The sequence below is a fragment of the Cydia splendana genome, chromosome 22 (assembly GCF_910591565.1).
Source record: "Cydia splendana chromosome 22, ilCydSple1.2, whole genome shotgun sequence".
In the NCBI taxonomy this organism is placed as follows: Eukaryota; Metazoa; Arthropoda; class Insecta; order Lepidoptera; family Tortricidae; genus Cydia; species Cydia splendana.
The window spans coordinates 13,725,560-13,844,769 of NC_085981.1; the positions used below are offsets into that span (position 1 = coordinate 13,725,560).

General features: G+C 39.8%; 6 protein-coding genes and 1 non-coding gene across 12 annotated transcripts; 4 read left to right on the forward strand and 3 right to left on the reverse strand.

The window, feature by feature from the left end:
• Positions 1–4,954: 4,954 nt before the first annotated feature.
• On the reverse strand, positions 4,955–5,719 carry LOC134801401 (protein lethal(2)essential for life-like). Its single transcript, XM_063773933.1, has one exon. It carries the CDS (start codon positions 5,630–5,632, stop codon positions 5,045–5,047), a length of 588 nt encoding a protein of 195 aa, XP_063630003.1. The 5' UTR covers positions 5,633–5,719; the 3' UTR covers positions 4,955–5,044.
• Positions 5,720–8,653: 2,934 nt separating this feature from the next.
• LOC134801402 (heat shock protein 83) lies at positions 8,654–11,134 on the forward strand. The gene has a single exon (XM_063773934.1). The coding sequence runs from the start codon at positions 8,821–8,823 to the stop codon at positions 10,969–10,971; it is 2,151 nt and encodes a 716-aa protein (XP_063630004.1). The 5' UTR covers positions 8,654–8,820; the 3' UTR covers positions 10,972–11,134.
• Positions 11,135–15,531: 4,397 nt separating this feature from the next.
• On the forward strand, positions 15,532–19,042 carry LOC134801648 (facilitated trehalose transporter Tret1-like). Its single transcript, XM_063774266.1, has 5 exons — positions 15,532–15,573; positions 15,682–15,817; positions 16,273–16,418; positions 16,933–17,058; positions 17,841–19,042. Exons 1-5 carry the CDS (start codon positions 15,532–15,534, stop codon positions 18,969–18,971), a joined length of 1,581 nt encoding a protein of 526 aa, XP_063630336.1. The 3' UTR covers positions 18,972–19,042.
• A 12,166-nt stretch (positions 19,043–31,208) lies between these two features.
• LOC134801426 (Na(+)/H(+) exchange regulatory cofactor NHE-RF2) lies at positions 31,209–32,008 on the reverse strand. The gene has a single exon (XM_063773980.1). The coding sequence runs from the start codon at positions 31,956–31,958 to the stop codon at positions 31,461–31,463; it is 498 nt and encodes a 165-aa protein (XP_063630050.1). The 5' UTR covers positions 31,959–32,008; the 3' UTR covers positions 31,209–31,460.
• A 51-nt stretch (positions 32,009–32,059) lies between these two features.
• LOC134801414 (epidermal growth factor receptor kinase substrate 8-like) lies at positions 32,060–65,491 on the forward strand. Of its 5 annotated transcripts, none has more exons than XM_063773957.1 (17): positions 32,060–32,145; positions 44,339–44,495; positions 45,271–45,417; positions 46,408–46,478; positions 47,101–47,330; positions 50,041–50,137; positions 53,715–54,256; positions 55,096–55,188; positions 55,713–55,820; positions 56,304–56,383; positions 57,595–57,731; positions 58,301–58,438; positions 58,882–58,936; positions 61,734–61,814; positions 62,869–63,002; positions 63,443–63,668; positions 65,303–65,491. In XM_063773957.1, the coding sequence occupies exons 2-16, from the start codon at positions 44,420–44,422 to the stop codon at positions 63,665–63,667; spliced, it is 2,214 nt and encodes a 737-aa protein (XP_063630027.1). In that variant the 5' UTR covers positions 32,060–32,145; positions 44,339–44,419; the 3' UTR covers position 63,668; positions 65,303–65,491. The 5 variants fall into 5 exon arrangements, with proteins under 5 accessions (XP_063630027.1, XP_063630025.1, XP_063630026.1 ...); XM_063773955.1 differs by having other exon boundaries at positions 63,443–63,631; XM_063773956.1 differs by having other exon boundaries at positions 57,607–57,731; positions 63,443–63,631.
• On the forward strand, positions 44,935–45,006 carry Trnaa-ggc (transfer RNA alanine (anticodon GGC)). The gene has a single exon. It is a non-coding gene; the product is annotated as a tRNA-Ala (tRNA).
• A 1,469-nt stretch (positions 65,492–66,960) lies between the features above and the next one.
• On the reverse strand, positions 66,961–114,919 carry LOC134801422 (hexokinase-1-like). Of its 2 annotated transcripts, XM_063773973.1 has the most exons (11): positions 114,779–114,919; positions 95,403–95,565; positions 75,576–75,729; positions 75,211–75,322; positions 71,510–71,616; positions 70,824–71,044; positions 70,382–70,593; positions 70,043–70,180; positions 69,592–69,743; positions 69,187–69,317; positions 66,961–68,899 (listed from the first exon to the last, which is right to left on the reverse strand). In XM_063773973.1, exons 2-11 carry the CDS (start codon positions 95,553–95,555, stop codon positions 68,810–68,812), a joined length of 1,470 nt encoding a protein of 489 aa, XP_063630043.1. In that variant the 5' UTR covers positions 95,556–95,565; positions 114,779–114,919; the 3' UTR covers positions 66,961–68,809. The 2 variants fall into 2 exon arrangements, with proteins under 2 accessions (XP_063630043.1, XP_063630044.1); XM_063773974.1 differs by lacking the exons at positions 95,403–95,565; positions 114,779–114,919 and adding an exon at positions 76,228–76,308.
• Positions 114,920–119,210: the final 4,291 nt, after the last annotated feature.

The window sequence follows — 119,210 nt, forward strand, 5'->3', positions numbered from 1 at the left end:
ACGCAACTAGTTGCGACCAATAGCGCGCGTGATGCGAACTCATCAACCAATCGCGCGCGTGATGCGAACTCATCAACCAATCGCGTTGTAGCGGTGTCACACCGCTGTACTGTCATGCCTCATTATTATTGCCCGTAAAGCCAGTCCCTAGATATCTATGTCAATGCGTTCTATGTTTTTTTCCCAGATCATGAATTTAAGTAATATAACGGTATATTATTTATAAAATACAAGCTGTTTTATTGTAATATTTATAAATTATAAATAATTATAATGCATAAAATGATTGAATTGGACCCCTTCAGAAACGTCGGAAAAGTGACGGTTTTGATAACAGCGCCATCTATCCCTTCCTTCTAATAACTACTTTGTCATGACTGGACGCAAGACGTCCACTCTCAGCGTCACTAAGGTTCACATAGCCCAGGAGACGCAGAATTAGCAGATGGCGCTGTAATTAAAATGTTTGTAATTTTTATTTCAATAATAATTTTAAACGTTTATTACATAACAAAACTACAATATAATGTAAACTTTTAAAATTATTACTTCCCAAAATATTGAATTTTCATAGAAAATTCAATATTTTAATTTTCATGGGATTTTTTCTGTTTTCAATTTGTAGTTTAATATCATTCTCATTTTTCATAGGGTTTTATCTGTTTTTTTATCCATATACTTATAGTTGGTCAAACAAATTTGTCAGTAAATATGAACAAAAAGACTATACTTACTCATCCTTTTCTTTTGGGTGCTATACTAGTGTAAGACAAAGATAGTATGATTCTCTCTGTCTATGTTTGAAATGAGACAGTCCTTTGACAAACTATACTTACTTAACTCTTTGTTTTTATCCGACAAGCAATTAACTGTCAAGATTGTCAAAAACTACATGTCAGGCTGACAAAACCACTATCACCTCAGAGCAATGGACTTATAAACAAAAATTACTACAAAAGATTACCAAAAATCTCGCAAAATGTCGAAAACGAAAAATAAATGACACTTTCAAGAAACTCCAGCGTGAAACTGTCAGAAACATGGATGACTTGTCCACACAACGTTTTCGAGTTTCCTGGTCTAGCTTACATCTATGACCTAAATCAGCTGATTGTCGCTAAAAAATTAGACAAACTACATGACCTAATTGGAACGCACGATGTCACTTACACCATTTACAACAATTTAGGTGAAAAAATATTCATAGGCGTGCAAAAAAACCAGGCTAGTCAATATCAAATACAGCTGTTCAACTTATATGGGAACGAAGTCGTACATATAACGAAGTATTGCAAGTGTTTCGTAAATAAGGTCTTCGTTTGGGCTCCCGTCCTGAACTTCGTCGGGTCCATTCAACATTCACGTTGTATTGACAAATATGAAGTGAAGAATCAGGAAGGTGAAGTGATTTTTCTGATAAAGAAGTTGCATTCGAATGACACGATTTATAGTGTGTTAAGTGGTGGGGAGGAAGTGGGGGTGGTGATGAAGGGGTGGGGGATCGAGTATGACAGCTTCGTGGTCAGCTTCCCGGCCAACTTGGGGGTGGGGATGAAGGCCGTGATGCTGGGAGCTTGCTTTCTGATGATGCAACAGTGCTGGTTGAAATAAAAATTGGTAATTAGGTATTTAGTTTTTTTTAACTACCCTCCGCTATTCGATTCGAGCCTATGTCCATATTCACTGTCAAGAGCGCGCTAGGTGGGTTAATTTTGTATTGGAAATGGGGCGCTTGAAAATTTTGTCACGTTGTCAGCAGTCAAGTTTTGATAGATGGCGCCAGCATAGGTACCTATTACCTGTCTCTAGTTGTGTTCTAATAAACTTTGGCTTAAGGGGCTCAGGCCACAAGATTCCAAAGAAAGAAATTGACACTATTCGTAGTATTGGCAGAGCAGGAAAAACGCATAACGTAATACTTCTAACTCAAATTGGCATAACATTATTCCGCATAACTGAGTAGGTACTCAGTTATGCGGAATAATGTTATGGTAGGTAGGTACCTACACATAATATTAATGTGCATAACATTAATAATTGTCACAACGATGACTTGGGATGTTATGAGCATAACGTGACTTTGCATAATTATTAAATGGTATAAATATAAATTGAAGCCAATTTAAATTTATATACTTTCTTTAACTTTGCCATCGCAGTTCTGGTAATAGCCATGCGCCGTTTCACTTCATCTACGCAGCCGCCGTTGTTTGAGACTAAAGCCCCGAGGTAAAAGTAGATCTGTACGTCTACCACCAGTTTTGACATTGTCATAACGCTCACGTTTACGTAATTTACTTTCTGTACATCTCGCTTGCACTAATATGCGAGTACGAGCGAGATGCATGGAAAGTAAGTTACGTGGACGTGAGCGTATATGTCAATTACAAAACTGATGGTAGACGTACTGAACCACGTTACAGTTCGCAATCTGTGTCACTTCGGGCGAATTGTCGTTGACACGATCCACGGTCATAATCTTGGTCTTTGATCGGTTTATTTTTAGCCCAAACGTAAGGCTTACGCGCTCTATTTTGAGAAGTAATTCCTCCATAAGGTCAGCGTTACTGGCAAATAAAGTGGTATCATCAGCGTATCTCAAGTTTGCAATTTTATATCCACCAATCGCAACACCATCAGTCCAGTCTTCGAGAGTGATTCGCATTACAAACTCGGTGTAGGCGTTAAAAAATAAAGGCGAGATTATACATCCTTGTCGCACGCCCGCACTTGGATGGAAACTATCTGAGAGGAGGTCATCTGTCCGCACTGAAGCTGTTCCCCCTTCGAGAGTGCCCTGAGCAGGTGTACGAGGTGTTGAGGTGCACCCATGTCCAGTAATGTTTTCCACAACGTTGGCCATTTCACAGAGTCGAATGCTTTGGAGAAATCAACAAAGCATATATATGTCGGCTTGTTGAACTCCCGAGCCTTCTCGATGATCTGACGAACGATGAGAATTGTTCGCGGGTTCCTTTTCCTTTCACAAATCCGGCTTGTTCTGGCGCAATTTCTCTGGACAAATATGCTTTCAGTCGCTCGTTTATGATGTGCGACATTATTTTGCTAGCGTGTGTTATCAGAGCAATGAGTCGAAGGTATAATATATTGTTTTATTTATATAATTAGATCTGAAGAGGTCATTAGTATGTGAATATATCTATTATCGCGGTCTGTTAGAAAAAAGAACCTAACGTCGAATCTTCGCTTCGCTCCCGCTCCCACCAGCCTTCTGAACTGAACCTATTAACCTAACCGAGTTGGTTTTGCCCTGATACATTAAATTTTCTTGCTTTATAAAATTATGCTAATTCATTTTGTGACAATTAAAGTTATAGTTAATAATAATGTTATGCATATTTCAAGTACGTACGCGTATTCATTATTATGCGCAAGTGTTATGCTATTTTATTATTATGCCTGGTCAATGTTATGAACAATTATGCCAAATCTGTTATGCGAATTCATATTATGACAATTAATGTTAGGCGTATTAAGGACACCCAGGAAAAACCTAGGTATGCGGCGCCATCTGTAACTGTACTTCGACCGGCCAACCCCATCCCTTTTTCCTATATATAATATACCTACCTTTTCTCAACAACTCTGGGGTCTTTAACTGTATGAACTAAATAAACAGAAAAAAACTTTGGATCTCCTTTTCATTTCAGTAGTTTTGATAATTATAGAAATAAATAAAAAAACCGGGCAAGTGCGAGTCGGACTCGCGCACGAAGGGTTCCGTACCATAATGCAAAAAAAAAAACAAAAAAAAAGCAAAAAAAAAAAACGGTCACCCATCCTAATACTGACCACTCCCGACGTTGCTTAACTTTGGTCAAAAATCACGTTTGTTGTATGGGAGCCCCATTTAAATCTTTATTTTATTCTGTTTTTAGTATTTGTTGTTATAGCGGCAACAGAAATACATCATCTGTGAAAATTTCAACTGTCTAGCTATCACGGTTCGTGAGATACAGCCTGGTGACAGACGGACGGACGGACGGACGGACGGACGGACGGACGGACGGACGGACGGACGGACGGACGGACGGACGGACGGACGGACGGACGGACGGACGGACGGACAGCGAAGTCTTAGTAATAGGGTCCCGTTTTACCCTTTGGGTACGGAACCCTAAAAATAGGGATGTGGTGTCCAAAACTAGATAAATTGTTCTTCTTCTTCCTCGCGTTATCCCGCATTTTGCCACGGCTCATGGGAGCCTGGGGTCCGCTTGACACTAATCCCAAGAATTGACGTAGGCACTAGTTTTTACGAAAGCGACTGCCATCTGACCTTCCAACCCAGAGGGGAAACTAGGCCTTATTGGGATTAGTCCGGTTTTCTCACGATGTTTTCCTTCACCGAAAAGCAACTGGAATATATCAAATGATATTTCGTACATAAGTTCCGAAAAACTCATTAGTACGAACCGGGGTTTGAACCCGCGACCTCCGGATTGAAAGTCACACGCTCTTACCGCTAGGCCCCCAGCACTTCTAAACTAGATAAATTGTTATTTATTTATGTGTATTATTCAAATAGCTTATGGGTACGGTATCAGAGGGGCTACCGCGAAAACCGAAATTCGCAAATTGCGGGGATCTTATTCTTTTACTCCAATGAAGGCGTAATTAGAGTGACAGAGAAAAATGCCCGCAATTGACGATTTTCGGTATTGGCGGTAGCCCTACAGCCGTCATCACCTCCTTATCCAAATTTCATAAGTACAATAAGAGTACAATTGTTTATACGTTTTCATTTTTAGGCTGGAAAGTGTATGGAAATGACAGCCGTCACTGTACCCAAGCTATTATATGTGAAATTTGTATGAATGAAAATTACTTACCCAATGGTTGGTGTGTATGTTTATTAACAAAGATACATTACTAATGATGACGGTCATCAAAAGGCAAAAATTGGGTCAGTTCATAATAAGTAAACAAATAATTAATTTTAACGAAACATTTATTAGAAAAATCAGTCTTCAAAATACTGGAATGGGATGACCTAAGCAAAACCTAAAACCTAACCTAGCATCTAGCGTCGTCTCTTTTTCTGCGGCGATTTCTCCTTTTCTCCCATTTCTCCATTCTCCATTTTCTCCAGTTTCTTCTCTTCTCCATCTTCTTCATCATGATGCTTTCTCCTCACCGGTCCGGTGTGGGTGATAGGGACCGCCCTTTCGCCTTTACTCTCCGACGCTCTAGGCGCTATCACTGTTAGGACTCCGTCAGATGACAATCTGGACTCCACTGTGTCAGGATTGCAGTCCTCAGGCAATGTATATCTTCGTTTGAACTGCCTGGAGATGTATCCATGTTCATCCTTCCTTTCTTCATGTTTTCCTTCAATGATCACGCAGCCGTCAGCTGTCTTCACAGAAATCTCCTCAGGAGCGAAATGCTGGACGTCCATGTTGACTTGAAACTTGTCTTTGTCGGTTTTGATGGTGGATCCGACATCCCGAGCCGCCAGAGCCAAATTTCGCCAAGGACGAGAGTGGCGCCGCTGCACAGATGGCCGGTCGAAAATGTCCATTAGGAAATCGTCCGGCGACAAATCGAGACCAAAAAGTTGGTCCCGAAGACGACGGGGACGTAATTCATCGAGTAATAAGAGCGCCATTGCAGATTAATCACTTGTAGAGTCGCTTGAGAATCGCTTGAATCGCTTGGTTCGCTTGCTTACAATGGAATGACGCCGAGCGCTGCTGCCGTCATCTTTATATGGGTCGGAAATTCATTCGAGAAAATACAAGAATGTTCTTGATAAAAGTGACACCTAGCGGGAAATAGCGGAACTATTGTGACCGCTCAGGAAAAGTCGAGAGTATACCAACCTATAGTAACTACATGCCGCAGCTATCTGCTGGTAGATGGCGCTAAAAATCAAACATACAGAAAAAACTCATGGCATTTAATAACTTATCTATTTGGCTTTTTGTTTTCCAAATTATGTTAATTACCTAGTTTGATAATATTTCTATACGACTTGGTAGGCTATGAAACCAAAAAACTGCACATACATCTTATGTATTTTAATAAAGTTCTACTATTCCCCAATAGATGTCACTGTACAGCACGACCCTGTTTTATGTATGAACTATGAAGGGCAATGAGATATTTCGCGAATATTCCCACGGTATCTAGGTTGAAGGGTTGGGGACGTTTGTGCCGCACTATGGTAGAAAAATCGAGAAGGATTCCTGTTATTATTCTTTAAAAAACATAACATTATACGCACGTGTTCGTGTTTGAATGTCACGTGTAGCACGAGGTCTAAAAAAAGTGAAACAAAAGACAGCCGGCCGGCGAAATTACGGATTTGGTTCGAGGTGCGAAATCTCTACCAGTCAACCATTGTTCCTAGTTGTAGTTGGTCACGTTGATAAATGATAAGAGTGTCCTTGGTTTTTCTGTTCGCACTTGACCGTTACATTAACCCCAGTTGCTAGGCAAGCAAGGCCCTGTAATTTCCGTATGGGCATAGGCAAATTTAATATCGCTATCGTGTAATATGATATGACTAATATGACACAAATATACCTAGGTACCTACTTAGGTAGGTAGGTGTTAGACCAAGAAGTCAGCAACGATTTTGATAGCACACGTAGTACAATGCAAGTACTTAGGTATTATTTTAAACGTCAAACTTCTATGAAATTATGACGTACTTAAAAAATAATAACACTTGCACTGCGTGTGCTATCAAAATCGTTGCAGAGTTGCAGAACTTGCAGACTCCTCTTGGTCTAACGGACTTTGAGGGATAACGTGAGGAAGAAGAAGAAGAATGGGTACGGTCATCTCTGAAAATATCGATACCTCCATTACTTACCTCCCAATTTTGTACTACTAATTCGTAAGAACTATTATAAATAATCTGTGCTACTAGTAAGTACACCTAGGCGACCTAGGTTAGGTGTCCTAGATAGTTGGATAAATGGCTCCAATGGGACTGTCATTTTAGTATCTGGGGTAGGTATAAAAACAAAAGTCTATTTTTATTTTATAATAGCATTTGCTAGAAATTTCCTGGATTCCGTCAAAACATACATATGTACCCATTATGTACCTTGTACCGGTACTTGCTAAAAATAAATCACAATCACAACATAAAAGAGTTCAATTCATGCCTTTTCTCTGGAGTCTAGATATTGTTTACTTGTACATTTGAGTAAGTTTTATTTAGGCTGTTTAGATTTTTTCAAAGTCGTTCCCAGCTAGAAAAAAAAAAACAAAATTTGGAAAATGCATTTAATCAATACGGTACGACATTTCAAAGAATGCACCAGAAGTTACTAACCCGGATGCCATTAGCGCCAACTGCGGCGAGAAGTCAAACTAAACGCCGGATATGGCTGAACATTCTAGACGATTGTTTTGTTACGGTAAAACTGCCAAATTTTGAATGGAACTTGATCTAATCTCTTTACAATTATTTTTATTTAATTATTTCTGATTTATTCGAATGGATTTTCAATATATTTTCGGTCATAAATCAAGAGATTTTATCATTTTTCCAGAAGAATCTGGAACATTCTAGAAAAGTTCGTATAAATGTTCGCGAGCGCTTTGTGCGCCATCTCTTGTTGAGTAGATGTACTGATGAAATAAGTTGTGGTACACTCAACCTTTTTTGCTATTTCTTAAACAGAAATGGTTATTGACCGAGCGAAAGCGAAGGTCTCTTTTTAAGGTTGGGCAAAAATTATTTCGTATGTCCGGATGTTCTTCTTTACATTTCTCAACCGATTCTCGTTAAAATTTTTTGAGCAGGTTCGATAATTACATAGATTTTTTTGTTGATTCTGTTTTTGAAAATCTTTAATACAATAGCTTGTTTGTAGATTTGTGCTTACTAAACTTATATCTCATATGGTAAAATGACAGTTTAATTGCTCCAACTTGTTCAATTGATCTGTCAATTCTGTCATTTTAATGCAAATTAGGTACAAAAACAGGATATGGGTTTATGGGTAAATTGGAAGTAAAGATAATTGGTAAACAATATACCTATTATATTATGTATTGTTTTTTGTTTTCAAGAGATTATTTAAAGCTTTTTTATTGTATTTTCTAGTTTTAAACCTACGTACTCTTGTTTAACATTGGTCTAGAGTTGCAGCACGTAATTTTTTGATTTATGCTTCGTACCTTCTACACTAATTATTAAAAAAAAATGGTTGTCTATAAAGTCGGTTTACGGACGATAATTTTGCGTGATAACGTCATAAGAAAACATTACCATTATATTACGTAACGTTACCATGGAGATTTGTCCACAACGTTACCATGGAGATCCGTCCACAACGTGACACTTTTTCGTGCATGCTACCGGTGTTCATCAATTTGTAAGACGTTATCACGTCAAAAATTGAATGTTTGCATAAACATAAACTCATACTAATCATAAAACCGGAAGCAATTTAAAACGTAATAGTTTTATATTTCATTTAACATAAATATAAAATTCTCAACATCTTAAAACTAATCAGTCATCACTCATCACCACGTGTGTGTACAATTGCATCATTTTTTATAATCGCGAACCAAAGGTTGCTGATCCCCAGAGAAATCTCTAGAATTTTCTACTCATACACAGATGGCTCTTGCGAGCGCTGTCTATATAAGCCGGTTGACGTTTGCCGCGCCGTCATTGAATCAAATACAAGCGAGACTGAAACTGCGAATCAACGCGCGATCTAACACGTGTTCTATTATAAGTGAAAACCGGGCGAATAAACGTTATTCTGCATAGAAAAGTTTCCCGAGTGTTGTATATTTTGAAGAATCTCTGTGAAAACTACGAAAATGCCTGAAGATATGCAGACATCGGGGGAGGTGGAGACCTTCGCCTTCCAGGCGGAGATCGCCCAGCTCATGTCACTCATCATCAACACATTCTACTCGAACAAAGAAATCTTCCTTCGTGAGTTAATTTCAAATTCCTCCGACGCCTTGGACAAGATCCGTTATGAGTCGCTCACCGACCCGTCGAAGCTAGACAGCGGCAAGGAGCTGTACATCAAGATCGTGCCCAACAAGAGCGAGGGCACGCTCACCCTCATCGACACCGGCATCGGTATGACAAAGGCCGATTTGGTGAACAACTTGGGTACCATTGCGAAGTCTGGAACAAAGGCTTTCATGGAAGCGCTGCAGGCCGGCGCCGACATCAGCATGATCGGTCAGTTCGGCGTGGGTTTCTACTCGTGCTACCTGGTGGCCGACCGCGTCACCGTACACTCCAAGCACAACGACGACGAGCAGTACGTCTGGGAGTCTGCCGCCGGGGGCTCGTTCACCGTCCGCCCCGACACCGGCGAGCCGCTCGGCCGCGGCACAAAGATCGTCCTCCACATCAAGGAAGACCTGTCGGAGTACTTGGAGGAGTCCAAGGTCAAGGAGATCGTCAAGAAGCACTCTCAGTTCATCGGCTACCCGATCAAGCTCGTGGTTGAGAAGGAACGCGAGAAGGAGCTCTCCGACGACGAGGCCGAGGAGGAGAAGAAAGACGAGACCGAGGACGACAAGCCCAAGATCGAGGACGTCGGGGAGGACGAGGAGGAAGATGGTAAGGACAAGAAGAAGAAAAAGAAGACCATCAAGGAGAAATACACCGAGGACGAGGAGCTGAACAAGACCAAGCCCATCTGGACCCGCAACGCCGACGACATCACCCAGGAGGAGTATGGTGACTTCTACAAATCGCTCACCAATGACTGGGAGGACCACCTCGCCGTCAAGCACTTCTCCGTGGAGGGCCAGCTCGAGTTCCGCGCCCTCCTGTTCATCCCCCGCAGAGCCCCCTTCGACCTGTTTGAGAACAAGAAGCGCAAGAACAACATCAAACTGTACGTCCGCCGAGTATTCATCATGGACAACTGTGAAGACCTCATACCTGAGTACCTGAACTTTGTTAAGGGTGTGGTTGACAGCGAAGACTTGCCCCTGAACATCTCTCGAGAGATGCTCCAGCAAAACAAGATCCTTAAAGTCATCAGGAAGAACTTGGTTAAGAAATGCTTGGAGCTCTTCGAGGAGCTGGCTGAGGACAAGGAGAACTACAAGAAGTATTACGAACAGTTCAGCAAGAACCTGAAGCTGGGTATCCACGAGGACACACAGAACCGCTCCAAGCTGGCTGACTTGCTGCGCTACCACACCTCTGCCTCCGGTGACGAGGCATGCTCCTTCAAGGAGTATGTCTCCCGCATGAAGGAGAACCAGAAACACATCTACTACATCACTGGCGAGAACCGCGACCAAGTAGCTAACTCTTCCTTTGTTGAGAGAGTCAAGAAGCGCGGCTATGAAGTAGTGTACATGACCGAGCCCATTGATGAGTATGTAGTCCAACAAATGAGGGAGTATGACGGCAAGTCCCTCGTCTCCGTCACCAAGGAAGGTTTGGAGCTGCCTGAGGATGAGGAGGAGAAGAAGAAGCGTGAGGAGGACAAAGTAAAGTTCGAGGGTCTCTGCAAGGTCATGAAGAACATCCTAGACAACAAGGTTGAGAAGGTTGTCATCTCAAACAGGCTGGTAGAGTCCCCGTGCTGCATCGTCACCGCTCAGTACGGCTGGTCGGCCAACATGGAGCGCATCATGAAAGCCCAAGCTCTCCGCGACACCTCCACCATGGGCTACATGGCCGCTAAGAAGCATCTAGAAATCAACCCCGACCATTCCATTGTGGAGACGCTCAGACAGAAGGCCGATGCTGACAAGAACGACAAGGCTGTGAAGGACTTGGTCATCCTGCTGTACGAGACTGCTCTGCTGTCGTCTGGCTTCGCTTTGGATGAGCCTCAGGTGCACGCCTCCCGCATCTACAGGATGATCAAGCTCGGTCTTGGCATTGATGAGGATGAGCCTATCCAAGTAGAAGAGGCCAGCGCCGGAGACGTTCCCCCGCTGGAGGGAGATGCTGATGACGCGTCCCGCATGGAGGAGGTCGATTAAACCACCCGCCTATAGTTCTTGGTTTAATTGATTTGTGCACCAGTGTACAGCCAAAGACTGATTTAGTTCAAACAATTCCAAACCATTAATAATGGTAACAACTATTTTGTTTTCACTGCTTTAAGTGCTCAGTTGTCTTCGAATAAAAGAAATTTTATAATTATTTCTGTCTTTTTATCAGATACATTATTTAAGCATTGTCTAACCCAAAAATAGCTAATATTCTTATCACAAAATACTCTAGACAAATAGTTACTAAAAATAAATATTGTTTTGTAATATGTAGCTATTTTTGGAAGAGACTTGCATACTAGCCAACAAGTAGATCAATCTAATCATATAGTCAACTAATTTGATTCCTAGACCACTAGAATGGAATCTTGTCGCTCTACTAGATACATGACATGACGTAGCATGAATGTATAAGCCCTGTAATATAGAAGATAAAATAATGATTAACATGGTCCTATAGTGGCCTTAGGAATCAAATTGGTCGACTGTACTGTCAGCAACTCTGCATCCTTCAGAGCCAGAATCGCTTATCCAATGTCTCCTTTTGTAGTCTCAAATAGATGCTGGTTTTACATCAAAGATATGCTTACATTTTTCGCCTTATTACCTAGACCAAGAAAAGTCAGCATCGATTTTGATAGCACACGCAGCGCAAGTGTTATTTTAAACGTCAAACTTCTATGAAATTATGAGTATTATGACGTATTTATAAATAACACTTGCACTGCGTATGCTATCAAAATCGTTACAGACGTAGACTTATCTTGGTCTAACTCTAGCTCAGCCCTACCAGAGACAATTGGCCGATACCATAGACGGACTGCAATTTGTATGGAAACAAATTGCTCATATCAAAAAGTTGAGTCATACCATACAACATAAAACTCATACAGGAAGCTGACTCACGAGACAACAAAGCTTTGTCAAATTCAACTAAACAAAGCTATACCTATTTCAAATGTGCTAAATCATTGAACCATCAGAAACGATAGTAACTTAAAATTATCTTTTCACGGCTGATTGAATTACTGAACTAATTTTAATGAAAAGTTGATTTTCTGATCTAAGCAAATAAATGTGTATTTCTTTGTCACAATGTATTTTACAAGAGTAAATTTTAAGAAAATACAGTAACAGAATAAAGGTTCCGTCACACAGGCGCGTTTTCCGGGCGGGGCGTGAGCGTTTTATATGTAAAAGCGGCGCGCCCCGCTCACGCGCCGCCCGCAAAACGCGCATGTGTGACGGAGCCTTTAGTGCTATTTAATCAAATGTACGCCCAAGTAGCACAGATAGCTCTATAACTACTCACTTTTAGTTCTATCTAACGCTCTGTGCGTATTAAGACACTTATAAGAGCACACTCGTGGTCCTACAGCTGTATAATAGATCTCAGTGATATTTATATAGCTTAGGGCTGATTAAAAGCTGCATTACGGCTCTGAAAACTACCATTAATACGCAAAGGGTGATATAAAGGTATATTTGCTACGACCCTATACAGCTTTAAGGGTTATCAAATGCTTTAACCGTTATAAGGTCTGTTTAGTGGATAAAATTACGCCATGTGCTGTATAAGGAGGTAATTGTGGACTTTTATTACGTTGACTTATTAACGGAGCACAAGTGAACTATTATGAAGCTAATAGATGTATAATGGAACACATGTGGCACATAATACAGCTTGTCGCTTAACATGTTTACCGCTAAGCAGCTTTTATTACACTGACTTTTAAGGGAGCACGAGTGAACTAATATGAAGCCAATAGACGTATAATGGAACACATGTGGCGCATAATACAGCTTATCGCTGAACGTGTTTACCGCTAAGCAGCTTTTATTACGCTGACTTTTTAAGGAAGCACGAATGAACTATTATGAAGCCAACAGACGTATAATGGAACACACGTGGCACATAATACAGCTTATCGCTGAACATGTTTATCGCTAAGCAGCTTTTATTACGCTGACTTTTATGGGTGCACGAATGAACTATTATGAAGCCAATAGACGTATAATGGAACACATGGGGCGCATAATACAGCTTATCGCTGAACATGTTTACCGCTAAAGCAGCTGTTATTTCGCTGACTTATTATAAGGGAGAACGAGTGAACTATTATGAAAGCAATAGACGTATAATCGAACACATGTGGCGCATAATACGGCTTAGCGCTGAACATGTTTACCGCTAAGCAGCCTATTATACTACCATTGGGACTGTCTGCATAGCGGCTGTTAAAACGTTCACAAGATGCCTTATAACTGTTTAGAGGTTCACTAGTGTATCGAAATAACGACTTGGACTTTATAGTGGTTCACTTAAGTATCTTTATCAGATATATAACAGTTGTATGCTCCATATAAGAATTTTAACGGTTCACGTTGCTTTTTAACATTGACCGCCATTTTATTGTATATAACCTACAAAATTGAAATCGCTTTTCCAACATTTAAGGCTAACAATAAGGTTTTGTGCCTGAGTTCTTAACCTAAATCATTAGATTAGTACTTCCTATAACGTATTATTAACTTTTTATCTCATAATTCTGTCCAAAGCACTGAAATAGTTTTTACACATAGCTTATTTATATCATTAATTTAAATAAATACTGATTATTTTCGCGGCGCACTGAAATTTTCTTAGATAATGTATATATATAATGTCAATAAACTTGCATTCCCAAACATCTTTCTCGAATTCATATATAAAAGATCATGTACAAACATTTAACTAAACACTTTAACAAAATGACTTATGGTGTCGTTGCGCTTAACGTTTTTGCTTCAATATGAATATGTTCACCTCTGCGTTCGTCGTCACTATACTAAATATAATAGCTGATTTTTAAGGCAGAGGTGTAAAAGTATGTTATTAATTATCTTTTATTCAGCCCAACGTCAATCTTTCCCGGTATTAGGGCGCACATGTGACATATTAGCTGAATAAAGGGTAACTGGTGGTCTCTTACCCAGTCAATATACACCTCTTATAACTCATGTTACCCCTTATAATTCCGTTAAAATGCTGCTACAACGCTCTTAAGTAGCTATGTGAACTTAAGGCTGCCTAATTTGTGCCCATTTAAGAGTTATAAAAGCTGAAAAGGCGCATATACAGCTCTTATGCAGCTTTTATATTCCAGCTTCAAGCGTATTCGTACTTCATTATGCGGCTGCTATACAGCTAATCTGTGCTACTTGGGCGTGACCTACATTCAGGCAGAGCAGAGCAGATCAATAGGGTAGCATCGAAGCTTCTAGAAAACTAGACTATGGTGCTGTTGTATGTTGTATCTATTTTTGGCTTATACATTCTACATATCTATTATATTGGAAAGGGATGGATATTATATTTAATAATATACATATGTAATTACCCGTACAAAGCTAATATTATTTCATTTGGTATAGTCTCCTGCTCGAAACTTTAATGCAAGTATTTATGTAGTTAGAAGCTTTTGCTCATCAAAAAGTGTCAGGCGCTAATGTGGACCAAAATCAAAATAATAAAATACATAAAATAGTTGCGCGACAATATCTAACATAAATTAATTATGGCTTGATATAGTTATTTGTTATTTATTACTTCATGAATTTACTGATTTCTGAATGATATTGCGCCGTGAACTATGTTACGATATATAAGTGTACCTACTTATTTATAAAATAGTTGACATAGAGACATATTATACTACTCTTTGCATAGAGAATTCTTGGCAGATGAAGGCGGTTCATTGCACCGTAGTTCGATGGTTTGGTTATTAATGTTAGATATCATTTTGATGTTACATCTAGGTAAGTTTGAATTGGCCTCACGGTTTTACTATCTTCAGCTTACAAACGTGCTTGGAAATGGACACTCTGAAACATGTCGCGCAAATGTATTAAAAATATAATACATACGTAAGTTAAACCATAAAATTACTTTAACGTTACCATGACTCACGACTGCTTAAATTATATAATTTTTGTTAAAGGACAGGTGTTAGAAAAATATATACGAGTATGGAGATAAGAATTTTGATTTTAATATTTATTTAAGTAAATTTTTAATACACGAATTTACACAAAATGAGAGAGTTTAATATATAAGTAATTAAGTTATTTGTTTTACAAGGGGGCAAAGTTGTTGTTTAACGTCTCGTGCTAATATTGATACGAGTACCCGAGCAAGCGAAAGATTCCAAAATTGAAAAGTGGAAACTTGAGCGTTGCGATGCAGTCCTTCATCAACGTGTGTCACTACGCCCCGCAATTAATCGATCCATCAAGGATACAGCCCCTTAACTACGTATTTTATTATCTACCCCTTATCGTTAGTGTTATCCACGTGATGTCTTATTACATTACGTATAACATATTCATATACGAGTATGTTACGTCTTTGCCGAGAACAGACGTATCATCTGACAAAATGTTTGGTGTTTCTAGGACAATTAATTGACTAACATTCAGATTTAATTTATAAATAAAATATGTTGATAGAAATAAATAATTGACAAAGATGTGAAGTCAAAATTGGAGAAAAAAGTAAAATTAAAAATAATGTCTGGATCCAAAGAAAGATTTTCTCCATTTGTTAAACAAGTAAGTACAGAGCTATTTGTTTTTTAAACTTTTTAAGTCGAATTGGACGTTTTAAAAGTTAAAACTGTGTTAATTTGTGTAGTTTTTGTAAATGATTTTTGTCAACAGTGTTTCGTGACGACAGGGGTATGCTGCAACGTCATCGGCATCGGGTGTACCCTGGGGTTCCCAGGGGTTCTCCTGCCGCGGCTGCACCAGCTAGGGTCTCCCATCAGACCTAGCAAGGAGATGGAGTCCTGGATTGGTAAGGACTTTATGTCCAAAGTGACAGTCGTTTATCAATAAATGCCAAGTTATAAAGTTTTTGCCAATAATTTCATTTTTGGTGCAAGCTTATCGCTGAGTCTACTTTTCTTTCCAGTGCAACTAATACTCATCGAGACAATTCTAACAACCCCAAGCACAAGTAGGTTGCATTGTTTTATCACAGAGTTCCTATTGGCCACCTCCTGGTCCTGTCTCCATCATCAGACCAGTTCGATCGTACCAGAATATTGCATTGTCATATCACACATCTTACATATGTATGCAAATTTTCAGCTTGATCGGAAACCGGGAAGTGGGATAAATTTAATTAACTTGCTAGATTTGATTACAGTCAGACAGACAACGCAATGGGTGAAGTGAAACTAAAAAAATATAGTAAGTAATTAAAGCTTGTAAAAATGTATCGCGATGTAAGATGCGAATCAATTCCAGCATCGGTGGCGGCGATTTCGATGTTCTTTGGCAACTTCATGACGCCACCGATCATGGGCCGGCTGGGCCGCAAGATGGCGCACTACGCCGTCACGGTGCCCGTGCTGGCAGGCTGGCTCGCCATGATCCTCGCCACCAGCTCTGAGGCAGGTACTTTCATTTCTTCCTTCCTTATTACCGTCCGAAGCGGATCTCGGCCCCCGACTCCAACCAAAGACCTCCTTCTCCAGTTAGGACTTCCAGTTATATAACGTACAGTCAACGGTAAAAATATGGGTGTAGACAACTTACTCAAAAATATGGCCCATAGTTCTTACTTCACTGACATAAGAGTTATGGGACATATTTTTGAGATGATTTGTACACCCATATTTTTACCGTTGACTGTACGTACGTAACGTACGTGGAGATATCTCCAGCGTTACTTGCTAGGTTGTCTAGACGGTCTTCGACCATTCGTACCACCAGAGAACGCCCTTCAGACTGCACAATCGTCACCCTTGGATATTTAAAGTCGACACCACCCATCAAACATCTGTCAAGAGCAAAATGGAACTGTGTAAACTGATAGCAAAATAGCAATCCTTAATTATTATGTCCAAACAGAAATGGTACTAAATATACATAGATAAATACTGACATATCTGTATACATTTTCAGGCGCTGCTAGCCGGGCGCATCCTGCACGGCATCGGCGTGGGCATGATGCTGCCGCTGCGCTCGGTGCTGCTGGGCGAATACAGGCCAAGCCACACCGGATGCGTATGCGTAGACGTGCACGTGCACGTACGCGTCCTGATGCGTTGTATAATACGAAAACTCATACAAGAGGACACACCGCTTGCGTGACGTGTGCGTGACGTGCGCGTACGCGTGACTTGCACGCAACGCAGCTCCGACGAGACAAACCGGCTGCGTGCTGCGTGCACGCGTCCACGCAGCGGAGCGGCAACGTCGCTTCGTTGCGTGCAGTGATGACGTTGTGTTTAACTGCGTTCCCTATGAGAGGGCGAACCGAGCAGGTTCGGACACGCACAGCTCGGTGCTGCATAGGTGCTGTGCGTGTACACGCGCAGCTCGCTTGTATTTATTTACAACTCGGCCGGTGCGCGTGCTGGTTTTTAATATGGATTCAGTGATAAAAGAACAACTAATTAAAATCGTTCGTCAATACGAATGTATATTTACAACATAGCACAAAGATTACAAAAAATACGTCTTATAAAAATTTAATTTCGCCTGTGGGAACAAATCGATGTTAGGTATTAACGATACTATTGGAAAACAAGGTTGTTGTATTGTGAACTATTGTGCGTCGGTGAATAATATTATGTACTCTCAATTATCTCGATTCAAATATGAGATTTTTTTTTCCTCTAATTGCAATGGCGGCATTAGGTGAGCTGCTTCCATTTGCCACGGGAGTTATAATAACATGATGTAGGTACTGTCGCAGGCGTATTTTATTTTACTGCACGCATGACTGAGCTGCAGCGTGCGCCTGCGTGGCGTGTGCAGCACACTGCGTGGCGTGCGTTGCGTGACGTGCGCGTCACCCGGTGTGACAGGGGTGCTGCGCACGTCACGCAGCGCACGCCACGCAGCGTGCTGCACACGCAGCCGGTGTGGCTCGGCCTTACACCAGCCCCCGCAACCGCGGTGGCTTCCTCACCACCATCGCCCTCGCCCAGGGTTTCGGCATCCTATTCGTCCACTTGGTCGGCACCTTCCTCTCCTTCCAACACACGGCTATCATCAGTCTATCCTTCTCTGTCATCAGTTTCCTCATGACTATCTACTCTCCGGAATCACCAAGCTGGCTTGCGACGAATGGACAATATGATAAATGCAGAGAAGTGTTCATATGGCTGAGGGGAGAAGAAGAAATTCCGGAGCTTGAGAAAATGATCGAAACTAGCAAGCATTTAGAACGAACGAACGAACTAATAAGCAAAGGACTTAAGGATATTGTAGCAATAGTGAAAAAGAAAGAATTTAACAAACCTGTTCTTCTCATGTTCGCTGTTTATATCATGTCGAACTTCTCAGGACCGATGCTCTTTGCTTCGTATTCAACTGTGATTTTGCATTTATTGATGGGCCCAGATATTGATGCTCATTTCTGGATGGTGGCGTTTGATATCCAGAGGTTAATCTTCAATATAGGCGCTGTTTATGTGATCAATAAGACTGGGAGAAGGACGATGATGTTCGCTACGGGAGCTCTCTGTGCTGGCAGTCATCTCGCTCAGGCCGGTTACGTTTTTGCTAAAGCCAACAACTACCTTCCATTTGACTCGCTGTGGATCCCTGGGATACTCGTGAGTCTTCAGGTTCTATCATTTGCTGTAGGCATGATTCCGCTGCCAAGCGTGATAGCAGGGGAAGTGTATCCGTTACAATACAGGAGTTTGGCAGGCAGCGTTAGTATAGTGGCATCAGCGGCATCGATATTGCTGGTTCTTAAGACGTTCCCTGGTCTGATATCTGGCATCGGCTTGCAAGGGGCTTATCTACTGTACACGGGGGTCATTGTAGCGGGGCTGGCTGTGGTCTTGTTCCTGCTGCCGGAGACTAGAGGCAGAACGCTACAGCAGATTGAGGAATGCTTCAGAGGAGAGCCTTTCGAGCCTGAACGTGAACGTGGCAAAGAATTAGACCCATTAAATATAACTGAAGAGGAAAAGATGCTTGCTTGAATCAGCACTAAGTGGAAAGACATAAAATATAAATGTAAGTCTTACTGACTGATAATTTTGACTTAAATAGAGCTGCCAGATCACCCGAGCTGAGCCGTTGAACAGCTACCAGGGACCCGGTTATAGAAATAAAGATAATTAATATGAAATATTAAAGTACCTTCTTAAGTAGGTAATGTTATTGTTGTGTAAGTTTTTTTAATTTACTTACCGCTTTTTTGTAACACGTTTTACTATCCAGTATCTTCTTGAATATGAAAAACTGTAGACCTACAAGCAAAATTTCAGTTTCATCAAAATTGCTAGTGTAAATACGACAGGGCCGCCCAGTGTTTTCCCAACCGCCGACTTCACAGACGAATAAGAGTCCGTCGAAGCTAGCTTTGCACGGGCTTGAACAGAACAAAGTCAGGGAGTGTCATTACAAACATCATATTTCCATAGAAAAATACATTAATGATGACATTTCCACGCTGTGTCATTGCAAATGTCATACAAAGTTAGGTCCGATAAATCGCTGGCCCCATATTACAGGGTTCTATGTTACATTTTCAAGATAGTTGAAATTCGACTTAATGTCACTATGACAATGTTCAAATTTCAGTTCGATAAAAGTGAAACATAGAACCCTGTAATATTGGGGCAGCGAAATGTGGTTGGTTGTTCAACCCTCGTGACACATACTAAACTTGATCGTCTCGTTGTACTACGCCATTCAGAGGCAATTTCACACGCTTCGGCACGCGGACAGGCATAATATTACCTCGAGGTCGTATAACAAAACTCTTTGACTATAGCTGGCCCTTATCTCTTTGCAATAAGGTTGAAAATTGCCAGTTAACTGTGTGGACGGTGGTGCGTGAACCCCATGGTCGATTGTCAGTCAAGTTCTCTATGAGTACAAACAGCTACACTCCTAACTGTACATCGGTGGACCTTATAACAAAAGGCATAAGGTCCACCGATGTACAGTTAACAGTGTGTGCGATGGTATGTACCAGCATAACGTGACTTTAAGAGCAGTAATAACTTACTTAATAATACTTTTTTATGATGATGCTCTCCTGACCGATTTCGGCCCCAGCGACTGTGTGCTCTGGACTAGGCAATTTTATCTCGTGTTATTAGAGTGTAGCTGATCCACTCTCTGATGCGCTCTTAGGTGGCTCACGTACCCTATCTTCTTGCTAAATACTCGAGCGCATTTTGGGCACGTCAGCACCTACATAGTTGTAGGAAATTGAGGTTGGCGGCCGAGCCTTAAGCTCATCACGTTTTTTGTCGAACTCACTGCGGCGTTCCGTCTCAAAAATGCTAACTCTATCATTAATGAGGCGCTATCTAGCTAAATCTATCATGTCGGTGGGTGGCAAACAAGCATACGGCCCGATGGTAAGCGTTCAACGTAGCCTATGGACGCCTGCAACTCTATATCTCATACTTTGTACACACACACATACACACACCGTTACTCGACACATACTATTTATGTATATTCTATTTTTAACAAATATTTATATTATCCACAATTACAAATATACAAATACATATAAATACATATATATATATATATATATATATATCGATGTATATATATATATATATACATATTTCATACATACATCGACTAGCGCTGCACTGGTCGTTCATAACTGTAGGTTTATTTAAGGTTCTGACGGAAGATCAGCGCTGCGGTCTCCGCAGTATTTTATGCTGAGTCAGCGCCTATTTCTTTACCACAACACATGACCCTCTACTTATGTAAAATATGTCAAATATGTAAATTGCTATTATTGCTATTAGTGTAAAATTGTATGTTGCCTTTTAATTTTTTTTGTCTCTTGTTAACTTTCCTTTTGTCTCTTGTTATTATTTATTGTGTCACAAAGCATGTAAGTTGTGGTTGAATAAAGATTTTATCTATCTATCTATCTATCTATAGGTGTGTTACATACGCCGACCCTTTAAAAACCTGTAGGTACACTCTTTTTTGAAGAAGCCAATATTGTAGCCCCTCGAGAAAACCTCGGCAAGGAGCTCATTCCACAGTCAGAGAGCGTCCGCTGGAGGAAATTCCTTTTAGAGCCCGCGCAGACAGACAGCGGTCTGGAGTTCCAAGTTCTGCGTTCAGAGTTCTGCGTTTTGACCGCCGAGAGTTCCAACGCACACAGGAGGCGTTCCAATTCTTGCGTTCCATTTCTCTCTTATATTCGGCTACGACTCGGCAAGTGATTATGATAGCTCTACTGACTTATTATGATAGACCTTCCAACTTCCAGCTAAACATGTTATCCGCTTTGTTACCGCTGTCGTCATCGGCTGACATTATAATCACAACGGCTTATTCATCTTTTTTCTCGGGATCTCACTTTGTTACCGCTTTTTTATACCCAGCTGCAAAAGTGCACGGCCACTGGTCAATGGCAAGTGATTATGCAGCTCGAGGCGATGAATTAAACTTAGAAATTCGTTGAAGCGTTGAAATCACTTAAGTACTTATATAAAGTATAGTCTCTTCTCTTTCCGAACAGACTCTAAATTGTGACGTTCCACGGGAAAAGGTACCTTATGAGGGTTTCTAGTTTCGGAGATATGAAATGTTTTGTAAAGAGGTGAAAAATGCTCAATTTTTTTTTATTGTGTGATCTGAAACCTTAATGCGTAACGTTTGTTTACCTGTTTTTATTTTTGTTATAAGTTAGTTATAAACCTAGTAATGTCGTCTCAGAGTTTAGTAGAAAAGGTACCTTATGGAAAAAAGATTGAAAATTCCCAAAAAAACTAGTCAATACGGGAAAAGAAGTTTGGTAGATTGGTAACTGTATTAGCATTCTGCAAAACTAATTTGATAATTTCAGTTCTGGTTGGGGCGCCTCGCAAATATTATAACCGTACATAGACCGACATCACAAATCCAAGTAGATTGCTATTATGGGTCAAACAGATCACTGTGTTATGTCTTTCCTGTAGACATACACAAGAGTTAAGGGCTATAAAGGTTAATTTTCTTATTTAACCCTTATCCACGTGAAAAGGTCCTCCTTTTATTTAAAGAACTATGATAAAATCATTACTTACATGCCCACAAGCTGTTAACTATTGCCCACAGGAGAGAAAACTAGTGTGTTATCGCGAACAGCACATTTTTCTCTCCTGTGGGCAATAGTTAACAGCTTGTGGGCATGTAAGCAATGATTTTATCATAGTTCTCTAAATAAAAGGAGGACCTTTTCACGTGGATAAGGGTTAAATAAGAAAATTAACCTATATAGCCCTTAACTCTTGTGTATGTCTACAGGAAAGACATAACACAGTGATCTGTTTGACCCTATACCAAAGTTACTCTCGTCAAGTCTTTCTTAACTAGAATAATCTTCATTTGGTTTGGTCGCATCCAGTAAATCAGCCATTGGTTTGCTGAAAAATGCCAATACCCGACGCATTACCTTATGGAATATCTGAGGTCATTGAACCTCAATGCCGCTTATCTTCAATAGCAACCGAAATATATTATTGATAAGAAATAGACGATTTATACCATCTTAACTCCAAAATATTATTAGTTTATCCTAACTGTTCCATCATCATCATGCCTCATCATGTAACTTGACCACAAGGTACCTTTTCATTACATACAAATTATTGGTCTTTTTTAAGATTATTATGACGAAGAACTAATTAAATTTGGGGCAGTTTAATGTAAATTAATATTTTCTATTCATAAAAGATAAACTGTAATATGATTGATATTTTGTAGTGATGTATTATTAGATTTATTTTCATAAGGTACCTTTTCGTAAATGTATGGAGCAAATACTGTTATTGTTATGTAAGTTTAAAGTGGCATAAGGGGTTAAATATAGTATTTAGTTGGGGATTTAGGATTTATTTCATTTGAATGACAGAATTTCTTTCATATGTGCTCAGAAAAATTGATTGTGTGTCACATTAAAAGTAAAAATATTCAATTTTGTGATTTTATATGAAAAAGTCAGAAAATACATTTTCACCTCTAAATCGGTATTGTTTTTTGCTTAAACTGTCTGTCAGTGTCGTTTTCTAATAGATAAAATTTAAATCTTGAGAGCTCATTGCAATCAATCGTAAAAATGAAATAAAACTTTATTTTCAAGAGATTGGTTAGTATACACATAAATCAGTCGATATCAAAAGTTTCTATTTGCATTACAGAACAAGTCGCAATATTTTTTTAATCTCAGATATATAAGGTATTATTATTTGTAGTCAACTATGTAACTTACTTCAGGAACATAGTTTTTTAGGCGGCTAAACTTAAAACTTCTCTATCGTAAAGTTGCTCATTTCACAACATTATTTTCAAAAAATCATATCTCTGTAACTACGCAACCTAGCAGGTTGATCGTTTGTGTTATCGATAGCTTATTTATTGTAGATTACTGGGGTATGCATAACTCCATACCCGCCATAAGGTACCTTTGACCGTGGGACGTCACAATTAATGTTGTATTAATCAGAAACGTCTGCAAACTATACCTAACCGCATTCTTCTTCTTTGTCGCCACACTCTTGTCAGAGTGGTCGTGGTCGTCATATCAGGGCCGGTGGCAAGCTTCACAATCCGTCGCCGTTCTTCCCGTACTGTAGCCCTTCTTGTAAATTCATGGAGTGGTTCATTGAATGCATTTTTGACTAGGTCTGACCAACGCATTGATGACCTACCGCGCCTTGTGCCTTCGACTTTTCGATACCTACCATAATGCTTATAAATAAAGGAAAAGTGGGAAAACTCGCTGTCTCGGCCGAGACTCGATCTCGCAACTCCGGGATCCGGGATGCCAGCCCGCCGCTCTAAGCTAGCGAGACTTACCCACCCGTTGTGGTATCGTTTGAGGCAATGTGTAGTGGGGCAGACTGTAAGTCGTATCGTATGTTGGTTCGTTGGCAGTATTACCCTTGAGCAGGCATGGAGTATATTTCGTTTTATTCGTATGTTCGCTCGTTGGAAATATTGCCTATTGAGCGAACACAAATAGCAACAAAACAGTGTTATCGTGGGAACGGCGCTTGCGCAGAAGGGGCATTCATGCTCAAACGGCCGTCACCTATTCATCCCACTAACATTACTTGCATCTTTTATACAACCATTGCAGCAGTTGTCCGTGAGATAGTACCTACCTAATGTAATTTGAGCTTATAATTACAGTCATCAAAAGTAGTTGATCAGACAACGCGTCAAAAGTAGGTATCTACCATTCTCATACTTACATAATGTCCATTCAATTCCTTTTTAACCGACTTCAATTTCATAGAAGGAGGAGGTTCTGTATTCGGTTGTGGCTATTTTTTTTTTTTTTTTTTTCTATGTACGTTCACCGATTACTCCGACATCCGTAGTCCAATTTGAGTAATTCTTTTTTTGTTTGAAAGAAGCTACCTCCGAGTTGGTCCCATTTTAATTTGGTTCTGTTCTGATGATGGGATCCATGAGGAATTGAGGGAACTCCTCAATTTTTAAAGGCACATGCATGGTGTTTTGGGCGTTTTCTTAAGCAACTCGAGCATTTTCTCCCGAAAACCACCAATTTGATGAAGTATACCTGATGATGATGATTACTTTGATGATAATGATGATGATTTCTTTAAATGTAAGTATGTTCAGCGATTACTCCGGCACCTGTGATCCGATTTGAGTAATTCTTTTTTTGTTTGGAAGAAGTTACCTCCAAGGTGTTTCCGTATTACTTTTGGTTCTGGTCTGATGATGGAATCCATGAGGAATTGAGGGAACTCCTCAATTTTTAAAGGCACGTGTTAAGTGATTTCGGGGTTTTCTAAAGTAACTCGAGCATTTGCTTCCGAAAACCACCAATTTGATGTACTGCAACTGTAGCCTTACCACGAGTTTGACATTGACACATTCGCTAACGTCTTATGCATCTAAATGTAACTTTTTATGCATCTCGCTCACACTAAGGTTAGTACGAGCGAGATGCATAGGAAGCAAGTTACAAACATGCTAGCGAATATATCAATGTCAAACTCATGGTAAGCTGGTAAGGCTACTGATCGGGGGTTAGGAGTTAAGGGGTCAGGGATTAAGGGGTCGGGGAATGGCGGTTGAAGGGTTGCTGGTTCAGGATCGAGGGGTTCCTGGATCAGGGGTTGATGTGCTGTGAGGTTGAGTGATCGGGGGGCTGAGGGATTGGGTCAGTGGCGGGGCGGGCGGATGGATTTAGTTGACAGGAATTATAATTTCCTAGACGGACTCGAGAAAATTTCTGGTTCAGGGTCGAGGGGTTCCTGGATCAGGGGTTGATGCGCTGTGAGGTTGAGTGATCGGGGCGTTGAGGGATTGGGTCAGTGGTGGGGCGGAGGATGGATTTAGTGTAGTAGTGACAGGAATTATAATTTCCCAGACGGACTCGAGAAAATTCCAGATTACATATTTATTAAAGAAATAGGTACACGAATTTAGTGTTAAACATGATCTTGTTTTTCATTCATGCGTCGCGCTCTTAACAATGCGTTAAAACTAAAAATGGAAAAATAAAAACTTTTTACAAAAAAAGCAAACCGACTTCAAAAAGGATGAAATAAAATATTATCCTTTTTGAAGTCTATGCGTTACCAACTGATATGTTTGAAGTCGGTGCCAAGCCAAGTAGTAACAATACCAGTCAAAAATAATCAGCTTTATGGCTATAAATCCCATTAGAACTGTACTAATAACTATTACAAATGTGTAAGTAATTCTGTCTGCCTCTTTGTCGCCTTTTCATGGCTAAACAACTGAACCGCTTTAGGTGAAATTTGGCAAGAAGGTAAATTTCTTGAATTGTTTTATATTTTGAAATGTAGTCCTCTGGATAAGGGACGGGAAATTACTCAGTCCCAATCTCACACTTGCGTGCTATAGACTGTTCGAGCAATAGTAAGAAATGCTCTTTAAAAAATACGACGGAAAAAAAATGCATTGGATTTCCACTAATGTGCCGACAAACATGGTACAGACTGCGCCAAGAAGGTTTGATCGTGTGTTCTGAGGTGTGTTCTTAGATACAATCGGCGTCAAAGATATGTTTACACTTTTGCACCTTACACCTTTGTTATAAGGCGAAAAGTGTAAACATATTTTTAACGTCGACTGTACCTACAGAAAGTATGTTCATTGTCGTCGTGTAAGGCAATCCAACGTAGGTACATCCTTATCGAATCGCACCAAAATCATGGTATGCTTCAAAATTTGGCTTGGCACCGACTTCAAACATATCAGTTGGTAACGCATAGACTTCAAAAAGGATAATATTTTATTTCATCCTTTTTGAAGTCGGTTTGCTTTTTTTGTAAAAAGTTTTTATTGTGTAATGTGTTTAGGTATGTTTATCCTATAAAATTTGTATGTATTTATATCCTTTATCTTCTGGTACCTTGTTGTACATTTTGCTGCATTTGTCACCTTCTTTTCACTCTTTCCTCTCATCTACTCAAAGGTTATCTGGAAAAGAGCCCTCAAAGGGATAAGTTCGCCTTTGTACTTCTTACTAATTTTATGTTATTTTTAATGTCTTTTTGTACAATAATACTACTACTACTATTAAGGGCTATAATTGCTATAAGCTCCATACTTGACGTAGGTAGCCCTTGGCAAGAAAACCTAGCGCGGTCCGACTCTATGTAATAATAATAAGCTCGTCAATAATGATGTTTAAAAATTAGAATTGTTGCAGTATCGGACTACAGTTATCTACTTCAGTTGACAGTAATAGACCTATTCGCTCCGTGCATGACTGTGGCGCCACTGGCGCCGCCCTAGTGGGTTATTTGACTGTTGGTAGCTGCCAAATAGTATGAAGAATTGAAGATGTCGCCCATATTCGTGTCGTTCATATTTTCGTCACGACGTGCGTTGGCGTCGCTTGTACGTATTTCCGTCACCTCCAGCTTCGGACATAGTTCTCTAGTATAGTGGAGCTGACTGTGGGACTAATAGGGTTTGCACGACGGATCTGAAATGTATGGGAAGATCTGCGGTTCCGGATCCGATCCTGATAATTTCATAAGTACATTTCGGATCATTGAAAACCCTATGTGGAACGCATGCGGCGCACGCGCCGCGCTCAGTATGCGCAGGGGCGCCCGCACTCTCGCCGACACGGATCTAAAAACAACCGGAATATTTCACTCGGTATGTTCTCCCTAGAACTTCGATTAGTTGATATCGCCTTTAAAAAAAAATTAAAAAACCGGACAAGTGCGAGTCGGAGTCGCCCACCGAGCTAGGGTTCCGTACTTTTTAGTATTTGTTGTTACCGTAAAATGGGGTGAGTAGGGTTCGCGGGGAGAGTTGGGTTATGAATGGGGAGAGAAGGATTGAAAGGGGGGTGAGATGGGTTTTTAAGGCTACTGCTACAAAAATAATGTATTCCAATTTAAAATGGAGCTATAGTAATACTCATAATAAAAAAAAATCGATCCAACAATCTTCCAAAATCACCTTTGTATGAAAACCCAACTCACCCCAAATACGAGGGACTACGGGGCGAGGTGGGAGTTCCTGTTTATCGTCAAAGTTATGAAATGGAACTACCCAAAATAAAATAAAAACTAAAATACAAAAGTCCGGAACACTTATTATATACACCATTCAGTTTGCATATGTAAAAATAAAATGCCATTTTACGGTACCTATAGCGGCAACATACATCATCTGTGAAAATTTCATTTCAACCGTCTTAGCTATCACGGTTCATTGAGATTTGAGATACAGCCTGGTGACAGACAGAAGACAGACGGACAGTGGAGTCTTAGTAATAGCTGGTAATAGGGTCCCGATTTAACCCTTTGGGTACGGAACTCTAAAAAGAATATTGTTTTTGATATTCTAAAAACTTTTAGTGCTTATTCTTGTATATTGTATTATTGCTCTATCATTGTTACGATAGCATGGTTGAATGATAATGATAGTTAACTACGATTGAGGACAAAGATAACTGCCTATCTACAGGATCCAGTCGCTTCGGTTTGTAAGTTTGTATGCGAATGCGACTTTTATTTTAATCTTTATTGCACAAAAGAAAACACATTTTTCAAAAGGCGGACTCAATGCTATGTAACTATGTGTACTCTTTACTCTTTCCCACAGACAAAACATCCTCCAGACTTAGCATAGTCGCGCTACCCCCTCTGCCACGCATACGGTAATTTTACTCCATGTTCGAGTCGAAAGTGTCTTTGTGTGACGTCCATGAACTCGTTCGTCGTTTGAACGGACTAATCACGGCACGGGATCTCGCTCACCTCGTCCCGCGCACCCCCGCATTTTTGGCATCATCGGTTGCATGAAATAATTGCTCTAAACTCGGTCTAGAGGATTCCTAGTTTCTAGCTCTTTCCATACAAACTAAGCATCTCCCTACTAGTCCCCACTTTACCCACTATCTAGGCACCGAAACTTGTGATTTCACACAAAATCTTTGCAAAGGGCTCCATAGACTTTGCATAGCATGCAAATTTCGATATGATATAAGCTACGGTGAAACAAATTTGCCGCAAACGATAAAATGCCGCAATGCGTCGAAATTCGCATGCGACATTTTCATGTTATACCTATCGTGTAATTTGGCAATTTTATTATATACTGGGGGCCTAGCCTCTCTTTCTATCGCACTAATAATGAGTAGAGTAAGAGTGATAGAGAAACAAAAGCCTTTCGTTTCATTTTCTGCAAACGGTGTTGTCATCTTGGTTAAGCCCCCGATAGTGGAGCATGCTAATACAAGCCACCATTGGCAAAACCGTGTACATTAAATTATATTAGAAAAAACCTTGTAAACGAGTTGAACGAGTGGAAATCTGTTTTGAGTAGACAGCCTACTATAGGTATACGTGACACACGTGCACTTTAGCGATGTGACGTGCGTTCGCGGAACGATCGGAATGTCCACAGAAGTAGGTATGCCTACACTGATATGCCGTGATATTCTGAATTTTTATTAGGATGAGAAAGAATATTGCAGACATTAGGTTCTAAATGGAGCACCTTTCTTTGTGGTAAGTAAAATAGGTACTTACTATCATATCTATACACTTAATATCATAGATGTATCACTACACTTGTTGTCTGTGTATCATCTCCCCGCTGTGAAATATTAGGTAGGTAGGTACCTGCCAATATTATCTACAGCACAGCTAAAACCTACCACCATAGTATTGACTCAGCAGGGCGCGCCTAACCCCCCTCCCCCCTACCATAACCACTCCCCTCCCCCGTCAGCCGCGTGTCAAGGTCGCCGCGCCCGCGCAGCCTCCGCGCTGACGCGACGCTTCATCTCATCTCTGTCTAATGTTAGCTTATAATATATCATGCAGGTAAAGATTACTCATCACTATTAATCAATACTTAGGATATTGTTTTAGGGTTATGTGATTATCCTGTCACATTGCTATGGCCTTAACTTGGACCACACACAAAAATCTTTAATTATCTACCGCAATCAATAAAATAATTAGAAAATACAAAATTATTAAAAAAAAGCACTTAATATATTATTTAATAGACACTTTCTACACGCTGCTGGAGTTTTTTGATGAGGTATTCATTATTTTCCCGACAATAATACTTACATTCTGTGCTGCCAAAATCATGAGCTTGTGCTTCTAACCTGGCAAAGTGTATGCCTATATAAAATTCCTACGAAAATATGACGTTTATAGTGCCACTCCACACTTTCTCACGTCAAAGGCGGTGCACAGTGAGTCGTATCGTATGCATCCCTGGTTCAAGTTCGCGATCCCGTTGATGTCTTGTGTTCCAGAAAATGGACTTCCGATTGAGTCTAAGATTTACTATTCAAAATAGACTCACAGTTAGGTTTAGGTTGTTTATTTTACTGGCCACATTAGTATATTGTTCGTAATGATGTATTGCGAAACATAGGTATTGTTAAATAGGTATATCTATAAGGAAAAGTCCATTTATGCGTCGATTGTGTAGGCTTAATTCACGAAGCGTACAGTCAAGTGTAAAAATATGGGTGCATACCTGCAACTTACTCAAAAATATGACCCATAAGTCCTTAATTCGCTAACATGAGAGCTATGGGACATATTTGTGAGTATTAAGAGTATAATTTCCAGTTGTTTTGTGTGGATGAGAAGATAAATGAAGGGCCGATTGGCTTGCTATTGTCACTATTGTCACTCGACTCACTCGACGGAAAACTGCAAGGACGAACGACTATAGTCATTATTGTACTCAATTGTATTGACTATCGGTCACTTTGCTTTATACTAAGTTTTTCTATACCAGGTACTAAAATTACAGTCCGCGCGGGGCGGGGTGACGGGTGACCCAAGAAGACGGTCGACAAATATTTTTTTACAAAGATTTTTCTTACTTACACGTCTTTTATAAAATGTATAAGTAGTTAATTATCAACAATATGTCGCTGTACAAAAGAAATGTCAACGTATTTTTGAGTCAGCCTGTAAAATGACAGATTGGTTAGACAAATAGAGCAATCAATAAATAGGTAACTGTCATTTTAGTATGTGGGATATAAAATCAATGTTTAGACGGTATACATACATCTAGGAAAAAGTCAAAAGGGATATTTGGTAGGTACCTATCTACACTACACACTAAGTCTTAAAACTGACAAATAAAAATGTAATGCTATTCTTAAGAATCACACAAATTTGCATTAACACATTAGCACTATCCAAGAAGTCTTATTTACCTTTAAACAAAAAAAATATTCCGAAATATTTTAAGTATGTCTAAAGTTTATCGGTTTAGGTCTAGGTGCTTGAATTTTATAATTTAATTCAAAGGGGCGTATTCAGAAACTTTGAATATTATAAAAAAAAATCAACATGTCATGTTGCGCCAGCACTTCAGTATTACAAGCGCGATCAATTGATATTGAAATTAAATTCTTATCAGAGGGTAACATGCCTGACATCACCCATTCGTTACGTTACGACCAGAGTTTTTGAAGTTTTTTTGGTGGGTGGATATTAGATTTAGGGAGGCGGGCGATGTCACGGCATTTTACCTGTTTGTGACGAACAGGCCCCTCGGAGGCTCGGGTCAAATAGGATCTCTTTGCGCAACATAGCGTGCAATCAGTGACCGCCCATTATCTACCTGTTTGATTAATTCACGTTATCGCAACATTCCGACTATTCCAACACCGATACCGACAACAGACGAATCCGGCGCTTTCACTTTACCCAATATAAAAAACCTCCACATACTTCACAACTGTTATATTTATTCAACAATAAATTGCACTTAAATAAATTATATTAACTACACATTTAGGTAATCAAGTCAAAATCCAATCAATGCACCGCATCATATAAAAATAAGTGCAACAAAATGTTGCACCGGCACTTTACAGGAATTATACTAGAGGCTATGTATGTACATGCAACCTTATCATGACCATGGCAATTTGTGGGGGCGAGCTGGCAACGTCGCGCGGCGATGACACCATTATGCGCTCACAGCTTTTTCACGAGGTCGAATTTGTCCTTTAAATCCATTGGCACTTTTTTAGGGTCGAACTTTTTTTTGTTGGCGAGGTGGGCGCGCATCTCCGCGGCTGTCATGTGCAGGTTCAGGGGCACGGGTGCGCTGTCCGCCGGGGTGGGGGAGGGGGTCGTGGCCGCGGGGGCGGTCGGGGGCGCGTCCAGGTCTGGAAGCGAGTCCCCTGGAGCCGGCGCGGCCACGAGGAGCACGGCGTCGTCGGGGCGCTCCTTAATGCGCTGGACGACCTGCTTGTGGCTCTCGCCGGCGATGCTGTTTCCATTAACTTCAAGGATCCTGTCGCCGCGCTTCAGGCCCGCCGTCTCCGCCGGCGATCCTTCGTCGACCTTGCCGATGTACTGGCCGGGTTTTCCTTTTTCTGCGTGCAGGTTGAATCCGTAGCCGTCGAAGTCGGGGACTTTCCGCACGTGGCAGAGCCGGGGCTCCGGCTGTGCCGAGCCGTTGGCGGCCATGTTCGCGTGCAGGCTGGCGCGCGCGCTGGGGGCGACTGGCGGGCGCGGGGCTCCGGCGCGCGGGCCGCGGGCCGCGCGGGCGCGGCTCAGTCCAGTCCCCGCGTCGTCGCACGCAGCCCGCGAGTGTATATTTGACAGTGACAGTGATTCGTGGCAAGCCTTTTGGAAACTACATCTTACCAACCATGTAAGTGGCTTACCTATGTGTTTTTCTGGCTTCGATCTCTAGTTTGTTCGAAGCGGAGAAGTGGCCGGTTGCCTGCATACCTGAGATGCGGGGGTCGTTGCCCCGGGTCGCAGGTAGTGTAATGAATGGAACGTTACACTTCGCACGGCTGTAGGATGCGACCTGCACACCTGACCCCCGGGTGTCAACATGTCTAATAAGAGTAATAAGAAAACCTAGGTACATAATGCAGAAGTGTCCTTTATTATATTGTGATAAGGTTTGCATGGCCAGGTAACAGGTTAACTGTGAATACGTGAGGTGTGACGATAAGAATCCAACACAAATGAGACTATAAGCCAACTTTAAACAAGCCATCACCTGAAACAAACCAGCAGTACATGTGTGATCTTCATTCTTTATTGTTACGGTTCGCTAACTCGAGACACAGAACATGATGTTTTCAGGCAAGAGATACCAAAAATAACTCCTCATTGCACAGTGTATGTCTACTCTACTCTACCCGACCAATAGAATATTTGGAATGAAAACAACAGTTGAGTCAGTGGTTACATTCCACAGTACCACAGTACATCGGGAGCCCGGAAGCCTTGTTCCATCCACGGTGATAGATCATAGCCCTTATTGCTACGAGATTAAGGTTTACGAACGGTCAATGTTGTCAGTTCATCAGCATGCGCGGCGCGGCGCGGGCGCACGCCTCCCCCCCACTTCCACATGGGAAAACATTACCTGTGCTGTGAACTGTGGTTAGCAACTTATAAAAAATGTGTGATCTGCTAGAAATAATTGGGCAAAGAATCTTAAAGAAGTAACTGGATATTAGGCTGGCCTTAATAATCATTGGCCCTCACTTTGAAATATACCAGCATCAAATTAATATTATGGGACGCACAATTTAGCGCAGTAACTATAGATAGTAACTAGTCTGTAAGCTGCATAAGGCGTGTGTTGCAGGTACCTACTAAATACACATGACATACCATTTTGATATGTTATAGATACATATACATACCATCCACATCCACACATATCTGTCAATCAATAGAGGTCAGCAACTCAGCAAGGTGGACCGGAAGCTTACGACTTGCGGTTGACAGTTATCCACTGTTGACTTACCGTTTGTCTGCTTAGCTGTTTTACATCCCAGATACAAAAAGGTCAGTTTTCTGACCAATATGTTACCCTATTTTCTGGTTCTGGTGCAGAGGGTTTGAGCAGGGTAAGTCAGAAAGATGTCTGTTAACAATGCAACATAGGAGAGGCAAGATCTAGGGCACCTGATACAAGAGATACGACACGACGGCTACAGCGGGCGAGGTGTTCAAAATTACCTTGACACGCTCTTATTCTCTTAACAATAAAGTCTCGTCAAGATCATTTTGAACCCCTCGCCCGCTTAGCAACTATTGCAGTGCTGCTGATTGTACTTACGGGCAAAACGTGAAGCCAACACGTCCGAGAAGTGCAAAAACTTCTGTCACAAGTCAAGAGACTGGAGAAGAAAGATTATTCCACCGATAAGAGCAGAGTACTGATGACGATGACAACATCAAATGTTGAAAAGCCACCAGTCAATCAATTACTTAGCGTGACCAGTCTTGGTCACTACCAATACCGGAAGATGACAGGAAGCTTACGAGTAGCGGTCGACAGTTAGCTTGTGGCTCACAATTGCTAATGTAAGTTAGTGAGGAACCCGCTAATTCAAGAAGTAAGGCAATAGAAAATACTTGAGTTGCTGGCCAATTTTACAACTGTCCACCCCTTTGTCCCCCGGAATAAATATAACAAAAAGTCCCACCTGCTATAAGACTTGTTATTTAGTCGGCGTTCGATCACAACAACAATGTCGGTGCGCTCATCGCCATATTGTTTATACCGTATGTGTAATATGAAAAACATGGGGCCGATTTTTGAATTTCGATCGTTTGATTTCGTCACTCGCATATCGGTGGAAAGCGGTGAAATGCTATTGTTTTTAATACGAGCGATAGAAATTGGGAATCTAGTGGTATTGACTACTCGTTTTTTTTTTTCGTTATTCTATTAGTAGAATCTAAATCCCTAGTAGTGGAGATATTATTGAACAAAATATACAAAATCGAGCGTTCGAAATTCTGGGGTCAACTGGAAAGACCCAGTCCAGGCCAAGTTCCAGTCGTTACCTCTTGGGAAAAATGATATCTTACTTTGTCCTAATTGCTTTGTTTACCAGCTTACCTATCATTCAGGCCAAGCATAATCGCAGTTTCTAAATATCAAGGCACTTCTTCCTCTTACTCTATACATGAAAGGTTCATATAACTATAGCTTCACACACATACACATACGTAAGCAAAATAATTGGAAGAATTTCTCTTATGTTACACATAACTTCTCTTTTCGGTGCCCACAATTGATTTTAATCTCTGTGATTCAGAAATTATGTTAGTCATTAACAACTATATAGACAATTAGACAGTAATCAGAGTCCATAGACATCTGAATTTATTCATGATCATGAACCATAGACATTCAAAAGAAATGGGATGATGACTATTCAATTAAAATGCTTAAAAAACCCCTACCTACATGTCAACAAAGTCCATTTCATGCCCAAAAATGCCTTACATCATTTTGGAAAAGAGCTGATAGTTTTCAAACTGCTGGCTCGATTTTTATGAAACGTAGCTAAGAACCACCGCACGAAAACTCGCTTTCACATAAAAAAAACCGCATCGAAATCGGCCCATCGGAGAGCTACGATGCCACAGACAGACATTAGACGTCAAACATAACACCCCTCCTTTGCGTCGGGGCCTCGGGGGTTACAAATCTGTTGCTGTTCGGAAGGAACCGTTGTTATTGCCACACATTTCATTAGCACACACATACATACATGCATGGATGCATCAGATGCAATCATAACTCCGATAAGAATGCAGCGATGCGTGGTGGGGGGAGGGTTGCGCAAGAGTGACGTCAAGCACGACAGTAGACAGACTAGTTTCGTAATCGGGATGTATTTAGAATAAAATAATTTAACAAACTTGTAATATTCGAATCACTAATCATTAATAAAGTTGCGATTTTTAAAGTCCGAATAGGTGTCGCTCCTGCGCCCACGCAGGCTTTGATCCTTTAACCCAGCGGTCGGCAACCTTTTAGCAGCCAAGGGCCACATAGTAGTTAACGAAGTTGACGCGGGCCGCACTTTGTTAATATTTATGACTTTATTAGACATTGTCCTTTGTCAATATTACATACAAAATAGCCAGGGAGGCTTGCGGGCCGCAAGTGAGAGGTTCGCGGGCCGCCGGTTGCCGACCGCTGCTTTAACCCTTTGCTTGTAAAAACTACTTATTCAATAGAAACCTCGTAAGACCCGAAACGTATAACAAATTAATTCATGAGCCGTGAAATTAATTAGAAGGTTCGTGAATTAATAATATCTTGGAAAGTACAGAATACCATAAATATAGCAAGTGTAAGAGCGTTCACATTGTTCGATCCGATAACGGATGTCGGATGACAGCGAGCTGAAAGTTGACACTTTCCGGCCTTAATAAACGGTATTCTGATTTCTGATTTTAAAATCTGTTAAGGTTTTGATATTGATATTACGAGCGCGAGCGTTGATTTTAGGTGTATTTTTTTTTTACAAATCAAACAATCTGAATGCAGCTCTTTAACTTTCTTTGCCGGTGCAGATGCAGATGCGTACCTACAGAACCAAATACCAAATGCATGGAAGTTGAATTGCCTTCAGGTAGCGATGAATCAACGCACGTGGGTTTCTAAGGAGCATTGTTATTAGTTATTGCAATTTTAATGAGCTTATGTAGGTAATTAATTATAGGCAATCATAAAACCTTCTACTTACGAGTCAATACTAGTTACGTACAGATAATAATATGTTTGTGATCTGTCTAGCAGACACATCTGTTAGTGGTACAACCGTTAGCCACAAATGTGTATGTGGACAGATATTTTGTAAACCCACCACAGAAGGCCTTATATTGGCTAATATCCATCATAAATCGACCGGTTGCATTGCAAGCCAGACAGTTCGGACGCATACATCTGTGTAAGTATATCCCTTAAGAAGAGACGCTTTCCTCATAGATTTTCGTACATTGACCTTGCTGTTCCGCTCATGATGCCTGTTGTCAATGTCACTGTGCGAGCTTGACAGCAATATGAGTATCCGTGTGCATTAGAGATAGCAGCATGCGGGTCAATGTACGAAAATCTATATGTGGAAAGTGTCTCTTCTTTTAGCAATTAGTCCAGAATCACAAATGACTAGCGACCACGACTCGTGGTTGTGACGGAACGGAAACATTCTGCCAACGCTAACGAAAGCTAATTATATTAATATTAATTCGTAATGATGGAATCGGCATTTGTAATTGATTAATCACTCTGTCAAACCGGAATCGGATACCGGGCGGTGCTGCTCTGCTATTTACATTTTTAACTACATAGTTATGAAGTTTTCTTTTGGCAAGAAGCTACGTAATATTATAAATGCGAAAGTTACTCTGTCTGTCTGTCTGCTACCTCTTCAAGCTTTAACCGCTGAACCGATTTAGATGAAATTTGGTATGGATATAGTTTTTTTATCAATCATCATCTTCATTCCATTCCGCGCAGAAGAAGTTGCAAATAACTTTAAAGTTTATCTAAGACGCAATGTATTAGGTATTGCGATTTTTGTTATACCTATGTTTAGTGCGCGACAAGCAAGGCAACCTCCTATATCACAATGATATTTAGTGTAGTAAATAAAGGTAGCGGACCCCGCAGTAATTCCTCAGCCAGAAAAAACTTTACAGTATGATAAAGTATCAATAAATAAAAAGTATTGTATACATTTTCAAAGAATAATAATAATAGAATTAAAGTAAATACCTAAAGTCTTAAATCGTTAATATGTTTTTACAGAAAAATGCTCCGTTTAAACTTTCTTCACCAGACATATTCATGTATGTAATGTATTGCAACAATATATGAAATATCAAAAAAACCGGGCAAGTGCGAGTCGGACTCGCGCACGAAGGGTTCCGTACCATAATGCAAAAAAAAAAACAAAAAAAAAGCAAAAAAAAAACGGTCACCCATCCAAATACTGACCACTCCCGACGTTGCTTAACTTTGGTCAAAAATCACGTTTGTTGTATGGGAGCCCCATTTAAATCTTTATTTTATTCTGTTTTTAGTATTTGTTGTTATAGCGGCAACAGAAATACATCATCTGTGAAAATTTCAACTGTCTAGCTATCACGGTTCGTGAGATACAGCCTGGTGACAGACGGACGGACGGACGGACGGACGGACGGACAGCGAAGTCTTAGTAATAGGGTCCCGTTTTACCCTTTGGGTACGGAACCCTAAAAAATATCCCAGCAGAAATACCAGTATTAATAAAATAAATTTTTTTGGCGTGTCTTGGACCGGAAAATTGCTCAGGCTATTTTTTTCACTGGAATGCCATTTTATTGCCGTTTTATACCTAGAAAATGAAAATCTAAAAATTTTCCATTCTCAGTTTTTAATAGTTCTACAATACATACATTTCGGAACACATTTTTTTTTGGATTTCTTTACCCACTGCGCCAAAATATATTCTAGGATCATATAAGAAGAAAAAAATGACAGAGCAATTTTGCAATGAAAATGAGCGTCAAAAAAAGGAATTATCATAAAAAAATATTCTCATGTTTGACAAAACCTTTAGATTTTTTTCTAGTATCACATACAGATACAAATAACTTATTTTGTAAAATAATTTTGGACTGAGGAATTACTCGGTTCAATATATAATCAGATTTGTGTTTTTACCTAACTTAGGAGTGTTTTTTTTTGGATATTTATATGTTAGTCTCGGCTTATACTATACAATAACCAAGCTAAATTTCATCGACTGAGAAATTAATGCATGGGTCTCCATACAACAACTTGCTTCATTTACTACACTAATTAGCGTACTTACTTATATATTGAATGCAATATTTATTTTGCATGTAAAATAGGAAATCTAAAGGATTTATAATTTTTAAAAGTTGTCAAACAAAGTTTTATCGATTGAGAAATACAGTAAGTACAATCATCATCATCATCCTGCCCTATTCCCAACTTCACAGTAGGACAATCTGTCCCGTGTTGTCAGTGGTGGGATATTTTGCGTCTTCAGGTCTCTTTTGACAGTGGACCACCAAGAGGCCGGAGGTCTGCCCCTTGTACTTAGCTTGGCTGATGAATACAGTACAATATAATGTAAAAAAAAAATGCCGTGTTATAGGCCACACCCGTACGGTTACCATCAGTTTGTCACTGACATAAACGCCGTCGAGAACGTAATTTACTTTCTATACATCCCGTTTGCACTAATATGCGAGTGCGAGCGAGATGTATAGAAAGTAAATTACGTTCTCGACGGCGTTTATGTCAGTGACAAACTGTACGGTTACCATCAGTTTGTCACTGACATAAACGCCGTCGAGAACGTGATTTACTTTCTATACATCCCGTTTGCACTAATATGCGAGTGCGAGCGAGATGTATAGAAAGTAAATTACGTTCTCGACGGCGTTTATGTCAGTGACAAACTGATGGTAACCGTACTGATGGTAACCGTACCGGTATAGGTATGTGTATCTCGGTAACCCCTATCTATACTTACATATGTATAGTGTGTACCTCTGACGTGTATTGTACCAGAATCATACACGTACCGGACTTGCCGATAACATTCCGAAGCAGATAATCGACGCACACGAATCTCTGATAACAGCCCTCCTTATCAGTCCATACTGTATATTATGATTATGACACTTGTATACACTCCTTGATTAAATACTCGAAAATAGATCTTTTACTATAGTATGTTTCAAATAGTATGGATACGGTGACAGGTGTCATCTCCATACAATTTGTTACATTAAAGTTAAAACGCAAAATCACGCAAAATTGTATTAAAAATTAAGATGGCATCTGTGACCGTACCCAAGCTAATCAAGCAATCTGAAAAATATTATGAACACTTTAATAGGTACATATATCTTGAAAAACATTAATTAAACTTTACTATTACTTTATTACTTATCAATGATATAGATGTCAGTAAATCTAGCTAAACTCTAAATCATAATTAGATTCCAAAAAATGTTGCCACTGCAATAATTTGTTTGTAGAATAGTAAATTCCTTTTTATAAATAAATACGCTAAGATAATTTATTTATTGGTAATTTTACGCCTACGATTTAAAAAAGTACTTTTATTTACATACTTATTTTTACATAAATACAAGACGCGCTAGTAAAAAGTGGCAACAATGTCTTACATTTTTTTGAATCTAATTATGATTTAGATTTAGAGTATATATCTGTATGTAAATATATTTTATTATACTTGTTAAATTTTCATGAAACAGTCGACCCTAATTAATAATGACTTCACAGGTTTTATGACATCATTAGTAATCACACATTAAATAGATATGTTGATTAAATACCAGTAGTTAAGTAAATATAAGTACTTTGCCCATCACGTACTCGTAAAAGGCTATTTTAACCTAACCTAAACCTACTTTTCTGTAAGCAGTTCCTTTCTGTGTGGGGTACGTAGCAGTTCTAACCTAACCTAAACCTACTTTTCTGTAAGCAGTTCCTTTCTGTGTGGGGTAGCAGTTCTAACCTAACCTAAACCTACTTTTCTGTAAGCAGTTCCTTTTGTATGGGATAGCAGTTCTAACCTAACATAAATCTACTTTTCTGTAAGCAGTTCCTTTCTGTGTGGGGTAGCAGTTCTAACCTAACCTAAACCTACTTTTCTGTAAGCAGTTCCTTTCTGTATGGGATAGCAGTTCTAACCTAACCTAAACCTACTTTTCTGTAAGCAGTTCCTTTCTGTGTGGGATAGCAGTTCTAACCTAACCTAAACCTACTTTTCTGTAAGCAGTTCCTTTCTGTGTGGGGTAGCAGTTCTAACCTAACCTAAACCTACTTTTCTGTAAGCAGTTCCTTTCTGTGTGGGGTAGCAGTTCTAACCTAACCTAAACCTACTTTTCTGTAAGCAGTTCCTTTCTGTGTGGGATAGCAGTTCTAACCTAACCTAAACCTACTTTTCTGTAAGCAGTTCCTTTCTGTGTGGGATAGCAGTCCTAACCGAACCTAAACCTACTTTTCTGTAAGCAGTTCCTTTCTGTGTGGGATAGCAGTTCTAACCTAACCTAAACCTACTTTTCTGTAAGCAGTTCCTTTCTGTGTGGGATAGCAGTTCTAACCTAACCTAAACCTACTTTTCTGTAAGCAGTTCCTTTCTGTGTGGGATAGCAGTTCTAACCTAACCTAAACCTACTTTTCTGTAAGCAGTTACTTTCTGTGTGGGATAGCAGTTCTAACCTAACCTAAACCTACTTTTCTGTAAGCAGTTCCTTTCTGTATGGGATAGCAGTTCTAGCCTAACCTAAATCTACTTTTCAGTAAGCAGTTCCTTTCTGTGTGGGATAGCAGTTCTAACCTAACCTAAACCTACTTTTCTGTAAGCAGTTCCTTTCTGTGTGGGATAGCAGTTCTAACCTAACCTAAACCTACTTTTCTGTAAGCAGTTCCTTTCTGTGTGGGATAGCAGTTCTAACCTAACCTAAACCTACTTTTCTGTAAGCAGTTCCTTTCTGTGTGGGATAGCAGTTCTAACCTAACCTAAACCTACTTTTCTGTAAGCAGTTCCTTTCTGTGTGGGATAGCAGTTCTAACCTAACCTAAACCTACTTTTCTGTAAGCAGTTCCTTTCTGTGTGGGATAGCAGTTCTAACCTAACCTAAACCTACTTTCCTGTAAGCAGTTCCTTTCTGTGTGGGATAGCAGTTCTAACCTAACCTAAACCTACTTTTCTGTAAGCAGTTCCTTTCTGTGTGGGATAGCAGTTCTAACCTAACCTAAACCTACTTTTCTGTAAGCAGTTCCTTTCTGTGTGGGATAGCAGTTCTAACCTAACCTAAACCTACTTTTCTGTAAGCAGTTCCTTTCTGTGTGGGATAGCAGTTCTAACCTAACCTAAACCTACTTTTCTGTAAGCAGTTCCTTTCTGTGTGGGATAGCAGTTCTAACCTAACCTAAACCTACTTTTCTGTAAGCAGTTCCTTTCTGTGTGGGATAGCAGTTCTAACCTAACCTAAACCTACTTTTCTGTAAGCAGTTCCTTTCTGTGTGGGATAGCAGTTCTAACCTAACCTAAACCTACTTTCCTGTAAGCAGTTCCTTTCTGTGTGGGATAGCAGTTCTAACCTAACCTAAACCTACTTTTCTGTAAGCAGTTCCTTTCTGTGTGGGATAGCAGTTCTAACCTAACCTAAACCTACTTTTCTAAAAACAGTTCTTTTAGTAGGTATACCTATAGATGAATTTAATTGTTTTCTACAGTCGTGGTGGCCGAATGAACTATGAGACCCGACATCTTTTCGATCAAGTACTTTATACTTTGTTAAAGGGACTACAGAGGGCCTAGCCAAGGTGACATTCGTACATCGACAAACGCCAAACGTAAATAAAAAGCGTATCGGGGTGATAGATGCTACGAAAACTCGAGTGACTATTTCCATACATTACTAAAGTTTCGATCGGAGTTTCCTATCAATAATTGTCATCTTAGCTAGGCCTCTTCGAACGTGAACATATCCATAACCTATGATTACAATCAGAATTAGCCTCTTTACTAGGTTGGAGTCCCTCGGGAAAGCTCTTAATATAGACATCAACGCGTCCCAACTCCGATTTCTAATGAAATAACTAACTGATCATTAAAATGCTAATTAATGACGAACTTGTGTGTGTTTGTGTGTATGTGTGTGTGAAGGCGGGCGACATTCCATTACAAACAACTACAAAACCAGTTTAGAAACGTCCCTGATTATTTGTAGTTATTAGGGATTTGGAGGTGATGTTATATTGGGCATAGTTTTGTGGCGAGGTCGTCTGCGCCTGCGATGCATATAACTATATATGTAAATATAAGAATGTGTACATAGTATTTGCGTCAGTGAATATGTGTTCTATGGAATCTGCGTAAAGGTATATAAAATACGTATTTTATTTTACTGCTAGCAAAACCGGGCCTTCTTTGGTGCAGGTACCTTACCGTTGCTGAGAGCCTACCCGAATACTGAAGTTCGTAAATTGCGAACATCTTTCTCTTTTACTCCAATTAGGGCGTAATTAGATGAGAGAGAAAGATGCCCGCAATATGCAAACTTCGGTGTTCGCGGTAGGCCCTCCTGGAGCATTGGACTCTTGCTAAGCAATGACAATACCCGGCCTTATCAGTGGAATGCACAGCATTCGCAATGTGTCACCACACTAAGTACATTCAAAATTAAATCTTATCTCAATATAATAAGGTCGGATATCATTCGATGTCCCCCTCACAGCCAGTCCATGCAAAACTGAACCTTTGCATCTATATAATAGGGTTTGTTATAGGTACAGTTTATTACGTTTATCTATATGTTGCTCATATATAGTAAACTTTGATTATGAGCACATTGTGTGCTCGCCGTAAACCTTGGATTTATAGTTTTATGTTTTATTTGATTTGGTTACAAACTTACGAAGTTTACACCTGATCATGATAACAGGAAACATTTAGGGTATTTACACCTGCTTAAGAGTTACTCAAAAATATTTTTCAGAACTCAACAATATTTTGAAGAATACGTAAAGGTTATACAACTTATACAACAGAGGTGCGCGTTGGTGTTGCAACACGACACGGTGTTATTGAAATCTGTTAACACCCGGCTTATCTGCCAGTTGGACATTGCATGGGCAACCCGGAGGCCGCTCCCGCACGGCTAGAATAGATAGCACTTCAACCAAATCATATGTCTATGAACACCGGGCATCGTTTTTAAATATTAGTGCTCTGTGAGCTGTAGACCTAGACCAGACCTCGCGATAAGCTTAAAAAATGTAAATAAATACTAACTTCATTGAGTCATTCTCAGGTCTTAAGTGGCATAGACCCTAAGTCCTTTATGACAATATCCGCCATATCTAACTACCGAACCAACTTTTTCCAAAAAAAACGATAATAAAAAAAATATATCTTAGTAGTTAGCTACCGAACCTGCTTTCAAAATTTCATGGGAATATATTGAGTAATGCGACCTGTACGGTTACCATCAGTTTGTCACTGACATAAACGCCGTCGAGAACGTAATTTACTTTCTATACATCCCGTTTGCACTAATATGCGAGTGCGAGCGAGATGTATAGAAAGTAAATTACGTTCTCGACGGCGTTTATGTCAGTGACAAACTGATGGTAACCGTACTGTAAAGACGAGTATCCGGACATACGAAAGCGTTTTTGCCTAAGCTGAAACGAATACCTTCGCTAACGCTCGGTCAATTAATATGGATGTGTTTCCCACGCAGCGCAGAACCCGGTGCGCGTGCGTGGAATCACCGCGAGAAAATGCACATCGAATTGCTTTTTGTCTTAAAAAGTGGCACCTAATGGATTCTACGTATGTGACAATGCGTTTTACCTGGAGAAACTATTCGCGCTATAATACTTATCGGTTTCTAACACATGATACGCTATTGTTAACTGTTTTTATATCAAGTTCAATTGCCCCAATTCATAAAAAAAAAAACAATATGGCGGACGAATGTTTGAAATGTCACCGTATTTAAAAATTATTTCGCTAAAAATTCAGTTGTTTCTGTGCAAAAAATATTATGTGTAACTCCAGCGTGCGGCTGTTGTGAATTATAGACCTCGTTTCCAATATTTCACTTACCCCCCTCATTGCATAATGTATTATTTTACTTTAATGAATTTACGCTAGTTTTTATTTATAAGCGCCATTTAGACTGTTCAAGAAATATACATTGCTACAGAGTAGGTACAGATGAATTCAGTCGATTGACCAATCCCAAGTTTGTATGTAACGATAAAATCGCATGCAAGTTCTTAAACCGTCTAAATTTAGATAAAGATAAGTTGCCTGAAAATAAAGATTTTTCATTTTATTCAATTTAACACCCTTACTTAGGAATGAGGAAAAGTGTAAAAACTCACTGTCTAGGGAGAGACTCGAACTTGCGACTCCAGGATACCAGCCCGCCGCTCTACCAACTAAGCTAACGAGACTTACCCGTTGACAGCGAAACAGATCGTAACATATGATTTTCTTTCTTTTCAGATTAAGCCTGCATTGGGTAGCGAAAAGTCGGAGTAGTTCCTGTGATGTCCCGCTCATAAGCGGCAATAGTGAGCGAGAGGGATGGCGTCGCGCGCGGGCACGCGCGGGTCGCGGGGCGAGGCACAGCGCGCGCTCGACGAGTTTGATGAGCTTGCAGGTGTGTTTCGGCCTTTAATAAAAACTATTATAGCTTTGTGAGCTGTAGACCTCGCCATGTATGACTCCGCCATTTTGAAATAAAATTAAAAAACTGAATCGACAAAAAAAAAACTATTTAAGTACCTTTTCATCGAACCTGCTCACAAAATTTCACGAGAATCGGTTGAGAATTGCGACCAGTAGAGAATTGCGAACATCCGGACATGCGAAAGCATTTTTGCCCGAGTTAAAACGAAGACCTTTGCTAACGCTCGGCTAACAAGTGCCTTTGCGAAACAGTATGACGTTTATGGTCTTCATCAGCAGATCTACTGCATCTTGTTCTTCTAAGATATACATATTCACGAGCTACGACAAAAAAAGAACAGATGCAGATGCAGATGTCGCTAGTGACGTTGTCACAGTTGCAATGACTAAATTCGCATTGATTGATGGATGGTCAGCTGGCGGAATTGGTAACGCATCGGACCGGCAATCCAAGGATGTGGGTTCGAGTCCCACGTTGGCCAGAGTTGATCATTGTTGATTTTTCCATTGTGATTGACATCTGGGCCATTCCATCTGATTTCAACAAATGGGGTGCGCGGTGTGATTTTTAATTCGAATAAAACAAATTGAGAACTATCCTATTGGTGTATAATACAGATCTGTATTTACAATTTATAGAAAAAAGAACAGTTTTCATTACTGTAAGTTCTTCATCAGCAGTCCATTCTGAAAATGCCCAAATCACTAATAAATTTATTACTAAACGATGTCACCACATTTTCCAGGGCTACGGGGTGCGGGAGGGGCCTCCCAGGGGGGCGGGGGGGCCTACACCCTGGAACACCTGGCCACCTTCACCGTCACGAGGGAGACGGGGATAGTGTACCCTGCCGACGGAATGAGACGGCTGCTGCAGCTTGAAAAGACTAACGGTATGTAAAAAAATCCATACATTGATAGGCCTACTAGTCACGGCAGACGGTTGGTATATAAGTTGCGAGGTAATTTTCTAGCAGATGGCAGCTTGGTATCCTATGATGCAATAAATTACTGCATCGGCTCGTCTTTGCAATAATGTTTACACGTTATTATTGTACACAAGTATAAGTCAAGAGAGAATTACTCTTATCTTGTTTAAATGCAATTTATAACGTTTTCCGAGAAATGATTCACCATAATGTAACACTATCTTAAAGTGTACCGGCTTGTCTTGAAACGATTCCTTTTGTACCTAATCATGTCTAGTTAATGCGTGGATAATATGCTGATAATAACAATTGATATGAATAGAACAAATACATTAGTCAGCATAGGCACATGTAATGTGTTCAACTACAAGGTGGAGCATAATATAAGACTACAATATTATTAAGCACAGGAAGCCAATTGTGATTTAAGTAACTATTTGTGAAGTCGTATCAGAATAAGATAAAATCCGTAACAATTTTTTTCGTCAGAATCAGCCTCCGGACCTACTAATTTAATTATGCAAGCTCGACCTGCAGTCATGTCAATTAAAAATCCCAACAAAAATATTTCACGTGAAATTGGCGGCCAAGACTCACTAGCTTTTACTATAAAAAAGTTATCAGATCTCAGCAAAAGGCACTGACTTTACTTGTTAGTAAGTTACTATGGCTGTTTCATGTTTATAATTTTCCAGGTGAAGTAATCCTTTATAAGAGGAATTTACCTATTTTAAATTATTATATTGCGGTAGGCTATTTTAAATTATTATATTATAACACTTAAATGAGATTGTGATATTATTTTCATATATAGGTGGCCAAAAAATAAGTGCATTCGCGTTGCCACCCTGTATAAAAACACAATTGGAGCACAATTATGCGCCGCAGTGGGGAGCAAAGTTGGTTTTACGGTTTCGGATTTCCGGTACTAATTGTGTGTTTGCTGTTTTACAGGAATATGGAGCCAAAAGATGCAACTATGTTTAGAAGGGCAGTGGGTGCTTGTCATGGACTACGAAACAGGGGTGAGTGACCACGCCACATGCATATAATAATGCCTAGGTACTATATTATATATGTAACCGAAGGCTTATATGATGTATGGAGGTTATTACGCTTAATTAATTTATTATTATTTTGACGACCGGTCTGGCCCAGTGAGTAGCGACCCTGCCTGTGAAGCCTATGGTCCTGGGTTCCAATCCCGGTAAGGGCATTTATTTGTGTGATGGATATTTGTTCCTGAGTCATGGATGTTTTCTATGTATTTATTAGTCAAGTTTGGGGCTAGGTCGATTAGAACCCCTCGTGACGTACGCGAAGTCTCATTTTCTATTTAATTTAGAAGGCGGGACGTTTTGGAAACTCAAAATCCCATACAAAATGAGACCACGCAAACGCATAGGTTAGGTCACGCTATCGAATGAAATTTAAGGCCTGTGCACACCGGCTTGCGTGTGAGTGACGCGCACGTGCGCTAAAATGTTGGAGCCGCACACGTCACGCATGCGGTGTACAGTGCCGTCTCTCATAAGAATCTGTATACTACAACGCTGCAAGCGCACGCAAACGTCACGCACACGCAGCTTACCTAAAATATTTGTTTATTAATTATATTTATAATTAAATATGATTGTGTTGTTGCAGTCCGTGATGGAGCGCTTCCCCGCGGCGTGGGTGCACTCCCCCACCGCGTTCACCTCCCCCGAGCCCGCGGAGCTCTACAACAACGTGCTGGCGTTCGTGGTCGGCCCCCCCGCCACCCCCTCCCCGGCCAACTCCCCCGCACCGGGGGAGGCGCCGAGGAAGGAACTACATATCTTCCAGTGTCATGACGTTGGGGCACAAGCGTTGGTTGAAGAGCTGAATGCGCTCAAGTAAGTGGCAGCCATCTTGGATTTAAATTTAGGGGTGTTTAACATCTACATTTTTCTTTACGAAGATGAGCTGTAAGTCTTACGGTTAAAAATATATAGATCTAAAAAGGTGACACTTTTCGTGCGCACTTAACGCTAAAGTCACAAAAAGAGCAAAGGGCACCAGCTGCCCAGCTCAGAGAATCCATATAAAAAAAAAACAGTGTTCCCACCCCGTACGTGGCTTTTTCCGTTGGTTATTAATTATTATTTGATTTTCTACCCTGGATAGTTAGACAGCTAATTAGCAAATTGTATTCAAGGGTCAAGGGAGCAAAATGCAATATTCCTTCAAGGGAGGCACCTTCCAGTGTAGAATTTTGAGAGTTGTTTCAAGTGGCTCTCTGAGATAAAATACTCTGCATTTCAAGGTGAAATATATTTATCTACACTGCACTGGCTGTTTATTTATCTGAAGATATCCAACAAAACACAAGTATTTACGGTCAAAAAGCCCAGTCAGAGATTAACCTAATCTGATAAGATAGTGAGAGATGAGAAGGGCTGAGTGACTTTAGTGAGATGTACAACCAGCAACCAGTGCGTACGCGCCGCGCGAAATACCGGTACGGGATTTAACCACATTATCCATTATTATACTTCATATATCTCCAGGGACTCAATGGGGTCTATAGTGTTCGTGTTCACCAGGTTGGCCCGTGAGGACACCCCAAGCCGAATGTCGAAAGCTGGGAGTTGTTTAGTCTGAAGAGTGACGTATACGTATCATTGGCCTAGGTGTCTCCAGGGACTCGATGGGGTCTATCGTGCTCATGCTCACCAGGTCCCTTCACAACGCTGACAATAGTCGCCTGATATTGGCAATTTACCGCCCATTGCTGGACCAGCAAGTGAACATTAAAGCTATATACCTGCCATCGTTATTATCGATCCAGAAACGTATTGGTGAAATCGACAATCGAAAAGTGACGACGCGACAACTGACTTGACTGACCGACATCACCGGGATATGGATATGGATTAGAAATTTGTAAATGAAGTGGCGAGACGAAATGTCCTTTCCTTTTGTGGTTTTTGGAGCATATTTAGAGTAAAGGATGACTCATGCTAGTCCTGGCCGGGTCCGGGCCGGAGTTTCCAGTGCTTCGTTTCCTATGGAAAAGCAACAGATCAGCCATCATAGAAAATTACATGTATGACGCCTCGGCCCGGGCCCGGCCCGGTCTAGCGTGAGTCATTCTTAAAGTATCAGGGCCTTGTTTGCCATGTACGTTGGGCTACGCCCGAATCTTTTAGTATGAGGGCGCCAAAGGCGCCCGGCTTTGGAACGCGTACATCGTGCCTCGTACGTCGGGCTACGCCGACTCTTTTAGTATGAGGGCGCCGTAGGCGCCCGGCTTTGGAACGCGTACTTCGTGCTTCGTACGTCGGGCTACACCCGACTCTTTTAGTATGAGGGCGCCGAAAGCGCACGGCTTTGGAACGCGTACATCGTGCTTCGTACGTCGGGCTACGCCCGACTCTTTTAGTATGAGATGAGGGCGCCGAAGGCGCCCGGCTTTGGAACGCGTACATCGTGCTTCGTACGTCGGGCTACGCTCGACTCTTTTAGTATGAGGGCGCCGGAGGCGCCCGGCTTTGGAACGCGTACAGCAAGCCTCGTACGTCGGGCTACGCCCGACTCGTTTAGTATGAGGGCGCCGAAGGCGCCCGGCTTTGGAACGCGTACATCAGGCCTCGTACGTCGGGCTACGCCCGACTCTTTTAGTATGAGGGTGCCGAAGGCGCCCGGCTTTGGACCGCGTACAGCGCGCCACGTACATCGGGCTACGCCTGACCCTTTTAGTGTCGCCTTTTGGACCGAGTCCGGTGCGTCACATAGGTACGTTTCAGTATGCTTTGCCTGACCACTGCGAATTTTAACGAGGTGAATATACTAAGATTACTAAGCAACTTTTACCACGGGACCAAACCCGATCTCGTAAAAAAATTTGCTGATCTGGACTTCTATACCTATTCACGTTATAAAATATTGCAGATCATTAAAAAACACCATGTATATAGCGGCCAAACAAATTTCTTTTGAAAAATCCATCTTGTATCGCCCTAGTCGCGTAACACGCGGATAGATAGAATCCAGAGCGATTGTGGATTCGTAGTTCGAATTACCTACCAGATAAATTAATGTTTTATCGGGTGCATGCAAGCAAAGCCGGGTGCAAAAGCTAACAATATGTATATATTTGAAATGTGCTAATTGAGCTCTTTCAAATGATATACAACACGTCATCATTACTTATTTTTATTTTTTTGGTTCGTGACTTTATGACCTCTAGAGGGCGCCGTGTTAATTTTTTTGAGACGTCATATAGCCTATAACCAGCGGACGATGAAGACGATTCGAATGACACGTTTGTCAAATTTCAATGAGTACTTTAGAAGTTATGAGGGAACAGATGAACATACATACATACATACATACCCACAAACATACCGGTCAAAATCATAACCCTCCTTTTGCGTTGCCGTAGTCGGGTAAATAGCTTAGGTACGGTGAAAGCTGTCATCTCAATACATTTTGCGTTTTAAGATTATAAAAATTGTATGGAGATGAAAGCTGCCGCCTTACTCAAGCTATGTGAAAGGTACTGTAACTGAATACCTCTTCGACTATTAATAACTCTTTGTTAATTAGTGAGCGTTGTTTCAGGGGCGGCGGAGGGGGTGCGGGGGATGCAGGCCGGGAGAGGGACTTCGTGATTGAAAGAGAGAGGGAGAGGGACGACATCGAGCGGCCTCGTAGGCAGGTGAGAAGAAGTAGGGTATATATCCACGGTAGCAGTGGCGGCGCGTCTATAAAAGCCGATTCCTACCGGCTTGCCTGTTTTTGGACGTTTGAGCAGAGTTGTAAACGAAATATGTAAGCCAAATTAGCCCCGGCTTGCCTATGGATATGTTTGACGCGCCGCCACTGCACGGTAGGGTTGCCAATCGTACTATATTATATAGTATTGTGCTATATTTTGGCTCTCTGTACTATATACTTTTGGAAAAATATATAGTACGCTAAAATACTATATTTCCGATTAAACGTATATTACACTCATGTTTAGTATTTTATCTAAACGTACTATATTTTTTTGAAATGTACTATATTTTTGATGCCTTATTCTGGAAAATACTATATTCCACCAAAAAAAAGTTGGCAACCCTAATCCACGGGGGTCTGTACTTGCCGCAAAACGATCTGGCCGCGTAGCTAACACGCCAGTCACTAACGCTTCGTAGCGATCGAAACGCAACTGTCACTGTCGCACTAATATGGAAGAGTGATAGAGAGACACAAAGCGTTTCGTTTTCGAAGCGATAGCGATTGTCAGCTTGGCTAGGCCGGCTAGCCAGTTAGGTCGTAAGTCATCGGAATACCATACCTTTATTTAACCTTTCAATCGAAAGTATCTTTAAATCCCTGAAGTCTAACACTTGTCTTTCTCAAAGCAGGTGTTTTGATTTAGGTTTAATGTCGTGTTCAATCCTTTAAGGAACGGTCACGCTAGAACGGTCCGGGTCCGAGCCGAGGCTACCGACACAGTTTTCTACAGAAGAATCACGTGATCACCTGTTCACCGATTACCCGTCATAGAAAACGAAATGTCGTTAGTAACCTCGGCACGGATCTGGCGACCTAGCCAAGATGACAACCGCTTGCGCTTCGCCATCGAATCGCTTTGTGTCTCTATCACTCTTCCATATTAGTGTGTCAGTGACAGATTCGTTTCGTTCGCTACGGAGCGTCAGCCATTGGCATGTTGTCTACGAAACCTGCACGGTTCTAGCATGAGTCTTCCTTTAGTCCTACAATGCAAAATACAAAACCACGAAAATAATTCTGAACGTGATTTAGGTCCCATGCCACCACTTCAAAGGCTACCGTGTTGCAGAGATTTTATCACAAATATCAAAGCGGTAGCGATCTCGATAATAATGCAAATTAGCATAGTTAGATGCGGCGATAATTTTAATTGTTTCATATTTCTACGGTTTCTCGAAACAATCGATACAATCGGTCCCGATAAGCTATCGAGGTTTTAATCTTTGAGATAGTAAAGGCTCAGTTGACGCCGCAAACAGCGCAGGGTCGCACTGGGCAACGACTAAAGCCCATCTTGTATGTAAAGTGTTTGTCGCGTATATAGAGAATGTTTTTGTAAACGGTGCCTGTGTGGAGCGAGGGTTTTACTGTTGTCAATATGGCGCGGATGTACCATACATTGACGCGTCAGCAATGGGAGGCGGTGATGGTGGTAAGTGTGTTAAAAACATTGGGACTATAGCTAGGCACTACCCTTTTACGAGTTTCACTCAATATTATTTACTAACTAAATCTAAAATGTATTGGCGTCTTTTTGGATCTGGCTAAAGCCTTTGATACCGTGTCGATACCGATCTTGCTCCGCAAACTACAAAATCTAGGGATACACGGTATCCCGCTGTCGTGGTTCGAAAGTTACTTGACAGGGAGAAGGCAACTTGTCAGAGTAGGTTCCTTTACTAGTTCGACAGAAAATATTAAATTCGGTGTTCCGCAAGGAAGTATTCTTGGTCCCACCCTTTTTACGGTTTACATGAATGAAGTTCTAAATTTAACAATTCCTAAGTCTGAAATTCTCTGTTACGCAGACGATACCGTTATACTTTTTAATGACACATGCTGGAAGAACACAATCGCTACTACAGAAAAGGGTATGAAAATTGCATCTGACTGGTTCCGTTCCAACCTTCTAACCCTGAACTGCAAAAAAACTAAATTCCTTTGTTTCTATAAAACCGCCCTATCTAAACCACTCCTTCCTCCTATTATAAAAATCCATTCATGCACAGACTACCCTACTTCTAACTCATGTAACTGCGATTCCATTCAGAATACTGATGTTATAAAATATCTTGGTCTTTTAGTTGATGAAAAACTGAACTTTAAAAACCACATACATAAACTCTCTGCCAGAATAAGAAAGTCCATTTATATTTTCAAAAAGCTACGTAACTCTGCCGATTATTCTATACTTAAAATGGTTTACACCGCGCTCTGTCAGTCTGTAATTAGCTATTGCATCACAGTTTGGGGAAGTGCAGCAAAGACTTTTATGCTAGAAATTGAAAGGGCTCAACGTTCTGTTTTAAAAGTGATACTTAAAAAGCCCTTTCGATTTCCAACCATTGATCTCTATGCTCAAGCAAACGTCTTAACCGTACGTCAATTATTTTTAATGAAAATTTCTTTACACACTCACAAATTCTCAAAATTATTACATTGCTATAGTTCTTTAATTAAAAAACGTGTCTTTAACTTACCGATTCCAGAAGTACGTTCCGTTTTTGGTAAACGTTTTGGTGAACGAATCCGAGTAACCACTTACAACGCCATGCTTAAACACTGCAACCTTAAAGACTGCACCATCGTCGAAGCAAAGAAACTCCTATTTATTTTTTTACAATCACTTAACTATGCCGAGACAGAAGATATTTTAGTTAAAATAATTTAGGTTTATTTTTCATGTTTTGCCATAGAAATGTATATCTTTTTCTTACTTATAAGTATGTTATAAGTTCTCATTTTAAGTCTGTTATATTATATCAAAAACATACCTAAGATATTACCGGACTTGATTGTGTAACTAAGATCTCTTATTTAAACTGTAACTGGTTCCCCGCGATACAGGCGTAGCCTAGTGCGGAGACCCCTGCCATACTCTGTTATGTGTTCTTTTGATAATAAATTTATTCTTATTCTTAATTTATTCTTATTCTTATTCTTAACTTAAAACCTCTCTTATTCGAGACCACGAAGAAACCGTTTTGAAACCATCGGAGGTAATTTTCAAACTTATTTATTTATACGTGACTAAAGGACAACTAATGCACAGTAGGACAGTCCGGGTCCGAGCTGAAGCGTCCGTCACTTCGTTTTCTTTAGAAAACATCACGTGATCACCGATCACTAATCAAAACGTAGGACCTCTCGGCCCGGACACGGACCGATCTAGCGTGACTCATCCTTTAGTCTCGTTTTAGTGAACAACAATATACCTACGACTACTACTTACATGTTAGCTTTTCTCCCGGTTGCCTCCTCAGCTCTGGAGTCCGAGGTCTTTCCCACATTATCCTCCCCTTTGCACATTTGGCATCGTCTTTTGTGAGGCTCGGCTCCATGGAGTTTTGCAGCTCGCTGTACATGTTGATGTATTAATAAACATTTGAAGTTCCTGCGCTATTTTAAAATTGAATTCAACTTCCAAGGCCCCATTTAAACAGCATGTTTGAGGACCGATCATAAAACAGTGCTTATATATTTTTTTAAGAAAACATTGTTGATTATTGCAGCAAATGTCAGCCCAGCTCGGGCGCGAGCGCGAGCGCGACGACGCCTCGTCCACCGGCTCGGAGCGCCTCTACGAGCAGGACATCGCCATCCTCAACCGCTGCTTCGACGACATCGAGAAGTTCATCGCTCGCCTCCAGCACGCCGCCGCCGCCGGCAGAGAACTAGAGAGAAGGAGAAGAGCTCGAGGAAAGAGACAGGCCGGCGCTGGCGATGGGATGCTAGCGTTACGCACGCGGCCGCCACATGAGAGAGATTTTGTTGATGTGCTGCAAAAATTCAAGCTATCTTTCAATCTATTAGCGCGTCTCCGTGCACACATCCACGACCCGAACGCACCTGAACTAGTTCACTTTCTGTTTACACCGTTGGCGTTGATAGTGGACGCGGCGCAAGACGCAGAAGGCGGGGCGGCGGGACCATTACCGGCACGGGTAGTGCAGCCATTGTTGACGAGAGATGCGCTGAATCTGCTGGCGAACTGTGTGACCAGCAAAGAGACAGAGTTGTGGCATTCGCTGGGAGATGCTTGGCTCATACCCAGGTACAACACAACAGTTATTACCTAATGTATGGAAGTAGTTTAGCGAAAAGAATCCATCCTCAAAAAAATGACATTACCGGTTAAAAATACGGGTTTTTGTGGATTCGATTTTTACTCCTAAATTGCACTCAATATGTAATCCTATATAAGTAGGTACCTAATATGAAACTTAGGTCACTTGAAACATGCTCGTACCTATAGCTAGGTACTTAATTTACATGTATAGGTGATGTGGGTACATATTCAATTCCTTAAATATAATAAAGATTCAGAAGTAGCCATATGATAATATTGATAATATTTGCGTCAACCACAACAATTTTTGTGGCGCGATTATTTATAATTAAACTAATCCGTAGATAAAAATATATTAGCATTAACATAACTCTGAAACAGATAAACTTCGAAGATAAGCTCGGGATACCGGATAATCTTTATCAACATGGATTTGCTTTTAGACCCGAAATAATTGAATATAACTTATTCATTCACGATACAGTTGCTTTTTAAACGGCATTGTTGCTTTGCCACGCGCCAAAGTTGGAAGCTTGGGCTCGTCATAAAAGAAACAATAGCTTTTGTTTAAGAGATTAGGGTCTTAGGCATAAAAATCATCTGAGAACAACTACGGGATGTGACAAAGGCATCGAATTGAAACTGTCGTAATGTCATACTCACTTTTTAATACTTTTTTCGTCTTTAAAGTTTAAACTCTTCTGCATCTTCGCGGCTGTCGGTCCCCAGGCACACAGCCACACACCCTGGAAAGATACTCTATTGCCCTTTCTTTCTAAAATATGGTTGTATTCGTTGTCAGTAAGAAATGTTGTGTTTGGCAGAGAGCAATGGAAGACGAGCATCCCGCCGTACCAGCCCGTATTCATGGACGGATGGTCGCCAGACTACCAGGTTGACGACCAGCCACTGCGCAGGTACTTAAAACAAACCTACTTCATTTAGAGTTGAGATCAGTTCTCTTTACCAATACGCGTGTTATCTTCCCATCAGCTTCATCACCACTCAATGCCTGGTCATTTGTGACAATAATGCGGGACTCGCGCTAGAACGGTCCGGATCGCGACCCAACACTTCGTTTTCCATAGAAAGCACCACGTGGTCACCGATCACCTGTCATAAAAAAAGTGTCGGAAGCCACGGCCCGGACCCGGACCGTTCTAAGAGCCATCCCACACTAGCGTCTTCCGAACGTCGGCGTCTAGTCAACTCTATGGTTGCTGCTCGACGCAACGTTGGCGCGTTGGCGCAACTGCGCAGCGATGCCATTTTCCATAGCGCTGACTTGACGCCGACGCTCAAAACACGCTAGTTCGTGGTGTCTCTAACGTAAATCAACCTTGTTACAATTTATGTTGTGTTTGTGCAAATGTGCAATCATTTCCACTCATATCATCATGTGTGTGTGTATTGTGTCGTCTTACATGTATGTGTGTGTTAGATCATCCCCCCGTCGCGTGTCAGCGGCGGGCGAGCCGCCAGCGGAGCCCTACTACGAACGCGAGGAGCCTTCGCTGTATGGGGAGCAGCAGTACCCGCCCTACGACAGGTAAAGCTCATGTGGTTCCTGCCTCGCGTGCCCAAGAATTCAATAAGAAAAATTGGTTTATTTCTGTTGAGCTGTAGAAGCCGGTTCGAATACGGCCTCCACCAGTCAGTAGGGCTTGGTTTTCTTTAGTATACCTATGACATCAATTTCAGTTTATAAAAGTTTCCTTAATTAAGAACATTGGGCGGTCCCTTAATACAAAATGATGAGGACGTCGAGGATTTAGGCTCCAACTGTCTTTTGTTTTGAAACTGAACAAATCTACTCCTTTTGTAATAAGACGATAAATGTAGATATTTTTGACGTCGACTAATGTCGTCGTTACATCGTTGTCTATGGAAAGCATCATGTGATCGCCTGTCACGTCATAGAAAAGTAAGCGCCGGTAGCTCCGGCCCGGACACGGCCCGGTCTAACGTGAGTCATCCTTAAACCTACGCTGCAGCCGAGTGCTAGTGGTTATACATGTGTTCCGTGTTGCAGGTCGCCGGCGCCGCGCGCGCATGACTCGGGCTCCGCGGCGTCGTCGCCAGAACGGGAGCCGTATCGACCGGACGATGAGGGTCAGTACTTACCAAAGGTTATATTATGTTTGCGACTGATATCATTGACAATTTTCTGAATCTTTACATCCCTACCAATATTATTTATCTTACCTCGTCACGCTTTAACCGCTGCTGAATCGATTTAAATGAAGGACAGTTTGAGCTTGATTCTCACCTCTATATTTTCTACTATATACATAGGGTAAAAGCACCAGTAGTCAGCCTTATAACGAAATTTCTATGTTCAAGATCGTATAGTTTGCACACTTATGGACCAATACCTAGATATTATCAATGTTTTTTCTGTTCAAGAATTTAATAAAGTATATTTATTGTAAATAATAAAACTTAATTGAATTTTGCTTTTGGAATCATTTCATTAAATATAATAAAAGGGCCTTTTTGCCAGTAATCAGCCCCCTGTATACCAATACACAGCCTTTAGTAACCCAGTGCAGGGTGCCCAGCCATCCCATTCCAATGGCTGATTAGTAGGTTCGAGTAGAGCGAGCTTATTGTCCAGTGGTCAGCCACAGGCTGACTACTGGGTATTTATTGTATTTCAATCAAATAAAGTCATAATAACGTAAATTTTTAGATGGGCTTGATTTAACGACTAACACTTCATTTGAAAATAAAAATAAATGTTAAATCCTATGGTCAGCCTCCCCCCCCCGGCTGACTTCTGGGTTTACGACCTTTTTAAAATTACTGCTTGAAACCCAGTAGTCAGCCAGGAGAGGCTGACTATTGGATTTTGTATAAAAAAGTAGAGCCCAATAGTCAGCCGCCTAAAAAATGTTACTTCCATATGGATTTACATTTATTTTTTACGTTATACAGATAGTTTAAGTATTAATTAAGTAAAGCAGTCCACAATCTTTTAACAAATAATCACAATTCAGCTGCTAACGTCTTATCAAAACACCATGTGATACTCCAAAAAAAAATGGCGCATATCTCGTAACCCTTCATGTCAGGCGACACCACTTCTTTGAATTAGTGTTGTGGATAATGGTGGTTAATTGTTTTAAAAATTAAGGTATTTTTCAATTAATAGTTTATCAATCTATAATATAATCTATTATTGACATGAAAACTTGAAAAACTTTATTATTTACAGCCTAAAATATTGGTACATGGCTGAGCACTGGTGCCTTTACCCTAGACTGGCCTTGGATTCTTTCCTTAATTTTTTCTGTCAGCTTACTAATATACATATCAATTAGCTTTACATACAGATGACCTGGGCGAGGCGTGGGCTCGAGGCGTGGCGGCCCGCGGCGGTCGCGTCGTGCGTGTCACGTACCCGCGTACCGCCAACAACGACAAGGAACTCAGTGTCGTCAGAGGAGAATACCTAGAGGTACGTTTTAAATTATGTGTTATCGGGAACTACCTACAGAACCCCTAGTGTACATTTCATTCGATGGCGTGACAAGCGTTCTCGTTTGAAAGGATGACTCACGTTAGACCGGGCCGGAGCTCTCGGAGCTTCGTTTTCTATGGAAAGCTTCACGTGAACACCTGTCATCTGTCATAGAAAAGTAAGCTCCGGCCCAGACACGGCCCGGTCGGCCCGGTCTAACGTGAGTCATCCTTTGTCTATTTCTGTATGGGATTTTGAACAGCGCGCCAAGCAGGACGTCTTTGAAACTCAAAATCCCATACAAAATGACACTTAACGCAAACGCATACGTTACACTAGGGGGTACAGAACCGTTATTTTAGTTGTCTATTTAGTAAGGAACTGATATTAAAATCTTGCTCTAGCCAATTCGTCACAATTGTCCTCGAAAGTCTCGAAACCACTCGAAATTGAGGTGCTTGAAATTCTTAAATAAGGTTCATTCTTTCTTGATATAAATTGACGGACTTGCAATTTATAATGTAATCTGTATTATGAAAGAAATTAATTTAAATGTTCTTAAACAGGTGCTAGACGATTCGCGCAAATGGTGGCGCGCGCGCAACCGACGGGGAGTCACCGCGCACGTCCCGCACACCATCGTGGCGCCGGCGGCGGAGCCCGACCCCAACCTGTACCCCAACCCCATCTACACGCACTATCAGGTAAGCCACCATCATAATACCTGTTAAAGACGTCCAATGCCGGACTAAGACACTTCATGGAAGGATCGTCTATCAAGTAACCAAAGGTAACTGATACTACATGGGTAATACAAAAAATCTTACTTCATTGGGATTTTGATAATCCCAAATGCAATATCATTGTTTTGTCATTTTTGATGAAACCATTACGCAGGAGCCTTTCTCCCGTAATAACGTTTTACCGGTAATACAATAAGACGCTGCGGTACGGTAATGTGATAGATCTAGAATTCAACTTTATAATATGCCCGAGGGTCACGAAACCCTCCTCGGAGCGTTTATTACGCTGACGCCGACCGCAGTAATTTTATATTATCCAAAAAGGCGGTCAGCGTCAGCGTCGAAAGTGTCCGCTCGAGCGTGCGTTTCGTAGACAATGTGTTAATGGTGGTTTATTCCTGCAGGACAGCGGCGGCGTCAGGTCGGGCGGCAGCAGCCCGACGGGCGCGGCGGGCGCGGGTAGGGCTCGCGAGGCGCGCGACGGCCGCGAGGCGCGCGAGGGCCGCGACGCCAACGCCGACTGGGTGCGCCGCGAGCGCCTCGGCAAGAAGGGCGAGTTCCGATATTTCTAGCCGACCCTGTCTGCTCCTTCCTCTTTAACTAACATTTATTCATTGTCTAGATGTGTAAAGTCAAAATACTGATTGAGCTAAGCCCCCTTTAGACGATTCAAGAACATGCTGAAGTATTCGATACATTTCTAACTACCATAATGTAACGAAAATCGCATGCACTCTCTTGAACCGTCTGAATGAGGCTTACCTAATTTGTGATGGGCCTTGAACGGACGCTTGTCGCTGCGCTACCCGCTAACGCTGCGACCTAAGAAAAAACTCCTGAACCCGAGTTGAAAAGGATAACGTTTGTGGTAACTGAGTTGGCAACTTTTAACAACAGTTACCACATAATATATTTAGGTACAGCAACATTACCTGTCAAATTCGAAGCATGTATTTATTAGACAAACTACACATCTAGTACAATGAATAAATCTTTACTCTTTAATCATGTATGCCTTGACCTATGCCTGTGCTAAATTTGCGACGTGTTGACATAAGAATTAAAACTGAGCATTCACAAAAAAAAGGTCTTTCGTGGAGGCATATTTACTGAGATTTCGATTATTTACAAACCTCTTAAATTGTCTGTAACAGACAGGGTATTCATTGACATCTACTGGAAAGGCAATCATGTCGATACCTATAATTATATCGATTTTTGGTAACAATCTTTCTATGGATCAGGCATAGGTTTTGGCTCAAAAGATTGTGCAGCGCAATAAGCGCCCCCGAACCAAAGTGGTCCGCGCTCAGACTTATTTTACGCATAATCCATTATAAATAACATATCAGTAGTTTATCTATCGTCGGCTAGTATCGGAGCCCGCGTGTGTGCTTCTGTCCGTGTGTGTGCTAATATATGTCCTTACACAGAGCTAATAGATAGAGAGAGGTTGTCACTAAAACGTAACTTCATGGCAAGCCGATTTTGCTCGCGCACAAGCTTTCAGCAAAACTCTTAACGAACCATCAGTTTGTTGTTGTTTTTTGTTTGCAACTTGACGACTATTATTGTCAGATAATGAGGAAATCGGTGTGTTATGACATCACAGTTATGTCTTGAAGACCCCACCTCTTCTTATCTTTCAACTCTGTACTCTTTGTCTTACAAATATAAACTTGTGAAGATTTGAGGCACTGGATGCATAATATAGTGGGTAGACAAAGACATTGGATTAAAGATAATCAGAGGGTCTCACAATCAAATCCATTTTCACATTGATTTTCACTAGGGTTTCATCTAATCCGATATCACCAACGACAAACATCGTGCCAATCGTGTGTCATTTGACGCATTGCATTTTTCTGGAATACATCCAGTGCCGCAAATCATGTAGTCCATTATACTTGCAGAACAGAACGAACCCAACCGCTAAAAAGTTAATGCGAAAGCAGTAGAATGCTAGTGCCGTTTGAATCGTTCTGTCTGCAAGACTCGTCGGCTCACATCGAAACGACACCTTGCATTAGTGCTTTTTTTGAGATTGTCATGAAATTGTCATGTAGTGACTTATCTGCGATGTCAATTTTGACATACGAGAAGATTGCAATTTCAGTCAATATTTCTTCTTCTTCAACTCTTTTGTCAATTGTTGGCATTTAACAATGCTGTTGTTTCGATGCGAGCCGGTGCGAGTGCCGTGTTTTGGTGTGAAGCTTACATTTCTACAAATTAGTATACGTATCGTTAGACTATTGTTTTTATATTTCAAGTCAGATTCTATAGGCAGCTATATATTTATTGTACGAGATACAAATTGTAAGGCTATAAATGTTAACTAATATATTGTCGGAGCGGCTAACTGCTCAGTCCTTGTTTGTATACATTTTTTACATTAAATTTTTTTATTGAAACTTGTGTGTGTCTATTTGTGCTTCGCTCCTCCCGTGTCCTTCCCTCCCTGAGGAAACTCGCGTTAAGGCATTAAACTCTTTCGCTATGTTGTCGATTCTTATTATACGTTTGAACTTTGTGCTTACATAATTGTGGCTTTACGTGGGTGCCCCGGAGCTTGGCGTCAACCCTAATAACTACAGGCATATTAGGGCTGCCTTCATAACGGCTAATAACACTGTTATGTAGTTTCAAATCCAAAGATTGTTTACTTATACTAAACAAAAAAGACGATCATCATAATACTTTTACGTCACCCTAATAATGCCTGCCGATTTGCCTTAGTTATTCTAAAGCACGTTTGTCTGACAAGGTAGAAATAGTTATAACGTGTAAACTAAAACATTATCTGTTACAATAACAACGCTCAAAGAAAATTGAAGTCCCACGAAAAATCCTTTTAAATTGAATTATCAGATCTTATGATTGCGCAAAAGGGAACTTTATAAGGCTCACAGAAGCTAGCAAATTTCGTGCTAGCAGGTGCTAATAACTTTCGTAAGTTTGACCTGTACATTAATTCAGACACTCCACTCCACACTGTAGATTGTCTACCAGAGATCTAAGTGCTAGCATAGCTAAGTGTGAGATGGTGGAGAATTTCAAATAAACTCATAAGATTGCTTCCGCGTGGTGCTTATATCTGTCTGAGATTCGTAGAAAATCCTTTTGCTATTTGTGATGTTGCAAACTTGTGCTGTTGGTGTAACTGTGTGACTGTAATCGCGGTGAGTGTGTTTGTCGTCGTTGTCATCAATGATGTTTTGGCTGGTCGCAGAGAGTACAGAAGTGTGTGTTGCAGACAAGGCGCCTCCGCCCCCGCCACCGCCGCCGCCGCCGCCCCCGCCTCCGCCCGCGCCTGTCGCCACTGACACCATCAAGTGTGAGTAGTCTAATACTAACTTTATGTATTGTATACTTAGTAAAATTCTACATGATTACTCTTAATTACACAGTCTGCAAATTTCTACCACAGTTTTGTTACGAGTAGGAACACACATCTACTACTTATCTGCTTTGCCCAACAGTTGACTGGTAGAGAAGGTCTTATAGCATTAAGGCCACCGTTTGTACTATTTTTTATGCATTAAAGCTCTAAGCATCAATATCGAGGTACAGTTCCACGCCTTTTACTTAGTAACGCTAAATAATCACTAAAAATGCACGTACTGGTTGCAATTAAAATAATTACGATAAGATATGATTAGGTTATTGATAAAGTGATCGATTTAAAGAGATAAGTACTTATGTGTGTTATTACCTACTCGATTCTTTATACCTACCTGGTATAACATTTTGCCACCATTGTTTTTTGAGTCAGAAGTAGTAAATAATACGTAATTCAGTAGGTACTGTTTCTTTATTTTAAAATTGTTTGCACACTTGCAATGTACAAATAACGATCTCGATATAAAATATTATATTGTTTGAAATAAAATAATAATAAATAATAATAATCATATTCTACCAGTCAAGACTAGTCTCCTATCTATGATATTTCTAACGTGAATGTGACATTGGTTGCCCGAATCGAGCTGCAAAACATATCTAGTTGAGATCTAAGCTATTACGTATTTATTAGTATCTTATTGTTCGAATTGGCCTGCAAGTTAGTTATGTAATGTAACTATCAACTACTTACCTACCTGAACCTGATTATTGATTAATTCAGGGGTCTCCAAACGCAGGCCCGTGGGCCAGATCCGGCCCGCGACACGTTCCAATCCGGCCCGCCGACACCCAAAGCGAGTGCCCACTGTCCGGCCCGCGCGAGCCAGGTTTCAGGGGTTGAGCATTCATTGAGAGTGGAACTGTTTCTAACAGCAGCAACCAGAAACCGGCGCAAAAACCGACGCTAGCCCGCGCGATTAGTTTCTGAGCCCTCAGGTAAAAAAGTTTGGAGACCCCTGGATTAATTGATTCCACATTGATTCCAGCGACGAAGTCGGCCATGAGCACGGCGGCCAGCGGCGGAGACTTCACGGATGAGCTACGGGAGGTGTTGCCCCAAATCCAACAGCGGAGGAAGCTCCTCGAGTTCAAGAAAACGCCTGAAGTGTTTATCCACCAGGTAACATTGTTAACTTCAGTTCAACGAACCTGTAATAATAGGTACTCGTCTCTTGATCGAATTAAAAAAAAGTGCATGTTCAGTGGCGGATTGGCCCTAAGGCCCAGTAGGCCCGGGCATAGGGGCGGCAAATTGTGATAAAAAATCCGCTGATGGTAACAAGAAATAACTCAAAATGTAGTCAATATGATGGGTGCTGATAAAGGGGCGGCTACAGGGCCTGGGGCCTAGGGCGGCAAAGACTGCAAATCCGCCACTGTGCATGTTTTAATGTTTATTTGGGCACAAACGGTACATGTTTCTATTGTTTCTTATAACTAATGTCTATACAAATGCAATGCATGCATGTGCAAGACAAATCCTCGGCTTAAGCCCTATTTAGACGCCTTATGATGAGATGGTTCATAAACTTGCATGTAATATTCGACACATTTTTACAGAAATCCAACCCCGAAGAGGTCGCCGAATGGCTAGAAGCTAAAGGCTTCTCAGCGACCGCCGTGCGCGCGCTGCGCGTGCCCGGGCACGCGCTGTTCAGCACGCCGCGCGCGCAGCTCGAGCTGCTGCTCGGCCCCGACGAGGGCAAGCGCCTCTACAGCCAGATCCTAGTGCAGCGCAACGTGTCCGGGGTACGACTAGCTTTACCACGACAATCTGCCTGTTGATGTAATTCTGTGTTTTCTTTTATGAAATCCTTGCTTATAATATTATAACATTTATAAATTAGAAAGTAACTGTCTTTCTGTCTGTCTATTTGTTTATTCTTCACGCTTAAACCGATAACGAATACTAAACTCTAAAAAACAGTGTTAAATCTTGTACAGTTAGCATCAAAAGTAGTTGATCAGACTACGTGTCAAAAGTATCTACCATACAATTCTCCAATAGCTTAAAAAAAGAGATATGTATACCTATCTATCTACAGTCAAAGATTTTAATTTCGGACCCATTTTGTACCTTGTCACAGTGACAGTATTATGAGGTATCATTAGCGACTTTCATATTGATTGTCATTTTGATAAGGTACGATAAGGGTCATAAACTACAATCTTCGACCGTACCTAATAGAACAAGTCTATTGTGACAGATACTATTGAACGCGAACTGTGGAGAATTATTCAATTTGGAAATACTATGGTGCGTTGTTTCACCCGCTACTATTGATGCTGACTTTGTGTGTGTGTGTGTGTGTCAGTGTTGGGCGTAATTAATTACTCGTGTAATTAAATTACTAATTTAATTACATGTAATTAAATTATTTGTGTAATTTGCAATTGTAGTTACATTAATTAGTAATTAAATTACTCAATTACTTTTCATTTACCTTTTTAATAGTATGCAAATATGAACAAATTTACTTGGAGTAATTATAAAGAAAAACTTTTATGAATTCCATTATACGCTGGATAACGTTATAACATATTTTTTATCCCGGGAATCATACCTTTACAGGGTACTATGTGACAAACCACGTTGAATATGTCGGTCGGCGCTTACGTCGCGTAGCACCGCATTAGTATTGGGGCGCCGCTAATAATGACGTAAGCGCCGACCTAAGGTGCCTTTCGGGTTGGACTGTAGCAAAGGGGGGGGCTGGGACTAAAAGTTTTTCAAGTAAAAGTAGCTTATTTTGACGTGTTCTATATGTTACAATCATTTAAAATATATGTCATAATGACACCACTCGTGATGAAGGTCCCAGCTCCCTTTAAAAACATCAATCTTTGGAGGCGTCTAACTCAGCCATTTTTTATTTTAGAGAAAAGTGTTTTTAATAAAAGATGCTTTTTTTTGACGTAATCTACACATTACAATCATTTAAAATAGTATCATAATGACACCACTTTGTCAAAAAAAAATCTAAGTCCCAGCCTTCCCTTTGCTACAGTCCAACCAAAGTTAACATTGACAATGTTGCTTAGTCAAATTTAAAACCATTCAAAATGTTCATCTGATTTTAGAAATAAAGATGATCAAAAACTTGCATTCTATAAATGTAATTGTAATTCAAAAAAGTAATTAATTTAAAATTTTAATTTCGAAATGTAATTAAAAATTTAATTACTAATTACATTTTGCAATTGTAATTAGTAATTAAAATATTAATTACTTTCCACATGTAATGGAAATTATTTGTTGGAATTACATTTTGTAATTGCAATTGTTAATTAGTAATTCAATTACTTTTTGCCCAACACTGGTGTGTGTGTGTGTATGTGTTTGTGTGACTTTTGGAATTGTTTCTAATAACCCAATACCTACTTTGTTTATTTTTAAATTTTGAATATATCATGTTACAGTACAAGACGACGTCAGCGTCAGAGCTGCAGAGCATCCTACGCAAGGTCCGCGAGAAGGTGGAGGTCTCCTGAGACCCCCTCCGGCCACCAGACCTCTTGGGACCACTTCGAGACGCCATCCGTCTCATAAGATCCCTTCACAAGCGCGGAAGTTGACTTTCTGGGCGCCTAGCCAAATGAAAATCTTTTTATCCACAAACGCATAGATAAGTTACCACTAACTACATATCGGGATGGCAGAAAAGAAAAGACAGGACATCATTTCAATTTACATATTAAGCGTACCTATGTTTTGCGTTTGCTCCACCACTCAAACAAGTATCACTTAGTTAGGCACCTCAGGTCTTCTCTTGACACCCCGCTGTTCCCGAATATTTGGGAATAGCCATTTATACACAACTGGTTAACTGGAAGAGATCCCTCAAAGGGATAAGTTCGCCTTTGTACTTCTTACTAATGGTATGTTATTTTTAATATGTCTTTTTGTACAATAAAGAGTTTACTACTACTATTATTATACTTAAATTATTTTGATAATTAAGGCAATAAATACATTATGTTATTTTATAATTACGATGTTGTTTTTATCTGTCCCCACGGAACTGATAACAGTGCGGAGATGATAAGGCGCTCGCTAGATTAGTTCTCAACGTCATCGTTGAGTCACGATGAATTTGTTGAATGTGTAAACGTAGGTACTACGGTAGGACCCCAGAACGGGGGTCTTTGCCTTTTTCCCTAAGGATATTATAATTCAGCATATGCACGTCCCACACCTGCTGGGTCCAGCACAGGTCTCCTCTCAAGCGCGTGAGGGTTTAGGCTATAGTCCCCACGCTGGCCCAATGAGGGTCGAGGACTTCACATACACGTTTGAATTTCTTCCCGGATGTATGCAGGTTTACTCACGATGTTTTCCTTCACCGAAAAGCTAGTGGTAAATATCAAATGATATTCCGTACATAAGTTACAAAAATCTCATCCAGGATTTGAACCCGTGACCTCCGGGTTGAAAGTGGGACGCCAGATCCACTCGGCCACCACGCTTCCCTAAGCCGCCTAACGTAACTGTCGGAAGAGCTCGCGCGCCTCCTGTCCCCATTTCCATCCTACAACTACAACCGCCCGCACTCTCTACCAGGGTACCAGAAAGTTAAAGCATAATTTAAGGAAAACCAACAGATTTAAGAAGTTTCCTTAAACTGCAATTACAAGTAGAGAAGAAATAAACAGAAAACACTAGTATAAAATTGTATATTAATTTAAAATAAAACAACAATGTCGTCAGATACGCACACCGCGTAGCTGCAGTATACTAAAAAAATTATAAAACAAATATCTAACAAAATATTCTCTATAAAATAATTAATATTATACGTCTGAGGTTTCACTTACAAGCTAAATACAATAACAACTTGTATATCAAGGGAGATATCGCACTTATTTATTAATTAAATTATTTAACAATATGGTTATCCCAAAACAAGAAATTATGAGCAAGTCAGGGCTATAACCGCGAAAATCGAAGTTCGCAAATTGCGGGGATCTTTTCGTTTTCGTGGTAAATAGGCCCTCGGGCTTGTTTTACCCTGCAGTTGAAGTACAGACGAAAAGAATAATATAAGACGCATAAAGTAGTGCATTATATCTTTTGACAATTGCTGCCTAACACTGACAATTTATCGAACATTGCTGGTTTAACAAGTAAACACCGATGCTATATATTATACACCGTCGTTACTTTAACCGGCCCAGAAATGTGCAGGAAATTGTCAGTGTCAGGTGTCAATTGTCAAGTTAGTGAAATAATGGTACGTATTTGTAACCACTAAAGAGCCACTAAACGTATTACGGCCTACAATTTTTAACACCACTTTGTGCGTCTTATTATTCTTGTCTATGTTACTGGCTTGGTGCCGGTTGCCATCATAATACAATTTTACTTAAGAACTTCTGTAGGGGGCATAACCAACATGACAATTGTTTGCGTTACGACAATGTAATGCTTTCTGTCTCTCTATCACTCTTCCCTATTAGTGCGATAGAGACACATAACGTTTCGTTTCGCTTCTCTGCGAACGACTGTCATCTTGGCTACGCCCCTGAGATGACAGCTGTCTAAAGCACCAAGCTTAAATAAAAACAAAAAAGAGCTTAAATAGTATAGTCAGCAACAAAGATTTAACTTTAGTATTTTGTATAAAGTGGAAATACAACGTTGTTTTGTTTTATGCTTACTATACCTACTCTTTTACAGCCACCAACAGTTATATTTTACACAAAATAACATCTTGTATGATTTTGTATAAGTACCTATCGGTCAGTAGGTATTTATATTTTATATGCAAAGCTCAGGGAGGTTGTGGGGGCGAATAGTGCTGCCAAATGATTCCTCGAAGATCGTGCTCATATACCTAGTGTCTTTATGTAGATATTTCTGTTGGTCGCTGTCAGCAATTGAGCTATTAGAATGTATGTGTCAGTTACCTAAAGTAATCCTAATGAGTATGGCACAACGCTGTAACAACTATACAAAATATACACAGAAAAAAACAAATTACTGAAACAAGACATATCTGGTATGTCTCAACTGATAGGTACATCTCGATCCAAGCTATTATATACCTTGGAATAATACAATCTCACAAATCGTTCAAGAATGTTAAATTCTCAAAATGCACGATTAAAAAGCTTGTGACAAGAGTTTTATTACTTGAGCCAAGATTAAGCATATCGAATGAAAACTGACCTTTTTTATTTAATAATTTGTTGTTTTTACAAGAAAGTACTTCTTGGCTCAAGATTATACCTAATACAAGACATTTTATTTCTTGGACGAAGACATTTTTCGAGTTTCCTTAATATCATAACATGTCTTGGTTCAAGATTTTTTTTTATTTGTGTATCTGAGCACACTCACACGCTATATCTAAAAGTCAAGTTCCACCGCGGGTCTGTACCCTATGGAAACGTATGAAACGTGTCACACACACCACACACGCACACTCGACCCGCGAGCGATCACACAATATCACAATCATCTTGTTACTAAAACTAAAGTATTCCGGAGTACAATTACAAGCTATTGATAGAAACGAGTATGAAATGCTTCAACCCTGCATTGCTACATGAATGCTGCCCCACAATAACATCCGTAACATTTGAAAACTCATTCAACTGTTTTCTGTATTTTAGCGCAACTAGTTCCAAGTTCAAATCACGGTCCTAACCATGAGTGGTAGGGCAGAATAGTGGGGCTACCATAGTACATTTATTTTCTACATTTTTCTGCAAAGACATAGAGGCCTAAGTTTCAGTCTCGCATCGCGCTTGGCTCCTATCCAAGATGGCGGCCGGCGCACCGGGATAGCTGCCGCGCGCCGCTCCGAACCAAAACAAAACCGAGGTCCCATCACTATCTCACTCGTGCCATGGCCACGTAAGCGTGAAAGAGATAGTATACGACCCTGGTAGTTAGTTTGGTTTGTGGATATTGTAATGTTCTGCCTAGTTGTCCTGCGCGGCGATGCGCGCGGCGATGGCGGCGGTCAGCGCGGAGCCCTTACCGCTGCCGTCCTCGGCGCCCATCAGAGAGAACTGGAAATTTAATCATCAGTCGGTTTAACGGCTTCTTTGCAGACGAAATCAAGGGTTCCGTGCTGGTATATTACTTAAGTAGAGATTGAGATGAATTCAAACAGAAGAAGCAATCAGATCTGATGTTTACAGTCGTGGAAATGTACTTGGTACATAGAAGTGACCAATTTCATCGACCACAGGAATTCTAAAATCGGTCAAACTACCAGAAAGATAACTACAGGAACTCAAGATTTCTTGAGATATAAATAGGCCTTGCTCTTAATTGAAGGTCAAAGTTAGTTTACCTCGTAAGGTTGTAGCAAGGCGATGTACTTCTCCATGAGGCCTCGGATCCTCGGGTGTCGCTTGAACACGGAGCCGTCCACGGCCACCACGACGTGCGGCCGCGCCATGCGCTGCACCAACACGGCGACGCCTGTCAATTATAGTTCATTTAATTAACAAGACTAATTCGTGCCCTGAATCTCTAATTTGCATCCGACAGTGCACTTCATATCGTGTTGCAAGCTTTAAGAACTTTGAGATGAGGACGCGAGATGGTGTGCGAGTGCGATGCGACAAGCACTATGCCTACACGAAAGGACAGACACAATGTGTCCGATTGGACCAAATTCTAGCCGCTCGTATCGACCACCTCACTGCCGTATCAAAACTCGCGCCTTTAATATGCTACTTAACAGAGTACTCACAGACTGAGACGAGCTGCGCGGCGCGATTAGAGCACATCCTAGCGGCGTGTTGTGCGACGAGCGCGTCGGCGTCCGACCACGCCGCCGCCGTCTCGGGGCACGCCGAGCGCAACGCCGCCAGCGTTCGCGTTGTTGAGCCGTTCTCGTTGTCCCTGCACAAATACAACACAATCGTTACACCTAGGTAGGTACTTAATGCTTAAAAAATGACCTATCCACCTTTTTGGATTTTTGTTTCTTACGAAGATTTGTTAACGCTATAACGTGACAAATAGACTTGAATTGTGGATTCTTTTATAACTGGCCCGATGTGAAAATCGTTTTTTTAAATTGATAACTAGGTAACTACTTATAGCCTCGTCACACGTGTCGATCGTCTATTTTCCAGGGAATATGTTACGATAAAACCACTATACCTACAGTTTGGCTCTAAAATAAACAGAAGACTTACTCTTCAAAGAAGCTGACGTGTTCCGAGGAGATAGTGCCCGGCGGCGGCGCGGCGGGCAGCAGGCCCGCGCCGGCCAGGCGAGCGAGCGCCGCCCGCACCAAGTCTCCGAGGTATTTGCCACCAATGTACTTCTCGAATCTGCACAAAAACAATGTTATTATTACAAAACACTTTGTCGCTTTAGTTTGTGTCGCTCTAATAATGTCAAAATGACGCAGGAACCTGAGAACGGACAAACGATTATCATCAACGACTGGTTAGATTTGATGGACATTTAGGCATGCCTACTTCAGGTACAAGTAAATAAGCAGAGAATAAAAAACTCATACTCGTACTCACGTGAAAGAGCCTACAAGCAGCGAGCGCGCGTCCACTTCTCTATCCAAGTCCGTTCTCATGAAGTCCAGACAGCCGTTGTCCCCAAACGCGCCCCACTCGATGTCGACGCAGACGGCGGAGCCGCGCCCGCGCCGCGCCGCCTCCCAGTGCGTCACCGCCGACGCCGACTCCATGTAGCAGCCGTTGGAGCCCGTGCCCAATATCACGCCGATCTGGTGACAAACACAAATTAATGTCGGAATTCTTACAATATTTTCAAACACGATTAAAACATGACGACGCGTAGGTAACTAGGAGTAGGTCGGATTCAAGTTCTTAGTTTGTAACCAATGATCAGCCAATCATCCAAGTAAAGGCGAGCGCGCCCGGACACTTGACTGAAATAGGCGGCTGCTATACTGACAATACTGACGACGGGTGACTGTAGTGTCCAGTTACTCACCCCCACTCGCCGATCCTGATGCGCGCCAGCCACCAGCGTGCCGGTGGTGTCGTTGAGCAGCACCCGCACGGTGACCTTGAGTCTCCGGTCGTGGAGGCAGCGCTGCAGCAGCGCGGCCACGTCCACGCCGCCCATGCCGCCGCACTTGAAGCTCTTGGTCCACGTGATCAGCTCGCCGGAGGAAATGGAGTGTTGTTTCATTGGGAATGAGAATGTGAAACCTGGAACGTTACAAATAAACATGTCAAACTAGACAACAGTCAGGTATAGGTACCTACTTAATTCATCATAATCATCATTGGCTTTTGCGTATATTGCAGACGATTTATGGTGTAACACCGGAGAAACACCGTTTTTGGTGGCTGAATAGACCGGTGCGAGACCGACATTGTCTATCAAAGAGATTTACGGCAAACAGTCGTCGAGCTTTGTCAGCGAGTAACTTATTTAGAGCTATAACATTACGTAGAAGATTCGCAGCGCATCAACATTTTTAAATAGCATGGTCCTTAGACCCGGATTCTTTGAGCCCCAACTATCTGATAGGTGGGAAAGATCCCCTACATCTCTCAGCCACTAGCTCCCTTCCTTGACTCTCTTTTTTAACCCCCAAAATCTCGGAGCGCATACGTGGACTGTAGGTACCTACTCGTACGTATAGAAGTAACAAAGAGTCAGACACGAACCTAGTGACATCTCCTGGTCTTCCATACCCTCGGAGCGCACAAAGTCCTGAACGCAGTCAGCGAGGAAGTTGAAGAGGTCTTCACCAGGCCCCAGTCGCAGCTCGTCGCTGGAACACAAGAATGCTTGTTTATATACAATATCGATTATTTGGACAAACTAGGCTAGGTACTAATACTAGCAAAAAGCAGAGCTTTGTAAGGGCTCGCGGAGGTTTTCTACCTTAACGTACCGAACCGGTTGCTGTCCGGTACGCCTGTCTGTTACAGCTTTTACTTTGTCCTTTAAAAACGTGTCCAGACGACAAAATCAAATTGCCAATATCATCCACACGTAATATACAATTCCATAAGTGCATTACATCCTACACGGTCGCCCAGTACTTTTTGTAAGGAACCCAACTGGTTTTCCTACATAATGTTGGGTCAGCGAGCCAATGTTCTTGAATTTATTTTTGCGTCCAAATCCACACAATTGATCGAAAAACTATCCCGTCTGGACACCTACTGGCGGTAATCACGCTGCTCCGCACATAAACTAACACACACAGTTCCACTAGGTACAGCCAGGGTCCAGCATCAACTCTATTTTGGGTACTGCTCTTCTAAGTTCTCATTAAGACGTGTCAGATGACCAAAACAGCGTGTGCCTATGTTGCACCAAACCTGAGTTCCACTAGGTACAGCCAGGGTTCAGCATCAGCTCTATCTTGGGTACTAATCTCCTAAGTGCTCATCAAGACGAGTCGGATGGCCAAAACAGCGTGTGCCTATGTTGCAACAAACCTGAGTTCCACTAGGTACTGCCAGGGTTCAGCATGAGTTCTATCTTGGGTACTGTTCTCCCAAGTGCTCATCATGATGAGTCGGATGTCCAAAATAGCGTGTGTCTATGTTGCATCAAACCTGATCGAGTTCCACTAGGTTCAGCCAGGGTTCAGCATCAGCTCTATCTTGGGTACTACTTTCCTAAGTTCTCATCAAGACGAGTTGCATGACCAAAACAGCGTGTGCCTATGTTGTATAAAACCCGAGCTCCATTAGGCACTGTCAGGGTTCAGCATCAGCTATCTTGGGTACTGAAAGTACTGATCTACCCAGTGATCATCATGACGAGTCGGATATCCAAAACAGCGTGTGTCTATAGGTATGTTGCATCAAACCCGAGCTCCACTAGGTACTGCCAGGGTTCGGCATCGGCTCTATCTTGGGTACTACTCTCCTAAGTGCTCATCAAGATGAGTCGGATGACCAAACCATAATGTGCCTTTGTTACACCAAACCTGAGTTCCACTAGGTACTGCCAGGGTACTGTGTCATTTTGCTGAACTGCACGCCGACGTTTCGATTGGCGTGCAGTTCCCATACAAGTTGCAGTCGGGTTGTAGTCCGTCTGTATCGGCCCTAAGTCACTGAAGTTTGTATTAATTATGCTTATCTTTATTTATAATTTTAGCAGTTCCAAGCAATAGTAACACTAAAGGCGCCATTCATTAATTACGTAAGACAATTTTTGCTAGCTTTTGACCCCCTCCCAACCCTATGTAAGAAATAATAAGAATAGGCTGACCCCGTCCAGCCACCAATATAATTTATTTTCAAAAAAATATTTTTATGAATGTTTATTTGTACCTGTACAAAGGTACTTGAGCTCGTTTAAGCTAACTCTGCACCGTGTTTGATAGCATAGAGTGTGGAAGTATTATTTTAAACGTCATAATTTCATAGAAATTAAAAAAAAATATCGCATCTTTGTGATCTTACTTAAGAACTATGAAAACCCCCTCCCACCCCCTTGTAAGATAAAATAAGATATGTTCGACCCCCCCTCCACCCAAAATCCTCTTACGTAATAAATGAATGGCGCCAAAACTGTATCTCGAACTGAAAATACCCGATTTAAGTTTGCTAACACAACATGACTAATCATCACATCGTCAGCGTCACAAAACATACGAGTAAATTGACCTCCGCAGTAAATATACAGCAAGATTGATTGTTCTAGTAGGTATTCACAAAAACTTAATTGCTAAAATGGGAATCAAACCAAGTGAAGCGAGGTGGGTGAATCCAAAATTGTACCCACTTTAGTATTCATCGTTGTTAATGGCGTAAGCGCCATCGACATTATTAAACTTGAAAACACCACATAGGTATCGTATTGTCTGAATTGTCTGAATACCCACAACACAAGCCTTCTTAAGTAGTCAATTTGTATAAGAATGTCCAATATTTATTTATTACTAACGCCATCTGTTAGAGAAAGAAATAATTAACATTAGCACGAATGTTAATTCATCATTTTGCCAACAGATGGCGCTAGTAGTAATACAAAGTGTTATTACTTTATTTTATTTTTTTAGGTTTATAAAATGATATTTTTATGTTTGATAACACATCTAGACATGAATTTAAATTACTATGTTAAATTTCAAACCTAACAGTGCAGTAGTTTTTCCGTAAAGTGTACCACAAGAATGCATAGTTCGTCGATTAGTGATAGGGCTCGCTTCGCTCGCCCTAATGACAGTTCGATTAAAGACGAAAGCGAAAAGAAAAGTTATATTAAATTATCTTTAAGAAATAAGTGAATCTATCTATAATTGTGGTGCAATGCAGGATAATTGTCTAGTAAACTGAATTCCCGGAAATTGTTCAAGTTTAAGGCTAAGTCTAAGTACCTACCTATCTTTAAATTTCGTTACCGTGCATAAAACACAGAGGTATGACTGGCTGAAGTATTATGACTGGCGATGTTGTGCTAGCCCTGCCACATAGGGGATAATTGTAGATGTACCTAACTCGTTTAATTAGTAGATACAGACCAAATCAGACTCCTCTCATTTAACCTCCAGCAGCGAATTCATTAGCCCAATTAAAGCTTACACATTCCATCAGTGTGGGCTTGTTCACGTTGTATTTATATTGTAGGTACTTTGTTTCATTGACAAATGATATGAAAGCTGCTATAGGCAGAGAACTGACAAGTTACGAATTGGTACAAAATACTAGATTGTTAACGAAGGGATGAAACACTGATTAAAACTTTCACAATTTTACACATTATTAAAAGGGACACATTACAAGGGATGAAAGGCCACTCATGTCAGTCGATATTAGTCCGAGCGCCAATAGTCCGAAATTGAAATGGTGCCTTTCACTTTAACACTCTACTTTTCATTTCGAATCTTCCCCACCAAATTTTTTTATACCGGTGTTTTCCACATTGACCTTACCAGTTCTGCTGCCGAGCATGAACGGTAAGCTCACAAGGGCGCTCCTTCAACTAGGAAAGGTTCGACTGAGTATGGTAACCAGTGTCATAACAGGTCATGGACTTTTTAACAAACATCTTTTTATAACAGGTGTCACAGACAGTCCCCTATGCCGTGGATGCATGGAGGAAGAAGAAACAGCCTCTCACGTGGTGTTGGAATGCAGCGGATTGGCCCCATACAGGGCAAAACATCTCGGATCCCCGAGTGACCTCCCCGAGGTCCTACTCAACATCAAAGGTCTGATAGGATTCCTCGAGGAGCTGGGCTGGCAAGACTAGTCCACCCCCTATCACGCAAAATAGGCGCAAGACGTCGAGTTGCGGAAAATCGCCCGAACTACAATACAATACAATACAGTTCTGCTGGAACTGATACATATTTATTTACCAATAGGTACGTTCGGTGAACTGCTGCTGTGTTGCTTACCTGATGTGGTACTGCTTGACGTCCTCGCGCAGCATCTGGCCGCCTCGCAGCTCCACCAGCAGCACCCTGAAGTTGGTGCCGCCCAGGTCCAGAGCGAGGAACACGCCTTCCTCTGCAAAACATACTCATCATCACCATAAAGACGGCCAATAGAAGGTGATTTCTCCGGAAGACTTTCATGTATTTATTTAGCCATCACGGAACAACGGTGTTCTGGACATTTGGGAGGCGTGCGCGCGGAGCCAAAACCAACACACAGGGGCCTTTTGACACTTTAATGTGATGTAATGGGTACACCTTGCCCGTGTACGCAGAGGCAGCCCCGGCTGATGCTGCCATATACACATACACACACACACACGTACCTGTGCCATCCGGCAGCTCAGGAACATATGTGTTCTCCATCTGCAACGACGATGGCTGCTGCCTCAGTCCCCTCGTGAGCTCACGTTCGAACACGTTGGCCACGCGACGCAGGGTGGCGCCGCACAGGTTTAGCTCTGCCAGGCATGCCTCCACCTGAAAATAAACATACATGAACATTAATTTAAGGTTTAACTCATGTAACATATTGCTAGGGTTGTTTAAAACTCCGGAGCTGTGCACGCCAGCAGCGCCAGAATAAGACCACCTCCAATCGATTACTTCTCTGCGGGGCCAGCGCTGAGCGCACCGCGAGGCGAGCGACCGTACTGTCGCTACGTATTATCTACGCGAACCTGTTTCCAGCACAGTTAGGAAAAAAATAAAAACATATAGGTACAGTCACCTGCAATAATATTTTACACAACGAAGGCCGCATAAATATCTGACACGATCTTATTTGTGGCCTTAAGTGGAGTAACATGTTATTGCAGGTGACTGTACCCGACTGCGAATAGGTATTTTTATCAAAATATTTTTTTGCACCGGAAAACCTACTCGCGCATTAAAGACGAATCTAACGACATATCATTCAACAAAATCGGTTTAGTCATTTTGAGGATAAGAGGGCTTCGCCGCAGTCGGTCAACTTACCTTACTCACATCACACGAAACAAACGAATCTTTAGTATCATAACATCTCAGAACTTGGCACTCCATCATACAAGACAACTAAACGCGCAATAGGGTGGGAACAAAAACCCACATTTTTATCGATTACGATAAGTTTACTCGATTAAAAGATAAAATGTTATCTTCCACGAGGCGGTGATGGATGTGTCTGCGGGCATCGATCATAGATAATCGAGTTGGTCTTACTAACTAATTACAATTAAAGGCTATTGCCAACAGCGGACTGTATCGATGAGTTGTAAAGTTCCGCTAAAGTTTCCTACTTTAGCGGAACTTTACAACTCAACAGTTGATATTATTGAAGGGTTGCGTCTTTTTCGCTGCGTATGAAAGATCATCTGCATCATCCCTCGTACATAATGTATATATTTCTATCAATAAGTCGGGCACTTTTGGGGTGTAAATGAGAAAGTTAAAAAATAAAGGATTTCAAACTATATCGTTTTATAATTTTTTCTCAAACATGCAATGAAATATTGATGTTATGTTCCTTATAATAGGCTGCGAAGTATGACGTTTCAGGTGCGGCTAGGACAAAAGGTCGTTAATGGAATTTCATACACATCTTGCAGGCCTAGGCCGGCAAAGTCCTCTTTTTTAATTTTCATTTCACAGATATTTGTGACACAGCATCGTGGCATTCATCCATTAAAAAAAACTAGAGGCAGTATTTGCTTTATGGTTCGTAATGACACTCTGCCACTACGCCTATAAAAAAAAAACAAAAAACAATGTTTGCTATAATTTGCAGTTTTATTTGTATAAAATCAACATGAACTTAATAAATAATACATTCTATAATTTTATAATTTTAGATTATAAATTTAACTACACAAATAAAAACATTTGAAATATTTCATCTAAACGTTAGCGGTAAAAAGGTCTACTCAAACACGCGTAGTTATATTTTTTAAATTGTTATGGAGGTAAAGTTGAAAAATATTCATTCTGTTTTATTGGATTTATGGTGCGTTGTTGATTTTTTGACTTTAATATGAGTTCCGACGAAATAATGAAATTAATATTAATTGTAATCGTAGGTTTTGGAATTGGCAGCGTAAGCAGAATTGATTTTAATAACTTGCTGCCTCTGCCGCCAAGTCAAAGACGTAGTATGTACAGGGGTGCGAAACTCCTGACTTCGGTCAAACTCGGCTCCGCTCGGCTCAGCATTGCTCCGAGCAATTATTAGGGTTGGCACCACTTGACTTCCTTTTGCGTGCACGACCACAGATAAGATAATCACTTGATTTTTGACAACCCTAAATATCCGAAAGGGATAGTGCCATATACTAGAAAGGGACAGCATGATTCGACCCTGAACCGCTGTCAAACTTCGTTTTTGTAGGAAGTTTCCTTTCTGTACGGTAGTACTATTAATTATTCTGTGGTATGTATATGGTTGCTTATGGCAATTTTATTATTTGAGAAACTAAGAAAAATGGCTTACAGTTTATTAGAAACAGTTTTGTGGCATATTTTAAATGAATGTAACTACAAATTCGTCAACACTGTGGAAATTATACTTATTTACTCCATGCATAAAGCAACGATGTATGTGAAGCATGATATCAACATGAAAGACTATGTAAACTTATGTGACGAAAACGACAGTCAGATACAAGGCGAAAAAATCAAAGATACATGAAAATATACGGGTAGTAAAAATACACGACTCGTGTAAAACATACGCGTGATAATGATATAGGTACGTGTTGGTTATATTTTGGGTGTACTTTACTTTTAGTTTTTTCTATAAATAAAACTTGGGTTTCGTGGATTTTTTATTTTATTTATTTCATTGCATGTTTGAGAAAAGCACTATACATACCTCGGCGGGAAATGGGGTTGCCCGCGCTCAGACCTATCCGGCCTCGCTTCGCTCGGCCGTCTATATGTCTTCGGCCGGCAACCCCTTTTGTCCCGGCCTCTGTAGTAATGTACTATTATATAATTATCAAATGAAAGAGCTTATCTTAAGAATTTCAAATATATAAATTGTTTTACCGCGGTACGTGTGGAGGTCCAAGGGGGAGGCCTATGTTCAGCAGTGGACGTCTTATGGCTGAGATGATGATGATGATGATGAAATTGTTTTTTATACATTTTAAATACATAGGTTAGAAGTTATTTAAGAAAATAGCCAAAACAAGACCATTCCCCCCGCCCCTTCATCTCCGAAACTACTGGGTCTACAATTTTGAAAAAAATACACAAAATACATAGTTATTTACCTATACATGACAGGAAAATCTATTAGAAATGTGCAGTCAAGCGTGAGTCGGACTTAATGTACGGAACCCTTGAAACGCCCATACAACCATTTCCAGTCGCCGTTACGACGCGGTGTTGACACATCTTGTGTCGACACCGTCTGTTTCGGTCACAATTCCAGTCGCAGAGTCGTCGCCGTGTCGACACAGTTACCAGAAATGGGGAAGGGTCGACACATGACACAAACTGACATAAAGTGTGGTCGCCGTGTGCACACATTGTTTCGAGTTTGCGACTACTTTATGCCAAAATCATTCGTTCATTTTGTTCCTGTCAAATGGAAACTGTCAGATGGAAAAATACTTAAATAAAAATAAGTGGCATTAATACGCCATCTCTAAAACGGATTACAAGACGTAATTATATATTGTTTGCATTTATATTACAATAGGACTTAAATTATTATGGGGAATTAAACTGCTCGAGTGATTTGATAAACTAAGTGTAATATAATCAACGCGCCACCACATTGTTTTAGTTTAGCCGGAAATGAAATTGTTTACTTCTCAGTGCCTGTGTTCATAACTATATTATTTGAAGCATTTTTAGTACTTCGATGCGTATACTATACTTAAATAACAGAAATAACGCTTTACATACTACGAAACTTGTTAATTATGATGTATAAATATGGTTTAAGGCTGAGAAATATTGCAGTCACAAAGTAGTCGCAATGTTTCGACTTTGTGTCGACTCTGTGTTGACACATGACACGCGCTGTCAAAAGTAATAACAAAGTTACTGGTATGTTACTGGATTTGCAAAATGGCTCCTTGTGTTGATTTGTTTTCAGATATTCTCAAAGTGTAAAAATGCCGTGGTCAGAGATGGGCATTAATCGATTAACTGTTTATTCGACTAATTAATGGAATAAAAAAAGTTAATTCTCAAATTTTAATCGCGATTAGTTTAGTCGACCTAACATAGATTGAAATTGAATTAATCTGAATATTAATCGAATACATTATCGATTAAATCTCGATTGAAAGTTGACAGGGGGCCATTTTTGTACGTAAAAATAATAGAAATGTCTTGAATGCAGATGGTAGCAAAACACTTTGTCATAAAAGTCGAGATGGGTGTCGATATATAGGTTTTAGGGAGTGCCGATTTCGATAATAATGACCATTTTGGAATCCGAAATGGCGGCCATGCACTGTGTCATAAAAGTCGTCATGGATGTCGTTTTATACGTTTTAGGGGGCCCCAATTTTGAAAATGATGACCATTTTGGAATCCAAAATGGCGGCCATGCACTATGTCATAAAAGTCGTCATGGATGTCGTTTTATAGGTTTTAGGGGGCCCCGATTTAGAAAATGATGACCATTTTGAAATCCAAAATGGCGGCCATGCACTATGTCATAAAAGTCGTCGTGGGTGTCGTTTTATAGGTTTTAGGGGGCGCAGATTTCGAAAATGATGACCATTTTTGATTCCAAGATGGCGGCCATGCACTATGTCATAAAAGTCGTCATGGATGTCGTTTTATAGGTTTTAGGGGGCCCCGCTTTCGAAAATGATGACCATTTTGGAATCCAAAATGGCGGCCATGCACGATGTCATAAAAGTCGTCATGGGTGTCGTTTTATAGGTTTTGGGGGGCGCAGATTTCGAAAATGATAACATTTTCAATTTCAAAATGGCGGCAATGCACTATGTCATAAAAGTCGTCATGGATATCGTTTTATAGGTTTTAGGGGGCGCAGATTTCGAAAATGATGACTATTTTGGAATCCAAAATGGCGGCCATGCACTATGTCATAAAAGTCGTCATGGATGTCGTTTTATAGGTTTTAGGGGGCCCCGCTTTCGAAAATGATAACCATTTTGGAATCCAAAATTTCAAAAATGCTAACATTTTCAATTTCAAAATGGCGGCCATGCACTATGTCATAAAAGTCGTCACGGGTGTCGTTTTATAGGTTTTGGGGGGCGCAGATTTCGAAAATGATAACATTTTCAATTTTAAAATGGCGGCCATGCAGTATGTCATAAAAGTCGTCATGGCTGTCGTTTTATAGGTTTTAGGGAGCGCAGATTTCGAAAATAATAACTATTTTGGAATCCAAGATGGTCGCCATGCACTATGTTAAAAGTCGTCATGGCGCCCATTTAACCATTCCAGTCGCAGAATCACAAAGTGGTAACTAAATGTCAGATGTGTCGTAACAGAGTCCACACAATGTGTCTAGAATTGTTTCGAAACAAAGTGTCGTCGCCGTGTCTACACTTTTCCGTAACAAGGTGTCGACACATTTGTGTGCACTTTGCGTGCGGTTTGCGACTAAATCTGACAGCAAATTTGTGACAGCAAATGTCAATATAAAATACCTCTTGAAAACCAAGGTTTGTCAAACTACTATTAGTGTCTCGTGTGCTCGTAATTCTAGTAAGTCATCATGGGCAATGCAAATGATAATAATCGACCGAAACCATATAAACACCCAACACCCGTCAACCTTTTACAGAAAAGTTTTTAAAGAAATGCAATAAGCTACTTAGGTCAGGCAACGAATGCTCCAAAAGTTGTAGAGGGAAATGCTCGGAACACAATTTTTGACTACGTAACTCGGTTTGACAAGTTAGGAGGTGAACATATCAAAAGTCCCCGGCCGTAGCCCTTGAGCGGGGGGGGGGGGAGAGAGGGGGCTTTGAAGGTCCCATTTTCCGGTTTATCGATTATATCTCGGAAACTATGCATCTCAGCGACATGGCCACTTAAACAAAATGAAAGTTAATTTAATTTGTTACAAGTTTATTCAGTCAATTTTTTCGATATGTTGAATAGTTTTTGAGATATCCGCTCTTGAAAGTTTATTTAGGGCTCTCAATTTTATCTTGATATATCTATATCAGTGAAGGTGCTAGGCCGTGTTTGGTATCGTTTTCGTATAAATCTGGGGTGCTGAATCCATTTAAGGTATCACATTGACACCATTCCACAAAATAAAAAAAAATCTTTTTAGGGTTCCGTACCTCAAAAGGAAAAAACGGAACCCTTATAGGATCACTCGTGCGTCTGTATGTATGTCCGTCTGAATACACAAAATAGTTCTTTACCTATAGATGACAGGAAAACCTATTAGAAATGTGCAGTCAAGCGCGAGTCGGACTTAATGTACGGAACCCTTAATACGCGAGTCCGACTCGCACTTGGCCGGTTTTTTTGAAACTCCTCTTGACGCTTAACCGCTGAACCGATTTCGTTGAAATTTGGTATAGAAATAGTTTGCGTCCCGGAACAGGACATAGGATAGATCTTATAACCAAAATCATCTTTTGAAGGTGTGAAAAGTGGCGTGGAAATTTGTACGGGAAATCAATAACCGCTGAACCGATTTATATGAAATTTGGGATGGTCTACATCTTTGATTTAGTTAAAAATTATAAAAAAACATGACTTCAAACCTAAACTTAAACAGTATTAACTTCAAGAAGTCAATTCTGAATTCCCCCCTACACCTCATTTCACACCTTTAAAGGATGATTTTTGAGATAACTTATTATGTCCTGTCTCGGGACTCAAAATATATGTGTACCAAATTTAAATTAAAACTGTTCAGCAGTTTAAGCGTGAAGAGGAGTTTAAAAGAAAGTATTTTAATAAGTTTATATGTTTTTACTTCGGAATGGTGTCAATGTGATACCTTAACTAAATTTGGTACTGCGAATTTATACGAAAACGATACCAAACATGGCCTCGTAGGTTTACTGTTGTAGAAGTCAAAATAAAATTGAGAGCCCTAAATTCTTATTACTTGGCCAAACTTGTGTAGAAGGAAAAGGTAAAATAAAAGTCTTCGGCAGGAATATAAGACACAATTTTTTTTTTTTGCGTTACTATTTCAATCATCAAATATAAACATACCTTGATTATATTATTCTAGTGAGATCCTCATAGATAAACAAAAACATTTACTTAAAAAATTACAAGGTCGAAATGTCACGGAACTTGTGAGAGTAATATGTGATAAATAAAAACTTTTATGACAAAAAAATCTGGACACAATTTAAGAATCACCCAATTGCGTCGAGGAATGATCTGTATTTTTGCTTGTTTCATTACCTCCTCGCTTCTTTTTTGTCCTTTGTATTCTGTAGCAATTTATTAGATCTGAAAATAAAGATAACTTGCGTCGTCACGGATGTCGATTTATAGGTTTTAGGGAATGCAGAATTCGAAAACGATGATAATTTTATAATCCAAGATGGCGGCTACGTATTTTGTCATAAAAGTCGTCATGTATATCGTTTTATAGGTTTTAGGAAGTGCCGATTTCGAAAATGATGACCAGTTTGGAATCCAAGATAACTGCCGTGCACTTTGTCATAAAAGTCGTCATGGATATCGTTTTATAAGTTTAAGGGAGTGCAGAATTCGAAAATGATGACCATTTTGGATTCCAAGATGTCTGCCGTGCACTTTGTCATATCACCCGTCATGGATGTTGATTTATAGGTGTTAGGAAGAGTAGAATTCGAAAATGATGACCATGACCAACGTGCACGGCAGACATCTTAGATTCTAAAACGGTCATAATTTTCGAATTCTCCACTCCCTAATACCTATAAATCGAGATCCATGACGACTTTTATGACAAAGTGTACGGTAGACATCTTGGTTTCCAAAATGGTCATGATTTTCGAATTCTGCATACCCTAAAACCTATACATATAGTAGTTCGCCCCGAACTGTGAACTCGCGGTTCGCCAAACAGATCAATTGAATGCAGTGCTACTTAGTCTGAGATGGGCATTTCGTAATTGATTCCTGATTCCACGATTACTTGAAATTACTTTGTAATCTGATTACCGATTCCTAGATTACTTTGTAATCTAACAATATCCAATTACTAAGTTACTAATTACTAAGTATTCGAAAAATTGATTCCTGATTCCTCAAATGGAATTGCCATTTGAGGAATCAGGAATCAATTTTTCGAATACTACAATTACTAGTAATAGAAATCAATGTCGATTCTTCATTAGGTACAGGAATATATATTACTTGATTCCTTTCAGATTACATTTCGTACTACTACATAAGTACTATCAAAAGTACATTTCGATAGTAGATATAGATGTTGTTGACTTACTAGGATGCATCTGCCGATACCTTATTTGAAACAGGTATGCAGATTTCGAAATTGATGGCCATGACCAATAAAACGACATCCATGACGACTTTTAACATAGTGCATGGCGACCATCTTGGATTCCAAAATAGTTATTATTTTCGAAATCTGCGCTCCCTAAAACCTATAAAACGACAGCCATGACGACTTTTATGACATACTGCATGGCCGCCATTTTAAAATTGAAAATGTTATCATTTTCGAAATCTGCGCCCCCCAAAACCTATAAAACGACACCCGTGACGACTTTTATGACATAGTGCATGGCCGCCATTTTGAAATTGAAAATGTTAGCATTTTTGAAATTTTGGATTCCAAAATGGCGGCCATGCACTATGTCATAAAAGTCGTCATGGATGTCGTTTTATAGGTTTTAGGGGGCCCCGCTTTCGAAAATGATAACCATTTTGGAATCCAAAATTTCAAAAATGCTAACATTTTCAATTTCAAAATGGCGGCCATGCACTATGTCATAAAAGTCGTCACGGGTGTCGTTTTATAGGTTTTGGGGGGCGCAGATTTCGAAAATGATAACATTTTCAATTTTAAAATGGCGGCCATGCAGTATGTCATAAAAGTCGTCATGGCTGTCGTTTTATAGGTTTTAGGGAGCGCAGATTTCGAAAATAATAACTATTTTGGAATCCAAGATGGTCGCCATGCACTATGTTAAAAGTCGTCATGGATGTCGTTTTATTGGTCATGGCCATCAATTTCGAAATCTGCATACCTGTTTCAAATAAGGTATCGGCAGATGCATCCTAGTAAGTCAACAACATCTATATCTACTATCGAAATGTACTTTTGATAGTACTTATGTAGTAGTACGAAATGTAATCTGAAAGGAATCAAGTAATATATATTCCTGTACCTAATGAAGAATCGACATTGATTTCTATTACTAGTAATTGTAGTATTCGAAAAATTGATTCCTGATTCCTCAAATGGCAATTCCATTTGAGGAATCAGGAATCAATTTTTCGAATACTTAGTAATTAGTAACTTAGTAATTGGGTATTGTTAGATTACAAAGTAATCTAGGAATCGGTAATCAGATTACAAAGTAATTTCAAGTAATCGTGGAATCAGGAATCAATTACGAAATGCCCATCTCAGACTAAGTAGCACTGCATTCAATTGATCTGTTTGGCGAACCGCGAGTTCACAGTTCGGGGCGAACTACTATATGTATAGGTTTTAGGGTATGCAGAATTCGAAAATCATGACCATTTTGGAAACCAAGATGTCTACCGTACACTTTGTCATAAAAGTCGTCATGGATCTCGATTTATAGGTAGTAGGGAGTGGAGAATTCGAAAATTATGACCGTTTTAGAATCTAAGATGTCTGCCGTGCACGTTGGTCATGGTCATCATTTTCGAATTCTACTCTTCCTAACACCTATAAATCAACATCCATGACGGGTGATATGACAAAGTGCACGGCAGACATCTTGGAATCCAAAATGGTCATCATTTTCGAATTCTGCACTCCCTTAAACTTATAAAACGATATCCATGACGACTTTTATGACAAAGTGCACGGCAGTTATCTTGGATTCCAAACTGGTCATCATTTTCGAAATCGGCACTTCCTAAAACCTATAAAACGATATACATGACGACTTTTATGACAAAATACGTAGCCGCCATCTTGGATTATAAAATTATCATCGTTTTCGAATTCTGCATTCCCTAAAACCTATAAATCGACATCCGTGACGACGCAAGTTATCTTTATTTTCAGATCTAATAAATTGCTACAGAATACAAAGGACAAAAAAGAAGCGAGGAGGTAATGAAACAAGCAAAAATACAGATCATTCCTCGACGCAATTGGGTGATTCTTAAATTGTGTCCAGATTTTTTTGTCATAAAAGTTTTTATTTATCACATATTACTCTCACAAGTTCCGTGACATTTCGACCTTGTAATTTTTTAAGTAAATGTTTTTGTTTATCTATGAGGATCTCACTAGAATAATATAATCAAGGTATGTTTATATTTGATGATTGAAATAGTAACGCAAAAAAAAAAAATTGTGTCTTATATTCCTGCCGAAGACTTTTATTTTACCTTTTCCTTCTACACAAGTTTGGCCAAGTAATAAGAATTTAGGGCTCTCAATTTTATTTTGACTTCTACAACAGTAAACCTACGAGGCCATGTTTGGTATCGTTTTCGTATAAATTCGCAGTACCAAATTTAGTTAAGGTATCACATTGACACCATTCCGAAGTAAAAACATATAAACTTATTAAAATACTTTCTTTTAAACTCCTCTTCACGCTTAAACTGCTGAACAGTTTTAATTTAAATTTGGTACACATATATTTTGAGTCCCGAGACAGGACATAATAAGTTATCTCAAAAATCATCCTTTAAAGGTGTGAAATGAGGTGTAGGGGGGAATTCAGAATTGACTTCTTGAAGTTAATACTGTTTAAGTTTAGGTTTGAAGTCATGTTTTTTTATAATTTTTAACTAAATCAAAGATGTAGACCATCCCAAATTTCATATAAATCGGTTCAGCGGTTATTGATTTCCCGTACAAATTTCCACGCCACTTTTCACACCTTCAAAAGATGATTTTGGTTATAAGATCTATCCTATGTCCTGTTCCGGGACGCAAACTATTTCTATACCAAATTTCAACGAAATCGGTTCAGCGGTTAAGCGTCAAGAGGAGTTTCAAAAAAACCGGCCAAGTGCGAGTCGGACTCGCGTATTAAGGGTTCCGTACATTAAGTCCGACTCGCGCTTGACTGCACATTTCTAATAGGTTTTCCTGTCATCTATAGGTAAAGAACTATTTTGTGTATTCAGACGGACATACATACAGACGCACGAGTGATCCTATAAGGGTTCCGTTTTTTCTTTTGAGGTACGGAACCCTAAAAAGATTTTTTTTTATTTTGTGGAATGGTGTCAATGTGATACCTTAAATGGATTCAGCACCCCAGATTTATACGAAAACGATACCAAACACGGCCTAGCACCTTCACTGATATAGATATATCAAGATAAAATTGAGAGCCCTAAATAAACTTTCAAGAGCGGATATCTCAAAAACTATTCAACATATCGAAAAAATTGACTGAATAAACTTGTAACAAATTAAATTAACTTTCATTTTGTTTAAGTGGCCATGTCGCTGAGATGCATAGTTTCCGAGATATAATCGATAAACCGGAAAATGGGACCTTCAAAGCCCCCTCTCTCCCCCCCCCCCCCCCGCTCAAGGGCTACGGCCGGGGACTTTTGATATGTTCACCTCCTAACTTGTCAAACCGAGTTACGTAGTCAAAAATTGTGTTCCGAGCATTTCCCTCTACAACTTTTGGAGCATTCGTTGCCTGACCTAAGTAGCTTATTGCATTTCTTTAAAAACTTTTCTGTAAAAGGTTGACGGGTGTTGGGTGTTTATATGGTTTCGGTCGATTATTATTATTTGCATTGCCCATGATGACTTACTAGAATTACGAGCACACGAGACACTAATAGTAGTTTGACAAACCTTGGTTTTCAAGAGGTATTTTATATTGACATTTGCTGTCACAAATTTGCTGTCAGATTTAGTCGCAAACCGCACGCAAAGTGCACACAAATGTGTCGACACCTTGTTACGGAAAAGTGTAGACACGGCGACGACACTTTGTTTCGAAACAATTCTAGACACATTGTGTGGACTCTGTTACGACACATCTGACATTTAGTTACCACTTTGTGATTCTGCGACTGGAATGGTTAAATGGGCGCGAGTCCGACTCGCACTTGACCGGTTTTTTGGACTGGACCATGGTTCAAGGTTAACGTCACAAACAGCTGTGTGCTTAAATACACTAATGTAAATTGGAATGTGTGCGTGCGATAGAATCAGTGAAAGCCTCCAACTGCTAACGAGCGAACACAGACGTCGTAATGAGGTCCTGGCCGCTCCCTTTGATCAGACTGAACTGAACAAACACATGCATAACCTAACATACAGAGCCATTTATCTGCGTTCATTTACCGGCAACTATTATGATATTTATCATTTTGGGCCTTCGTTAGCTGGCGCGGGTCCGCGGGTGCACGCACGCGGGTGCCTGTAAAATCCGCCCCACGCGTCCGCGCCAGTTAGGGCGATTGTGCACTACAATGAATTTTACTGTCTGAGTTTTCATGGTCCGATATGGCATGAAAAAAACGGATGATTGGCTTGTGCACTTGTCCGTCTTTTTACTCGCAGGTGCGGCGTAGTAGCATGAAACACCCCCATCGAGTTCACAATCATATTTTGCAATAAAAATTTAAGCTAATTGTATTTTATTTTCGAATTTGCCGCCTTTGTCTACTGACAAAATTGGCTTGTCAGATCATATTTTAAATTGCTTTTCTGAACTTGTGCCTCCTCTATCTTTATGAGGAAGGCCTCGATACGATAACCCGAGATTACAATTGTTTTGATAGAAACTGCCACTTATTAGCGTCGTGGCGATAAACGACTAATTTATCACTTATCGGTGCAGTTACACTTTCTTCAGCACGCATTTTTTGCGACCTCTCGTGATCTCGTCTCGAGATACGTGGGTTGCATTTTACATCTTTTATTAAGGTGGGTCCACACTTGTGACAATTTACCGAACATTATCCCGTGACCGTATCAGAAACACGTGTCAGTACCATTAATGTGGACGTCTTTTTGTTACGCGAACAATTGTCACAAGCTACAGTTACGATTCAATCCATTCCGAACACTGGAAGAAACCAGGGGCGTATTTACCATAGGGCCAAGGGGGCCATGGCCCGGGGCGGCAGGCCGCAGGGGGACGGCGAAGCCGCCCCCTTGCGGCTTTTTCTGGGCGCCTTTTATAATCAAACTTAGCTATATTTTTTATTATATTTTAATTGACATTTAAATTAATAAACAAACGAACGCTTCAAACCCCACCAATTGCTAAAAATATCTACCAACAAGTACCTAAATTAAGCAACATTTTCGTTCAAGAAGTATTAGTACGGCGCAGTGCCGGATTTACCACTAGGCTGAGTAGGCTGAAGCCTATGGCGGCAGATTTTAGGGGGCGGCAAATTTGGGTCAAAAAAATATTTAATTTGCTGTTCAGATAGGGTCGACCAGAATTTTGTCGCTCCCCTATTTATTTGTAAAATTTAAATAACAAGCCTTGTCGATTTTGCCGCCCTCTGTCATGTCAAGACCCTTTATATTGAGACAGACAGACGGCCGGACGGACAACAAAGTGATCTTATATGGGTTCCGTTTTTTTCCTTTTAAAGTACGAAACCCTAAAAATTTACCTACTATTTTCTCGAAAAAATTTCGCGCTCGCTGCGCTCGCGTTTTCACTTACGTACCTAACATTATTTGTGATCCATCTGACTATATACATACGGGCGGTTCTTGTGTCTTCGTGGTATTGAATCTCACTAAATTGTTCCGATCCCATGCCGAAACTCAGTACAGATAGAGTGCTCTCGATATCAGGTACAAATACAATACTTTTCATGACTTTCCAGCACCACAGAATGAGGGATAATGGTACGGCCTGTGTAATACGCATCCCTACTACTGTCGTCTGCATAGCAATGATTATCATTTATATGCAGCAATGACAGCACAGAACCTAGTGCAACGCCAGCGGTAATGTCCACACTATCGGAGCAGCTTCCGTCTACTATACGGCTCATGTGCGTCTACCGGAAAAAAAGCTAGCGATCCATTTGTATAACATATAGTCCCTCGAGCAGACTCGATGCCATACCCGACCGAACTCCTTATAGCTATATACAGCCTGACTGCCATGTCTCACCTTGATTATCAATGGCCAAAACCCAGCAGTACCCACCGGTCACCGATCAGATCAGGCAAATATAACGAGGTCGCATCGTCATTGAGTGACAAAAACGGCCCATATAAATCTGAGGGGCTACCGCGAAAACCGAAATTCGCAAATTGCGGGGATCTTACTCTTTTACTCCAATGAAGGCGTAATTAGAGTGACAGAGAAAAATGCCCGCAATTGACGATTTTCGGTATTGGCGGTAGCCCTACTGTATCTAGAATAGTGACATTAGTGACGTCACCTTTCTGCACTCAAAAGAATAAAAAATTATCTACGTTCCACTATCAGCGGAGAGCGCCTGAATAGCTTAGCTCTTCTTAATATAGAAGCTGAGCTGACAAACGTTTTAAATTACGACAGCGTTATTGATGATTTTGTCAACCAATTTGTACATAAGAAAACAATGTAAATGCCTATGTGAGTAAATGGTAAATGTTTAGTGTTTTTTATTTCACACCCCAAAGGTACTTGTTGCAGGTATTTTTTTTCTTAAATAAAATACTTTATCGTCACTGATGAAGGGGGGCGGCAAATCAAAATGGCCCGGGGCGCCAAATTTGTAAATACGCCTCCACGTAGCAGTACGAATCCACTTCCACCGATCGTGATCTAACGTACAACCTAGATCGTCCACATTTAGCGTAACATGTCCTGTAGCGATGCCACGTAGTCCGGTCCATCATCATGTCACAAGTGTGGACCCACCTTTACTCTAAAAAGAATTATTACATGTTAGGTCCAAGGAGAGGATGGGAGAGGATCGAGCTGTGAGAATAAATCTCTTTGCGATGCTGGAAAAAAGTCGATTCAATTTTTAAAATTTAACATATCACACCAACATTTCCAAAATGATGCTTGCCACCTATTTAATTTCTTGGTTTTATAATGTAAGGAACTCTGAAATTAATTAATGTAGTGTTGGTGAGCCTAGACATGCGATAATTTAATTAATTTATCTAAAGATAGTTAATCGCATTGTTTGTGGGCTTGATAAGGCAAGAATGTAACGCACCTACCTACTAATCAGGGGGCCCAGCCCAGGACGACAATCGTTCATAGAAAACGCCAATCGAAATAATCTGCCGGATTCGAACTTTAAGATACGTCAATTAATAGATCTAGAAACGATATGGATTAGATGTGTCAGTGTCAAAAGTGACGTATTTGTTTGAAGAAACGTCACATTTGACACAGACATATCTAATCCATATCGGCTCTAGTTCTATTAATTGAGGTATCTTAAAGTTAGAATCGGGCCGATAGTCATCTCGATACATTTTTTCTTTCCATTTGGTGTTTTTCAGTGGCGTAGCTAGGCGTGGGAAAAGTGGGCACTCGCCTGTGGCCTCGCACTTTAGGGGCCCCGCGGAAGCCAACCTTTTTTTTATCTTGGGAATACGCATTGAAAGAAAAGGCAGGCGCCTCCAGGCGCCTCGCAGATGCGATTTCGCCTGCGGCTAGATTAATTCACGCTACGCCACTGGCAAACTTCGGAAAATTTATATTTGCCTATAGACATCGCCCCAGAGATAGAGACGAAATTCGACTTCAAAAGCTCTCCGTGACTATACCTAATCCATTTATTTTTTCATAAAGTGTTTGACGCAACGGTTGACCCCTTAATGCGCAGTGACAGCGACAGATCAGAGGTCACCGTGGTCAGTGTCACCACTATCGCGCGGGTCACATGCGCACGCGGCGCAGCACGTGGATCTAGGAGAGCTTGTGGACATTTTAGAGTTAGGTATTTGAGGCAAGATGAAAATTTGTCTCATACTTCTCCTATCACATCCCAACTCGGAACTGCAGATAATTACAGATAAATCATTTTTGCAACAAATATTTCAATATTAAATGTATAAGGGTTAATTTAGTCCCGTTACCCCCCAGCTTGGTCTGTTGACATCTTTAAATTAATAAGTACATCCGCAGAGCTATGCTTATGCCTGGAAAGTCAGTAAAAAGTTGGAATTAAAATGTTTTCCCAGCCAATAGCCGTTAATTCATCGAATCGATTACAAGACAAAAAAAATTACAAGATTTAATGGATTAATCTTAAACAACCTTGGATGTCATTTCGTCATCCATGTTTACGTAATGTGAATGTGGAATAAACGAATTATTTATTTCGACTTTTCTACCTTATCTTTACCACGAATTGTATTTTTCTTATTTACTCGTAATGCATGTTAATAATAAGATGTAATAATGTTTTAAAAAGATGTGTCCCGCCGAGTTTGTTGCCGGTCCCATATTGGGATACCCTCCTCCAATTGAGGGGGGATTTAAATCTTCTCGAGGCAGAGGTGTAGGGTTGGAGCCGGTGTAGCTTTATTTGGCGTTCATAAGCGCATTGTAATATGCCTACTTGAATAAACTATTTTTTATCTTTTTTTGTTTTATCTTTATCTTTTTTTACGAGCCTTTTAAAGAGATTATAAAAGCCCACAAATTAAGTAAATGATTCCAACTGTCAGGCACTTAAAAACAGCCTGTAGGTACTCTGTGTACCTAGAACTTAGAGCATTTAATAGCTGGAGGTCTGGAGTCGCCTTTGAGAGCTTACCCCTCGCCCTCTGCCGAAAACCTTTCACAATTGTGCAAACTTTTGTATGGACTGACATGGCTATTTGTACGTTGCATGATTACGTAGAATAGCAATAGGTACATTTGACATCCCCTCCCCCGCAAAAATTGGCAGACTGTTTTGTACAGAAAATGACAGCCATGACGTCTCCAGTTATTAAATGTTCTAAGACCTAGAAGAGTCTATGCGGAAAAAGAAGAGTCGTGGAATGTAAGCGATCCCATACATTCTACGTACAGTTTCATTAAATTTGGCATATCTTATGACATGTTTTTTAAAACGAATGCAGCGCTATCTGCGCGTAAGCATTAAATTTTCTCATTTATCCTCAATCCCGTATCATTCGTAACACGGCCATCCTGATAGATATACCGTCCTCGTGCCCGTATTTGTCAACTTTTTTGTTTTAAACTTGCAATTACATTCAAAGTTAGCTTGTTTGTATCACTGCCATAAACCTAATCGGCGCAAGAGTCGCGGAAACTGCCACCACGACTATTATCACCCTGCTTAATATAAAACAACGTAAGTGCTTGTGAAGACTTGTATAATGTCCGACGTTTCAGTTTATCTTCATGGTATCCGATATCTTTATAGTTGAGATTAGTCGCAGCACTTGTGGTTTACAGCGTCATATCAGCGGATTAACATTATATAATGGTTATTAAAATGCGATACGATCGGTGTACGTGAATGATGAGACCTGCATTATTTAATTACTTTTCCTATTGTAAATAGTAAATACTTACCCATAAATATTAAGCGGTTATTAAAATGCGATATGATCGCTGCATGTGAATGAGCCATTTGTTTAATTGCAGTTTCTTATTGTGAATAGTAAATATGGACCCATAAAACTGTTATCTGATGAATAGACGGATAGAAACGCAACATCCGATGTGCGCAAATCGTTTTATAAATTATTATCCAAGCCTTTTTCCTAAAACAATAATATTCTGCTAGATATAATAGATGAAGTAACTTCGGTGACAATGGAATGTTATGATGTCCTTTTTTATTTTTGACACTTTCAAAGAAAATAAGATAACTTCAAATCGGCCCAGCCGTCTCCGAGAAACATCGAGGTTCATACATAAAAATAAAACAAATACGAATATCCCGATGAATTCAGAACTCCTCGAAATCTTGAAGTTAAAAATAACCCAGATTTGTTTGATATTGACGCACAGTGGTGACTTTTTGCTTATAAGAATGCGTCGAGATTGCGGCGAGCCGTCCATAATACAGCCTCATATATTTCAATCACAGACGACAGCTGACCGCGATCGCTCATTGGGATGATCAAACCATACTCCAACCATACAGTCAAAAAATTTAATTTCCGACCAGTTTCCGAGCCATTTTGTACTTTGTCACAGTGACAATAGTATGAAGTCTCTGGCGACTTTCATATTAATTGTCACAGTGACAATAGTATGAAGACTCTGGCGACTTTCATATTAATTGTCACAGTGACAATAGTATGAAGTCTCTGGCGACTTTCATATTAATTGTCACAGTGACAATAGTATGAAGTCTCTGGCAACTTTCATATTAATTGTCACAGTGACAATAGCATGAAGTTTCTTAATCTAATTAGACCCCGCTGAATCCGAATTTACCGGTTGCTTGATCGAAATCTTGACCGGAAGTGAGTTATTTGACATTAAAAGTCCCTTTTTTTAGTTTTTCGTAAATAACGTAAATAACTGTTAAACTTTACGAGTTATTTACAAAAAACAAAAAAGGGATTTTAAAATTGATTATAATTAACATACCCGCTGCTTTGTCTTTTTAAATATTGATCCTAGTGAAAAGTGTTCTACATGTTTCTTGTAGAAAATTTTATGTTTATTATTTATGTCTTAGATTTTTTTTCCTATGAGTCATACTTTTCAAATTATTAACGAATAAATAAAAACAAGGAAACTTAGAATTTATTATAATTAACTTTCCCTCTTTATTATCTTTTTAAATATTGATCCCTGCGAAAAGTGTGCTGAATCTTATTCGTTCAAAATTTTGTGTAGATTATTATCGTTTAACAACATTGTTTGATAGTGGCCACCGTTTATGAGTTATTTACGAAAAACTAAAAAAGGGACCTTAGAAGTGATTATAATTAAATTCCCCGCTTTAGTATCTCTTTGAATATTGATCCTAGCGAAAAATTGTACTGAATCTTTCTTGTAGGCAATGTTATGCAGATTACTTATGTAATAGAACATTTTTTTCTATGCGCCACCGTTCTAGAGTTATTTACGAAAAACTAAAAAAAGGGACTTTTAATGTCAAATAACTCACTTCCGGTCAAGATTTCGATCAAGCAACCGGTAAATTCGGATTCAGCGGGGTCTAATTAGGTTAAAAAACCCGGTTGCCAAAAAGTAATATGATTTGCCAGTCGAAATCGATTTGATGAAAAATAAAACCAGTCTATGGCAGATACGATACGGAATTATTTATTTATTTATACTTTATTGTACAAAAGGCGAACTTATTGCCATGAGGCATTCTCTACCTAACTATATCAGGGTATAAAAGAGCAAATTAGAGGAAAATGTAGTTAAATACAAGCACGATTTGCCTTGACGAACCGATTCACCATAAAAGGGTGTATACTTCCTTCTGTGACAATGTCAAAGACTTGACAAGTTAATACATAGTACTGACTTTTTGTTTAGAACTCTAGTCACTATTGAGTCGTAGAACTCCCGAACCCCAATACCTTCGTCATTTTAAATACTTTCCAAAAAAAAAGCAAAAAAAATTGGGGGCTGATTAAATTAATTATTACTTATAGAGATAATTTACGGACCATCTCGCGCGATAGCACATACGCTACGCCCTCATGTAAAGTACCTAATCTTATTGGATATGTGCCAAGTTATTGATTGTGGTAGACCGAGACTCGATTTGGCAGCCCTAGATGGCGCTGTACCGCGTCAAGTTCTTCCCCTCATATAAAGAAGCAAATCTCGACAAGCCCGCGAGTGTCAACTGTCAACATTCAACATCGCGCGATGTGCAATTGTTTTGACCTGCACCACAGATAAGTATTCACAGCTCGCTCGAGCAGGTAGATATCTTATTGGTTTCCAATTTTAGATAGCGCCGCTTTTATGGCAGCACTATCATGGAATGACCTTTGTTATATAAAATTGTGAGTTGTTTGTCAATTACGTTGCGTGATAAGACAAAGGAGCCGACAGGGTGAACAGTATTTTAATAAAACTAGACTAGAATTACAGAATTTTAACAGATTTTTCACTTTAGCAAGCACACGTAGGTACCTTCAAAGCACGAGCACCATCATCGCCCAGCCTCAGCGGCGGCGGCAGGAACTGGCCAGCCCACTCGGCATCTTCAGCGTAGCCGTTGGTCCCGCGGTGGTCCCCGTTCAGCTTGGCGTGCCCGTTGACGCGCCCGTTCAGCGCCGTCGACATGGCGAGATCTCTGGAAATGTGGAAACAAACTTATAAATACGTATTAAGAAGAAAGAGAGCTTAAAATGTAAGTAGTGTTTTCTTCCCAAGTGTGATGAAAAACATTGTAATAACTCCGGGGGTAAGAATATTGCAAACTCGGGTTAACTTAACACCCTCGTTACCAATATTTCATTTACCGGGGGGTTGCACAATGTACTAGGTATTTATTTCAAGGTTTAGCCTCTAGCCGCTCATACGTCAAACCTTGCCAAGCAAAATTAAATTTTATTTTGTCAATACAAAGTTCAAATTAGAATGGAACAGGAGACCTTTTTATAGGTCTCTGGGCGGCTAGAGGTTAAGAGGAAGTACCTAGTCAATATCAATGTATATTTTTAAAATCTCGTATTTCTTGTTTTTACCTAAAGGTAGGGTGACTGCTAATACTGCTATAGTTATTGGCTACAACATAGTAATACCACCACTCCTAACAAATCAGACAGAAACAATTATTGTTAAAGGTGGCCAATTACTATGTAATGGCCAATAACTATAGCAGTCAACCGTACCTAAATTAAACTAAGTTAAGCACTGATTGCTATAGATTTCTTCCTACTTTACGTAAAGATTGAAGGTCAGATTCAGTGCACTCATTACATTACCCGAGCCACTAATTAAGTAGTTTTTTAAGCATTGACCTGTTATTAATCAGCGTCTCTTTGTTTTAATAAATTGGAAAACATTTTAACTTCCTTATCAAATAAAGTAATAATTAATGGAATTATTCGGAAATATGTTTTTATAATTATAATTAATTGGTTGGATAGGTACCTATCGTTTTATTGGCGTGGTTATCAAAGGTGTGATATTAACGGCCGAGTCACGGCGCCGCGGTGTCAGGTGTCGAATGCTACTTTTAAATTAATTATAAGATTTAAAGTATCACACATCAAGGAGTGATGCAATTATAATATGAACATAGAGATAGGATAGCATACTAATTGCTTTCGTTATTTGTTTCTGAAATAAGTAATCGATATTTCGATTAATCGAAGTTTTTACTTGTTAGGTACTTATCTTAGGTAATTTGACGGCGAGTTCTTGTGACTCTAAATTCTTATTTGTTTTTCAATATAGGTATTAAAGTTATAATTTGAAAAGTAAGCAAATTATAATTATTTCTGCTAGTAATGATAATAGTCAGTAGCTTTATTAACCGATAACGATGTCTCATTGCCAAATAATATTTAAGATAAAGCGTCGTGGTTGGACTGATACGGATACGACTGATAGCTACGCGAATTTAATATCACATATTTGCACTTGGTCAATGACAGTTGGTTACTGGCTATGATATAATACGTACAGTTAGTTTGTATAGAAGCGGAAACTACAAAACAAAAGAAAAACAAAGACACAAGTACCTATCTAAAGATTCTCCATAGCTCTACAAAAAGAGATGCCTCTACATGTAAACAAATCGATTACAGTGTAGCAGATACTTTAAACGCAAATAGAGATCTATATCTCTATGAAAGCAGAGCAGATACTTTTAGAGCGTAGTGTGATAGAGTTAGACCAAGACAAGTCTGCAACGATTTTAATAACACACGCAGCATGTTATTAAACTTCAAGCTTCTATGAAATTATGACGCATAAATAACACTTGCACTGGGTGTGCTATCAAAATCGTTGCATACTTATCTTAGTCTAACTTTACGTGTATCAACATAACATATTTCTGGGGGTAAACATGTTGATTGTAATATGAAAATGGTGTAGATTGCAACATTTATTAATGCGGCTCGCGGTAAAGTAGGTTTTTAATGGTGGGGTTTAAACCTATGTTTGTGATTTATTTTACTTGTTTGGCCTACTTATAGTGATCGCACCGCTTAGAACTAACCTCCTTATGGTATTCTACCATTGATTCAAAGACTGCCAATTTATTCTCGTATGGTGGGCCGCTTGGTATTAGAAAATAGTATTGAATTTCGTCTTTTGTTCTAACATCAAGCAAAATTAAATAAAGCAACTGTGTTCAATTTAATACCTAAAGATTTTTTAAATTTCATTGTAGGTTCAATTAGCTATTAGGACGGGGGAACGCTAGAGGTTAAAAGATGATACTTATTGTGATCTTTCATTTTATAAATTTTATGTCAGCAAAAGACGTTTTTGCCAAAAAAAATACGATAACATTCAACCACATTATAGACTTGTTTACTTGACATGTCGACCTCAATAGGTAGGTACAGCGTTGGCTTCATAGGTTGGGCGATTGTGCACTACAATGAATTTTACTGTCCGGCAGTCTGAGTTTTCATGGTCCGATATGGCATGAAAAAAACGGATGATTGGCTTGTGCACTTGTCCGTCTTTTTACTCGCAGGTGCGGCGCAGTGGATTGAAACACACACCCCCTCTAGTGGCCAAGTCATGAATAATACTAATTCCACAATTTGCACAAGCATAAACAAGTTTTTCATAGCTGTCATCTCGGACCGGAAAAAAACGGTCCGGAATGGGGAAAAGTAAAATGTCGGACGGTAAAATTATGTGTAGTGCACATAGGGTTGCCATATGGAAGAATTAAATGTCCTGATAAAAAACCGGACATCACCCTAAAAATCCGGACATTTCTTGTAGCAGAGATTTGGCGTAGCTTGAACGACGCCCCGGCGGCGCGCTACTCTCTGTGGTGTACTGTATCGTGGATCTACTTTTCCCTTTCCCTTCGCCCGATCCCGTAGCCCCCTCCCCGGGTGCGCATTTTATTTATATAAGGTCATTCCTAAAATCCGGACACATGCCAAGTCCGGCCGCAATCCGGACAAAGGGTCAAAAATCCGGACATGTCCGGACAAATCCGGACGTATGGCAACCCTAAGTGCACTAGCTACTATGTACATTTAATGGCGTGCCATGTCGGACCGTAAAAACTCGGACTGCCGGACAGTAAAATTCATTGTAGTGCACAATCGCCCGTTGGCTTATCTCAAACATAATGTCAGTCACGCTCGGCAAACTAACGATCAATATACCTATTTGTACATAAATTATTTCAATGTCACCTGGCCCCTATTTCACCACGGTGACAGGTGCGACAATTGTCGACATCACTGTTACTGACGTCACAGGCCTCCATAGGCTATGGTAACCGCTTACCATCGGATGGGCGGTGTGCTTGTTTGCCACCAACATTTTAATTAAAAAAAAAAAAACTCCATTATATCGCCAGTAAATAAATACTTATTTTGCGAAGTTTATGACAATTGTCACAAGAAACACGACAATTGTCACGAAATTCCGACACAGAACTCATTTCCTGTCAAGAATTACCGAAAGTTCTTTTAAATCTTGTGACAAATTGCATCATCATCATCATAAACTTCGCAAGAGAAATACCTGTTTATTGCCGATATAATAAAGTTTTTTTTAATAATACAATGATGGTGGCAAACAGGAATACGGCCCGCCCGATGGTAAGCGGTAACCGTAGCCCATGGATGCCTGTGACGTCAGCAACAGTGACATTTGTCGAATTGTCGCACCTGTCACCGTGGTGAAATAGGGGCCTGCTATTTCGCTTTTATAGGTGCATTCCGATTTGAGTTGGTGTTGCACAAATTACAAGTTTGGGTATAAAAATAAAATTAATCCCCTCTTTTGAGTGTACTGTTTACATAAACAAATATAATATTTGTCATAAATTAATTGACATTAAATTAAATATATCCTTTGATAAACAAATTATAAGTCGACAGGAATAACATGTGTTCGAACTTGAAGTTATTACTCGTATCATTAGCGCCACTTGCACCATCCCACTAACCCGGGGAGAGCTTAACCGGTAAATTGTATGTAGTGGTAACTCCAGGATTAACCGGCTAACCCCGGGTTAGTGGATGGTGCAAGTGGCCCTAAACCGACAATTTCTTACTATTTCTTTAAAAAATATATAATTATTGAGGTAGCTCGACAGCTTATGATAAGATTAGGCTATCAATATCCTTACATCACGGTTGATACCTATGTATTGACGTCATAATGAAAGTGCATATTGAAATGATTACTGTAATCTGTAATTACAGTCTGGTAAACAAATTTGTCTGTATTAAAAGGCGTGAAATTCAAACTTTGTTATCGTTCCTACATTTAGGTAAGTATACCTTACCTACATTTTGTAAAAGAAATCATTTTTATACCAGCTTTTATCGCTGTTGTACTTTTCTTTCAACAGGCAAGAGAGAGACAATTCTTGCATTGCAAACAATTAGATTGCGTTGCGTTGTTTTATTGCAGAGTTCCTATAGGTTCGATAAATTTTTTTCTATACAGTTTTATGAAAATTGTCAAAATGGCCGAGTCATTGGGGTTGGTTGACAGCTCATAGGGCCACTAGTATAATATATTTCACATACTTGTATAATGTATAATGCCGAGCGATCATGCGCACCAACGAAAATGTGCAACGAACGCGATTTGCGCACCAAAGAACTGAGGGTCTACCGCGAAAATCGAAATTCGCAAATTGCGGGGATCTTTCTCTTTTACTCCAATGAAGGCGTAATTAGAGTGACAGGGAAAAATGCCCGCAATTTGCGAACTTCGATTTTCGCGGTTATAGCCCTGCAGGGTACAGTAATCCCAGCACTAATAGGCAAGCCACCACAGGGGCCAGCTCATGAAGTGTTTCAGACTCATTATGAACTACCTACCAAGCAACCAGGATAAGCCGCAATAGTTATGCGGGTACGGAATGTGGGAAAACTGCACCGCAAATACACATCGCCGTGTGCTGTAAAACCGGACCCGACGAGCCGAGAGCAATCCGAAGTAACACTGTTCACTGACAATTCGTAAACCTTATTGCAAAGACTTTAAAGACCACCGACGGTCAATTACGAATGCTGTTATTAAAAAAAACAAAATTCTTTATTCAACAAAAACACGTACAGATGATCAAAGGGATGGAGCCTCCCTGTAAGCAAAATAAATGCTTGTGTTGGGAGACACCGCTCTTCCTTACATAGGTAACTTGAGGTAAGTACAATAACATTTAGGTATCTACTACATTATTATTTACAAGTATAAATATCTTAGTTGTTACATTAGTCAACTCCTATTACCTACCGAGAATTCCAAGGGCTTTAACCCCTATTCACGTGATTTGTGACAAATCTTTCGTGTTGCATTTTTTCCCTGAATATGGGGAAACTATCCAAACTTAAAGAGGAAGATATGTTTATCGTCTTTAAGTTTGGATACCAGCAAGGTCACCTTAGCCGAAAGCTTTGACCGACCTTCCGGCCACCACTAAAGATGCATGTAAAATGCGATAGAGCCGTGCCGGTGCGCGTGAGTTCATCCATTTACTCCGTACTCCGTATAGTACATCATATATTTAATTATTTATGCGCGCCGGGCTTACATACTTGTGCATGTGTATACTGTGATTATGCGCGGCGCGGGCGCGGCGCTGACGCGCAGGCGCGCCCCCCGCCCCGCCTCTACCTCTGAATGTGCAGCGATTAGTATACGATTCCACTGACTAGTATATATTGATCTCTGATCACGCAAAGTTGCTACTGAGCCAAGACTCAACTTATACTAGGTGAGCAATTTTATTAGCAAGTGTTAGTACTACACACGCGTCGCGTATCCTAAGCTGACACTACATACATACCTACTCGTATTTATACATTGATCAATCAATTTACACTACACGAGATCCTCATTCAGTTAAGAATAGATACCTATGCAATTTTAAATTAGCAGCGTAGACAAAAGTGTTACTTTGTTTTTAACCGCCATTAACCACAAAAGCGTGCACAAAAGGTAGTTTCGTTTTAGGGCCGCTACAAACGGACTGCAACCCGACTGCAATTTGCAAGTTGCAGTCTGTCTGTACCGGCCCTTAATGTCATCTGGACAAAACACCGTTATTGATTTAATGTCCTAAAAATTCTAAAAGTTTTTTTAAATAAATAGGTAGAAATGTAGTTACACATTGGTCCACTTTTATCAGGTATACCATTTGGCATAGTGGACTAAATATGCAGCCATCAGGTGTAGCACGTCGATTGTATTTGTTAAGGATGTTAATCTTACGGTACAGTTTTTTATCTACTTACCTTGTGGTAGAATACCTAGATTTACCTTTTGTTTTAAAATGGATCTCGAAAATTTTGAAGAAAATACAGACGTTTTATGTATGAAAGAATCCAGTTGTTGACACAAGTGAATATGAAAAGTACAATTTTCTTAAATATGTAAAATATTGAAGGTATTAGATGGCGATTTCACCTTGCAAACACAGATGCGATAATTTGAAAGCGTCTTTTATAATCATTGTAAATCACAAATTTTCCAGCACCATTGTCTTAAACACCAATCAGATGTGGCCTGCAATAATAATGTTATTTAATGATTGTTAAGAAATTAAAGGTCAAATTATACAAGACAAGTTTTCAGTCGAGACGAGACACGTTTAGTAAACAAGACAGCGGCTAAATCGCTACATTTTACGACTGCGATGTGCGCGCGAGTCGATTTAGTAAAAATAACCGTGCGGTGGGCCTTGTGCATTTGTGGCGATGGGTTACATTGAAAAATGCTTGACCTGAAGCTGACCTGAATCGTTAGTAAATATTTTGTGACATTTGTGTAACTCCGCCATTCTTAAAAAACATAACGTATCGATCTCTAACGAACTATTCACGCCCAACCTAAAATTTTAAAGAAAAATAATAGTTTTAGGAAAAGTAAAATAGACATTAATGAACATAAAATAGAAGCGGATCTTTCCTTGGATTGAGTTAACAAGTGACACCACAAACGTCGAATTTAAATATGAAAATATGATGTTTGTTGTGGCACTTCCACAATTTGTTTGTAGAAGGAGTCTAGGACGACGATACATACATTTATGTAGTATAAGTATTAAATTAAAAGATGAAGCGGAAGGTTTCCGTCTCATATATTTGTCATTTGGGTTTTGAGGCAGAAGCGTTGACAGATCGGCTCCTATTGGACGAAAGGCAAGCATGAATGACCGAGCTTTTTTCACTTCTACAAGACGGCCCCTATTTCACCACGGTGACTATTCGTCAAATGTCACTGTTGCTGACGTCGTGCAGGCATCCATGAGCTACGGTTACCGCTTAACATCGGGCGGGCCGTATTCCTGTTTGTCACCATCATTGTAATATTTACAAAAACTTTATTATATCGGCAGAAAACACGTATTTTTCTTGCGATGTTTATGAATTATGATGATAATTATGACAATTGTCACAAGATCTAAAAGAACTCGGTAATTCTTGACAGCAAATGAGTTCTGTGTCGGAATTTCGTGACAATTGTCGTGTTTCTTGTGACAGTTGTCATTAGCTTCGCAAAATAAGTACTTATTAACTGGCGATATAGTGGAGTTTTTTAAATTAACATTTTGGTGGCAAACAAGCACACCGCCCGTCTGATGGTAAGCGGTTACCGTACCCTATGGAGGCCTGTGACGTGACTTCAGTAACAGTGATGTCGACAATTGTCGCACCTGTCACGGTGGCGAAATAGGGGCCTAGCCCTTGGTTTGCGGAAGATGACGTTGGCATTGGCACTGCAATACCGGCGCCAGCATCACTGTCAACATGTCGCCGCTAAGTCAACGACGTGACAGTGTCAACGAGATAACGAGGCCGACTGACCCGCGATAAAAACTGGCGACTTATCGTGTCGAGAGCTTTGTTTGTCCGAAATGACCGACGTACATTGTCCACATTGTAAGTTTGATTAAAAAAAACTCTCTCAATGCGTCTGGTTTAGCCGGTCGGTGATGGTGGTGCCTATGGTGGTAGCGCTTTTGTCTACTATCGTCTGCCGTCATGTTTTAACAGTGTAGGTAAGTGCGAGAGTGACATGACAATAAAAGCGCAACCATCATATCGCGACTGGAATCGAGGACGCATCGTCAATTGGCAATCAGGGCCAATCAAACGTGATACACGCGATCAATGCACTGATAACTATACCAAAATAAACATTCACTTAAGTGCAGTCTGTCAACCTGCATCTTGAGATATTATTGAGGCTCTTATATAGCCGCACATAAAATCTTTGAAACAAGCGTCATTTAAAGTTATGGGGTGGGTCAAAAGGGGATTTCTGGTAGTGACGTATATCGAACTAAAATGAAGATAATCCGAAGTTTTAAGCCGACCACTGACTAACAGGCCGCCGGACGATATCGGCCTGTCAGTTAGAACAAAAATTTGACAGTTCCGAACAACTGACCGGCCGATATCGTCCGGCGGACTGTTAGTCAGTGGTCGGCTTTACAAATTGTAGAACTGTAAGTAATAACTCTGCAAATCACTGGTTTCCGCTAGAAATACAGCGATGCATATTCGAGCTCATAAGTGTTTCTGAATTATGTACTATTAACCACCAAGTCCGAGTTGTAACAAATCGTGGAACGCGGCCAAGAATCTAAGATAATATACAAATCAAGACGCAATTAGGTAAATAATACGATGTAATATGCTCACCGTAAGGAGGATACACTATTTCCTTAATTCTATTTAACGCAAAATTTTAATTATACAATATATAGAAGACCCGTTTTTAATATATTTAATATGTCTGTTGTCTCACGGAAGTTTTGTTTTTAAAATTGTTATTAAAATATATAGAAGACTGTCACATTCTGAACACTACCTACCGCTGTACATGCAACAGCACCCAGCCGGTGTATAATATTTTCCAACTAAGAGACATTATCTACTCATCTGACTTTTATATCCATCGATTATTCGGGTCTTTAAATTCACATTGTGCTCAAGAACAGTTATTAGGAATAATATAATACTTACAAAATTGACTCTACCAATAAATTTTCATCACACTTGCGCAGTAAGCGTGCTATTTCACGCAAGTGCAGTGGCAACGTCCATTTTACTCCGGGGTAGGAATAATGCAAACTCGCGTCTTTAATTTATTCCAGCCTGCGGGTGTCATGAATCTATTATGCTCTCGTTGGCAATATTTCACTTACCCTCCTCGTTGCATAATTGTGTCAGATAGTTTTAACGCGCTAGGTAATGTAAATATACCTATTATTGCATGTAACGGCTCACCTGAATCGGTAATCGGAACAATACAAGTCGATTGTCGTTGTCATAAATGCCTAAGTAGGTAGCTAGGTACCTAATTACCTACCCAAAGAGTGTAAGTATTTGTCTATGTACCTACCTAAGCTATTATTGTTTTATTTCTTAGATAATCGTTTCAAAATTAATAGTAACTAAACTAAAGGCGGTGCGGAAGTCGCAGATTATGTTTTCCATCGTCACTATCCGATTATTGTTATTTAAGTGAGGTGACGTTCTACTGGATACTTCGAATAAGTGATGGTTACCTACATTACTAAATAGAATAATTATGTTTAATGTCTCTGCGTTTCAGCATCGTCATCCTAAATATGTCCCACTAGTCTTTTTAATGACCCGGGGGGTACGCTTTGAGAATCTAATTCCTTGGAATTTGAAATATTGTTTATCAAATTTTTCAACCCTTATTATGATTACTCTGATCTTCTCACGATAATTCATTTACTTAACTTATAAGACAGACAGACAGACGGACTTATGAGCAGTGAACGTCCTCTGGCTGATATGTTGATGATGAACTTATAAGAAATTCCAGCATGGTGGATTGCAAGCCAGTAGTCGAATCGACGACCTTCAACCACAACAATGCTACGAGTAGATATCACGATTAATAAAGAAATTAACCTGAGGGCACTAGGGCGATCCTGCAGACATGTTTGTTTACTTTATGATACTGTTGAAGGTCCAAGGGAGATAATATTTATCATTAATAACGACTTAATAAGGTACTTCTCTCGAAACTGCCCGTCATTACTAGAATGATTTACAACGCACAAAGTACTTAACTGCTCAAATATTTTGGTATATATAACTAAGTAACGATTTATTTACGCAATCATCAGAGAACCGGCTTCAAACGTAAATTAGTATTCTATTTGCTTAATGTATTCAGTAAAAGCGAGTCAAATAGACGAACCGGCAGGAAACACATTTTATATGTCATTTTGCTGAGAATTTTATTTGGACGACATTCCACAGCCAATTAGCAACATTGAGTCTAGCATGAGTTCGTCAAGGGAGAGGTCTACGTAGACAAAAACTCTAATATTATTTATTTTATGTTATTTTTAATAATTTTGTCTTTTCGTACAATAAAGAGTTTACTACTACTAAATTATAATATAAGCTAATAGTCCTTCGCAAAGCACAGAAACCTTTGAAAACCAACAGTCGTATTGACAGAGATATGTAGAGACATAATAGATAATGAGATAGGCCTCTACTCTTGAGTCTATGCGGAAAGAGAAGAGTCGTGGAATGTATGGGGCAATATATTTCACGACTCTTCTCTTTCCGAACAGACTCTATCTACCAAAGATTTAAAGTACTCGCTAATCGATGCGAATATGCGATTTTACGGGCTCTACGCTATTTCTCCTCTACTCTACTCGTATTCTCTTGGATCATCTCAAGATTTCTCAACGTGAAAGGCTAAAGTACGCACCCGTTTACTCGGGGGTAAACACCGCTGTGTTGACAGATGGTGACACGCCCGCTCTGACGTCACACACAAACATACTGCGTACGGTTATCTTGCTTACTTGTTCTAGAACATACACAATTAAGACTGTTTGTCTCAATTGGCTGATTATATAATCAGCGTCTCACACACTCAGCTACAATTACACCAACCACTGGTCAACATGCTTACTCAGCAGAGAACTATGCTATGAAACTTCCCATAAAATGTTTGGTGCAACTCGGCCAAATAGGTACCTAGTTATGGTAACTTCAAACTTCAACATTTATTCAGCAAATAGGCCACAAGGGCACTTATGCACGTCAACATTGAATTTACATACTAGCAAGGTATTTAATAATAATAATAATACGCGTTCTGCCTTATTTAAACGAAATATCAATTTCTCCTCCTTTTCTAGAATTATAAGTTGATCGTTGAAGTTGATTATAAGTTTTTAAGCAAATTTAACAACTGTATCTACAAAATGTTTAAATTCAGCAAGCTGTACCCGCACCTTTTTCATTACTTACACAATTTGTTGCACAATGTTTAGATTAATACTTACCTACTTACTCCTTATACCTAAGATGGACTAATTACCTACCTAACCCTTATACTATACCTAAGAACTTATGTAAAAAGTCATGAAATAAACGCATTTGTATTTGTATTTGTAAATGTATAACTTTTCCGCTAAATGTAATGTTTGTCTGCCTTTTGTAATGTCTATTTGTGGAGAAATGAATCTAAAAAAAGAGTACCATATACTGTGTGAATATAAATATGTAGGTATTATACTTATGTCATGCACAGTAAGAGACATTATGAAATGCCAATAGTTAAATAATAGGCTCAAAACATCTAAAGTTTCAATAGCCGTTACAGCAATTTGATAACATTAAATGTCGCGCTAGGGTTCCCCTCATCTGGCATAATATTTGTTTGTCAGAAATACACTTCGCATAACATGTATCGCAGAAACACATTTAGTCGAATGATAATTTTGCATAACTATTACTTGGCATTACTATTACTACGCATACAATACATTTTGCAGCATATTATTTAGCAGAAGATTACTTTCGCCGACTTTAGTTTAGCATAATTTTATGTACCATAATCATCCTGCAGCATACTCTTATTGTGGCATAGTGATATTTTCTGCTATTAGCAGAAAAGTGGGTTAAGTTAAGTAAGAACCGCGACCCCAACAAAATTGAACCTGTGCCAGAAAAGAATAAGGTTATATTAGGTTTTCCAACCTATAATAACGAACGACTGCCGGAAAAGTAGGTTAGGTTAGGTTAGAACTGCGACCCCCTACAAAAACGAACATCTGCCAGAAACGTAGGTTAGGTTGGGTTTAGAACTGCGACCTCATACAAAAACGAACGGCTGCGAGCAAAGTAGGTTAGGTTAGAACTGCGACCTCAACAAAAACGAAACACATGCCAGAAAAATAGATTCAGGTTAGAGTTATTTCATAATCTTTTTACCCAACGAACTTTATAGTTACTGATTATTTTACCGTATAAACACACTTTAAAAACTAACAAACAGCAATTCCATCATAACTCTATTCGTCTGTATGTTACCTCTTCAAAGTGATTTACGAGTAGATGGAATTTGGAATGCACATAGTTTGAGTCCCGTGGAAGGACAAAGGGTAGTTTTATTAAATTTTTAACACCATTCCTCGTAGACGAAGACTCAACTTGATAACTTTATGCCACCTAAATATTATGCAATACATTTATCTGCGAAAACAATATTCGTTTAAAAGACTAAGTATTATGAACATCAATAGTATGCCAAAACATGGTTCTGGATTTTAAAACTCTGCGAAATGATTGTATGCTAAATGATATATGCGAAAGGTAATTCTGCCAAACGACATTTCTGCCAAGTAACATTATGCAATACAAAAAAAGTCAAAAAACTTTCTGCAACACATTGGTAAACCGTCGCGCTACGACAAGATGGTAATTATAGAGTCACCTCTAAGGTCTCCCATTTGTCTTAACTGGAAAACCCTCCACAACTCGATGTAATTGGTCTTAAAATAGAATCTTTCAAATTAATCCAGCTTAGGGGCAGTCTGAATGATCGATCGTTCTGCAAGTTAGTCGACTCCATCATCTCGGATTGATGACATTTTAGATATAACAAAATAGTGACCCGCCCCGGCTTCGCACGGGTTACAAAAAAGCCAAAACCTTAACCAATTATATACTTAAACATTCCTCAAGAATCACTCTATGAATAGGTGAAAACCGCATGAAAATCCGTTCAGTCGTTTTTGAGTTTATCGCGAACATACAAACACAAACAGACAGACGCGGCGAGGGACTTTGTTTTATAAGGTGTTACCATTAACACTGACGGACACCGCATTATGAAGCTTTTATATAAGAAGACTGCGTGGTCACCACATACCTATAGATGCAATCAATTACGCGAGCAGCAATGCAGCTTATCCACGTGTCCCATGTTTTCCAGTGAACTCTATACTAGTAGTTCGCCCCGAACTGAGAACTCGCGGTTAGGCAAAAATTATATAGAGCGATTCTGTTGCACCTACATACTTACTCGTATAGTGCGACGTAAAATAGTAGAAAATAATTTTTAAGAAAAATAAACCGACTTCTAAGGAGTCACCGTTCACAGGAGGATTTGAGTCACCATATAGATTAAAATAAACTGTATCTGTGGTAAGCCGAAATATTTCCTGTCAAATGTCAAATACCTATATTATGTTTATTTTTATCTTGCTAATAGTTTCAAAATGGTAAGTTTAAAAACGATATTATAAAAGTGTAAGCCGAGCACTTTCATTTGATACCAAACTCGACCATACTTTCTTGCAAATAAAATGACCAGAATAGCAAGCCCCCTCACAAACAGCTTTTTGGCCTTCTAAGCTTTTCTAGCTCAATAACCTCTTGATCGAGCCTGCTCATAATTTAATGACTAAAATATAATGCCCTCGACTACATGTTTACCCAATTTCATTTAAATTAGAACAAATTTACTTTACTCATTGAGTATCAAACTATCTTCTGACAGTTCAGCTTAAAAACATCGAAATGCCGGGACGTGCCGCTAGCCAGCCGCGTGTTCAAAGCTGAATGTAAGAACTTCGTTCGCTTCGCTCGCTCGTTCGATTATTAATATAACTAGTGCTCTGTGAGCTGTAGACCTCGCGAGCAGAGCTTTAAATTACATGGTGCTAAGAGCTTTAAATATAAAAAAATAAAAAAAAAAACAATACGAAATTAAAGTGTAAAAAAATAAAAAAGTTATATCCCAGCATACAAATACTGGGGATCGAGATCGAACCCAGACTCTCTGTGCAAACAAAAAAAACGAACGTTTACAAACTGAGCCAAATAGTTCTTAGATAAACTGACGAAATTTAGCTACTCATTCTCAAATTAAAGATAGTTAAAATTAAATATCTCAATACCTCCGAAACCAGCGAAATAAAATTTCAGAATTTTAGGCCATTTAATCTATAAACATATCTCAAAAAGAAAACACTCGTATGATACCGATACGACTATTTGTTTAGGCGCGAGCTATCACAACTTTTCCATTTTGAAAAATTTCCAAAAACCGGCTCGACAAAAAATTTTTATCGAGTCACAGAATTCGGTTACAAAATTTCACGAGAATCGGTTAAGAATTGCGACCTGTAGAGGAGAACATCCGGACATACAAAAGCAAAATGCGCGAGTCAAAACGTAGACCTTCGCTACGCTTCGGTCAATAAGGTTCACAGCCAAAATAACGCGTGTTATGCCTTAGCCGTTTTTATGTACGTGGTATTTAGGCCGTAACGTGGAAGAAACTGAAATAAACGAATGTTTGTCTTATTTGCTCCATCCCGCACTGTCTCGCAGTTGAGATGATATGTGCACTGTCTTGCCCTTGACATTAACTCAAATCTAAATAGAACAAAAACTTTGTATCTAAACAAGTTGTCAGTGCAATGAATCGTAACAACAGGTCATAATCATAAATCTGCGCCACGCCCCTCGCGCCGCCGGCACCTGCCTCTACTCTCGCATGTAAAAAACGTACCTACTCGTATAGAGCGTATAGAATAGACAGATACTAGATAGATAGAACAATAATAAGACACGTAATGTAGAGTAAAATATTAAAGCCACAAATTTGAGGCGAAGTACGGCGAGTACTACATCAGTCTCCATCCAATTAATTCAATTTAATTCATTTATTTCAGGTCAAAATAGGCCCATATAGTTTATTAGTAATTACTTACCTATACTAGATTAGATTATTTAATAACATTATGCAAAATATAAAATGAAATCAAAATAAAAACAATAACATACTTAAATGTCAAATCGGAAATTAAAACGACGACAAATATTAAATTAAAATTAAATAAAGACATTGAATTCTGTTAATTTTTTTTTTGAGAATCAGACAAACAATTTAATCTAAGTATATTGCTGTTTTTGTCAAGCACTAACAGTCCGTGATGCGCCATCTACTTTAACTATCAAAATTGCAACCTCGATTTGCACATGGTATAATAATATACTCCGCCTGGTACTCCATTCCGAGATTCGCGTATGACCTAACTGACACGCGCCTACGTCATCATGCTGTTTACAGGTTCTCAAACTTTGAAATGTGGGAGAATTTTAACCAACGGTGAAAATTATTTTAACGGCATTAATTTTAAGTTATTCATGTAGAAACATAATAAAATAAAACAAATCTAATGTATTAAATTAAACTTTATTTATCTATACAAGACAAACGTTTAAAAAACTAATTCACAGTTACACATTAATTACCAAGCTTACGACGTGAAAAGTTTGGAAAACACTGCGACTGCTGACACTGAGCGAGAAGGAAATAACAATTAACACGCGTTCGACAAGGATGACGGTCAGGGCATGAAGTTATCTAGATCCGAATTGTCAAATGTCCACAGCGCTATCCTGTGTTGCCAGTAGTATAAACAGAATTACCCGAAAGTCTGAAATTTCTTTCGTGAATCGGAAGATATTGCTAACAAGTAATTAAAAATGACGTGTTATTGTAAAATTTAAGCTAAAATACATATAAATGAAAATTATAAAATTATAAAGAAATATTTTAACTTATTAACCATAGGTATAATGTACCCATGTAACATGTTATGTTGAAATAAAGTGGCAATGTTATTGTGACATAATCGCGTGTCACTCTGGGAATGGAAGACCATGGATTTGCACTAACTTTAGGTATAACCGTCTTAAGCCTCCTCCACACTCGCGTTCGCGGCTTCGCCCGCGATTCACGTGCATAGTCTGGAGGGGGCTTTTGAATTAGAGTAAATTGAAACCACGTGCTGAGTGAAGGTCTCTATGATTCATGGGTATTTATCTTTTGAACACGTATACATATAAGTAAACATAGTCATTATGACAAGAAGTTTGTTTAAAAGTATGTACTTAATTATCTTTATAAAACTGTTTTTTCGTCGAAATGGGTCTTAATAAAATAATGTCCTGCGTCTGGGGCCCACTTTGACTCGATATTGTCAAATGTGACACGTCTATTATTTCGTGTCATAACTTTCACGGAAAAGATTAGATGAAAGCTGTGTAACAAATTTTAGCGCTTTTATTAGTTTTATACTTTATGAACCGACTTCAAAATTTCAAAGGAGCCCGTAGGGACAATCTTTATTCGCTTACATACGGTTTAAAATGTTTTCTTTACTAATCACGAAGACCATTTGTCCATAATGAAAATTGAAACATTATATATGAATCCCAGCCGTACGTGTTTTGTTTTATTATAGGTATCTCTTGTTGAATTTTAGCCATTAATGATTTTAATGACATTTTAAACGGTTTCGTGAATTCGGTTTTTGCGGGGTTTATGTAGGTAAATTATGATTATGTAAAGAGCGGACGTGCCTCTATTTGTTTGACAGGTTTAGGTAAAAGGTTAGGTTAAGCTGGTCACCTGATGACTCATAGAAGGCAGGATATAAGGTAGGATATATCCTGGTATACGCGTGCTTCCGTGAGGGACAAAACATACGCAATGCGACACTATGATTGGTCGAATTTATTTGTTGCCCACCATAATCCATACTAAATTTACGGTCGGGAACAAATAAAATGTGAGACTGTGACAAGGACAAACAATAATAACTCTTTCGCTGCTACTCCTACTGAAAGATACATAAGACTATCCTGTTCGGTCACTTCCCCCCACCTTTTTAAATGTGAGACTGTGACAAGGACAAACAATAATAGCTCTTTCGCTGCTACTCCTACTGAAAGATACATAAGACTATCCTGTTCGGTCACTTCCCCCCAGGCCCCCACCTTTCATGCCAGATCCAATTATATTATACTAGATTCATGTGATGACTAAAGATCCAGGCTCAGTTTATCTAGACCATTATCTAGACATTGAAATTAAACCTACCGTCCCGAGATGTTGTCAATAAGCCTCTTTAAGCAATAACTCAAAAATGTTCACGTAACTCGGAGATAACACTTCATATGAATAAACATTACTTGACTGAGTAGATATTGAACAGTACTAAGTATACTTACTACGTACTGCAGTACGCATGTTTAAACTATGGGACCGGTTTTGCTCAGACGAAGCCTACACAATTGATTTATATACAAATACATATAGTGATCTGTAAGTAGTACCTAGTTTGCAGAAACTGAGCGCTTGCAAGGAAAACTTGATGGTGAAACTGAGCGCTTCCAAGGAAAACTTGATGGTGAAACTGAGCGCTTGCAAGGAAAACTTGATGGTGAAAGCCACAAAACTTGGGTCTCTGATGAACTGATTCATTATTACATATGTTATTTCGTGAATGGATTTTAGGCATCGAGGCATCGTAATTCTTAGGTAGAGAAAAAAATATGATACCTACCTAAGCGCCTACTTGAAATTTATTTAAACTATTTAAACTAGGTACGGATTTTTTTAACGCAGAACTCTATATACTTACCTACGTAGTTAATTAGTGTAAAAACGTTTAATAAGTTTATTTTAATTTTGTTCAGCCAAGTTAAGGGAAATCATCCGTGTAATGGCCTACTATGTAGATGATCCAATAAGAAAACCAGCAAGGCCTATTTATAATAATTTTCTAGTAAGTACTTTACGTGCCTAGAGCTAAAGACAGAATGTTCATGAACTTGAACAGCAAAACGTAAATACACGTTCAGAATCACGAATACATGGCTAAGAAGAGACTAATGAAATACTTTGTACGTTATAAATGTTAGAATTTAACTCACATTTATAGACGGGTCTAACACGAATTTTATTCAATTACCTTTATTTAACGACGTTTCGACGCAGGTTTCACTGGTCGTGGTCGTGGTGGCGGCGGGGTGTGAGTTAATGTGTTCAAAACGCGAAAGTTTTAAATGTTATAATCTACTTAAGTAAAATGGTTACAATCCGCAACTGCACGCGCGAAGGATGCAAATCATAAAAACATGCAACTATCCAAGATAGTTGATAATAATGTCCAGTTCCAGCGCAGCGGCAGCGTCCTGACACGACTAGCTAGCCCATGGATGTATTTATAGAATGATTCTTTAATTCCTCTGCATCGGTCCGCATCCGCGACTCTAACGAATATTTATGAATGTATGACGTATATATAAGACAGGACGGCCCCCTATATAAGAATCAAGGGCGTGTGGTAGAAAAACAAGGTTTTCCTAGCTGATTAGACAGAACACGCGATTTACAAACCAAGTAGTTTGTTTTTCCTGACAGTACAAATTTAAAACTCCATTCGACACGCGCTTTCCGGAAAAACAAACATGAAACACAGTGTATCCTTACCTACTTTTCAGGGAAATAAAGGATATTTTTATTTCTTTTATTTTTACTTTTTATTTATACTTATCGCCCTAACTCATGAATTGACTATGACTGTTATTTTTAAATCTCTTGAAACGTAGATGATTTATTTGAGAAAACTAAGGCCGGTAGTCGCCGGCGCCCGCGCGCAAATAGAATGGATCTATTTTCTATTTACCTACGCCACACGCCCACGAATTAAATGATAAAGATAACGGATTCTACGCGTATCCGCGTTTTATGAGAGAGCTTTATCAGACAAATTAGAGCTAAGCTTTTTTGACAGCCGAAGTTGATTTACGGGAAATATCCGGGTGCGATGGCGCCTGAATTTAAGAGAATCGTAAAAGTACCTAACTTAGGAATATTATTACGATTGGAAATCGCTGTTTGATACTTGGTAATTGCGCGAGTAAGTAAAGTAATAACCTAGGCAATTATGTTTTTGTACTGGACATTCCTATCATTTCCACGGTTTGAGTGACAACATTCTCAATTCCCGCATTTTCATTAACCTCATCAATATTTATCATCAATCAACGCGGACCGGATTACCATCAATGACATCATTAAAATAAACTCGATACACTAATTAAACGTAAACAATTGTTTCTCGCAAACTACTCTAAAGATTTTCGGCGGCAAAAAATATCCTAAAGTTACATTTGCCTTTTGCGCACTATGTGTTCTTCATCCTAGACCATCGTTTATAGTTTCATACAGAGAGTACTCACATGTTTGTGTTGTGGTCGTGAGGTGTGTGTGTCGCACCGGATCGAACGCTACGTGCGTATTCGGAGACGTCGCGGCGCACACTGCCGCCGGCGGCGCCCGACACTGACCCCAGGCCTTCACGAGGACACTGTGATAGCGCAAAACAAAATATCTAGTCAAACTCGACCTGAACCTCTGTAAGAAATGCGCGCAAACTGGGATCACATTATACTGGTTACTCTGCGTTTCTGAATAACATACCATAGTTTACGCAGTATCTCTATAGAGTTTGTGTGGGAAAATCTACGGTAGAAGCTTGGGAGATATCTTTAACTATAACGACAGGTCATGGCTATGTGTCTCTTTAACTGAAGATCGCAAGACCTTTAGATAAAAAAAGTAAAAGAAAATCGTTATAAATACCTACAGGAAAACTCGGCGCCACGACGGCCGACGACGAACCATTGAAATCCACCCTTGCTCTTGATGCCATTTGGTAAACAGTGGAAACAGCTTAGTAGACTGCAGGTATGCTTCTTAGGACATGATTTAGGGAAAATGATCCACAAAAATCTGTCAATAGAATTTAAACTTTCTGTTAAAAAAATCAATTTATTTAGGTAAATGATGATAGATTATTTTAGCTAAATTAAGTAAGTAGGTACGTCACAATGTACGGTTTTGTGTTGTCTCCGTATCTACCTCTACCAATTACAGGTCCAATGGTCTGATTCCAAATCGCGGGCGGTCGACCTGAACCTCTTTTTCCCTCCTGAATGGTCATTATGCTTCCCGTCATGTGGTCTTCATTTCTTTTCATGACATGCCCAGGGTTGCCAACTTTTTTTTGGTGGAATATAGTATTTTCCAGAATAAGGCACCAAAAATATAGTACATTTCAAAAAAATATAGTACTTTTAGACAAAATACTAAACATGAGTGTAATATACGTTTAATCGGAAATATAGTATTTTAGCGTACTATATATTTTTCCAAAAGTATATAGTACAGAGAGCCAAAATATAGTACAATACTATATAATATAGTACGGTTGGCAACCCTATGCCCATACCACCATCTCAGGCGGTTTTCGCGGAGTTCGATTTGACGATTTTAGCGACTGACGGTTTCTTTCATTTATGTATTCGTTTCTAATCTTATCCATCCTAGAAACTCCGCCAGCCTAGCGTAGCATTTTCATCTCTGTAGTATGCAGTTTCTGTTCATCTGCCTGCCTCAAAATCTGGAATATATCATAAGAAATACTTAAAGGAAGTTTTCATAATATTAATAGATACTTAATAGTCAAGCGTACCTATTGTGAAATTATAAAATTTCGTTCCCCATAATTACAAGAATTTGTTTATTTATCTAATATAATATTTGCTTGAATTAATATATTGAAGAACATGATCGCCGGCAAAATCTAGCAGTTTCGCTGCAAAGAAATAAGTTTTGAACTTTGACACTATTATCTCAAGTTGTTTTGTACATAACAGAGTAATAATGATTGATAACGAGGAGATACCTACTGGCGCTGCGCTGTGATGCTGCTCAAAGGTCTGGTACAGTTATAAATTATTTACAGATTAATTCACCAGGAGTTGAGAGAGAGATGTGTCTAATTTATTTCGACACATCACCGCAAGCTTCGCCATGCTTTACTATTTATTCTATTGTAAAAATATTTATTATCTGTATGGAGGAAAAAGTAGGTACAGTTACCTACAATAATACGTTACACAAGGAAGGCCGTTTTCAAATAGTGAATAGATTCAGGCGTTACTTTGCGGAAATCCATATCGAAAAGATAACGTGCTAGTCAATCAGTGCTAACCCGTTATACTTACCTACTTGCGTATTTTTTACATGCAATGAATGTTCCCACCCTCCCACCGTGTAAAAATAAATACTTACGCAAATAAATATAACAAACCACCAAAGTATTGTTCTTCAAAGTACAACACTTTGTACGAGTGTTGTTCTTTTGACTAGCGCGTTATCTTTTCGCGGATTAGCATAGTAATATTTTGGTTTAACAAGGAAGGCCGCAATAATATCTGAGTATCTGACACGATTTTTTGGTCCAAGGAATGGATTCAAAGGCCTCTGTCATACAATTATTAGCGTAAGTATTGTAATAAAGTATGTTCAGTATTTTCTCATTATTTCAAAAGGTGCAAATTTTTATGAAGATTTACAAAGATTTTACCACATAGGTAATAGGTACTGATCTCATCCAAAAGTAAATAAAACACACATTTGTTGGTGAAAGTTATATTTACGTGATAAAACATATCACAAGATGAGGCACTTGACGGTATTCACACTACGCCCGTATTTACAAACTATACCATTTAAAAACAAACTTAAGACAGCTTTTAAGTATTTAATTCTTAATTTTGTCGTCGTCGGTCCGAATAAAAAAATCGCTATGTGAATTTTTTAACACAACGAAATTAAATGCCTTGTTTTCCGTTGAAGGTGATGGCGATTTATTGTAGAGTGGATTACCGCAAAAAATCCGCTGTGTGTCATCTCTCGTGCTACGTTACTTTGGCAATAAATCGCTATGTGTAAACTTCACACATGACGATTTTAAGTGAACCAAATTTAATTCGTATGTAGCAAAATTCTGGTTAAAATAACTAATATCGTAAAAAATTACAAAACAAACTGTTTATTTTCTTCATAAGTAATCATGTAAAAACCATTGATCTATTACAAAAAAAAATACAGGTGCAACAAATATATTACAAACGGGAAAATAAACAGTTTTTATGTCTCCTGAAAAGTAGCTTAAAAATACATGGCGATTTTTTTACTCACACCGACGATATGAGAGATCGCCCTTTAGCGATAAGACCGCCTGTTGTTACCTCTGTCTTCATATATTATGTGTGTCTCTCTGTAAATGTTTTTTGAGGTTGTGAAATAAAGTGGTTTTGTATTGTATTGTATGTTTCTGCTGCTGACTGTTGTTAAACTTATTTCAATTTCTTACTTTGATGATAATTATTTGTGCCTGAGAAAACGTCAATGACTTATCGCAAAATAAATAGACACTGACCACGCTATCTTTGCACAAACTTGGCAGTAACAATGCACACACATCCCTGCAAGCTTGACATGGCACTTGCTATAAAAACCTAGCGTGGCCCGACTCTACATGTGACGTTGTCAACCTAAAAGAACCACAATGTCCACATTATTAGATATATCGATGTTTCATTTTGTCAAGTATTATTTTTGCCAGAAAAATTGTGGTCTAATCATAGCCCTTTTATCCGAGCGCGGCGTAAAATATTCACACATAAATTACACATCTATTTACACTGTTGCTTATAATTTCGATAACGACAGCGGCACACTGTTGTGGACCTTATCTAGTTGCGATAAGGTTGTATCTGCAGTGACGTGATATAGTAAAACGGTAAGTACGCATATTTAACTCGTGGAGGTCGTGCGATTATAACTTACATAACTTAAAAGTCTTTAGTGCGATTATTGTGTGTCGAAAACAAACATGTTACGTATTTAGGATACACGCAATCAATTACTGTATTTTTTGTGTATGTATAATATATACAAACTAAATGTTTTTCAAAGTTGGTAAGGTAGCCTAATATGTATATACTATATCACCCGGGACATCAAAACAAGTAGATTTATCTTACTCATCATAATCCACTCAGTAGTTTCAGCAGTTGGGGAGACTTGATCGCCTCAACTAGTGGCTCTGTCAGCTGTTCACCTCACGATAAGCTTCATAGGCTTAAAAACAGAAAAAATTAAAAATACTTACTTCGTTGAGTCATTATCACAGCGAACTCACAATTGCGAAGTATATTTTATGCCAAACTCCGTCATTTTGAACATTTTCCATAAAACGAAACGACAGAAAAATTCTGAATGCCGAACCTGTTCACAAAACTTCACGTGAATCGGTTGAGAAATGTGACCTGCGCTGCAGAGGAGAACATCCGGACATACTAAAGCATTTTGCCCAACCTTCACTAACGCTCGATGAATTATATAACCGTAATTTATTAGTCAATAAATTAAAAATAACTGTCCTAAAAGAACCAATCGCTATGTTCTGATTTTGACAACGTAATATAGAGTTAGTTTTGCTATTTACGATCTGTTTTAAATAAATATAACTTTATAATTTATGCGACCAATTCTCCCCTAGGACCAAGTCTCCCCAGTCTACCCTACGGTGGATCACACAACATAAGCATACACAGTACAATAATACATGCATACATTCAATGTACATACATACATACCAGTGGCGGCGCGTCTAGATTGTTCGTAGGCAAGCCGTAGCTGAGTTGCCCTTCCTTTTCTTCATAAGTTTAAAGAAACTAGCCCAAGAGCTTGAATCTCAGACAAGCCGATGGGAATCGGGTTCTATGGACGCTCCGCCACTGATACATACATACATAC

Coding starts and splice junctions, on each gene's coding strand:
- LOC134801648 (XM_063774266.1), top strand. CDS start 15,532: ATGTCTGGATCCAAAGAAAGATTTTCTCCATTTGTTAAACAA. Junction 15,574..15,681: donor TTTCTCCATTTGTTAAACAA/GTAAGTACAGAG, acceptor TTTTGTCAACAG/TGTTTCGTGACGACAGGGGT. Junction 17,059..17,840: donor GCGTAGACGTGCACGTGCAC/GTACGCGTCCTG, acceptor CCGGTGTGACAG/GGGTGCTGCGCACGTCACGC.
- LOC134801414 (XM_063773955.1), top strand. CDS start 44,420: ATGGCGTCGCGCGCGGGCACGCGCGGGTCGCGGGGCGAGGCACAGCGC. Junction 55,189..55,712: donor GACGACCAGCCACTGCGCAG/GTACTTAAAACA, acceptor TGTGTGTGTTAG/ATCATCCCCCCGTCGCGTGT. Junction 58,439..58,881: donor CCATCTACACGCACTATCAG/GTAAGCCACCAT, acceptor TTATTCCTGCAG/GACAGCGGCGGCGTCAGGTC.
- LOC134801422 (XM_063773973.1), bottom strand. CDS start 95,555: ATGTCGACGGCGCTGAACGGGCGCGTCAACGGGCACGCCAAGCTGAAC. Junction 75,323..75,575: donor TGAGCTGCCGGATGGCACAG/GTACGTGTGTGT, acceptor TATGTTTTGCAG/AGGAAGGCGTGTTCCTCGCT. Junction 70,594..70,823: donor ATCAGGATCGGCGAGTGGGG/GTGAGTAACTGG, acceptor GTTTGTCACCAG/ATCGGCGTGATATTGGGCAC.
- LOC134801426 (XM_063773980.1), bottom strand. CDS start 31,958: ATGGCCGCCAACGGCTCGGCACAGCCGGAGCCCCGGCTCTGCCACGTG.
- LOC134801402 (XM_063773934.1), top strand. CDS start 8,821: ATGCCTGAAGATATGCAGACATCGGGGGAGGTGGAGACCTTCGCCTTC.
- LOC134801401 (XM_063773933.1), bottom strand. CDS start 5,632: ATGGCGCTCTTATTACTCGATGAATTACGTCCCCGTCGTCTTCGGGAC.